Below are 144,179 nucleotides of genomic sequence, written 5' to 3' on the forward strand. Positions count from 1 at the left end.
ACTTCTGAAAAGGACATGAAACAAAATTAACCATTTTATTCCAAAATTTACACTTTAATAAATAGTCCTAAAGATCTGTGATAAGTGTTTCAGAGATTATCAACTGATTTAAATTACTTGATAAATCAAAGGATATTAAGTCAACATAATGTATTTACCAGATTTTCAGTGAATCGATCTGAGTGTTTGGTTATGTTTAGCATTTTCGGTAACTACTACTTACCCTGTAACAAAATGTTTCATATTCTTACAAGCCATTTTGCCTCTGTTCACGGCTTTCTGCACATGGTTCCAGTTAAGTAATCCCGTTCTACTTGGATTATACTTTGGTGTGGGTCAGTTGCTGAAAGCATTCATGGGTCAATGCTTAACGTCAAAGGTACCTGTCTCAGGGCAACTACTTCCTAACTTTACTCAGCAAAGCACACAGAATTTCAAATTACTGGGCAAGTATGCATAGTTGACCCCTAGTCAAGACTTTTTGCAAATTGTGGTAAAAGAGTCTGTGATGGTGAAAAACTTTATGCTTGTAGTTGCATTTTATATATACTTATTTGGCTTTATTAAGATAAGGAAGCTGATAAAGAATGGCATTAGAACTCTAACTTTTGTTTCTGTCTTAGAGAACTAGTGCTCTGTTGCCACAGATCATAAAAATGGGGCGAAGCTTTTGGCACATCTTGTAATTTCTATCCTAAACATCCTAGAAACCTTTTTAATTGAAATTCACAAGCAATTCTACTACTGAAAGATCTTAATGGATAAGTAATTTTTTCAAGTTCCCTCTGTGCAGGCCAAAGAAAATAATCTCCATTGCCATCAGAAGGTAATGTCCTGCCTTTGTTGTGCTGCACAGCAGAGAATATTTTCTGCAGTATCCTTAAAGACAGATATGACGAAGTCTGAAGTTTGCTAGCTTTATTTGTTGTTTTGGCTGAAGCGCAGTAAATACAAGCGAGAAAGATTTCTGTTTTCTGCCCACTGTATTTTGTTCAGGTAAGATCTAGAGACTCTTAAGTGGTTTGCCCAATTGTATGACTACCTGGAAACTATAAAATTGAAAATTGCTTAAGATTTTTTTGAAAAAAAATTCCATTTGCCTAGATATTCCCAGTTTCCATTAAATCTCAAAAAAAAAAAAAAAAAGAAGTAGTCGATGACTGTAAAATTAAAAATGATGACCTGAAATATGGTTGTATACCAGGTGAATGAGTTCTCAGTTCTAAGAAGCAAGTAGAGATGAGCAAATAGTAGAAACATTTCCTGAGCGTTCATTAGAATTTGAACTGATGGGACGCTTTAGCTTTCCTTCCACAGTGGAAAGCTAAGTCTCTATAGATACAGGAAACAATTTGAAATTCAAATCATTAATGGAATTATAAAATGATTGTTATTAAATAAGAAAGGACTTACATAATATAGATATTGATTGAAAAGGAAGTTTTGTTTATATACTGAACACAGCATTTGCATATCAGATTAGCGGAGGAGTTTGATGTTAAGCTAGCTGTAAGGTACATGAGGATTTCCTCCCCCCCGTCAGCCCCAGCAGGCAAAACAGAAACTATTTTGCCACCATCATCATAGCTATTTTTAACTGCAAAGAATGTATATGCTAGGTTCTTGATAATATTCTGTGAATGGTGTGGGATGAGACTATAAAAAAAAAAGGTGATGAAACTGTACTCAATACAGACTGAAATTTGAAGAAAATATGCTTAATATCAAGGAGGAGAAAACAGTGTTTGTTTTCTAGGACAAACTGGAGAGAGTGGAATTGTATTTGGGATTATGATTGTGTGCACACTCTGCACATGGGAACAAGGCAGGACTGGGCATATCCACACACTATACAAAGGCTGGGTTTATTCCAAGATGTGGGCTGAATTGCAGATTGGTTACTCTTTTAAATAAGCGATCTTTTCTTTCCTATTCTATCACTTCAATTTACGAACATGCAGTTTCAGTCTTGGTGGGAGTAGAACAGTTAAAAATGCACATAATAATAGGTATACTTCCTTTATTCTGCAAGGTATAGAGGTCAAAAATGTTGTTTATGCTGGATGGATGCTTACAAAGTTGTGCTTTTCCTAATGGAACAGTTTTTACAGCTGAGATTGGTTCAGCTTCATGACATTCAGAAATGCATCAGTACGTGTCATTCTTCACAGCAGGATATTTTATGATTGTGTACTGTAAGCTACTCTGCAAACACATAGGTATAAAAAATTGTAAAATTTTATGAATGAGGAATCAGAAATTCAATTAAAGAATATTGTGACCGTAAAATACAACAATATTATATCTAGGGAAAAAACTGTAAAAAAAAATTAACTGAGAATTATAGCTTTGTGAATGATTTTCTTTGTTCAAAAGAAAATCATTCTTATAAATAAAAAATAGTATTATTTCATCAGGCAACTCACATATACCATAAATCATGAATAAAATTAACATTTTATTTTCACAAAAGTACATTGGCAGGGGCTTTTGTCTCTCCTGATATAACCAATATGAACCTTAGGGATACTTTACCTTCTTTCAGTCCATAAGGATTGTCTTCAGCCATGTGAGATTATGGCAGCATGTGCTGGAATTATTGTGCAGTGTTTGTCGGTAAGGAATAGTAGTCGCAGGGATGGGTGATTCTGCCAGGTATTCTCTGAAGTGATTAATCGTTACTCCTTATTTCAGTAAGTGACTAATTTATGTTGTCAGAGATTTACTGCCTGCTGTTTGGCATGTGACAAAGTGATTCCAAACTGTACTCTCGGAGTTACTTCAGCTGCAGCAAGGCTGGAGTAATTACAGTGTTGTGTAAGTGGAATTTCAATGGAAGCTGTAAAGATAAACCCAGAGAAGTGCAGAGGGCTCTTTTTTTCATCTGGATATATGATGCTGCTGCCATACCTGAGTGTATCTGCAAAGAAATCCTGATAAATTGAATACAGAGGTTTAACTTCTTTTATTGTTTTTAAATTCAATAATTACTTGGGACGATAGACTCATACATACCTTATCAACTTTTTTAAAGTACAGACTATCAGGAACAATTATTACTGTTAATTCAGACAATTGTGTGGTAAAAATTGGAAGGAAAACCTAGGACCAACAGTTGCTACTCATACCTTTTGAAGTGGAGATTGGAACAGAATGTCCGTGTCAGATACGAAGAGAGATATTTCCTAGTCCTGTCCATATGTTCAGCTTTTCCATTATGCTAATAAACAAATATTGAAAGAGCTTCTACACACTAAATACTAAACATCATCTTCTGTGCTTTAATTACATTAATAAAGTCTTTCAGCCAATGCACAGTAGATCAACTTGATCTTATACCCACTTTTGTGTGTACAACCTTGGCTTGTTCTTTGAATCAGTACTTGAGAAACATAGATAGTGTGACACCATTTTCTGTCTTTCTCAGTTCATTCAAGTCACATTTCCAAGTGTTTTTTTTCTGTAGCCATAAGGGACAGACTTTTTTATTTAGTGGATAGAAGGAGGAAAAAACATGCATGGGAGAATGCACATCATCTAAACATTTTATTCACACTTTCACCTACAGCAGACAGCACTGTGAAGAGAACAAACCAGAAATTCACATCTTGAGCTAAATACTATAAGATTGTGGGACAGAATCACCAGACCCAGAAACACTGTGTTTTTCTATGGAAATTTCTTTATTTTTTTTTTTTTTAAATCTTTTGGAAATGTGGTACTTTCATAAATCTTGTAAGACAAACAGGAATTGGATGCATCCAAAAAGTGACCTTCAACACGTGCCCTTTGACGTTATTGTAATGAACTAATAATAGAGTCCCTCACAGAGAACCCAGTTTTGACCAGTAGAAGCATATACAAGAGATTTTTCCTTGAACATAAATTCTACAATTGAACACCTATGGTTATTGTCCAGAACCATCTGTGAACATATCCAATTTCTCTGTTCCAAAGTGAAATAGATAATCTTCACACAAAGAAGTTTGAAACTAATCCCAGACTATGCTACTGAAGCAATGTCTCTGACAATGAACTTTCACTTATAATGCCTCAAGGGACTTCTTTATTAAACTTTGTAATAAATCAACCAACCTTATATAAGGATCAGGTTAGGGGTTTGCATACTGGTAAAAGGTTAGGCAAATCTGTATGTTGTTAGTATTTTTAATTTACATCTTTAATGAGCTGTAGCATCAGCAGAATTGCTGGTTTGGCTTCCCTCTGTTTGACTACGTAGGACTTGAGTTTACTTTTGATGTACTTGCAGTCATGTCATATGTGAAGAAAATAAATAGTGAAGTGTATGAATTTAGGCGGCAAAAATCATGCAGATTCCCTGCTTACCACAAACAAATTTGCACACAGATTGGCCATTTTCATGGACCAATCTAATGCAAGCAGATTATCACTAATCAGAACATTAGAATTTCTGTTAATTACAATTTTGTACATTTAAAGGACTTCATGTTGACATACTAAAATTCTAGGCTAACAGGATAATGTTTGTCTTTGCAACCAGAAAGTGCTGAAAGCATTATGTATGACTTTTTATAACTCAAACACTGCTTTGTAGCTCACTATTAATAATGATTATGTACAAAAGGGCTATTTTTGTTTACTTTCACTGTATGAATATAAGTAGAATCTTCTTTGAATACAAGATTGGTGTTTTCCAATGAAAATCCTGGTGAAGATCAATGCAAATATTTAATGGGAAAATGCCTTTTAACATGATTCTTCTAAAATCATTATAGATCAGAGAGGATAATGTGTTTATGAAGATGTAACTATTAGCAGATGTAGAGCTTTGATGAAGAGTAGCAAACCAGAATAACAAACTAATACGAAGAACAAATGGTGCTGTCTTAAATTACTGATTCAGCCTTACCAGGACATTTTTGCTTCCTTAATTTGAATTTAGAACTTTTTTCCTGCAAACTAATTTTTTCATGTACTGAATTTGCTTTATGTTTTTTTATGGTCCTTTCAGGAAACTAGCTTCAAAAAAAAAAGCAGAAAAAAAGTAGTAATGATGTTAGCTAGAAATTAGTATCGTGAAAGACTGGAGGAAAGCAGAGAGAAAACTAAAGGAGAATACCAAAACATTTTGTAAAGATGTATGGTAGTGTCCAAGTGTTGATAAATTGGTGTTTACATGATTACCAGCACCCTCACAGTCTTCAGAGTTGTGTAAAGGGAAGAGGATCTGGCTGACATTCTGTCGTTAAAGTGACTGTAAGCCACCAATGCTGTAAAGCCATAACAAGAACAGATCTCCAGTGGAGACAGGAGAATATCAATATGAGTACAGACATTTTAGACCCTAACAAGAAACCACATATTTTCAGAAAGGATTCTGTAATTTATTCATTAATGGGGCTAGGCTTTGATGCCCTGTAAGGTATTTTTCTGGCCTTTTTCCTATGTTTACTATTTCTAGCCTTTTTCCTAGTGCATGATAATGCATTGCAATAGCTGTAGCTGCACTGTATGTCCGAGTCAGGGCCTGAAGGAAGAATTTCAGTTGCTACTATATTCACATGCACCATGTTATCTCACCTAATGCCATTCTTGAAGAACTTACCCCCAACATTAATGCTTCCGTTCCACAAATAAAATATGGGCCACTTGGAGTTAGTGAGGCAGTGACAAACATTGAAATTAAAAACTGCAGCTCTGGCCTTTAGTCTTTTTATTCAAATGTGTCTTCACAATTGATGGAGGTATCACAAAAAAAAAAAAAAAAGAAAATTTTGCATTTAGTGACAGTTTAAATCTTTAATAATAGATTTCATATTGGGCATGTGCCTGGGAGCTTTCATCTAAGAACCTCAAAATATTTTGCAATTTTTAATTTTATTTCCTAGGATCCCCTTGGGAGTGGTCACTGGGTTTCTGAGAAAGTAAATGTTATGAAGATAAAAACTCACATAACATTCACATTTAAGACATATATGGTTGTCTTCGTTCCGAATTATTTAGAGAAATTCTCTAACCAATTGTTGTTACCTTTTAGACTTGTAATATTAATATTCTATATGAATCCCTGGAGGGAAAAATCATATGGAGGAAAACATAAATTAAAGCTTTCACAAATCATTCCACAGAGATTGATTATTCAGATTTTTTTTTTTCTAAAATACTGGACAGCTGTCTGGTTATTTCCATTTTTTAGCCTGATTTAAATAAAATCATAATAAGTAGACTTAGAAATCATATGAATTAAGGTTGTTGATGATTAGTACAGAAAAACATTTAATGGTTCTGATTAAATACAATTTTTCTGACTTTTATAGGAGTCTTGAAATCATTTGGGTTTCCCTACTTTATCTTCAAGCACCCTCTCTGATGCTTGATGAATAAGATTATTTTTTCCTTTGATATAATGAATAATGAAATATTTGCAGTTTTATTTACTTTGGGGGCTGATTATTGTACATTATTTTACATTTCCTGGTATTTTTGTCCTTGTTACTCAAACTGTTAGTATGGAACAGTATAATTTTGTGAGATTTGCTCGCTGTTCACATTTTTACTGAGCTATAGTGGCTTCATTATGCACCTAAGTATGTCAGTGTCTTAATTTTTAAGCAGTTTACCATTACACTACATTCTTTCATGTATCTCTAAACTATCTAGATTCCACAGTAAAGGCTGACCTAACTCCATCCTTAGGGAGAGAGTTGAATCTACAGTTGCTGGAGAAAGTGGTGCAGTCCATGCTCAGATTCACCCTTGTAGGATGTAATGAATTATTCTCTGGAGGGGTCTGGTTTATTATCTACAAGGGGATCTAGACAAACAACATATGCTAGGCCACTACTTTTCTTTTTTGTGGATATATTTCAAGATTATTTTAGATGCCTTCCCTTTAAGTCAGCTTACGCATGAATTTTCTCTATAAGGCACTGGCTGATGATGAGAAAAAAAACACCTAACAAAAGAAATTATGGGACTCTCTTGTTCTGGTTATGTGGTGTCACTCTGCTGCACAGTCAAAGTTAAACAAACACTGAAGTACCATTAAGAGTCTAACAACTGCTTTCACTCTGACTGTGCTGAAACTTCAAAAATGAAAACAAGGAGCCTCAACTGAAGCCCGTACTCCTCATTACCTGTGAGAAATGTGCATATTGCAACATAAAACAGAATAGCATCAACACTGTATCAGCTGTTTTCTGTGTAAGAGGAACATAGCAGGGTTTGATGCATATTGCCTGTTTGTTTAACACATTTCTCTCTCTTGGTACTATTTGTACAATATTAGACCCGGTGGTTATGTTTGCTGCTCTCTTGCCTTCTGGGAGTGGGTAGGTGTTTTGACCTTAGAACATGTTGAAATTACTAAGCTTTACCTTCGACATCCTCTGGGGACTCAAACGTTGCAGCACCATGAAATGGTGCTGCCAGGAATTCAGATTTATGAAACTTGTTGTAATGTATAGAGCAGATAAGCTAATATTTTAGCGTGTTATGTTTATAAAACTGATCTCAGTGTCCTTGTTCTTAAAACAAAGGCAATAAAGAAGAGCAGTATTTGTTTGTTTATTTGTTCGTTTATTCTGATATATCCTCAGTCAGTAAAAAGATCTGGGTATTCAAAATAGGTTAGGTTTGCTAGAACTGAAATTCTTTTTCCCTGGTAATAGCAGCATACAACACTCTGAAAGAGAAAACTAAATAACAAACAATTTACTCTGGCAGCGACCTTTTAGTAGCTCACACTGAGAGAAAGAGAGAAGGGCCTTGTAACATGTGGTGGCAGCTGACAAAGGGGAGGTGGGAACGACCCTTCATGATATCCCTGCTGGCTTCCTCCGTGCTGATCACAGTGTTGCTTCTGCTTGGGAACCCCTGGCTGGCCTGAGGTCTAGTGCAAGCCCTTCAGAAAAGAAGGTCCTTAGCAGATGAAGGCTTAGAGGCAAAGCCATTAGCTCAAATTCTACCGAGTCCTTGGAGAAACCTAGCTTCGTCTCAAAAAACAAGAGTATAGGTGCTCTGAAAAGGTATGCCCTGTAACAAAGATGCCACTAAAATTGGAGTGAGTTTCTTCTGCTGGATGTAAGATGCCCTCCAATATAGGGTGCATAGTAAAAATTCCTGTTAATACAGAAACGATAATGTAGGATGATATAGTATATCCTTAATACTAACTGTAGTTATTAATTGTATTCCTAGCATTTCTTTTTGCCTAGCAATGGCACTTGCACATTATTACAAGTGCATATATGTACACATACATATAGTAATAAAAGTATGGCCACCAGATCATGCTAAACCAGATTTTATTGTCGACAGCAGTACCCATACATAGTGAAATCAGAAATTTCCCACCCCTCCTAAAATAACACACAGACGCACAAGGAAAAGGAGCAGCAGAAGACATTTTCTCCACACGGTACCAAGGTTTGCAAAAGCAATACTGGCAGAAATGGGCTCACTGAAAGAATTTGAAACGAGCTAGCAAGGGACTTTACAGATGAGTTCTCAGAGGCTGATCCATGCTGGGGGGAGTGGGAAACAGGGGAGGGGTGACAATTTGAATAGAAAAAAGGATTTTAGATCCCTGTAGAAAAGAAACGGGGACAAATCAGGTGGATTTTAGTGGGCACGGTCTTCCATACCACATGGTCCAGTGCGGAAGTGTGATTGCCTGCTGACTTTAGGCATGCGACTAGAAACACTAAATAGCAGTGGTATTTGAGAACTGATAGGCATCAGCACAAGTTTCAGTCAGTGAGCCTCAGATCTCGCTAAAGTCAATTCCAGGCCAATCCCAGCAAGGGATTTTAAAACTGCCTGTGTCATTTTCAAATCAATCCATCAGTCTGTAGGTAGCAATGTAAAGAATGCACAGCCAGCACAATACCTGTTCCACCCAGTGACAACTCTGCTAGCGCATTCTGAGCAAGCCACGAGCAATTCTAGAGTCCTGTGAGGAAAGAATCACAATAAATGAGTCTCTGTTCCCAAGAGGTTGAATCATGATTACAAGGATCAGGAAAAAACAGTGTCACTTGAACAAGGAATAATGCATTATAAAATTAGGTGCATGGAAAAAATAGTCTTGCATACAGATCACCCTAGTTTTTTATAGCATTCATGTTTAGAGTAACCTTTCATTTTTTTCATGGAATCTAAAACTAAGAGAAGTGTAATATAACTCTAACAAGCCTATTTTCTTTACTGTTGCTTTTTTGTTGTTGTTAATTATGCAGAGAGAAAACCCAACATTTCAGGGCAAACTTAAATTAATCCTACAAGGTATGACCTGTCATTGAAATCTATCCCTGTGATAATTATCCCTGATAATGTGCTCTGGATGAACACGGTAAGACAGACGTTAGAGACGGATTTAGTAACAGTATTAAAGCCACCAGCTGTCATCTGTCATGGTGCTTTCCCGTTAAGAAATCTGTGCAGGTGAATACTAAAATGGGCTTTCTTTTCTGAAAGATGATATTCGATTGAGAGTGCAAACCTGCAGGTACTGAAAGGACAAGACTTCTTGCACAAAGGATTCTGTGTATGTTAGTGGTTCAAAATAGCTAAACTTCTCTGTATACTTACATTTCCAGGAGTCTTTTGCAGACATCTAGTTTGTTTCTGCTGAGTGGCCGTTTGGTTAAATTTTTCAAGTACATTTGGGATCGTTTTTCTTCTCATCATCAAGTAGCCAAACAGCCAATACAAAAGCAGAAACATTTCAAAGATCTCACTTGTGCTTCAATTTGTTTTTTCCTAGGCAAAATCCAAACAAAATGGAGAATATTTGTCTTGAAAGTCTTTTTTGATGGAGTGATGTTTCACTTAGCATTTTTGTTCTTGATGGCCAGCTCCTACCTGTGTGTACAATGATTAGCGCACTGATAAATAGAACTTTAAACTTAGAAATACCTTTCAATGAAGAAAATACAACAATAAATATAATGCATTTCCTCAGACAAGTTCCATATTAAAACAAATGTTCACAACTAAAACATCATTTTATGAGACCTTCCTAGTCATACTCAGCAGAACTGTGGTTAATGAGATCTTCTAAATCAAGTCTCACTGCCCATTTTTCCACCATTGACTTGTAGTGCTTCTGAAACTGCAGAGCTTAAATTGGCAGAAATCAAGGTACAGAACAATAATATTTTTGCTTTGTGTACTGCATTAGATTATTTGCTGACACTAGTGTTAAGGTCTATGCAAATAATCCAACCAGACTAAAGGTAAGAAGCAGCATTTAGATGTCAGCGGGATAGTGTCAATTAGTGTCTTTGGCCTGACAGTCCCTGAAAATGTCATTTGAAGAAATCAGAAAATAACAGTGAATGGATTATCACTAAAACTGCTGAAGGAAAAGATGTAGCTTTTAGGAAAAATGCTGGCACTAAATTCACCTGTTATCTGGCATAAAACCCACATGGGATTAAGAGAAGAATGGATTAAGACACCAGAAAATAGAAAGGCATGTTTGTTTTTCCTCCTTATGCATATGTATATCACCATTTTAATTTCTTTTACTGATTTTTCAGTTAAGCTTTTGGTTCTGCAGGTGAACAGCCCTAAGGCTGTTTGGATACCTGCATGTGTGCAAGTCTGCTTGCATTTCACTGAAAGCCTCTTTCTTTGCTTAAGACTTCACAGTGTTGTTTAAAATTAGATTCCTTTTCAGGTTATGTATGTCTCACTGTCCCTCACATTCTTGGTAAACTTTTTTATATCATGTTGTTAATTATTACCTGTAAGATAAAACTTTTGGACAATCCCATCATATTCGGATTTTTTTTTAATGTTTCGCTGTGTTTCCTTTTTAGTTCCCCATAGCTTGTTCAACTTCATTTCTGTATTGATTTTGAATCGCCTAGACTTTTTCCAGTCTAGGGTGCTAGGACTTCATACAACTTTATCCTTAAAAGTCATCTTTTGTATGGTCATGTGTTCAGTAAATAGCTTTAGATTAATTCCCATTTGATTACTGAAATAAGAGATCTACCCTAAATCAAAAGTAGTAATGAGCAAGGACTTTCTTAGAAAGTGGACTGTAAGTTTCTCCTATTTTTCACAATTTGCAATATATTGTCACCATGTCCAGTTCCATTATTACCCTTTGTGCCAAAACCAAATTGCATCTTATGCTGTTACAGGAATATAGTTATTATGACAGCTCAACCTGTAGTTTTTATCAGAGCAGAAAACAAAAGGTAAAAATTAGAAGAAAGTTACAGAAGTGGAGAAGTGATACTGAAATTTAAAGCTTTTGTCAAATGTAATTATTTCTGTGTTTTTTTTCCATAAATCATTGTTCTATAAACTGCATATTTTTGAAGAACATAGTATTTAGTTCCATAAAATCGGGGGGGGGGGGGGAGGGGGCGGGGAGGGGAGATTTATTTACTTGGTGCTGCCAATGCCCCCTGTAACAGTTCAATAACAGTGACAGCTGTGCTTTAGTGGTTTACAATGGTTAATTACAATCATATTTTTCTACTAGTACATTTTATTTTTGCTCTTTTATTAGGATGAACTGGTTTTGAATAACAACTATTTGTGTTAAATAAACCAAAAGTTTTTTCATTTCATTTATGTTTACTACAAATTTCTGCTTGTCCAGAAATTTGCATAAAAATAATCTGTACTCAGTTATGTGAAACATCATACATATCTTTAAAAAACCATTAAGTGCAGTCATGGGATACCAGTCCAGGAAAACAAGGAGGAAAAAAGAGTTCAAGAGAATAAAAGTATATTGGGAAAAAGAATAGGTGAGAAAAACTTTTTCTAAGAGAATCTTAGACTCAAAGAAGGATGTAGACTAGGATTATGGCAGGAGGTATAGTCTCTTTCTCCCCCTCTGAGATGGAAAAACTGAACGGAAACTGAAAAACTGGATGATGGTGTCTAAATCTGGCCAAGTAATAAACTGTAAACAGATCAGAGAAATCTACAGTTTACAAGAGAAAAATGAATCTTCTCAGAATGTTATTGTAGGTACATTTTTTTCTGTATGTAGTTCTTTTAAAAAATGAAGAAAAAAACCTTTAAAAAATTTACAAATTTGGAGTATTTAACATGCAGTAGATGATGAAGATTTCATGCCTGTTTTGGCATCATCCACAGCCTACACTAAGCTCTCCTACTAAAATCAGCTGTTCAACACAGAAACATCTCATGCAGTCATTTTCAAGTGGATGTCTGGGCATCACCCACTGTTGCCGACTGTGGTGACCTGGCCCACCTGGCAAAGAACTTGGTTTCCATAAATAAGTCATGGAAAAGCATCACTTCGTGGACAACCAGTTTCTGACTTCTCTGTGAAAAAGCACAGTCTGAGACTTTGATAGTTCCAAGGCCTTGGGCATCGTGGGCCTGGGTACCAAAGTGAGTTATTCTCAAAAGCCACGCCCTCAAATACATCGACATTTCAATGTTTTTAAGGCCATTATTGTTCAAGTGCCATGTGTTTGATGTAAGAATGGAACTATGCACTTCCATGCACGGCCAAGTGCGTGTATGCAAACATGCTCCGTACAGCGGGAACTGTTGCAGGCCTACTCCTGACTCTGACTGTGCTAAATTCAGTGATTTGCAAAACCTGAATGGTGCAGCACTGGAATGAGAAATAACAGTGTTCTCAAACAAGCCCTAGCTACATTGCCTCGGAGATCCGTTTAGGAGCAGCCAGTGCAAAAAATACAGCATAGTAATAGTTAGCACTTACCGATATGTTATCCTTTTCAAAGCACTTTACAAACATTAACTAATTAATTAATATGTATAACTCATCATTAGACGACATTTCAAGAACTCATTAGATAATTCTCTAATGGCTGTTACTAAGAGGCCCTCCAAAAGGTTAATGCTTACTGGTGGGGAGATCATTAGCCCAGCCTTTCTAGACCAGTTGCTCTTGTATATATTTAAGATATCCCACGTACTAATCATTTTATATGGATTTATGTCTTTGAAGCGTGGGGTTTATGTACTTTTTATTTTCTAGAGAAATTTCTAGAGGAAGGTATATTTTTATGTAATGTTTCCTATTATTTTGTAGATATTTATTTGCATTCTACATTGTACAGCCTGTAAGAAGACAAGCTCAGCAAAGAGCAGAAATATAGGGGTGCTGCATAGTCTGCATCATGTGATTCTTTTGAGAATTACCTAGTGTGAATCAGAAAAGAGAAAATATCTGATTGCAATCTTGTTGCTTTCTGACAGCTTTATGAAATGCTTTTTAGAAATATCCTTCTTTCAATTAATCATAAAATCACAAGTTGCTTGGCTATAGTTTCCCAAATCTGGGAGACATTGTGTTTCAGCCCTTTGATGGGTTGCAATAAGAATCTGTATTTGACTGAAGAAGTCTTTAAAATCTCTACTTTTAACATTTTATTAGAAACAAAAATCTCTCTTCTAAGCTTCTATCTAGGAATTAGGTTCATATAGCTCATTTGCCCTTTAGCACACCACACAGCAATAGTGTGCTGAAGCTGACAGCTGGGACATGACAGCATCTTGTTTATCAATCTTTTGCCAGTATTTGATTAGTTTTATGAGAGAGGCTGGCATATTTTGTCAAGAAGGCTTATATTTAAGCTTCTTGTCACATAAATAAAGAGAAAAACGTGTAAAATGTGTAAGTGTAAATGACTGCTATTCCAACTTAAAGAATTTCCTTAAGTTTTCACTGAACAAAACCAAAAACAGACCCCTTGAGTTATGTCTAATTTATTTTTTATTAATCATGCCAAGGGACTTGAAATCAGTGACACATTTAGCTGGAGAGGCTGGATCTGTACCTCCTCTCAGTCTGAGCCAGTCTTTTCCATTTTCTCTTTCCAGTGCCTCAGCTTTCCTGCCTCAGGAATGAGTTGGTTGCTCCAGAACTGAACCAAAGCGAGAACTGCAAGTTAGGCAGTATGACTGACGAGGTGCAGAGGGAGCCAAGCAGAGCTGACTTTGTAATCCCATGTTATCTTCAGCTGTACTAAATCCTCCTGGAGGAGATTTTTTTCTTGTGCACATTAGCCTTTTCTCGGAAAAGGATTGCTTACAATCTGCCATCTCACTCGAAAGTTTTCCTCCAAAAAAAAAAAAATCAGCACACATTAAAAAATCCGAAGTGAGTAAGCTGATAAGCATCTAGAAACACTTTATGTTTTAGGAAAACGTCCATACATTTTGTCCAGGGAATACTAAAGATACAAAATCAAAACCTATACATGAATTTGTGAAGTTAAGCCTCTGAACAAGAATATTATAATCTTCTCAGGGATGCAGATGTCAGCTTCAGATTACTTTCCCGTGGCTCAAGCATAGCCAAAGGCTCCTGTTATACCCTCAGGATCTTTTTCTCTGGCAACAGCTTTGGACTTCTATATGCACCCATACTGTCTAAACATGGTATTTTAACTTAAGAGTTGTGCAAGAAAGTTAAAGAAATAATGTTTGTTTTTCTTCATGACTTTGAGAAAATGTTTCTATATGCTCACATTGCATTTGTAACATTTCTTTTGTTTAATTTAAATTTATATTGCTTAATTTTAATTTGTTTTATTTTTTCATTTCAATTTACACAAACCCTTAATAACAGATGAAAGAAAATATTAAGTTAAAGTATGTTCTGACTGTACTTTGTAATGATAGAGGGGTAACTGTATTTACCTGTAGGTTACATTTGCACCAACTTTTTAAAGACAGACATTTTAGCAATGTGAGATCTGATCTCTGCCAAGCACTTTACTCATTCTTCCCAAGCACATAAATTCCAGAATAGCTTAAGTCAGTTTTGCAGGGGAAAGCAAAAGCCTGGGACTATGTGAAAACACCACTTAGCATGTGGTCTTCAGCTATTACAGAATAAAAATTTAAAAGAACAGTAAATACGTCTACTCTTCTACAATTTCTTCAGTGTTTTCTTAAACCTTTAATCTAGAGTAATTTCAGTGTTTTCATCTATCTTAATTCAGATCAGAAAAAAAGTGACATTTGGTATAAGCTTTTTCTTTTTTGTTTTTCTCGCTAGGAAATAAAATCCACTGAGTTCTTGAATAAAGTTCTTTTGAAGTTGTTATGAAAAAATAAGAAGCAGGGGTCTTCTCCTTTTCCCTTTTTCCCTTTCCTGTTCTCTCTTTCCCTTGCCCTTTCTCTTTTTTTTTTCCTTTTTTCCTTTTTTCCTTTTTCCTTTTCCTTTTCCCTTTCCTTTTTGATTTCTGTAAAGGAAAAAAAGTAGTAGAAAGTCTAAAACTGTCCCATATTTAATTGGCTAAAAACAATTGAATCAGATTAAAATAAAATCAAAACACGCTACTGACTACATTTGTCTCCCTGAAAGGACTCTTGATGCTAACCTTGCCACTCTTTTACCACACTTGATTGTACAGGCGGTACATGTTTGTGCTACGGCGTTATGATCAATATCCCCTTCCCCCAGATTCTTTGGAGAGTCCCCGCTTGGTAGCTAACTCAGTCTCAGTTCTGTCAGTACAAAAGACAAACATTACACTTTGGGAATAGGCATTATTTCAGCATGATAGTCCATGACACTGAAGGATTAACAGATTATTTAATGAATAGAACCCATCATTTGGTCAGAAACTGCAAAAAAAAAAAAAAAAGTGCTATTCATTAATTCATGATATTTATTGTAGTAACATTCATCACAATGTTCCAACTAGCTATTAATGTACATGTCACAAGTATTAATATAAGATTTGCACTGTAACTCATCACTGATTAACTGGACCATCATTTTAAAGTGCTACAGGAATTATACAAAGTAGCTGTCTTTTGCTTTCAACTGTGTTTAATTTATGCTCATTAGAGTTTCCAAAGATACATTTTTTGCTGCATATGCAAATGTTATGATCATCTGTTATTTAATAAATCCAAATAAAGCTTTTGACAGTGAAAGATTCAAATGAAACATATAGGATTAATGCACAAGTAATGTAAAATGTTGTTAAAGAGAGGAAAATGTTCCTACCTTCCTGTTAATTTTTAATGAATAAAAATAAAAACAAGCACCTATTACTGCAGTGCTTGGAGGTAATTAAAACTGCAGTTAAAATGGGAAAAAAACAACCTAACAATAAAGAAAAAAAAAATAAAGGCAGTGAAAATACTCATGTGCAAAGCCAGATAATTATCTTTCCTTTAGAAAAAAATACCCTTATGTCCCAAAAAAGACTTTGGGACACTTATTTTTCAGTAAAAATTTCTAAACCTATACGTCCCTCAGATGCCTACCAGACTGATGGTTATTCTGGTACGCACTACAGAACATCATTTTCTACATTCAAAAGAGTCTAATAATATTTTGTCAAATGATATTCAGACTTTTCCACTCTTGATTAATGTTGCTAGCTGGTCAGCACATGAAGGCATTTTTTTTTTCTTTGAAAGAAAAATTTGAGAATGGTCTAGAAGACTACTCAGTGGGCTAGGAGGGCACGCAAAACAAAAAAAGGTTTTGGTGCTTTTAAACTCCATGGGATTCAATAATTTCCACCTGGAACTGAAAATCCAGTGACCCTACCCACTGAAACCTGGATCAATGAAAGAGGACAGATTACATGTTAGGGAGTACTTAGCTCTATATTTTAGAGGGATAATGAAGAAATTCCCCTGGATATATTACCATAGCAGGTTAAAAAGACTTGTAGTTTTCTTCAGAGAATAAATATTTTCCAAGCTTATCAAAAACAGAGATTAATGAACTGGAGGATTTTAGTGTCTGTGATGCAGATATTAATATTGTCAACATGTCAAAAAATAGTTTTTTGTAGTAAATATTCAGGTGTGCCTGAAATAGTCTTTGATATGTAGAGACATAGAGCTCTGAGAGAAAAGTGAAGGTCTGAAGTTTCACATTGATTTTTCTTTTTTTTCTTTAGAAAAAAAAGAGAAAATCTTTTTCTTTTCTTATAACATGATCTCTAACTGGGACTTTGGTATTCATGGAAATTGTGAGTTTATGACTACAGGTTAATGGCATGAAACCAGTGTCCAGATATTAGGCAGATGTTCTAGGGGACAAGCTGTTATAAATAAATGATGAGTCCTGCCATTTAATTCTATTATTCCTTTGCAGTGAATTAAACCCAGACTACTTAATTTATATTTTCTACATTGTCTTCTTCTTACCTTGATTGGAGAGATGGGAAATGTGAGGTGGTCTGGTCCACCCCTTAAAGATAATGCTTCAACTCATTGTAATGTTTTGTAGTTTGAATTCTACCTACTTTCTCACTGATACAATGGATTTCCATCCACCAAGAACAGCATAGATATTTTTTTTTCTTTGTGATGTGGTGTCTGGGTTGTCCCCAGGGCTTGTTTTAGCTATCAGAAAATGAATATATTACGAGGAAGCTTCTTTAGTTCTTCCTGTAACTGCTCCTTCGGACTGCTACTTGGATTCAGCTGTAGAAACAGGTGTAATGCTACCATCATCAGAAATTATTTTTGATCTTATGGAGACAGAACAAATTATGCTGTGGGTTTTTTTAATGATGCATTCTTTTGACAGATAATACTTCAATTATTAGGTAGCAACAGTAGCGGAAGAGGTAGAGTGAACCTCATAATCTATTAGGAATTGAAACTTGTGGAATTCTCATAAGATAAAAAGTTCTTTTAAATGGTTCATTTCACTGTTTAGACAAGGAGAGACATTGCATTATGCATGACATTTTGTTCATGAAAGAAGAAAAAAATAGGCTCCAAACTTTCTGGGGAAAAGCTTAACCTGTATCAAAGTGATTAAAAGAAATCATAGAAAAAAGTGACTATGCAATGAGCATTTAAACTAATCTTCTAGCAAGAATGTTTTATGATTAGCTAATTCTGCTTGTGGGGGCTGGATGGTGACTTAGCTGCAGTGTTAAGTCTGATAACTTTGGAATGCTCTTTCAGATATTTTAAATGGAATTGAAAGAACACGGATGGCTCTAAAATAGCTTACTGCATTTGGACACAAGCTGGTGTTCAATTATTTAAAAAGGAAATCTATGACAAATATCAAATGGGAAAAAATAATCCAATTTTATGTGTACCAGAAAATGAGAGAGATTTTTTTATGAATTATTTTATGAAGAAAGCTTAAGAATTAGCAATCTCAAAGTACCATATGCAAAGTAAGATTAAACTGAAATAACGCTTCTCTAAGTATGTTAGAATTACACTGATTTAAGATGACACAAACTTAATATAAAACTATTTTTTTTCAATTAATTTATATATTGCAGATACCTAACTGAATTTTGAAAGAAAATCCAAACTGTGGTACAGTTGTGATTAGCAAAACAACAAATCTAGAACACTATGGAAAGTACAGTTACTGAACATCTGCAGTTATAATTACTCTGTGAATGTTGTTATTGCCACAAATTCACTCGAGTATCTGAAAGTATAAAAATAAAGAGATTATATTTTTTTAAATTTTGTATAATTGAGTAGAAAAAGTAAATATTCCTGTAGTAGATTGCCTAGAGGACAACTCACTACGCAATACGTGCACATCTGAGTCTTTGAATACAAAGGTGTCTTTACTTCTGGACCCAGTGAACCATATAATAAAGTATTTACATCGCCAGGAGCCATAAAACCCTAACTTCCATCTTGAGACTATGGACAAAGGATTGAAGCAAGTTCAAAGGCTGGAACAGTGTTGTGGCAAAGGGTTGTGCCGTTTGTGTTTCCCACGGTAACTCCAGGTGGTGTCTCAGCAGCTCTTGGTGGTTTGCTTCCTCCCACACCTGGATACTCACATGTCCAGTATTCTGTCAGCATCGTTCTCATGTCTATTGTGTAAAATGATCATATCATAGGGTTTGCAGGTGAACTGAATCTTATACCTGTTTTCAGGGAATGCGTGTTGGCTGTTCCTTCTAATTTCTTACATTGACGGGGAAATTTGAAGGCCTTCAGTACAAATGTCAGAAAGTATTTGTATCTGTAATGTAATATTTCAATCAGAAATCTGTCCAGAAGTTTCAAAATGGGATGTATGATTTCTTTTACTTCCTGTTAATGTTCAAAATTATCTTACTCTCTTTTAAAGGCTTTAGATTATCCAGCTTTTGATCTCTTTTTCTTCTATTACTTTTTTCTTTTACCTTTTTCTCCTTTGTTCTATCCAAGGCAGGGTCCTAATAAACTCCCCTGTCTTTCCCTTTACTCAGCCAATCTACTGGTGACATGATCTGCAGCAGAGTAAAACTCTCAGAAGTCTTTTACAATGCCACTTCCATAGTCCTCTAACTGTGGAATTAACTTCATACCTTGGAGGTTTTCTTTAATGTGTACAAAATTATTTGCTATATTTCATCTCCCAAAATCCTGAAATATTTTGTTTGAAAGTCCAGTGTTTTACTCAGAGTTTTACAAAATAAAACTTTGGCACCCAAAGGAAAATATTGTGACTTATTAGTTTGTTATAGTGAGCTGCATTGCTTACTTTACTTTATCTGATTGGAGGGGGAAGGACTTAGGGTATACAGTACTTAAGGTAAGAACCTTTTTCATCTGTCTTTTCAATAAAATAGCTGCCACAGGGCTGATACTGCTTTAAAAGCAAAAAAGAGCAAATCTTCCGGTAGTGAAATCATTCCATTGACTCTGAGGAACTGACTCAGTATTCAAAATAAAAAATATGAAAATCAGAGAAATATATTAACTGTGCTTGCATTCTTTACTTACTGCAAACTGGAAGTTACAGTTTTAACTTACATTAACCATGTTTCAAGGCAATTTTAAAAATTGCATATTCATAGCTGTGAATGGTTATCCTCCATTTTCTGTTATTAAATTAGTTTCTAAGATGACATGTAAATATCCTAAAGCTGTGCACTATTAATACAATAGAAAGACTTTTGCGGTTAGACTGATGTGCTGTGCAGATGTAAAATCACAATCTTTTCTTTTTAGAAAAGATAAGTGGTGGTGTTTGTCTCCAGACTGAACACTTAAGAGAGAAAATAAAATCGCCCAGGCTCAAAAAGCATTGTGAACACACTAGATTTTTGCACAAATGTGTTAAATTAATCTTTGGTAATGTCTCATGTGAAATATCCTAACCTTATCTGGCAGTTTTCAACGAATACGGTAATTTACTTTTATGTGTAAAAACCCTCTTGTATTAGTAAGAAGAGGACTGCAAGAGGTGTGTTTATTATAAGATAATAATACTCCTGAGGGAAAAAGAGACACTTAAAGTAGCTGTATCTTGAAATGCTTCAGGAGTCTGATTGATCTGTAATCACAAGGTTTGGATAAAATACATATGAAAGTAAGAGAAGAACTGTCTGGGAACATTACAAATTACATGCTTCTGGAGACATTTGCTGCATATGATATCATCAGCATTTCTCAATTAATTAAAGTTTTTCATATCTGCTGAGAAGTTAGTGTCCAAAACTCTCAGCTCAAACCCACTATCATCAAAAAACCAAAATGAGCGTCTAGGTACAATTGAACTGCATAATCTGCACTGTATTCCCACTGGCTCTGAATGCAAAAAAGAAACCCGAAGTCTTTCCAGAGTTTCAAGAGGACCAAGCAATATATGAATCGGGACTTTTTATGACCGAGGCTAATTTCAAGGATACCAGCAGGCAATATTGATACATTTGTTGAGTTATCAGAGTATAACATATGTGGCTCATAGAGCCCTCATACTTGTTTTTTTATCCTAGATTGAGATGCGAATGAAAAGCAGAATAGTATTTTATGTGATGCCATTATGTAAATGATAGCACTCACATTTTAATTTGAATATAAACACACATACGATTGCCTCAAAGTTCTTATTGGAAAACAGGAGTAAAGGAGGAAGGTCTCTAGTAGGTAATTTAACAGGTCATTTAACTAATTTGTGCAACCGTTTTAACAATATGGAGTTTTTCCTTCAACTCTAATGGGAAGTTGAGTGTTTGAAAATCTCTGTCACGCAGTAAGTAGTGATTTGAAAGAGTTGCTAAAATACAGGTCGTTTACACTTCTGACTTCCTTGGTGCCAAATACTTGCATCCAGCTATCTAAATTTTTTGTCAAACCCCTCCCTCCTCCTCTTCCTCAGTGTAGTAGGAAAGTACTGTACTAGTACTAGCTTTGTGGAATATTTTCAGAGTTGTGACAAAATAAGATTTTTTTTATAGGTAGTGATTGTTGACTTCTTTGTAGAAGAACATAAGAACTACCCCTGAAATATGCTGAAAGATTGTTAATACAAACATGTAGGCAGCTGCGTTGTAAGTAACATGTAGGCAGCTGACTGAAAGTACGATTGTGATATTTTCTAAAGGAAATTCTTGAGATATTGCAGTTTGCATTAAAAAATGCCCTGCAGTGTATAAAATTGAATTCATAAGTATTCAAGAACACACTAGCTAGTGTCATTCTCTTCCAGTCCCATGAGATTCTCTTAGTGGTGCAGATACGACAATTAAATTTTGATAATCGTAGGTCAGTAAAAAGTCTTCTTGCAGGAAACTCACAACGAGAAACTAGAGATTTGCAGAACATTAAATTATAATCCCTCTTTCCATTCAAAATTAGTTTAGCTGGTTTTGATTTTTATTTTTTGCTCCAGTCTCTGTGTAGACTACTTATATCAGCATAAAATATGCCTTGAATGTCATGTATATCCAAACATCTATTCTCCAAAATAATGTAGCTATTTTGAAAAACTCTTGGCATATACAAGACCTATCGTTCAAACAACTGTCAGTGCCTCATGCTTTAGATGAATTTTTCAAGTTACCAGACATTGTAAAGGTGTCTAAGAAAAATGATTGCAGAATATATATATATACCATTTCTACTATACAGAAATATTAGTCACTTCTCAGTGAAGCTGAAGAAAATTTAAATAGCTCAGGTGAGGAATAAACAGATGCACCATTACAGGCTGGGGGATAACTGTGTGGAAAGCAGCTTTGTGAAGAAGCTCCTGGGGACCCTGGTAGACGGCAAGTTAAACGTGAGGCAGCAGTCTGCCCTCGTGGCAAAGGCGGCCAGCGGTGTCCTGGGCTGCGTTAGGCAGAGCGTTGCCAGCAGCACCGGTGAGACGCACCTGGAGTGCTGTGTCCAGGCGTGGGCTGCCCAGTACGAGAGAGACGTGGAGTGAGTTCAGTGAAGAGCCACAAAGCTGGTGAAGAGGTTGGAGCGTTTGTCATACCAAGAGAAGCTGCGAGATCTGGAGCTGTTTACGCTAGAGAAGGTAACGACCATGGAGGAATCTTATCAGTGAATGTAAATGCCTGAAGGGAGGGTGTAGAGAAGACAGAGACGGGCTCTAGGACATTCTAATAATTTTGTATTTGATAGAAATCTGTGAATGCCCTTTCTCTTGGGCAGTATACATGGATCCTTTATCTTTTCAAAGTAGATGTTTTTACTGTAATTGTGATTTTTTTAAACCTCTGTACTACATCTCAAATATCAATTCACATACCTGCACGAAATTCTGAAAATTAAATCAGGACCATTTTGATTGCAGCAGTGCTGCTTTTTCTAACTAGCTTAATACAAACAATTGGCTTGAATGGATATTCTTTAAAGGACAACCAGGGCCCTGAAATGAATGGCAGCAGCAACAAAAACAACAGGTTTCCCGTGTAGATGGCTGCAGGCAGAAGAGACAATCTCTGGCAAGGATCATAGTCAAGTAGTGCTGCTGACAGGGATTGCCCCTGAAAGTATTTTTTTTTTTTTTTTCATTTCCAGTTGTTTTTTTGTCAGTTGCTGGCAAAGATCTGTGCCAGGAGGAGCACTGTGAAAGAAAGTGAAGTACTCTGACAAAATTAGAGATGGATAAGTGCCAACATATGTCTGCTTTTTGAGGACTGAGGGAACTACTGTGCTGGCACATATCAACATAGCTTCGCACCAAAAACATTTACAGAGAGAAAGGAAAAAAGCCAAGATAGCAAAAATATTATAAAGGCAGTTTGCCAGTGATTTTAATATGATTTAATTTGCTAATTGAGAAAAATGCTGGTGCAATTTACCCAGCTTCCACATGCTATTGAGTCTTAACAATCCTGTAGAAAAAGGAATATCTATTTGAACCATGTGAGTACTATTAACTTGAAATCAAGTTCTGATTTCTGATTTTGATATAAACAAAGTGTAGACATGTAGTGATAAACATTGAGGATGTGTTACTTATTTAACTACATTTGATAGCATTTTTGCCCAAGGTTGTTTCTTGTCTTCTTGGCTTCCAAGATACTGGGTGAGATCCAGGCATTTTGAAATCTGTCAGAAACAAATATATGATATGCTTCCAAGTTCAACAAAGAAAACTCCTCCTGTATTCACATATGCTGAGGACAGCTGGCTACAGAGCATATCTGCAGGGTGAAAAAGGGCCTAGGGGTTCTGGTTGACAACAAGTTGAATACGAGTTTACAGTGCACTGTTGTGCTGATGGAGGTTCACGGGTTTTTGGACTGCGTTAGCAAGAATGTAGGTGAGAGGTTAAGGAAAGAGATTTTTCTCCTCTATTCAATATCTGCGAAGCTGCATCTGGAATACCATGCTCTGTTTTGGTCCCTCTATCATGAAAGCTATAGCAACAAACTGGAACAAGTCCAGAGGAGGGTCACTGAGGTGGTTAGGGGGTGGATGATACAATGTATAAGAAGATGCTGGAGGAGCCAAGATTCTTGTTTAGACTACAGAAGGAAGCACTGAAGAGAGAAGAGGTACCTAACTACTGTCTTCCACTACCGAAAGGGACATAAAGAAGGTGCAGCCAGACTGTTCTCAGAGGCACACAGCATAAGGGCAATGGTGACAATTTGCAGCAAAGAAAATTCCAAGTAGATAGGAGGAAAAAAATCTTCACCTTGGAGATTACTAAGCCCTGCAACAGGTATCGTAGAGAGGCTGTGGGATATTCATCCTTGGTGATTTCCAAAACTTGACTGTAAAAAGCTGTGAACAACCTGCTTTAATGTGGAGGTTACGCTTGATCGGAGGAGGAGGTTGCATTAGAAGACTCCTAGCATGAAATGTGTATTTTTCTATGATTGTATATAAAATTCTCTTATATGATGGATAATTTTACTATACTTTTCTAATGTGGACATCTATTGCCATGTTTTTAGTTTTTTCTTTAAAAATTCAGATATTAGTTTTCTCACTGTTTATTTTGATGGTATCAGCCCAATTTCTTTTAAAATAGTGTTCTGACTTAACTATGTTTACTACTTCAAATACTCTTTTTCTTTACTGAACGTGTTCAGAACTTTGAATCACAGAATCAAAGAATAAAGCCTTTTGGAAAAGGCCTTTTCCACTTCCTTTGTCACCAGGTCCCTTGCCCCACTGAGCCCCTAACCTCTCTTCTCCTGACAGTGTACTTAGAGAAGCCTTGCAGGTTGCCCTTCACCTCCTTCGCTAGCGTCAGCTCCAGCTGAGCTTTGGCTTTCCTCACTCCATTTCTACAGGAGTGGGTAATGTCTTTGTATTCCTTCCATGTAGCCTGTCCCTGCTTCCACCATCTGTACATTTCTTTTTCATGTCTGAGCTCAGTCAGGAGCTCCGTGTTCATCCATGCTTGCCTTTTGCCATGCCTGCTTGACATTTTGCCTATTGGAATGGACCATTCTTGTTCTCTAGGAAGCTATCCTTGAAGGGCAATAAATAAACTAGGCCCAGGTTATAAACCACTATTTGCTTTCTTTTCTTACAGAGTGATTATCCACATTTTCTAAAATTTATTAGGGATTTTTAATTAATATTCAACCCATTTAAATGTTTAATTTTATTCTGTTATTTATTAATTGATCTAATTTTTCTTAGAGACTTTGGAATCTTCTGCTAAGTACTCTGAATACATATATATTAATGTATTTATAAGCCTTGTGCATTAAATCTTAGTAAAGCAGAAGGCATGATTGCCTCCAGAATTGTAAACAAATAGAAAATAATTCATGGGGACACTTCACAAGTTTATCTACCCCAGCTTGGTGCTCCTAAACATAGAAACAGAAACTGGTAGATGGCTTGTTTTACTTGTTTTTAACAGAATCCGGTCATTCATATTCCAGTGCTTACCCTGCCTTACAGCTTGTTTAATTTTTCTTAAATTTTAGCTCATTCCTTTTTGTTCTATTCCCCCTAGACATGGAGAGCCTTCCTTTTTGTGACAGCCTTTAGCATATATGAACATTGTTATTTTTGATCTCTTCAAGTTTCCTCCATTCTAAATAAAGGAAACTCAATTAATTCAGTCTTTTCTTCTGGGGATTTTTTTTCTAGATTGCTTATCACTATTACTGCTCTCTTCTGAACTTTCTCTAATTAGTGCCTACCTTTTCTGAAGCACAGTGCTCAAAGTTAAACATGTTATTCCAGTTGAGACCTTTGCATTACAGAGAGGAAATATTTTTTTTTGTGTTTTACATACAGTATTTCTGTATCGTAAAGAGAATGACTTTTTTTTTTAATACTCTGACAGTTTCAACTTTGTTCAAAGGGAGACCCCAAGGAATCTTAAAGGGAAATTTTTGGGTTGGATTAAGTTTACTCATATGTTTCTCAAAATCAGTCTATTATTTCAGCCATTTGGTTTCTGATTATGAAATGTGGATGATACAGAGTTATGTCAATAATGTACCAGCAATCAAGATGTTGCACAGAAAGTATTGGACAATTTTGAGAAAATAAAAAGCTTGATATCTGTGATCACACAGCTGAAAACAAGTTTTTAAAAAATGTGTTTGCTGTGTGACAATACTCATAGGAGAAGTACGCTGCAGTTAACTCTCTCACTCTTTTTGTCGTGGTGAAGTGGTTACGTGTTGTTGTAACTACTGACCTCAGTCAAGAGCCAGTGATGAGCTGCCTGCACTAGATGTTTGAACTAAGTACATTTAGGAAGATACAGAATAATATTAAATTTACTATAACAGTAGGTTCAAGAAAGGAGACATTTTCTCTGGAACAAACAATGAGTCTGCAAAAACAAGTAAGAGAACATTTCCTTTTCAAGGAGGCAAAGCATCAGTCACACACAGATTAATCTGACCTCTGAAAGTTATCTGCATCTCCAGGAAGTGATACCACAGTTGTTAATGTAATGAAAATTGCCTACTGAAATATACTAATTTTGAGGGGAAAAGATTAAATTTGTCTAGAATCAGAGGACTTCAGAGTGCAGACTGACTGTTCCACCAGGCAGATTTATATGTTTAATGGCTGTAGTTTGAGACACACACTGATAATCTGGAAGTGAATTAAAATGGGAATATCTGGGCAAGCTATAGGCAATCCAGGAAACTCCTGGAATAAATTGAGGATAACTTCTTAAGCCAGGTAATAGACAGTCCTACCAGAGGGGACGTGATACTGGACCCGTTGGCCACTAACACACGTGAGCTAATCGGTGGCGTCAAGACTGGAGGCAGCCTGGGCTGCAGTGGACTTCGCAGTCCTGAGGGATATGGGTCAGGGGAAGGGTAAAGTCAGGACCCTGAATTTTAGGAAAGCAAACTTCCAGCTGTTCGAGGAGTTAGTCCATAGGACTCCCTGGGAAACTGCCCTCAGGGACAAGGGAGCAGAACAGAGGCGGCAGATCTGCAAGGATGCTCTCCATAGAGCTCAAGAGCTCTTGATCCCCAGTTGTAAGAAATCAGGCAAGGAAGGCATGGCTGAATCGAGACCTGCTGATAAAACTAAAGGGGAAGAGGGAAATGCACAGGCAGTGGAAGCAGGGACAGGTATCCTCAGAAGAGTATAGAGATGCTGTCCAGGTGTGTAGGGATGGGGTCAGGAAGGCCAAAGCGGCTGGAGCTGAACTTGGCAAGGGATGCAAAGAATAAGAAGGGCTTCTACAGGTATGTCAGCCAGAAAAGGGAGGTCAAAGAAAGGCTACCCAACCTGATGAACAAGACTGGCAAACTGGTAACAACGGATGAGGAGAAGGCTGAGGTACTCAACAACTTCTTTGCCTCAGTCTTCACTGGCAACCTCTCTTCCCACACCTCTTGAGTGGATGGACCGCAAGGCGGGGACTGGGGGAGCAAGGCCCCTCTCACTGTAAGAGAAGATCAGGTTTGTGACCACCTGAGGAACCTGAACATACATAAGTCTATGGGACCTGGCAAGATGCATTCGAGAGTCCCGAGGGAACTGGCTGATGTAATTGCCAAGCCACTCTCCATGATATTCAAAAAGTCATGACAGTCAGGTGAAGTCCCTGGGGACTGGAAAAAGGGAAACATTGCAGCTATTTTTAGAAAGGGTAGAAAGGAGGACCCTGGGAACTACTGACCTGTCAGCCTCACCTCTGTGCCTGGGAAGATCATGGAACAGATCCTCCTAGAAGCTATGCTAAGGCACATGGAGGACAGGGAGGTGATTCGAGACAGCAAGCACAGCTTCACCAAGGGCAAGTCCTGCCTGACCAACCTAGTGGCCTTCTATGATGCAGTGACTACATCAGTGAACAAGGGAGGAGCTACGGATGTCATCTATCTGGACTACTGTAAGACCTTTAACACGGTCCACCACAACGTTCTTCTATCTAAATTGGAGAGGTATGGATTTCATGGGTAGACTGTTTGGTGGATGAAGAATTGGTTGGATGGTCACATCCAGAGGGTAGTAGTCAATGGCTCGATGTCCAGATGGAGATTGGTGACAAGTGGTGTTCGTCAGGGGTCCGTCTTGGGACCAGTACTGTTTAATGTCTTCATCAATGACATAGACAGTGGGATTGAGTGCACCCTCAGCAAGCTTACAGATGACACCACGCTGAGTGGTGCGGTTGACACACTGGAGGGACGGGATGCCATCCAGAGGGACCTGGACAAGCGCGAGGAGTGGGCCCATGTGAACCTCATGCGGTTCAACAAGGCCAAGTGCAAGGTCCTGCACCTGGGTCAGGGCAACCCCCGGTATCAATACAGGCTGGGGGATGAAGGGATTGAGAGAAGCCCTGCCGAGAAGGACTTGGGGGTACTGATAGATGAAAAGCTGGACATGAGCCGGCAATGTGTGCTCGCAGCCCAGAAGGCCAACTGTGTCCTGGGCTGCATCAAAAGAAGCATGACCAGCAGGTCAAGGGAGGTGATTCTGCCCCTCTACACTGCTCTGGTGAGACCCCACCTGGAGTACTGTGTCCAGCTCTGGGGTCCCCAACATAAGAAAGACATGGGACCTGTGGGAGATGGTCCAGAGGAGGGCCACAAAGATGATCAGAGGGATGGAACACCTCTGCGATGAGGAAAGGCTGAGAGAGTTGGGGTTGTTCAGCCTGGAGAAGAGAAGGCTCCAGGGAGACCTCATTGCGGCCTTTCAGTACTTAAAGGGGGCTTATAAGAAAGACGGGAACAGACTTTTTAGTAGTTCCTGTAGCTATAGGACAAGGGGTAATGGTTTTAAAGTAAAAGAGGGTAGATTTAGACTAGTTATAAGGAAGAAATTTATGATGAGGATGGTGAAACACTGGAACAGGTTGCCCAGGGAGGTGGTAGATGCCCCATCCTTGGAAACATTCAAGGTCAGGTTGGATGGGGCTCTGAGCAACCTGATCTAGTTGAAGATGTCTCTGCCAATTGCAGAGGGGGTGGACTAGAGGACTTTTAAAGGTCCCTTCCAACCCAAACCATTCTATGGTTCCATGAAAAAGATAGACCTTTAATCTTAAATGGTGGCTTTTCATTTCTTTACCCATTTATTTTATGAAGATTTTTAACTGCATTTCTTAGCTTGGATGCTGTAAATACATAATTTTATTTGCATTTTACCATAACCAAACTTGAGCTAAGAGTGATTTTAAAGTAAATGTCTAGCCAGCAAGTCTTCATCTATTAGCTAAATAAGGAGTCATTCTCGTGAGTTACTGGGGCTAGCTTAACAGGTGTTCAGTTCCTGGCAATGTCACCGAAGCTGAATGTGCCACCAGAGAGGCTGTGCAGGCCAGGTGGAGAATTGGTATTTCGGTCAAAACAGGAAGAGGTGATTTTTCAGTGAGAGTTAGGAAGTCTACTTGGATAAAGGTGCTAGGGAACATGCTTAAATCCTTACGGTCCTCAGGGAGTTTATCACTGATTATCACAGAGAAAAAAAGTAGTAGGAGTAGCTTGATGTGCTGCCTAGTGGAATATTAATACAAGATGCCATATTATGTAGCCACAAAAAAAGAAAATGGGATCTCATTATTGCATCCAGTGTGGCATTTCTTCCCTGTATGGAGAGAAGTTTTAGAACTGCATACAGCTTCTTGGAAAGGCTTTATTTGAACTCAAACATATAGTTCTGCTGTTCCGGTTAATAAGCTGAGGAAGTGAGTGCAATGACAGGCCACTGAAATAATAAAGGTACCAGACATCTTATATTACAATATTAGAGCGTCTCTGAAAAATAATTCCAGAAATTGTAAACTCTGGGAAAGGAAAAAATAACTCCCTAATTAAAAGATGATGGTGGTACAGTTATAAGTAACAAATGAGGATATGCTCATCATTAATATATTTATATTAAAAGAAAATTCATAGTCATTAGAGCAGGAAGAGTCTGGAACGGAGTCTTATAAAGTGAGAATAATGGAGACTAAAAACCCTTATTATTTCTAATATTGAGATTAATAAATACATGAAAATAGGAGATGATGAGATGTCTCGGTATCAGGGACTATGCTCAGTGATCCACATAGTAACTCTTATTTTCTATAGAGACTGTTCCATGACAGCCTTCCCCACTTTTTCCTCCCAGTACCAGGGAAGAAGTTAACATTGTCAGGTTTATATTCAGGAGACCACGTGCTTCCTTGTGTATGTATGAAGAGCAATCCAAGGGTGTACTTCTGGCCACTTCCCATTTTCTTACACCAACATGGCCACGTTCTACTGGAAGCTAATAGAGTTTAGCAGAGAAGACGAGGGCTTTCCCGTGCCAGAGAATGGTTCTGAGCACATCGTATTTACTAGTATAAGCATAGCCTATATTTCTTAATTTCTCAGATATCATTATTTGATACAATCTACTCTTCTCATGCTACTTATACATAAAACAGCTGTAATATTATATTTTTTATTGTTATTATTTGGGAGGGAAAAGAAGTGTGCTTGAGCATCTAGGGAAGAAGAGGTAACTTAGGACTGCTTAACATGCCGACGTGCAGATAGTCAGGTATCCATTTAATCTATGCCCCAAGTCAAAGTGCCATGAACCAATTCTGCTCAGTCCAATAGAGGACTGCAAGAGAGAGAGAGTTTCACACGCTGAAGGCAATCTTTAAAATGTTATCCTACTGATTTTGATTGAAAGTTTATAAAATCTTGCTGCTTGATACATTTACTGGCATTTAACAGGATTTATTCTATAGGGTTTGTACTTGTAATCATGTCATAACTAGGGAATGGCAGCCCTGACTTTTTCATGCAGTTTCCCTCCCCCTTGTTGCTCTACAACAAAGTAACAAAACTCCAAGAAACCTGCTCTGGTGTAGAATGGATTCTCTTATCTTCATCTGTGTTCGTTGCCAATATTTTTGTGCTATATTAAATTTACTCAGATTTTATCATGTAAGGTTGGCCTGTCTCAGTTGTTAAAAATATCTTTAGGCATTTTAATCTTCAGTGTCATGTTGTGTACATCCCAATTCATATAATTTACACAAACAAATTTATGAATCATATATAATTTGTTATTCATGCTAGATATGAAGGTATATGTATATGCTTATACAGTATTCGCTTATTCATATTGTTATTCATAACAGCATTAAACATTCATATGCTTTTGGGTGTACCAGGAGCTATCTCATCAAGCTAATAATTAGGCATTAGGGATAAACTCCCGTCTCCATGGCCTGAAGCTCCCATTTTTTATTCAAAATTATGCCAGAGATGGTTTACATGCATCTACTCCTTTTGAAAGTGAGAGTAGATTGGCTATAACGTACATATTAGAGAAAAAGCTAGAGTACAAAGTGCTTTTTCTCTCACTCACCACAACTTTTGGCAACTGAAGATACTGTAAGGGGAAGGATATGGAGAAAGGGACTGGGAATATTTATGCAGAAATCAGAGACTGGTATAGGTAGGAAGAACATGTTGGATTGGAATGCTCCAAAGCACTTACAGGACTGAGTACAACACGCTCAGTTCACACTCAATTTATAGAACATGTACTTCTCAGGAAAAATGTGAGTATAGGTTCTTGCTATAATTAGCAGTAATGATATTTTTATTTCTAATAAGGAAATAATATCCATATTATTGTATTTCAAATATAAACCAGTAACTTTAAAAATTTAAAAGCCTACCCTGACATGAAAAAAAAGAGAGATATTAATTTTCTCTTGCAATGATGCCTGGAGCAAGACAAGTAATAAATTAAATATCTACCATAAATACAATGGTATTTCAACATGCAAAACCCAAGATAATGAAAAGCTAGGGTTTCATCAGCTAAATTAAAGGATCTAGAACTTATTCTTTATATTTCTGTTTGGCATTGCCTTAAGTGACAGAACTCAATTATTTCATTATTAGATTATTTGATTATTTAGTTATTTGTTTCTTAATTTAATTGTTTAATTTAGAACACACAGATTGCAGAGAAATATGCTGATAGAGCAGGATCTCAATTTTTGTATGTAATTGCACAAATACATTTAGGTACAAAACCATATATATAGGCTTACATGCACTTTCACATATGCACATGTTGTTAATATATGTGTAGCTGTACATGTGAATACAGGTGTGAACAGTATCTAGTGCATTGGTATGTGTCTTCTGCTATTTATAGTAATGAATAAAAGAATCCAAATCTTTCTATCTGGCTGAGGATGTTTTTGAGCAAAGAGGAAGGAGAGCTGGTATACTGGACTCTGGAAGTTCCCAAGTCTGACATAAAATCAAAATATTCCACATGATCTCTTATGATTCTTGCTGTGGCCCCCTGAAATGTACATCAAGCTACCCCAAATTTGTGCCACATCTCTTACCTCTGGGGATTTGCACTAAGTACATATCAGATTCTGCCCATTAATCATTCCCAATGATTAACACAAATTAAAAACTTAATTATTAGGTGGGGTCATTTACAGTTCTGCATCTAACCTGTTGTAGAAGTAATACTGAGAAACTAACACGAAAGGCATTGACCAACACTGTGAAACAACATCTGTGACAGAGTGGTACCTATATTAAACTCTATAATACTCAGCTTGATTGTCATGATGACAAGCAGACATGTGAGTTCAAACTACTAAAGTTTGAACTTGCAGCTGAAATGTAAGTATTACATGATCTGATGATTTTAGTAATTTTTTTCAAACGAGGAAAACCACTGGGCAAAAATGAATGTTGAGTGTCTTTTTCTCACTATTTGCTCTTTTTATTATGCTTCTGTCTTTCTGTAGAGGGACAGGATTAATCTCAGGTATCTACAATTTGTGGCAGTTGGAACAGTTGGCAAATACACTGTTAATTTTCCATCTATTAGTTAGTGGAATGTACTTACAGAAACAGTCATAAAATAGATGCCTTACTAAACAAACTGTATAAGGATGTTTTGGCCCAGGGCACTGCCTTCTGGTTATCTTTAGAATATAACTTTATCTATGCTAATATACTGTGCTAATATTAGAAGCTCTTACACCCAAGACCCACATTTAGATTTCCCTGGATTTGATCATTTATAAATAATATACTCTGTAAAACTCTTCCCAGTCCGTAGCTCTTTTTCAGTGGAGATGCAGATCTTTGAAAAACAGAAATAAACTTGCTGTCTTCTCTACCTGTCCTGGTTTCAGCTGGGATAGAGTTGATTTTTTCTTCCTACTAGCTGGTATAGTGCTGTGTTTTGGATTTAGGATGAGAATAACGTTGATAACACACTGATGTTTTAGTAGTAGTGCTTACACTGGTCAAGGACTTTTCAGCTTCCCGTGCTCTGCCAGGTGCACAAGAAGCTGGGAGGGGGCACAGCCAGGACAGCTGACCCAGGCTGGCCACGGGGCTATGCCATACCGTATGACGTCATGCTCAGTATATAAGCTGGGGGGAGTTGGCCGGGGGGCAGCGATTGCTGCTCGGGGACGGGCTGGGCATCGGTCAGTGGGTGATGAGCAATTGTATCGTGTATCACTTGCTTTGTATATTATTATTGTAGTATTATATTATTACTATTACTACTATTCTATTTCATTTCACTTCAATTATTAAACTGTTCTTATCTCAACCCACGAGTTTTCTGACTTTCACCCTTCCAATTCTCTCCCCCATCCCACTGGGGTGGGGGGAGTGAGCAAGCGGCTGCGTGGTGCTTAGTTGCTGGCTGGGGTTAAACCACGACACTACCGTACCCCAGGAAATTAATTTTTTGCCACTTGTAGTTAAAGTTCACAAGCATTGGATCGACATGAAATCACAGGATCTCAGCACTTGCCTAAACTCACCTTCAACTGAGCTGAGTTTAGCTTGGTTTTATGACTGGCCAAGTGATCGCTGCCTCACCTGTTTTATTTAACTGAAGCTCTGTGAATGCCATCCATAACAAAAGGCTGACCAAGACAGTCACGGCAAATGAAACAATTGCCCTTTCTGTCAGCTGAAGCTGGGGGAGGATCCTGTGCAACTTTCACATTTCAGCTGGGCATCAAAGAGAATGAAGTAGACCGTGATAAGAAAACTTAAAAATAGGCCCATGGCAATCCCAAGGCTGAGGAGATACTCAACATTGAACTTCCAGCAAAGAGGGACAACTGACAACCTGCTGTGACCCCACCACGTGTCTGCTTGAAGAAGACTGGTGCCACTGACCTTTGGGCCCAGAGAGGTGAGCATAACACCAAATGGAAGAGGCAGCTGTGAGTCCGTTTTCTTGCATAACAATTGTAAAGACATTATTATTGAGGCTATTCTGTATTAGTTTGGACTTTTAAGTGTTATTATCACTGTAACCGGGCTAATAATAACTGTTGGCATGTTCTGGGTTGTTTTTGTTTTATTTTTGTTTTTTCTTTGCTAATATTTGAATTAGCTAGCAACAAAAGGCTTCGCTCCACCTACATACGTGTTCTCCTTTGCCCATAACAAGATTTTGAGTGTAACACTACCTTTGGGAGATCTTCACAAGTGTAACACAGTCTGTTCCCACAGCCTAAAAACACTATGTCCTACTGCATCATAAATACATACTCCTGCACATAAAGTTGAGAATTTTACAGCAGTTGATTTAATATTTTTAAAATATCACAGAATGGTTGAAGTTGGAAGGGACCTCTGAAGTCATCTCGTCCAACCCCCCTGCTGAAGCAGGGCCACCTAGAGCCAGTTGCCCAGGACCACATCCAGACAGCTTTTGAATATCTTCAAGGATGGAGACTCCACAACCTCTATGGGCAAGCCGTACCAGTGCTGGACAGCCTCACAGTAAAAAAGTGTTTCCTGACATTCAGATTGCAGCTTCTCTGTTTCAGTTTGCTCTTTGCCTCTTGTCCTGTCGCTGGGCATGACTGAAATGAGCCTGGCTCCATCTCCTTTGCACCCTCCCTTCAGGTATTCGTACACATTGATAAGATCCCCCTGAGCCTTCTCTTCTCTAGGCTAAGCAGCCCCAGCTCCCTCAGCCTTTCCTTATAGGAGAGATGCTCCAGTCCCTTCACCATCTTATTGGCCCTTTGCTGGACTCTCTCCAACATGCCCCAGTCTCTCTTGTACTTAGGAGCCCAGAACTGGCCCCAGCACTCGAGATGTGGCCTCACCGGTTCTGAGTGGAGGGGCAGGATCACCTCCCTCGACCTGCTGGCAACACTCCTCATAGTGCAGCCCAGGATACCATTAGCTTTCCTTGTCACAAGGGCACATTGCTGGCTCATGTTCAACTTAGCGTCCACTAGGATCCCCGGGTCTTTTTCTGCTAAGCTGCTTTCCACCTGCCTGGGGTTATTCCTCCCCAGGTGCAGGACTTAGCATTTCTCCTTGTTGAACTTCATGATGCTCCTGTTACCCCATTTCTCGAGCCTGTAATACGTTTTTAACATAGAAAAATTTATAGTGTTCTGTGTTATGAGGGTGGTAAATACCTTTCCTTCTCTTTACCAAAAGAGCTAGCAAACCTCCGTCTCACCTCTATCAGCTATACCCTTTCCAAACCCTTCATTGTTTCCTTGCTGCAGATACTTCCTCACCCAGTATGCTACCCATTGGACTACCCAATCACTCAAATCCAGCATGTTAATTTTACATTGGTCTATTACATCTAATGAACTCTAATGGATACGCTTACAAAATGCGTTAAAGAGACCTTACAGTTTATTTGGTTATTCAGTAACCAACTGACATCTTAATTTTTTGCTTTTAAACATGCATCCTCAGTACAAGAAAGACAATTCTGTCAGAAATGGCAAGACTCCCTATAGTCCAATAATTCTTTTTTCTAAACAGGAAGCACACCCTGCACTTCAGAAGAGTACTCCTGGCAGCCCTTTCACAGACAGCCAACTTTTTAAAACTAATTTTTCTCTGGTTTCCACACTTGCTTTCAGTGCCCTGTGAACTATATTTTTGTACTGGGACTGAACCTCTTTTATGGAGAAAAGAACCTCTGTATCATTCTTTCTCCACAAGGATAGCTAGAGACTTGCCAAAACATACACAGCTGTTAAAGCTATGGCAAGGTTAGCACTTGAGACCAAGCATCTTACAGCTGTTCAGCATGGAATGCACAATGTAAACACAAAACATACTCTCCTGCAACTTCTGGAGTTCCAAGTTCAAAAACCTTTGAATCCTCATATTCATAACTTCCTCTAAACTGATGTTGCAATGCACACTTTTGTGTATCCCAAGGTCCCAGTCCTGGTCAAAGTGCAATGTGGCTCTCACCTAACCTGAAGTCCTTTGTTTCTTGTGAGTGGAAACTGTGTTCTTGGAGGAAAGCAAGACATACAGAGCATGTGGGGTGAGGAAGGGCCAAAGAATGCATCTGGACCCGGTGGTCTGCAAGCACTGCTGCATCCCCTGGTTTTGACAAAGCCACAGATAAGCATTCTTTTATTAGACCTACTATTGTGAAGATGGCAAAGGATTTCTAATGCGCAGAGCTATCATTATTTTCTTCCATGCGATTGTTTCTTTTATGAGCAATCTCTACGGATGACTGTATATTGTATGTATGAGATATTCAAATTTTAGTTCCTTTAAGACCCACGCTGAACTGGAAAAAAAAAAAGTTAAACTATGCTTACACTTGATACTTTTTCTTGAGAAGTTGCTAAAATAACTTTGATTTCTAGGAGAAGCAGTTTGAGCTCAGATGTCTAATATAATTCTGAGGAAAGCAAATTCAAGACTATATTTCTTTTCTCAATGTTTCCCCCATATTAATGCACATGATGACTGTTTATAAAATATTTTGAGTGCAAAACATTCATAATATTTACAGTAAGATATGTATACTTTTACAGGAAAATCAATACAGTCCTCCAAGAAAAATTTTTTTCTTCCAATGTGAAAATCACCATTAAGATAATACCACTTTATTTTGAAATTCACCATATTCAAAACAACCACATAATGCTTTTAAACATAATAACTTGGCCTTCAATTTATCATAAAATAATAGTGCATTTCATTTTATTAAGGTTAAGAATAGAAAATTTTTTAAACACTCATTGGTCATGTGGTTCTGACTCCTATTTTGATTCTGGCAAGACTCTACCGGAGAGAAATCAAATATATGGGTGTGCTTTCTTCTTACACTTACATTATAATTACACTAATTTAGTCCATACTGCCTTTCTGTTCCTATTTTTGAGCAGCTGAATCTTAAAATGCAGATTTCTTGAAAGAAAAGCACCAATAAACTGTGAAAGAAAGACTTAAAACCTGTTGGATTTTGGTAAACCTTGTCATTCTCTGTGTGATATACAACGAAATTTTGAAGCACATTTTTAAATCAGTATTTTACACTCACATTAAGGCACTTATATCTGGAAAAGACTGATGTGATTATGGGCCAAGTGCAGATTATTTATGTCATTTGAGGTCTAGTGACAAAATGTCATGGTTCTATTCATGGTCTTACTCCTGACTCCGTAATAACTACAGAGGAAGCTAAATCTTTTGGTTTTATTTCTTCTAACAGGCAGGGAAAAAAGAAATTCACCAAATTAGTTTTAAGTTTTATTTAGTGATGGAAAGTACAAACAAACAAACAAAGAAGTCTAAGTATTTACTGACCTCTAAATGTGTCAGATCTTTTGTGCACAGGCTGGTGTGGAAGAGAGTCAAAGGCAAAGGAAAAGAGGACAGAAAACAAAACCCGTTAGCAAGAGAACTAAGTTATGGGCAAAGTTAATATCAGAGATTGTCAGTTCTTTCCTTAAAGGCATATGTGTCTCTTTGTCTTCTCTGTCTAGGAGGGTTGACTGAGGAGGTATGAGTTCTCAGATAGCACATGTGGAATAAAAGACAAAATGCACAAAAGATTATTATTAATGTTACTGTAATTGGATTGTAATGGTAAAAATTAGGGAGCTGTACTATACTGTTCTAACTGTCATAATTCTATGCATAACTTAAAATAGGCTTTTTTTTCTGTGCAGGCTATATAGCACTGCAACAATTTTCCAGGTCAAGAAACTTTTCATCACTCTACCAACATCCTCTCATGGATCTGCTCAGCTTAATATCCTTGCAGTTATTCAACTTCAAGTAGAATTTTCTTTCCTTCACTAAGTGATGTGGAGTAGCTCAGTCATTATTCCCCAAGGTCAGTTTGTGGTTTACACTGATTTCACACGCTTTGCCTTGTGCTTTGAATTATTCCTTCTTTGCATTGTCTTATGTGACATGTACACCTTCCCTCAGCCGTTCAGTCTACTGTTAATTCTGTGCAATACATAGAAACGTCTTGCTTTCACTTCAGTGATCTATTCACTATGACAGTTGTGTAGAACAGTTTATATGGACATAGAGATTTTGTTCTTTTTAAAAAATATTTTTCTGTAAGTTGGGATGTTTTTATTACCTTTTTAATAATGATACAACTGCTTATTTAATTTTCCAATTATAAGAAATGAAATTCCATTACTTAAATACCTGTACATGCATAAATATGTGTATGAAATCTTAGAATATTGATATAAAAAATGTAATAATGCTAAGAATAAGCAAAGGTTTTATAACAGAAGCATTTTTTGTTAAAATTATGTGTTATAGAATCTTACTTTATATGGGAATTGTTGAACTGTCATACTTATTAAAAAATATAAAAACTTTAAGATTAATTCTGGAATCTTAAAATATATTCTGAGTATCACTTATGCAGGGCCTTCAAACTGATCTGACAAGTAGAACAATGGAAGAATCTGCCTTTTCAGGAGAACTTCAAAAGTACAGACTTTTAAAATTAGTCTATTTTATGACTTCCAAGAAGTGAAATTTTGTTACTTAATGTTTACGTTTTATTGCTTTCTTTTTTTTTTTTTTTAATAGACCACATTTTGATTTTAGGCTAGATTACGTTTCATATGTCATTTTCTCCTCTCACAAAATACGTAGACAGCTAGGTCAGGCATTCAAATTCAGGTGTTCAGATGCAATACCTAAACCAGGCAATACCCTGGACTCCCCCTGTTGTCGGTGGAAAGAGATGCGCTCTTCCAGATCGTCATTCAGATCTTGCAAGAATTTAATCACCCTTGAATCTGTGGACCTTTGACATGCTGTCCAAAGTTAGTGCATCCATGCATTTTTGTGACAAAGGCATTTTATCCACAGAAGACAAACATTTTGGAAGTTAAGTTTCATGTAGTAAAATTATATTTGGACAATGTTGAACCATACTTTGTGAAAAAAGGCACTCCAGGGTTTTTTTGGGTCATCTTTCTCAGTTTCTACTGGGATGCAGAGAATTTCCCAAATGTACCTTTGAGATACAGTGAATTTGAGAGGTTAATAGCAGTAAATGGGTGTGTGGCTGAAGGGAAGAGAAGGGCAACTGTACAGTAAAAGAAGTGATTCTGGTTGTCTCTGAAATTTTTCAAAATTAAAAAAAACAATTAGTAATGAAACTTATTCTTACAAAATCCCTAAGGCCATGTTAGCTCATTTGGAGCTCTGAGTTTTGTGACAGAGTGCTATATTTTTAGCTTCTTCTAGGGAAGTTCCAGTGAAGATTCTTGTCCTTTTTTTTTTTGTTAATAAATTATTTTAAACTTGCGAATATCAGATTTGGGGGTCCTCAAAAGTCAGTGTAACTTATTTTCTTAATTTGATTTGTTTAATCCTTCATCCATGAAAATGGTGAAACTTAATTTGCTTGGTTAGCCCAAGAATTCTTTCCTGTTGCCTTTCTGGTCCTTCCCATTTAACAGAAAGGCTTTTCTGAAAGTGAAATATTTGGGCTATTATTTTCTTCCAGAAAGGACTATTTGGTTGAAGTTCATCTCTTCATTGACACTTCTCATGTATATTTATCTAGCGTTCATTCACATCAGAAATAATTTTAAATACCCACACATAAAACCCCTTCTCTTCCAAAAAAAAAAAAAAATCACTCTCACCTGCCTACACCTTTAGCATGTTGAGTTTTAGCACAGACTCTATGGACTGGTAAATACCTTGCCAATCCTTTATGTTCTGAAGCAGAAGCAGCTTTGGTAGTCTTAGTCTTTTGTGAGTTAGCTGGCAGTTCTGTGTGTGGAGGATCATTTCTTTGCCATTGCCAACACATGAACTGGAATAGCTCAAACAGTGTTGTTAAAAACCCAAACAAACAAAAATACACTCCATATTCATTCTTTAGCAAAAAAGGAAACACAGAATCAGAAAATGCTCAGAGGGTAAAGTCTGATTCTTCTTCTGCTGTGGGCATTGTATGGCTATACTCTCCACTCCATAATAGTTTGCAAAGTTTTGGTCTTTCCCAGGCACCACGACATTTTAAGTTAGAATTTCTGTAACTGTGGTCTTAATCTGTAGACCCTTTGCTGAAGGTTCACTGAAACTTATCTGATCTAGAAGGACAGTTTACTTCCTATAGAGTCATAGGATTTTGGTTCACCTGTGAAACATATGATGGCTCTCCCCCAACTCCTGTGCTTGTATTTCCCCTCTGCAGCAGTAAAGTGGACTTCTGCATGCAGGCTTTGGTCCAGCAGTGGTGTAAGGCCATGGAGGAGGATCTGTACCAGAGCCCCAAAACTTGGAAATGCTCCAGGTTTCACCAGCTGAGATACAGCCTATGCGGTGTATGATTGCATGCAGCTGTCTATCTTTTCTTTCTAGCTGCATGAGGAATGAAGAAATAAAAAACCAAAGCAGTAGGAATTATGATAAATATATTGTGTAAAAGTCAAAAGTATATATCTCAGTAGAAAAACAAAAGCAGGGAAATACTTTCCCACAATAATTTCTATTTTATTTTGACTGATGATGCACTCTTTGCACCTGTCATGAGGTGTCAATTGCAAAACAAAAGGGAAATGGAATCTGTGCAATAGCCAATTGAAAAGGATAAATATACAGCACAAAATGGGACCGTTAAGGAGAAATTCAAAACTCTTACTCTGCTCTGTTACTGATGAAACCGTGTGGTTCCAGAGAACTTTGTCATATATATTATTTTGTGTTGTTTATAAACCAACAATCCTTATGGTTTCAGTGTAACTGCATTAGTTTAGGTTCAACCATCCTATTTTATTCTTGATGCTTTGTCACTGTGAAACCCCAAAGTTTTAATGAAACTCCTGTGCCATTGTTTAAGACCCAAGAAGGGAAGCCAGACTTTGTTTATTAGGGATGTGGATGAAGTATTTCATATTTCAGTTGGTCACATACAATGCCAATAAACCTGTGGTTTCACATATCTGTTCCTAGTCAATTGGGCAGTGGTTTCCAGGGAGTTTAGCTGTCCTATACACTGAAATAATAAACTCAATGAGAAAAAGAATATAAAATTCATAAACAATATTAGACACAGAGTAGTCTAGGAAATGGAGTTTCAGCTATAAATTTCTTGACTGTAAGTGGTGAAACAGTAGAAATCATAAATAATACAGGATTTTATGTTTTGCATTGTGTCAGTTTTATAGAACTCAAAGGGAACATAATAAGGAAACAGCAAAGCTCTCCCTGGGTACTTGATAAGTTGTGGGATGAATTTTCCTCACTGATGCCAAGTGAGCTTTTTTCCCCCCACTACAATATTCATATAAACAGCAGGGAAGCATTTAATTTCATAAAAGCTATATATAACTTCTAATTATAAATGACAAGAATTGATTGATATATACCTGGCCTAACATAAATTCTGTTTAAAAGGATAACCCTCTGTGGTCCAAATTCTAGGTTTTGAGAAGTCCTTTAATACCTTGCAATTACATGTGTGTTTTGCTGGAACATTTTCTAAAATTTAAATGAAAGGTGTTCAAAAACACATAGGATAGAGAGTGAGATTATGCAGAGAGACCATTAAGAAAGTATTTAGTAAGAAGACAGGACGGACTGTGGGGATCAGGTGCAGGGCTCAGTCAGACAAGTGTACTGACCAGCTCCATTTGACAAGTGACCGACCCCTTTTATATCAGTTTCTGTCTATTCTTCCTTTGTTCCTCCCTGATCCCCTTCCCCTGCACATTCCCCATCAATTTACATAGCTCCAACGACCCTCTGCAACACCCTGGACCCTCAGGTTTGCATCTTTGTCATCTGCAAGCTCCTGGTTTGCCTGCAGTTTCTTGATAGCCCATCAATTAGTGTGACTGACCAGGTTTGTCTCCAGTTATTGTCTCCCTTATGTTTGTCTGTTAGCTCTGTGCCTCTGCATGTTTTGTTTATTATTTTTCCCTTCTTGCCATACCATTTTGACAAGGTCCTTGATCACGTAGTCTTACAGAAATAAATGTTCCCACAATCTACATACCCTTATCAGTTAGTGACTGACCAGCTTTGGTTCTCATTATTGTCTCCCTTATCATTTGTTCATCACATTTGTGTCTCAGTATGTTTGTTTATGACTTCCCTCTTCTCTTATTATCCCCTTTTGCATTAAAAAGGTCCTTGACCAGATACAGGAGGGAAGGAAGGAGCAGACACTCTCCTTCCACATACCCTTACACTTAGAGTGTCAAAAATTTCTCTTCAATTAGCATGATGGCTTCCCCTTAGCAGAGCAGTGGTCACCTGTACAAGCAAGTGGAATCACAGAATGGCTGAGGTTGGAAAGCACCTCTGGAAATCATCTAGTCCAACTCCCTGCCCAAAGAGGTTCATCTAGGGCAGGCTCCTCAGGGCCACGACTTCACAGCCTCCCTACACAGCCCATTACAGTGCTCAACCATCCTCACAGTGTGTTTTTTTCCCCCCACAGTAATATTTAAATAGAACTTCTTGCATTTCTATTTTTGAGGTAAAAACCTCAAAAAAGGAAAAGTTTGGGAAATTTTCATTTTAATCCACAAGTGATTAAACATATGGAACCAAGCGCTGGTGCTGAAATGCCACAGTTGAATCTTACCCTGCTTGAAAAAAGTATATCAGCATATTCCAGAGATCAGTCTGAAAACTGTAATTCTAAGTCTGGACCAGTTAGTTGCTTTTCATGGTGATCTCTGAAGGCAGAAACAAATAAATTTTTGTCCTTGTTTGTTTGGCTTCCCACATCCCTCCCACATACCTGTATATATATTTATATACCTTTTTTAAATATTACTGAAAGCTAGGTTTAGGTTGCCAGATATTCTATGCTGAAATCCAAGGGAAACCAGGAATGATAAGCAGCATTCTTCGTCAGCCTGTGAAGCAAGTGTCAGGGCCCTGAGGGCACCCACAGGCCTCACTGGCCTTGCCCAGCCCACGCTGGAGCTTCCCCCACCGCTGCCCATAGCCTAGGACCGCCCTTCAGCTCAGTCCCTGCCCCAGCAACACCCGCCATAGCAATGTTGGCCTGCAGCCCTGCTTCTGAGCTGTCCTGTCTTAACTGGGGCCCCTGGGCACAGGGATGCAGGTGGTGGCACCAGGTGAGACTGGTTAGGGGCCACAAAGGCCATGGCTGCACTCAGGACCATGACAGCAAGTGCAGCTAATTGGACTCACGACACGTGCAAAGCATGTATGAACAATATCTGGCGTTTTTTAAGATGTCTAAGAAATTGGGATGCGATGCTCAGGAAAGTGGCCATTTTCATAGGCTTTTTAGATATCCTGTGGGATTATGCAGTCTAATGTGGGGCCTTCTGAATGTTATGCAGTGTATTGCCCATATGGCCAAGCATATAGACCAAGAATGCATCAGCAGAACATCTAGGACTTCCAGCTAGGTCTACAGATACCTCAGATATATCAGGGCCGAAAGTTGCAGCTGATAAATTCCAGGAAGCTTGCTATATTCCTTGTATTCATAGCCTTTTCCTTGGGGTGTCAGTATAATAAGAGGGAAAGTAGTCTCCCTACAATTGTATCTACTAAGACTAGGACTGAAAAGCAACTTCAAGATTGTGGTAGAAAAAAAAGTAAGCGTTAATATACACTCTTCATATAGGATTAAATTCTTAACACCAGAGCACAAAGGACTGAGCAGGAATGAATGTACCCTTTTCCGAAAGCAGTCAAACTTAAAGTTTTTGTTGGAGTTTATACCAAGTGAGAGAGAGAGAGGCTAGAGAAGGAGATGCTGGCTTGTTACTACAGTAACAGGATAAAAGGAAAGCCATGGTGGTAACTAATGACATAGCAAATGTCTAAGAACAGGTTCTGTAACTTTATCTGCAGGACAACTGGGAATTCAGCATAGAATAGTCATCCTGATATGGCCAATGTCTCTATAATTTAGCTCTAAAAAGAAAGTTTTGTAGCAAACGCTTTCTGTTTTCGTCACATAATAGTAATCTACCGCTTTTTCAAAAACAAGCAGAGAGTTGAACACTGATGCAAGTGAAAAACAGCAGAACACTTGAAATGATTTTATCCACAGTGTTCAATTTATCCAGCTCAAAATTTTTCTTCCAGTAGGGCTAAGAAAGTCAATACGCTTTATTATCATACTCTGATTCCAACATTTAAAGCATGCTGAAAATACTCGGTGCCCATGCTTCCTTGTAGAACTGATGGTGCTAGCATTTTAAGCATCCACCATTCTCTAAAGACTTTAGTTTGCAGATGTAAATACATTGTTAATAATTAAATTGCTTGGATAACTGAAAAAATAAAATAATACTGAATATAAGCACAGTCATCATATATGAACATTAGGTTTATTTATGAAGTCATGCAGAAATGTGCTTTTCATTTTCCCCTGGTTAGACTGAGAAATTGCTTTCCACCATCCTCAACAAAACAGGACACAATTACCTCTGAAAAGCATGCAGACATAAATTGAGTAAACAATTACCTGCCATTTGAGGAATGTAACCAATTTGTAAAATTAATTATATGTGATATTCAAGAAGCCAGAGATAACTGATCACAAAATCAATAAAAAATAGGTACACCCCTGCCATTTTTTCACATTTTAAACTATTCTAGATGAGAAAGTAGACTTCAAAATGAGAATATTTCTAAGGAAATTAAATATAATTTAAAATGTCAAAATTAAGCTCTTAATTTTTTTAACTATTTTCAATTCTTTCCATAATACCAATGTATTTTTTCACAATTAGTATGATTCTGCTTAATATTCTACTTTTGATAATCTGTTATTTTTTGTATGGAAAACAGTCCTTTGGACAAATTTCTTCCTTTTATTTTCCTGTGGTTTGGGGTATTAAGTATAGGATATGTTTAAGTACACTGTAATTATCAATCTACTTCTGATCTATTCACTCATTCCCTCTTCTGTAATGTGTGTTCTTTAGCAATACCACTCTTAAAAGCTGCTTTGGCTAGCTGTTAATGTTATTTTTCTTTATCAGGAACTGAACAAATTTCTTCCTTCTCTCCAGATGGGGATTATGTAAAATATAAACTCTACACTTGTGCTCTTTTGTGTACATACTTTACATACATACTTACTTTACTAAGTCTAATGAGAAGATCTAGGTAGGATTCAAGGTAGATATGTTTATTTTTTAATAAAGGATTGAAAATTGTAAATTTTGAAACAGACCAGGGAAAGTTTTGTAAATCAAATTTGGAGGTACTGTCAGCTGTAAAGTGTTATCTTATGAACTATCAGAATACCTTCAATTGAAATACACATTTGTAGTAGAAGAAAGGTTCCTTGTATGTTTTCTCCCTGAAGCATACTATTTAATTCATATTATTTAAGCAATCTGGATTTAAAACTGAGGAAATTAAATGGCATGTTTTAAAATCCGGAGGATTTGATATAACATCTCTTCTCATATGCAGGTGATCCTCAGAGAAGTTGGCTGTGTTATAAATTAGGGATTTGCCTTTGACAGAGTTCTAAATGAATAAGGAAAAGCTACCAGAGCAATCGCACAATAAGGGCATGTATTCACAAGCAGGAACAGATGCATGCTAGCTCTGCCTACAGTTAAAGCTTGTGGCAAATCAGCCAGTCTGAACACACCTAAAACTGCACTGAACTGCACCTCTTACTAAAAAATCATATCCCTAAGGTTTATTTTTCCTATGCCATGAAGTTGTTTAAACTCACGATTCAATACCAGAAAATCTCTACTTTCAGTACCATTAACAAATGCAATAATGATAATGTGCGAATTATTGATAAATTCGTAGTCTTATGTTATGGAAAGATGATATTCCTGTTTTATGACCAGTTTCTCAAATTCCTTAGAACTGTTTTGTGTCATTACTTTTTCAACTGGCCTTCCTCATTTTCGTTTGAGAATTTGCCTTATTTTCCCCAGAACATAATTCTTTTATCATAAGATTCAATGGTAAATTCCCAATGAAGATCAATGAGAAGAAGGATAAGGGTATTTGGTACCAAATGTATTCTCAGAAGAGTTAAGAAATCTTTGTCTCTTTATGGTTTTAAAGGGTAATTGAAACTGGAAAATTCTCTCATTAGTCAAACCAAAATTAGATCAGGTTTAAGGCTTCCAGTCATGAGCAGAAAACAGATGGAACTACCCTGAAATCAAATAAAGTAGCCTCTAATAATGAAATGCTTTTGTTGCTATTATCAGGTGTTGCTTGATTGTGAAGTTAGCTGCTTTCTGCTTCATTGGATGGACATTTAATTACTTGCCTTATGTGGCCAACAAGAGTTCTGCGAATGTGGTAGGAAAGGAGACAACTCATTCTGAAGCAAATGGCTGTCAGTAGAAGAGAATTAGTGTCTAAGTTATGTTTTGTCTCAAGTGTTCTTGTTAGCTGGTAGGAGCATTCTAAACTGACATGAAATATCTTATTTGTGTAAAGGCAGGATTGCTACATTACTTGAAAAAAAAAAAAAAGGAGCTCTGTCATTTGAAGGGAAGACATTTAATCCGCGAACAGATCAAAGATGCAAAATTTGAATTCTACAAAAACTAGGAGTGTCACAAACATTAGGCTTCCTGAAGCCCAGATTTTATTCCCTCTTTTAGTTGATCAGACCTTGTGAATAAATACAACACTGATGTTTCTAAAACTTTTGTTTACAGAGGAAAGAACTACTTTTTTCCACAAATAAGGTCTTAGAACAATAATAAATGTGGAGAGAAACTGAAAAATATTTTTTTGTGTTTCGTAAGTCATCAGATGAGAACAGTTTGTGAAACGGCAGGGTAGTGGTCTTTACTGCTACTCAGAAGAGATTCTCCTCTTTCAGGTTAAGTGTTTGGTCCTTGAGAAAAATTATCTCGACACCTGGTAAGACCATCTGTGCTAGTAGTTCTGTTTCCTCTTTGCTCTTAAAATGTCTTTGCTTATCAGCTTGTTGAATGTGGAAATATTACTTTAAAAACACTAGAAATATAATAGCTCACATGTCCATAGTCATATGTAGCCTAGCAACCCAGTAAATGTAGTACTGCATTAAGCTAACAACAGAGGCCACAAGGCTTGTCGGACTTTTTTAGAACTTGCCTTGGCCTGTCTGGAGCTGTGTTTTATCTTATTTAGCTGTAACAAAAATTATCTAAGGACCAGATGACTGTTATTTACTTTGTTTTAGCTGTTGTACAATTGTTGCATAATGCTTATTACTGTAAATATTTCTTTAACCAACAGATAGCAGCAACAAGTGTTTCTTCTGTAGGGAATGAACTATCTATGAGCCTTGAATAATATGCAGCGTAGTGGAGTATTCTTCATGGTGTGACAGGAGAAGCCTTGAAAGTACAGGCACAAGATAACACTGGAGTTCCTGGGGTTGTAAACAAGTAACCAATGGTCACTTACTGGTCATTAGAGGGATGCAACCTTGGGAACTAGTGGTAATAAAAAAAACCCAAAGAACAAGTATCCAACATGCGTAAAAACACATGATATATGGTAAATTTGAATGGACCTGTGAACCAGTGAAGAAAGTACAAGGTGTAGAGTCATTTCTGTATGTTTGATAACATGCTGCAAGTGGACCTAAGAGTGAGGAAAAAGAAACCATCTGTAGTCCTCCTGGAAAAGGATTTGGGGTATTGATGATCTTACCTACACTCCCCCCAGCTGAACCTTAGGACCCAGAATGACAGTGTAAAGCTAAGCATAATACAAGAGAAAGGGGTATCATTTGTACCTGATGTGGAGGTTCACCTGTATTATCTAGAAATATTCTGCTCAGTCATTGAAAATTACTTTTACTTGTTGTCAGGTTTGAGACCTGTGACCTCATGGCTAAATCCTTTAGTGACAAATTGTTCATTCATATCTTGACTTTAAATTCCACAGTTTTATGACTAGAAGTCAAGTTCCCAGGTGCAGTCTGAAAGAGTCTCCTAATTATGAACTACTTTAGAAAATTAATAGAATGTTCATTATCTACTGCATTATGGGAGGGTCAGGGGACACCAAACAATTCTCTGTACAACGGTGTGTGTCATCTTCTTATGCTAAATTCAGATCTTGGCTATACCTTTGAAACTCAGGTAGGGATAACTACACAGCTGCAGATCCAATTTTTATGCTTCACTAAGTATTAAACAAATTAGGAGGTTTCGAGTAGGGAGAAAATACTCCATTCTGCTTCCTCAGTGGCTTCCACCTAATCATTTAAAGATTTATTCCAAAATAAAATCCAGAAGAGAAACCTATTTTTCATGCTACACGAAGCTAGCTTGAATATTTTGTTTTACTTATTGTAACATGGAGTCTTTTATGTCTTAGGAGTGACATCTCCAGTAGAAATGTGCTAAAAAAAAACCAAACAACTTTGCTCAAAGAAGTCGTGTTGCATATAGGGGAAAGAAAACCAAACACAGCACCTCCCAAATACAAATAAATGTAAAACAATATAGAATATATTTCTTGAGTCCACAGACCAACAATGGTAACCATCCTGCCTCCAGACAATAAACATGTCTTTCTTTAGGAAATAGCTTTTTTAAAGCTAAATTATCTCATTGAAGATAACTAAGTGTTGACATTTCCCACCATTTAAAGCTAGGCCTGCACATCTTATACTAAGCTCTTAGAAATCAGAGGGTGCAGCAGCCTCTAGGTGACTACAAGTGGGAAAGGTGCTTATACTTTTCTGCTGCCCTGTGAGACTGAAGATTACCGACTCTTTGCCTCTCCTGTTTTTTAAAGCCTGTTTTGAATATGTGGAAAGGAATTTGGATAGAGTATGTGAAATGGCCAATTTGGAGTACTCTAGCAGCATATAGAAAACTGAAAAGCATGTTTTTAATGTATTTAGGCACTCCTTCCAAGGAGAGGGGCACATCATAGTTTGAGAAAGTATATCTTAGCCAAGATTGTAAACACGTCAGGAAAGTTTTTCAATGTAACATTTTTTAGCATGTTTATTGGATGCATGTCCCCCCCAAAACATAAAATCATTTCATGGTATCTGTTCAGTAGCTATAGTTTTTCTGTGATATTTATAAATTGGGTATATAGGTGTGCCTGCTGTACTCTGACAGTAATTTCTATGAAGATCAGAAAGACTGTAGCCTTGTCACTGCAGACATTCCTTTGGAAAAAAAATCATACTCTCGCTTGATAGTTAATCATGAAATGATATTTAACTCACTTTCTACTAAAGGCTTATCCATCCACTCCAGCACAACACAGACTTCAAAACAGCAGGTAATTTGTTGAATTACAGTACATGCTGTCTCTCTGTTCTGTGAGAATCCATTAAGATCAATTAGTACTTCTATTTCCATAGAGCCTTTCATAACCATTCTCTCAAAGTACTTGGCAAAGATTAATACTGCACATTTTCATGTCACTTATAAATCATTATTTTGTTATTATTGCTTACTAAATAATCAGTAACAGTCTAAAAAGTTAGGTTCTGAATTATTCTGGAGCAAATAACGTAGCACATTCATTGAAGATACTTAATAAGACAACTTCACAATGCCTTGCTGAAATGACTTCCTCCTCCTACCAAGATCGAAGGTGCTGGCAGAAGCATCTGGTTAAAATTCAATCAACTGTCTCAGCGGAGGGTGAGAATGAGTAACTATTGCAATTAATGAGTTCAATGAATTTTACTTTTCATACTGCATAGCTGAGTACATGGGGTTTTTTTGATTTTTTGGGGGTGGGTTATTTTGGTTGGGTTTTTTTTGTTTTGTTTTGTTTTGTTTTTTAAGGCCAGGCATGTTTAGGGACTGTAATGCTTTAATATTTTGTGAGAGCTTCACTCAATTGCCACATCTGACAAATGCGATGAAAAGCCAAGACTTTCTTCACTTCCAGTAACTGTAAAAATTTGAATTCTTGCACTACTCTTGGTAAATATTCTCTTCTTTCCAAAAATAGTGTAGATCAGAATCAAAAGACTACTGAAAGGACTTCTTTGTGTATACAGAATCTCTACATTGCTTTCACAATTGATTCTATTATAGCTTTCTGATACTGCCACTGAATTTGTTTGTTATACGAAAGGCAAATATTTTTATTACAAAACTCAAATACAGAGACAATGAAATCACACTAGATGTATTAGAAAAGTGAGAGTATATACAAATAAATACATTTTAAAAAGTCTTTTTAGCCAATAATCTCATAGAATGCTGTGATTTGTCACATATTTTGTCTGAGTTTCTAACTCATTCTGATGAATTCACAAAACTAAAATGCACTAACTAATACGTGTATATTTTCCATTTGATCCTTGGCAGGTATGTGCTCATAATTTATATTTAGAAAGTTCTGTGAAAGATTTCTTTATATATATACATGAAAGAATATTCATGTATCTTCACCCTTAATTTAAGATCAGTGATTAAGCTACACAGCTGCAGCATATGTATGAAGTTTGAATATTCTTTCTTAAAATGGTGAATGCTGACACTCCACTCACATATATGATGTGCAGAAGTACTTTTGTTGATCTGAAAAGGGCAAATATTAAGACAACTTGTATATTCCATGCAAATTCATAAGCTTTCCTTCTGTAAAAAAAACTCTATGTATAGACCTGTAATCACATGAAATTCATTAACTTTACTAAAATTCTGTTGTATTGGCTGTCTCAATTTATGTAGATTTTGGCTTAAAATTAGTGAAGAGATAGATAACTAAATTTATAACTTGGTTTTGCTGGTCTTGTCTCTACTCTGAGAATTTAGAGCTACTATATTCACATAGGCATATTAGGCTAATTTATTTACTTTCTGCAATCTGTATAACTTTGGAAAATAAAACACACAGAAATTTTGAAAGCAGTCAGCATTGCACATAATCTTCATTGGTTTAACAGTAAAATAATTATTGACTTCAATAGCAAAACAGTTTGGTAATATGCATCTTTCAGCCCTCCTCTCCCAGCTAAACTCTGTATCTTTTTAGGTAGCTGTTTCTGTAAACAGTATGACTGTAAGATCTGTACCTCAAATTTAAATATATCTGCTATCTGACCTACTCATCTAAAAACCTACTGCAAGTAAAAGAGCCTTCTGATTCATAATTTAATGGAATCTTCAGAGGAAACTATTCCGTTTGTCTCTAAATGATCAGTGATAAGAAAGGACAGGCATTTTAGATTGCCGCTGGCAATGAAAAATGCAATATAAAGCAGTACAATCTTAAAGAATTACATGTAAAAAGCTTAAATATCATAACCATTTTACTATTTAAATCTTCATGCAACTTCTGCAGGTACTGTAAAAAAATGAAGTCTTTCTTTTCAGGCAAGTCAGTCAAAATGTAAATGATGAAAAAAAACGGCACAAAACCTATGAAAAAAAAATGAAACACACGACTTCATTGAACAACTGTGGCTAATGAAAATAGTGTTCAAAAACATGCTAGTGCCTCCACAAAGTTTTCTTCCACTGCCTTGCAATTTGTGTAATGAATCTCTTCTAGTAATGTAAGACACTAAAATTTGTATTTTCTGTGTATTTACATTGACATTACTGAAGTAAAATTGACAAAAGCAATGGAATATGTGGTTTATACCTTGCTTCAAAGACCACTCAAACTTCAGTTTCAGTAAGTAGGAACTTATCTTGAAAGATGCCTTAAAACATAGTTCTGGTTTTAATCTAGACAGAATCATTGCTGCAAATTTTGAAATGAAATTTTGGTATTTATAACTGAAATTTCTAGAGGAAGAGAAAGGCAAAGGAAGTACACTGTCTAAATATTTTGTCATATATCTTTGTGGAATTAGCTGGTACTGAAATAGTTAATGACAATTTAAAAGCTATCTAAAAGCCACTTTTAAACTATTTATTAGTGTTTTGACCTATAGCTGGTCAGGGCACCGCACCGTCTCTAGTCTCCAGCTAAATAGGTATCTCTGAGGCAGGGAATTGCAAGGAGAGATAAAAAGAAAAGCATGTGTTAGTTCAAAAGGAACTTGAAGAATTCAATAAGTCTTGCAGTTTTAGATCAGCAGAGGCCATTCTGGTTCTCTTGGGTCTAAAACAACAGAAGCAAGATACAGCTAGCTACTTTGAAAAACAAACATAACCCTTTTATTTTTTCTTCTTATTTGAATCTCTGTCTTTCTCAATTAATTGTCATTGGCTATATTTTCATCAGTGATTTGTTAAGCCTCTCAACTCCATATGGAATCTAATATTTTAATTTACTTTAAGTAAGTTTAATGAACTAACAAATCGTGGGTAAATGCATGATAATGTGAGTGGTTTGGAGTCCTGTTTTATTGCTTTTCTTCATTTGCTTAAAGCAAATGTTTGGTGTTTGCTGATAACAGGCATTCTCCTCACTCTCAAAATATGGATGAATTAAGAGCATTATTTCCATCAACTGTATTCACCTCAGTTTGAAAAATATTTGTGCCGTTTTAAGCAACGTATAAATGCCTGTTGCCTTAAAGAGTGAAGAATCTTAGCATCTGTCTTAGCATTGGTCCTAGCATCTGTCTAAACATTTGAAAGTCAAAACTGTCATTTTAAGCTGCTTCTCAGGTTATCACTTTCATTTCTGCTTTTCTGAAGGGTTGCTTATCAGGGTTAACTTTGTATGATACATGTGATGAAGAGAAAACCTTTTTCAACAATTTTTATTTTAAGTCCAAGTCATTTCAAAAGACTGTGAAGGACTAAAATATAGTCATGCTATAGAGACAAATTATAACCTATTATTCACTGGCCCTTGCAATTGATTGGCGTCCACTGACCTTTGTTCACTTGCTTTAGGTTGCAAGCATTCACTTTTCCTGCTCCAATTCCACCCAAAGAAAACTGAAATAAGATAAAAATGCTGCCACTGAAACATGTAGCAGATCTTGTATCACAGAGGAAGAAGGACCACAGCCAATGTTAAGGGTAGATGGCTTCAAGATTGTAGAGTATATAGGGCAGTCTCTTACAGCTAAAGCAGCCAGAGAGATTATGAATCCGGTCTTCTACAGGGAATTTCTACATAACTGTAGATTGCATCCCTGTTCTTCTGTTCCTTCACTTTTATTTCTCTAAAATACCTCTGTGTTTTTCAGAAAGAACAGTGTCTGCAGGTAGGCAACCCCCATCAAAATGAAGCAAGCCTTCTATGGGCTGTTTTCATATGAAAGGGGAAAAAAAAAAGTGATATATGTTTATTCATAATATGAATGGTTTCCATATAAGTGCTTTATTCAGGGTGTTTCTGTGTCTTTGTACATTTGTGGACCTAATATTTTATAAATTAATACATTTTTAACAGCTACAAAAGTACTGGTTTGGATTACTCAACTTCTGTTTCAGCACAACATTTGTTTCTATGGCTGTATCATGAAATGCTTTGAGTGTGCAAGTTTGTGTAATCTAGAAATTAAAATGTCAAAAATCAGTGTGAAGAGATAACAATTTAAATAAATGAGCTAATTTTTGTTTCAGCTACTTTTCTATCTGCTTCCTGTTTGTACCACTTCAGCTACTATCTAAAGACTTAACAGAACTTTAGTTTTATATAATAATTTTCAGTATCCATCTGTAATTATTTCCACTCAGAAGATTAAATAGCTCCACAAATTCGTGCTATTTTTCTACACGTACACAGACACATGCACATACACAGCTGCCATAGCTAGCAATCCCTTAAAAAAACAGTCTTTAAAATTGGAAAAAGAACTCATAGACTTAAAAGTAAAGGTTTTATATTAGAGAAAGTCTTTTTATGTCAACATTATGTCATTTCTAAATAGTTTTAAAAACACGGTGTTGTAGTGTCACCTACTAATCTTAATTAGCAAGGTAAATTATTTAAATCAGAATACCGTATCTTTATTATAGAAGTTGATTACCTGTTTATGATCTACCAGACAATGAAATTTGGGGTTCACAGGCCACAATGTTAAATGCACAGGCAGAACTGTATACTTCAGAACACATTGCCAACACGCTTATGTTTCTGTTGATAAAACTAGAATGTTGTGCACAGCATAAAGACAAGTCTAAGAGATATGACTAGAAGTATTGAATTTAGCTGATTGCTACATTCTCATTTTATAACCAGCAGGAAATCTTTAATTTCCAGAAAGTATAAGAATTGTACTTAGACTTAAGGAGAAATATTCTGTCATGTTTTACATAAAATAAGTGGTGGCTGCTTTTTTTTTCCCTGCTAAAGGAAAAGAATTAAAACATTAAGAGATTTACACATTTCACTAGGAGACAAATCTTCTTTTGAAAACTGTTTGGAATAACTAAATCTTATAATTTCACAAATACTAAAACACAGTCTTAAAACATTTTTGGAAGGACAGGTCCACGCTAGATTCATATCCAAAACCTCTCTTTTTTTTATATCTGCTTCAGCTTGAATTCTTCATACTTACCATAACCACAGAGCAGACTCTATATAGGGTCCCAGTCCTACCAGAGCTACTAAACCAGCCTTTGCCACTATTTGCACAGGCTTTCGCTGTTGCTAGTGACTCTGACATAGATCAGACCCTGGAGGTTTGCCTTAAGGCACTTCACATGGCATGAAGGAGGTGGTTGGACACAGGCAGGAAAGGATCTGATGTTTATGAAAAACGATGTTTTCTCCATGTGGCTTGTTAAGTGGGATGACACCATTTTGTTGAATGTTGAACATAATTCCTCCTTCATCATGCACCTTCAATTACTGGCCACAGCAGCACGTGCAGCGCAGTCTGTTTTTCTCCCCATTTAATATGAAGGGAGATAAACAAACAGTACTATATCTAACTCATCATTCTCATTTGGGATGGCTGGCAACAGATCCAGAAGTTCCCCATAATGCAAGACTTACCAGATGTTCAAGTAGTGCTTTCTTTCTGGGTCCTTTCAAAATTTTCCTGAGCAGTGGGTATTTTGAGAACCTCATCTAGCTTCATGTTTCTGTTGTAAAGTTTATTGGCCACTTGGTTGTCAGACTTGTTGCTGTTAATTTACTTGCAGATGTCATTGCAACCAGCCTTTGTGCCTTCTTTTCAGCTCCTCTCATCGTAAACATCAACATCAAGACTATCAAAAAAGGGGAAAAAAAAAAAAAAAAAAAAGGAAATTGAACCAGTGTCTGTATGCAGAAAAGATGCTTCTAATTCCAAAGCCTACTCTGAAGATCTGAAAGTAAATCCTATGCTAATAGTGTCAACCTGAGCAGTAGATATTTTATTTCTCCAGGTAAAATTAGCATTCATAAGAGGCCAAAATAGCAAATGAGGCAGCCACAGTAGCAAGGATCAACTCTTGTTTAGACTGTTCAGAATATGAAAAAAGAGACCAAGTTGAACCAGTGCTGAAAGTGGGTTTGTATTCACAAAAAATAGGGTCTCAGTAGAATTAATAATTCATTTTTTTCCAAATGGAGAAGTTCGGAGTCCAACATTTCTGTTACAAAGACTCACAATAACTACAAGGGTATGTGCCATTATAGTCTAATATGAATAGTCCCAAGTCTTAAGTTCTGGTCACTTAATAATAAAAGATTTTCTTTTATGGCCATTTCTGTTAGTCCATCTGACAACAGGTCCTGAAGGGAAGCCAAAGGTTGCAGTCCAGCTGAACAGAATTCATGGATGCCTGAGTATGTGAGGCTCCACTTCCACACTGGAGGACTCCAGGAGAAAAATGATCCTAGATTTTGGTATTTTTTTTCTTTTTAATGACATTTTTGCATGGATTAAGAAAATAACACTTGAAATTGCTAAATTGGACATCACTGATGTTTTTTGCCTAATATGACTTAAGTATTAGAAATCCACAGCTTTCTGTGAAACGAACTGACAGCTTAAGCAGTTGTTTTGGTGAATTTGCTCTAGAAAAAAACAAATAAAAAAAATAAATCCCAACAGCAATCAACAACCCAAAATAATTAAGCACACAGAGGAACAGACAGCAGGGTCTTGGCAACCTTATTCTCCTGTTGTTTGTCCTGCCAAATAAATTCAGGCTTGAGGGGGTTTGGATTTGTATCAAATATTTGGAAACAATCCTGTCCATTTCCTCACTGCATCTGATTTTCCACATGTTACCAAATAGGGCATAAAATCTGAGAATTCCTCTCTCACAGTGAGATTTGTTAGGGCTTGCAAATTAGAAATGGTGAGAACATGAATGATTTAGTTGCTTCTGAAAGCAATATTGCCTGAATCAAAAAGAATATTTAAATATACCTAGCAAAATGAGTTTCATTTAAAAAGGTTTAATACATGTAATCCGTTTTTGGAAAAAATCTGGAGATCTTGCTACTAAAATGCAGAGCTGATAATATGCATTTCTGTATAGAAACTCATATAAAGGTCATACCCACAAAAGCAAGGTTACCAAATAGACCTTTTGAACTGTCTCCCACAAGTGGTGTAGTCCTGAAATATTAGAATTCCACTTTTATCTGCTACTCCCTTAATATTAAAATGTTGTACTACAAACAAATAAATGGGCAAATGGAGGCTAGTACAGAATTTGGCAGTCATCTGGCTAAACAAGACTTGTCTAGGAGTTATTATCTATTTTCATCTACATTTTGTTTTTTAAGTAATGTCAAAGGCACTAAACACATGGGGAAGGCACTCATTTTAATTGCTTTTATAAAACTAAATAAAATATTATTTCAGGTGAGAATAAAATTAAAATGCTGGAGATTAAATTAATCTCTTACTTCTGTTCTTCCCTCGATGAAAGGGATAGAATGTCATTCAAATACATGCTTCCATACTTCAATATATGAAGTTTTGTATTAACACAACTGCAAACATGGCCATCCAGCTAAGATTCTGGAAGCTTGTCCAAATGTAATATTTGCTGCTAACTTTAGACAATTATATTCAGCATTTAATGGCAAGTCAAAGCTATGTAATTGCTGGGTCATTAAATTATTTTTAAAGTGTTATGGTGCAAGATAATCAGTATCATGGAGCATGAGAACAAAAGACGAACAGAAGTTTTAGTTGCCAAAAGCAAATATAGAAAATGAAATCTTCTCTGATGTGAATAGCAGTATTGTTTGGTAACCTGGCAAAGAAGTAAATAGCTCTCCATTTCTGTGAAGATGGAAAGATGAAGAATAGCTGTTGAGTCAAATAAAGATTTTCAATTAAAGGAAGGGCTTCACACATTAAATGTATTCCTGTAGAGCAGGATATGAAATATCAGACAATTATAGAAGAGATCAGGGTTTTCTACATGCTATGTGACTCAGCCATTAGTGCCAGAGGTGATTATAAATTCCTTGTTAGACAGTAGGATATAAGACTTGTAAAAGGTTTTTGTTGCTGACAGGCAGATTTTTTTTTTTTTTAAATAATTAAAACATGTTTTTAAAACCTTTTTTTAATATTTAAGTTCAACTATTTACTTGTCATATTAACTTGCACTCCCAAAGAGTGGCTTTGAGGGCAATGGAATTTGTAGAAGGTTGGAGAAGAATAAGGTTTAACCACTCCCACAGTTCCATGGCAGAGCTAAAATCCAGCTGTCCCTTTTAAAATTATTACTGTTCTATACTTTCCACCAGTGCTGAGGAGTTTTAGGGAATCATCACTAGAGCATCCAGTTTGAGGGGTACCTAAATGTTTGTATCTCTGCTGAAGTAAGGCCTTGGAGATCTGTATAAAATAAGTAAAATGAAGTAAATGAAGTAAAAACAAATGAAGAACCATGTTTTTTATGGAATAGTTCTCTGGTCAGGACATTCAGAATTCAGTTCCAATAGCTTCTTCATAGCCAATTATAAATTTGTAATGTCTGGCATATATATCATGAGACTCAAGACTATCATAATACGGCTAATTTAGAAACTGTGTGAATGGATCCCTTAAACTTAGTTATTTCTGCCCATTTGCTTTCAAGATCTTTGCTTTCTTTCTTGAAAGGAAGAGAAACAAAATCTTGTAACAGTGTTGTCTCCTATAAAGCTTGGGCGGAGTCAGAAAACACCACATGATTTTAAGTGATCTAAGAAACTGTAGCATAGATTCACTTCCATCTCATTGCTGCTAGCTTTTGATTTAAGATTCTTTATCTTGCCAGAAGTGTAAAAGGCAAATGAATAATGATGAATGGGCTATGATGTCATACAGAACTAATGGCAATTCTGCTGAAAAGTTTAATTAATATGGCATGTAAACAGTTTTACCTGTTAATGCAGTTCTGACCTTGCGGTTTCAGGTATAGGCAGATAAGAAATAGCAACACACAATCCAGAAGTAAGGATATTTGTATCCTTGACATATGACAGAACAGCTATAAGTGTAATTGAAATATATGATGCATTTGGCATTGATGCAGATACCTAATTTTGATGGTGTAGGAGAATGACCGATGTGACATTTCGTTCATTTTCCTCAGCTGGAGCTTGTACAATTTCTCAAGAGTAAATGACCTTACAGTATTATATAATATAGTCTTGACCCTGACTGTTACGGCAGCTCAGAGTGTGAACATGCAGTCAGCAAAACAGACCTACTAAAAGTTAGCTATAATTTACAGCGGGACAAAATCAACTGAAAGTTTCAATGGTAACGTCTGATGGCCTTGACATCCTACCTCGGTGTTTCCTCTGCTCTTTCTCACTTTTTTTGTTCCTTCCTTCTCTCTCTGTCCAGTGTTTTTTGCCCTTTCTTAAATATGTTACCACAGAGGTGCCACCATCTTGGGTGGCGGGCTCAGCAGTGCCCTGCGGTGGGTCCATTGGAGCCGGCTGGAACCGGCTGGAACCGGCTGGAACCGGCTGTGTCTGACACGGGGCAGCCCCGGCCTCTCCTCACAGAGGCCGCCCCCTCAGCCCCTGCTGCCAGCGCCTCGCCACACATTCTCAGTGCACTATTTGGGATAACTAAGCATACCATTAAATGCACAAGAGATCTACGCTTATTTCTACCCAATGTGGGATCCAATAAGCATTCTCAGAGGACACCTACCTTATTAAGCCTTAAAGAAAGTATTGGGAAAAGCTGGTGAAAATTCCTTTTACATATATAAAGTATTCACTCTTGAGAAACAGTAATGCAGGACAGAAAAGTCATGAAATTAATTTATTCCTTTTAATTAAATCTACAGAAATTCTTACTTTCTGTAATGCAGAATAGTGCCTTAACTGAAAGCCTATACAATATTACAGGTCAGTTGATTTCAGTCTGACTGTTGAAGGTGAAATTTTAAAATAACCCTCTCCTCCAATATTCCTTTTTACTAGATCTGTTTTAGCTCCACAAGGTAGACTTGCTGTTTAATTTTTCTGTTCAGTATGCTTTAGTAAGTCTAGAATTAGGACTTTGGCTTCTTTGGATAACTTAAAAATCTCATGTAAAAATAAATGGGCATCTTAAAAATAGGCTTCATGAAGGTAGAATAGAAAGCCCCTTTGTACCGCCAGTACATTACCTTTTTGCTTAGCAACAACCTAAATGACTATTGCTTCTTTAAGAAGGATTTTTATTGTAAAACAAGAGTTCCATAGGCTCCTTTTAAATTCTGTTCTGAAAAAAAACATCATTCAAATCATTAATTTAATTGGTTATCTAATTTAATATAAAAAAGTAGTCAACTTACTCCTAAAAATCATATTTTCCAGGTATTGCAGTCAAATATATATTTTTGCATGACTTTTTACTGTTTATCAGAATAACTACCAACATAAGGTGAGAACCCTAGCAAAGACCATCAGTCACTGTTACCCCCCTGTCAAAGTATGTGCTCTAGAACGACAGAGTACACAATGCAGAACTACCTTTTTTTTTTTCTCTTTCTCCCTCCTGATCTTTAGTATCCCTAACAAACTTCTACCAGGGCATATTTTTTCAGTCTTTCTGGAGGCTGTGTTTTAGTAGAGAGGCTTAATTTTGCACAGCTGTAGCCCTTAATTGACCACTTGACAACAGTTGCTTATGAAAACACATTTTCCTTTAGCTAGCAAGTATTTTTACCTACTGCCATGTTTTTCCTTAACATATTCCTAATATTTAGGCAAGGATTCTTGTTTTTCCCACTATATTTAGAATATAAAACAAATGTAGGATCACTTGAAACATTGACAGGAAAGTACTGATTCTTACCAATGGCAAGGTGGCTTTCAGGAAAATTTTTTATTTTTGCAATTAATTTTCTCTGTTAAGTATCGTCTCTGTAGAATCCTATCTATCTGTCTATTAGTATATTTGAATATGTTACAAATAAAAGAAACTAATAATATTTTGATTACTCAAATCTGTTAGCCTTCTACAGCCTGTATATGATTTACCTTTCCTATTTCCATTAATTTCAAATGTAAGTTGACATAATATGGTTTTGTTTGTTTTGTTTTTTTTTTTTTATTTTGACCTTGATGACCTTTTTTGGCAATCATGAAATCACTTTACAGGAAGCTAGATGAGTTTTCAAGTGCTGTGTCTTTCCCTTAATCTGTAACATAGATGTTACTTAAATTAAGATAACTTTTACAGCAAAAAATAATAGTCCACAGTAATTAATTTTTGTAACAAAAGCAATCTTATAAGTGGGAAGAACATTAGATGGAAAATTGTTTTTTCATTTGGTAAATATGGGAATATATGGATCTTTATTGTGAAAAAATAAAGAATAAACTCAATGTTATTAATAATATCTACAGAAGTTATTACCACTTTGTAGTGTATTTCTTTTTGGAATTATGCTTTCTGATCCAAATTTTCATTCCTTAATAAGTAGCTTTTTAATGATATTGAAAACAATTTAAGCCATTTTAAAAACTCAGAAAAGTTCCTGAAACCTAGTGGTGGATTTTGTGTACCTGTTTGTACATAAAAATTGCTTAGTAATGAAATAAAATAATAAATGAAGTGAAGTAAAATATAAAACAAATGTTTTTGGCCATTCAAGTGCAAATCTTTGTCAAGTTAAACTGATTAAAGATGAGTCAAATCCTGGGCTTATCCACTGGCTTATCCTTCTATTGTGTTATTGGCAAGAAACAGCTGATTAAGCCATAATATATCATTACAGAATCACAGAATCATAGAATCATTTAGGCTAGATAAGACCCTTAAGATCATCAAGTCTAACCGCTAACCTAGCACTGCCAAGTCCACCACTAAACCATGTCCCTAAGCACCACATCTACCCGTCTTTTAAATACCTCCAGGGATGGAGACTCAACCACTTCCCTGGGCAGCCTGTTCCAATGCTTGATAACCCTTTCGGTGAAGCAATTTTTCCTCGTATCCATAAACCTTCCCTGGTGCAACTTGAGGCCATTTCCTCTTGTCCTATCGCTTGTTGCTTGGGAGAAGAGACTGACACCCACCTCCCTACAGCCTCCTTTCAGGTAGCTGATAGCATCTCCCCTCAGCCTCCTCTTCTCCAGACTAAACAACCCCAGTTCCCTCAGCTGCTCCTCATAAGACCTGCGCTCTAGACCCTTCACCAGCTTTGCTGCCCTTCTTTGGACACGCTCCAGCACCTTGATGTCCTCCTTGTAGTGAGGGGCCCAAAACTGAACACAGTATTCGAGGTGCGGCTTCACCAGTGCTGAGTACAGGGGCACTATCACTTCCCTGGTCCTGCTGGCCATGCTATTTCTGATACAAGTGAGGATGCTCTTGGCCTTCTTGGCCACCTGGACACACTGGCAGCTCATATTCAGCCCGCTGTCGACCAACGCCCCCAGGTCCTTTTCCTTTTTTGTGTGCTGTCTTTTTCCAGGTCATTTTCCTTTTTAATGTGCTGGGTTGGATCAAGACTACTCCAGGTCCACTATATTTGCTGGAAAGTTGTTATCTCAGAAGAGGTTTCTCAGTCTTACTGCCTTGTGTAATCACTTATTTCCTTTTTCTTTTGATTTCTTAATGCAAAACACCAAGATTATGTCTAGTAATACTGTACCTAAAGCATATGCATTCTAATGTGTTTTAATGTGCCTACAGAATTAGCTTATGAACCACTAGAAACAACGTATTTCAGGATGTGTTTTGCTGTAGAAATAGTGACTGCCTGAGAATAAGCCACTTCTTGCTTTTGCTATGTTATCCATTTCATAATCTTCTCTTTCTCATCAATAAACTGTCCAGCTGCCTAAATACATCTACCTAATATTATTTGATGTATCCAAGGGTGGTGCAGACATCCTCTTAAAGTTGACAGATATGACACAGGCTACAGATTTTTTTTGGACCAGCAAATTGTGCCAGGTAAAATAAGCTAGTAGCAATTACTGGCAAATAGAAACTAGGAACACAAACACTAGACTTCTAAACCTTTTCTCTCCATGTTTAGAGCACTTATTTATTTACCTTTTCCACTGTGATACACCTGATCTTGCTTCAGTGATGAAGTGCTTCACAGTGAACATTAGTTAGAATGATAACTGAAACACAAAGGTCTCTACTCCCACAACACTACTCTAACCATTAGGGTACACAGAAGCTTGCTGATGTTCTAACTTTTTCATATATTTGTAAGAAATATATATTTATTCCATTGAAAGGGGAATGTCTTTCAACAAGAGAGTGTGAAGACATAGGCGATGGAAGTAGAAGGCAGAAGCTCAGAACGTCACATCACTGAAATGCTCTAGATGTACTGAAGCTGCTCAAGCTAGTTGCCTAGACAGCCTTAATGTCAAACATTAGCAGCAAAAAAAATCAGGCACCTCATGGATTTTTAGAATTTTTTGTATTAATGGATTTAGTATTCAGTTTTTTTTAAATGTAGGCATGCAAAAGAAAAAATTTATTAACTCACCAAGCTTTTTTCAACATGAAAGAAATTTCTGGTGTCATACTAAAAATTAAAAATATAAACCTTCAAATGAGACAGTAAAATCAGCATAGAATTTCAGACACATTTAGGCTTTTTCCTTATTACAAAACAGTTATCAACTGACTTGTTAAATGTCTTGAGCCATTTGAAATATGTGACCCGCTCTTCTTAGTGTGCTACCTCTGACATAATTATAAGTATCATTCCCATTACATTTTACCTACAATAATATATTTTCTCAGTCCTGTTTTGTGAAGTTATTTTATATTAATAGTTCTGTTGTATTTTCCTCTCAGTCTTCCTGTTTCCTACTGCATTGCATACTTACACATTCCCTTTTTTCTCTGACTCCCTCAATAAATACCTCGGGTTTCTTTTTGTTATGTTTTTCTTGGAACAGCAAGCCTGCTAGGCAAATGGAAGAAAACTTCAGAGCTGTAATTTTTGTAATGGCTGTTTGCTTGAGCTTGCCATAGCACAAACAGCTTACTCTAATTGTACTAGATAAAGCACTGGGAAAAGGCTACTCTGGTTCTTAGATTTTATATCAGCTAAGTTGTCCCCTTTGGTGTTTTAATTTAATGAAAGAAGTTAATTGATGCAGAAATAGCTTGACAAGGTACAGGCAGCACTATTATTTGGAGAGTCTGAGAGAGACCTGAAGTATGATTTCTTTAACTTCGGAGTCTGACATGAACTTGATTATAAACCTGGATCTGCTGAGACAGAGTACACTCATCATTTTCTTCTAGTGTTCATTATTTTCGTTTGCGTCTTCATTACTTTGGTTTGTGTCTTCTTGAGGCCTTCCCAGAAGTGCAAGTCTCTAAATTACTGTCCCAGTCTTGACATTGTGATGCATGTTAGCAGAAACTTCTGCCTGCACGGTGGCGGACTTAAGTCAACAGAGGTCTAGTTTGGAGGTATTCCTATGTTAACCGCTTTATGGTATTAGCAGCCAAAGTCTAAGCAAATGCTTAAATTTATTTGAAAAAAAATGCTTTTACATCATGCCATGCATTTCTATCCCAGTTCCTCTGCTGGTCTTTGCCTTACCTTTGCTCTTTTTCTTTGAATGACGTGGTTACTAACTCAGTTATCTTTTTCATCTGCTTTTTTTTTAGGACACCTGTAGTTCTCACCCTAGCTGTCTGCATATGTCTATAATTATCATGCAATTGAATCCGCTCTTCAATGCAGTTTATCTGACACTTTTTAAATTAAATTACGGACTAGCAGCTGGAGAACTGAACAAATACTAGTACAGTAAGAATTCTTCCACTGTTCTGCCAGAACTGAAAAACATCATTATTGTGCTCTAGTAGGAAAACTACTTGCTCAAACATTACCTGAATCAGGATGTTCCAGCTCATTGAATCTAAACTTATTCTCTGCTCGAGTGAACTAAGTCTAGTGCATAATTATGCAGCCATGTATAAGACAGCCGAAGTGAGGCCTGTTCTGCCTTCCACACATTACAATTTTATATTCATTCCTTTTTCATGCCTGTTTAAAATAATCGTTTAAAAATAATAGCTTTGATAATGATAAGTTGGTTGTTTCCCCATAATACCAGTTTTTTTTTTTTTTTAGCAGAAAAATGACTTAGAATCTCTTGTATAATGTTTAGCACTGAATCCAAGCACTGAGCACTCTGTTTCAAGATCTCTCTCTTTGCTTTATTTGTTATTAAGAAGTGGTAGCATTCAAGATTTTGCTTTTTTATTTGGGAACCAAGAATCCAGGTTATTTCTTTATGGACTTCAGCAGAATTCAAAGGCTTCCCTTAGCCATTACTGAACAAACTTCAGTAATGTTTGCCTGCTGTGACAGGTACCGCCCCCCCACCCCCCGCCCCGAAGATCGGGGCTTTTAACACGGCGATCTCCGGCTTTTCCCGCCTCATTTTCGCGCCTTTTGCGCTCTGCCGTGCCCCAGGCACGTGCACCCTTCGGCAGGGGGAGCAGGAGGGGCGGGGCCTCTCGGTCGCCAGGCGGGGTCCGCAGCCAATGCTGCGCCTGGGCTCGGAGAAGCTTCCGGATCGTGACCAATGACGCCCACAGCTCAGACCCGCCCAGGGTATAAATGGGGCGCTGCCGCAGGGCCCCTTGGAGCGGTGTTGTCAGTGCAGCGGGCTGGTGCGTGTGAAGGCTCTCCCCTCGGGTTGGGGCGCCGCCTGAGGAAACCTCCCGGGATCCAGTGCCCGCACCTCCTTGGGGTGAGTGATTTTCTTCTGCATATCCTTGAGTGAGCCCTTACACGCACACCTCCCCCCCCCCCCCCCCCCTCCCCCATACCCCCCCGGGGGTGAGCGGTTACCCGCGGGAGGGAGAGGGTTTCCTCCCCTTTGGTGAGTGTGTGTGTGTACATACTTTAGATCATGATTGTCGTGCGTATTGCCGTGTAGTAACAATAGCCTCCCCGACTGACACCTTGAACTGGTTATGTGTTCAATGTTATCAGAGTGTGGATTAATTTCAGTTTACCCCTGTTTTTCATTGGTTTCTGTTGTGTGGTTTTGGTTGTTTTGTGCAACAAAGTTGTTTGAGTTTGTCCTTCCTTTAGGGTAGTGTACCTCTGTGACACCTGGGAGGGGAGATCATAACTAAACAAAAATAAAAATCTCTAAGAATCTCACATGTGAAAGTAATGTTTTCCTATTAATTAGAATCACTTGTATGATGAAGCTATTTGTATTAACCTTAGAATTACAACATTTCACATTTGTGTATCAACAGTGGAAGGTTTTCATCCTTTCTTAATTTAAAAATAAATGCATGAGGGTTCTTTTTGTTTGGTTTTGCATTGCAGTTGGGATTTTAAGCTGCAGTTTGTTGCGGTTTGTGACTGTGTGTACATGTGAGTTCATCAGTCCATGAAAAGATCTACACAGAGGGGACTGCTGTCTCAAAATAAATTTCCTTATTAGTCACATGCTGTGCAAGCTAGTTTAGTGATAACACCAGTGTTAAGAACACTGCTGCTGTAGTATAAATGCTACGAACTGGAGCGTATTTATCCTTCAAATACAAACACAGCTATCCTATCTCATTGTGAATTTAGAAGTTTAACATCGTAATTCGTCTGTAAGGAAATAAAAATTTACATGTAAAGATACAAAAATATTTTAATTTAAAAGAAGCAGCCACATGGTAGGACAGTTGGAGACTTGACTTGTAAATTTACAAGTGCTTTGTAAATTATTCTTGCTGTTTTCTTGAGTAAAAAGATGGAAAAAGTGAATACATACACTTACTGAATATTTTGTATCTGTAGCACCAAATGAAATAAGGATGTTTTCTCCATCTCTGGGCCATCGTAGAAATAGTGATGCTATGACCTTCCTTCAGATGCTGATAGTAATGTTTCTCTAAAGTACAAGTAGATTAATGCCTTTTAAATGAAAAAGGTCTATATAATTTGAAGAAAGAGACTTTTATTGTAATTCTTTACAACTCATTCTAGCAAATGAGCATGTGGATGACTTGGACAAGCAATATGTTCTGAATTCACAGCTCAAAAAATAGTGAAGTTTCAGTAGCTTGAAAATATTATAATGAAAGTAAATGCATATTGCTTACTGTTGGTAATGGTTGTCGAAAGTAGTTTATAAGGAATTTAAAGCAATTTGTTTCATAAGACTTGCGTCTTAAACACTGATAAGTACTTCCAAATTATCTGCTAATTAATGACCCATATTGCAATATGACAAAGTAAGTAATACTTAAAGATATAATTGCAAATTATAAGGAAGAAAATATTCCCTTAAGCAGGTACATTCTTAAGGCAATTTACAACCTTTCACTACATAAGATTACTGGAGAATCAGTGCAGTAATCAAATTGAGGTCAAAGATAAATCAATAAATTTGAGGTTCAAGTAAATATAATAGACAATTAGACCTACTTAGGAAGTTTTGTCATTAGAGGGCAGCATCATTAAAGTAGGTATCTACAAGATCAAAAAAGCAAAGCAAAATTACTCAAGCTGGAAACAGTTATAACTTTGATTTAGGAAACTTTTCGCTCTAAGTGTTATGTCAAAAATTTACTCTGAAATTTCATTACTGTGTTCTTCAGTAATTTTTCATCCCTCCTCCACAAAAAACACAGATCCTTTCTGTGGGCTTTATCAAAACAGAGTTCAGTTAGGCAGGTGGGACACTTTGGTAAGAATTTAGGCTTCGCTTTTGAGAAGATAGATTACAATCACTGTCTATTAAATACATCACTGAAGCAGTGAAAAAAGAAAAAAAACTTCCCTTCCATAAATAGAATTAGAATCGTAGGATATCCTGAGTTGGAAGGGACCCACAAAGATCCAGTCTAACTCCTGACTCCACACAGGGCAACCTAAAAGTTAAACCATATATCTAAGAGCGTTGTCCAAATGCTTCTTCAGCACTGACAGCCTTGGGGCCTTGACCATTTCCTTGGGGAGCTTTCCAGTGCTTGACCACCCTCTCAGTGAAGAGTTTTTTTCCGAAATTCCAATCTGAATTTCCCTGATCCAGCTTTAAGCCATTCCCTTGCATCCTGTCACTGGACAGCAGAGAGATCAGCACGTCCCTCGCTGCTCACCCTCATGAGGAAACTGTAGACAGCAATGAGTTCACTCCTCAGTCTCCTCGAAGCTGAACGAACCTAATATCCTCAGCTGTTCCTAAAAAGTTGTGGCCCCTAGTCCTTTCACCATCTTTGTTACCCTTCTTTGGACACACTTTTAGGAGTGACAGGTAAAAGGATCTTTGTCAGAAACTTTCACTCACAATTTTTTCAAAGGGAAGGAAGAGAATTTTCTGAAGATAATCAGTGGTGTTAATGTATCTTTTTAATATTTTCAGGTAGAAATGGTATACAGGGATAGCATAGACTTCTTAGACCCAATAGTTGCTATAGGCATTGCCAATTTCTTATTGAAAATGAAGAGAAATTGAGTCTTTCGATGCTGCTGTTTAATGCCACCGGTGCACACTGGGGGCCAACCAACTGGAAAATATAAGGACCTTTGGGTCCTGATGGACAACAAGCTGACCATAAGCTAGCAAAGCACCCTTGTGGAAAGGAAAGCAACAGCATGGTGAGCTGCGTTAGGCAGTGTTGCCAGCAGGTTGAGGATGTGATCCTTCCTGTCTGCTCAGCATGGATGAGACCAGATCTGGAGTGCTGTGTTCACTTTAGTTTGAAGACTATCAGGACTGTCCTAGATAAATTAAAGGTGAATAAACCTTTTTTTGGGAGGGAGGATGAGGAGGCTTGGATTAGAAAAGAATATCTGGATCATCCCTGAAAGAAACTGATTATAAGATTGTGTGTTGAACCAGGAAGTCATCTTTCAATAGTGCAATCTAAAACAGGATCTGCACAAAGACAGAATGTCTGATAAAGTGAGTAAGAAAAGCATCTAAGGCAAGTCATCAGATTATTGGGAAGGAGGTTTGGCTTGGTATAAGATTTGGCAAAAAAAGACATGATTTCTTTTCACTCTACATATTTCTTGAGAAACACTTCTGACAATACTATTTGTTTCACCAGTAGTAAGTTAACATTTTAACATGCATTTTACCTTATCTTGGTTCAAGCAAAGGGTAATTTCTAGTAATTTGTAAGTAGGAAGGCATTTGTCATGTAACAGTTGGATAGATGTAAAGTGCCAGTACTGCAACCCTGATTTCTCAGCACATTCTCCACAGGGTATGTTTCAACAGGATTGCATGGCCCACTTGAAAGCAGCAGAAGTGCTTTACAGTAAACAGTGAGTATTAGAAAGTAGTCACTACATGTGTGAACCTAAGGCAGAGAAATTTGTAAAGGCTTTTGGGCAATCTGTGAGCTATCAGCATTACCCTCCTTGCGTTATACGGTGTCTTAATAATCTTAATGAAATTAAAGTTGCGTAAGCAGTGGGAACACCCTCTTCAGGCAATATATAAGATGATCTAAGGAAAAATTACTACAGGATGCAAGTTCATGACTGTTACCTAGCACATATTTTTCACCATATTTAGGGGAAAAAAAAAAACCCAAACTGTTTCTTATGAGACTCAGACTAGGTTCTGATAGGAATAAGCAGTAATGTATGTTTAAAGGGCCTTCAATATTAGTAAATTCTCATGGAATGGAAACTCTAAAACAAGCATTTGTTTTTATGCATCTGATGCTGGTTTTGTTTTCTGTTGTTCTGCTATAGTACTTCCTATAGCTAAAAAGGATTGAATATCCCTCCTAATACTTCATTCTTAGGAATTCTTTATTAAGCCCATTTCTTTTCTTTTGAGCTGCTTGTTATTCTTTGAAGTTATGTCTCCTCAGGCTCTTCAATATTTTCTATTGACTCCTCTCACTTAATTTAATTACTTTCTCTTTTTCTGAGACTTCGCAGAAATGGAAAGTATTCTCTCTATATACAGGCTGTACTGAATTATATTTCTTGCTTGACCTTTAAATATTAAAAGATGAGCAAAAATATCTTGAAATAGATTTAAACATTGGATCCATGAGTTTTTTTTTAATCCCATTAAAAATGTATATTCTTTTTGAAGTAGGGTTGCTGTTGCATGCAGGAGCTATGAATAAAATCAATACCAAACAGCAGATTTAGTCATAATATAATATAACAAATGGGAATACTTGTAGTGGTATATGATCCCTGAAAGTGAAACAAAATGAGGTGAGGGGCTTAAAAAAATCATTTAGAGAGAACACAGGAATTTTGTAATGGGTTCTTCACAAAAGAAACTACACATCAGCCAAAATTTTGATTGTCATAGGGTATTCATTTTGGTATCTTTTGCAATGGGGCATGTTGTTAGGATTCATAGAGATAAAAATTCTAACAGTTCTAAAATTTTGGCATGATAGAATAAAAACAGAGAAATACTCATTTAGAAGGCAGACTTTCTGTTCTTCATGATCATTCAGTAAACAGCAGTCTAATTGTACTCTCACACAAAATAATTTACTTAAGTCTCTACTATTAACTTCATTTGGTAATTTTAGGTGTCATTATTCATACAAGACGACACTTTAAATATGAAAAAAAATGTGTGATTTTTAGTAAAAGCTAAAGTTTTGGCAAGTTTAGGGACTAAAAAGAAGTAATAAAGCATTAATTCATGGTCAAAGTTGCCCAATGTTTCAAATAAAACAAGAATAAGAGTAATTTAGGTTTGCCTACCTAATCAGGAAATGATTTATCTCCCTTGAAAATATTCCCAAAGGAACAAAGGTGTGCATGTACATGGTCGACTCCTATGAGAACATTGTCCAAGAGTTCGCAGTGAGAATACAAACCCCTACTTCCTGAATACTGATTTCTATAGAAGTGTGGATTTCTGGCCCTAGTCAAAGTAATTTAATGTCATTTGGTTATTTAATTAGGCAACATGGACTTAAAAAAAGAATGGATGTAATGTGGCTATAGTAAGATAAGTGTACAGTACCATTTTAGGTGTCTCCTCACCTCCAGCTGCCGATGAAGAAGGGTTAGTATCTCTAATAAACAGGTCATACCTGCCAGCCCCATGCAGATATTTCAGATACAATAAGACATCTAAAATGTTTCCTCATGCTCGGGTTGAATCACTCCCCAAATTATTCCAGTGCTGACATTTTGTGGCTGAATCTGAACTCCAAACAGGAGATTATTCTCATGGAAAGAAGAAAGCATACTAACAATTGACATTCACATTACAGTTGCTCACCCACATTCACAGTTGAAGGATACTGACATATCCCTTATGCAGAGGAAGGTCTCTGTCATAATTAAGGGCTTAAGAACCTTATGAACTCGATCTTTTATATTCTTGAAAAATCTTCTTCAGCTGACACCTAGCTCTTAAATTGTAAAACATCTTTGTAAGATATTCCATGAATCAAATGTTCTACTTGGCTAATATTTGCTTCTGGAAACTGAACTTCTTTCTTCTTAAAGTCATGGAGTCCTTTCTTTTGAAAGGCACAAACATCCTGTGAGGGCATGTCTGTGCTCATGTAACTGTGTCTGATCAGAACTTCTAGGCAATTAGTTATACAAGGCTGTTTAGAAGATTGTAGGTATTTATTAACAATTCATAAGCACCTATTATTGTGGTTTACCTCCTGTATTGCAGATATTGATCCCAAATATATAGTTTATAGACTGCCAGTTAATTGGGTCATTAAAAAGTCAACTACTTGAATCCTGATTTGGTTTAAACTACATGAACTAAGCATTTTTTCCCTGCAACAGTATCTAACTCATACAATAGGTAGATACATCTACTCAAAATGTAACTGAAATGGGAGTCACAAGTTGCTTAGGTCATTTTTTAATTTCGTTGTTAAGATCTATGTGCTTCAGTCTGCAAAATCCACTATTCAGGAAGGTACATGAGTGCTAAGTGCATCAATATTAAAAACTGTAGCATGTACATACTTTTAAACTTTGAACCTGTACTGATTGGAAACTAGAGTAAATGCTCTTTACAGAGTCTGTTGCCGTGTAAGATCTTGTCTAATTAAAGTTGATACGCAATACCTCTGCTACCTATTTGGACTACAGTGGTATGCAACTGATGTGCAGCTATCAAGAGTACCTTTAATTTTTTTCTTATTCATCAAAACAGAAGAAAACAAAAAAAACCCACCCCAAATCTATTACAGTTAACATTTATGTTCTACTTGGGATGCTTCAATTTACTGAACAATAATGAGCCAAATTAATTCAATCATTAGTTTTATTTCAGACAAACGCTATCCTGAAGTTGTACTATTTTCAGAAACCTGCAATCACTGTAGAGCTAAATAAAATCTTTATGATTTTATCCATGTTCTTCATAAGTCCTGTAATTATATAATTGTAGTACAGCAACCAATGATGTTGAAAAAAACCATGTAGAAATATATATGATAATTCACCTCAGGAAGTCTCTAGTGCAGCAGGGCCAGCTTTGAGGTCAAACTAGGATGCTCAGGGCTTCATTCAGTAGGGTTTTGGAAACCTCCAAGGAGGAGACTGAACAAACTCTTCCAATGCTTGACAGCCCTAGTGATGAAAAAATAAAAATAAATCCAATTTAAAATGCTGTTTCTGAGACTGCCTGTGTCACTTTCATGTTGAAATAATGATATAATTTGTCTGAATACAGTAAGGGAATCATTAAAAGAATGGTTTAATTTAACTGGCATTGTATCCAACCAGTCCATCTTGCTTTGTTTTGTTTAAGAGGCTGTTTTGCTAGAGTAAGGAATCTTTGTAAATTTGAAACATTAATTTCTTCTGTAATTTTTTTATAGTAAGTATAATATAAAGTGTTGAAGAGCTCATTACTTATTGATTTAGATTAGATGAACAGGCAAATCCAAGTCTTTACAATTTCGTAACCTACACTTTGACTCAGTTTTGTATGAGAAAAGCTTAGCTTATCACTTGATAGGAGAAGAACATATATATGCAAATAGTTTGTTATTTAGAAATAGTCCAAAGAATTTTTCACTTTTGTGGTTTTATTTTTTTCTTCATTAGCTAACTAATGGAGATGTTAAAGCATTCTGTGGTTTTTTAATTAAATATCTGTCACTCAAAACAGTACTTTATAGTGGATATTTATAAGCATTTAATTCAGAAGTTTGTGATCATTACTTGGTGCTGGATTTTTCAGACCATCCATTAATGTAAAGACTTTGTAAACCAAAAAAATGTCAGTTCACCCCAGAACAGCCATTTACATTTCAAAAGATGAAGGTAGAAGTGCTGTATGAAACTTCAGTCGTCTTTTGCATTGTGGCATTATTAATAAGAGACTTCCTTTGGAGACAGTTTCTTTAAGTGTAAATTCAAAGTGTGGAATTCCAATAAGGAATGTAATGTTACCAGCTAATGGTGAGGAGGCAGTTCCAAAATACAAGAAGCCTGAGTTCAATTCTTGCTTTATTTGGGTGAAGCCTAGTTGATCACATTCTTTGATGAAAAGCTATTGACTGTTTTCTTCCCCTCTGCTTGTATAAAGAATGCAAAGAACACTGTAGATATCCCTGTGGGTGCTATTCATTTATATCAAAACATAAACAATACATAGAAGTTACAAGATGATATAGAGGTATTAGAAATATTTATTCTACTGATAAAAACTAAAGAACGGATTTCTTTCCTGTTTTAATGGGAAGAATATCCATTCAGAACAAATCTTTTGCATGTTCCAGTTTTCCCCTAAACTTTAATGTCTTTGTACAGGAATATTTATATAGGTTTGTGAGATACTAATGGCCGCCTTTTTGGTACCAAGCTTGTCAGAGCTTCAGACATGTTTTGGTGCACAGAATTGCATCAATAGCTGTTTCTGGACTCTGGTTTTACGGGCAATAGACTTTTCACGGCTCCCTTTTTTCTGTGTTCTTTTGATTGTCTACAAAAAAGCCCTTTTGAAATTAAGACATTCTTTCATTTTAAAATATTAAATCTGTTGACATTCCTTGGGTGATTTTTTTCTTCTGTCCATCCTTTCTTTTTCTTTTTTCTTTTTCCTTGAGTGTCCTATGCAGCAGTGCAATTCATTTAACTATCTATCAGTTCATCACTCAAGATAGTTTGTGCTTTGTCACTCAGAAATACGGGATAAAAACAAGACTGAAAATTTAAGGCATTTATCACAGGACATTTATTTAGATTACAATTTTTCATAGTTACTTAAATTCAACTGACATTTTGTTACATTTGTCTTTATGAACTATGTGACCATGTTACTGTAAGATGTCAGCCAACATTTGAAAAAATGTACTGTATAAGGAGGCAAATTTTGAATCCAAACAGGTTACTAAATTTTCTGAGTGTCTCAGTTGTTTATTCTAACTTGCCTCTTAATTTTCCTCTTTGAAGAAAGGAAATGTTTTTGACACACTTTAAAAATGTTCTCTTACTTTTTTACAGTTATTTGGCCTATAAAACAATGTAATAAATTACAAAAAATTGGTGTCAGTACTAAACTCTCTATATATCATATTACACTAGAAAACACTAAAATTGCACTAATAAAATTACTAAATCCAGCATTATGCCAAGGTTAAGGTTCTTTGTGTAATCTTAACATACAGAACTTCAAAACTTTTGTGGATTCTAATATGATCACTTCATGGAATATCATGTATCATCATGCTTTCTTAAAAATTAGATTTGTCATTAGCACAATTTTTGATGAATTTAAAGTCTTAATTTTATGTTCATATAGTTCTACTTACAGCTTATTATATTTTTAAAACAAGCTTGAATCCAGTGCTCCTCTCCCCCCAACACTGCAGCTACCAAAGAATAAAAAAGCAACATTAAACAAACACACACTGTCAGGCCATATCAAAAGCCAAATCAGCCAAGGATCCTAAGTGAAGGTGGAAATGTTTAAATCTCTTTTTGAAGAGAGACAGACTTCGCATCCTTGAGCTATTTTGAACTTAGTACAAGTTTTGCATATACATCTCCTGTTTTAAACAAGATTTTATCCCTTCTGGTCCCCTCCATTGTTCCTGTCTTCTCTCTCTCAGCTTTTCCTGCTATTTGTAATACACTTTTCCTGCAAGAACACAATCAGTATATGAAAATCAGTTTTCAAACTTTTTTCTGTTTGTGTTACTTAGCACACTGTGCCACTAAGCAGACTTCTGTCTCAGAAGTTATCCTGTTAGAATGAGATCTTTTGCTGTTCCAGTTTGATAACTTTCAGAAGAAACTGAAAAAAACTCTTATGCAATAGCCTGCTTCACTTGGAGTTCCTGTCAGGTCTTCTGTTCAATTAGAGGAGTGCAGGGGAGTCGAGGCTAAAGTAGGATAAAGAGGTCTGACTGAGGTAAGCTACATCCAACCAGTAGAGAGAGAGACTATTTACAGCTAGGTAACGATATCAGCAATACCATATAGGGCTGAGATTGCCTACATATTGATATCAGAAACACCAAATTTAGGTGTGCAGATTTTTATGATTTGATACTAATGACAATTTTAACAGTGATTTTTGTCTTTTGTCCTAAGGTTGCATATGTGTCTAAAGAATGTATACACATGCATGTTGGTGTGAATATGTAGATAACTATTATGTCAAAGAGCTGATGTTATAGTTCAGGTGCTCAACGAACTTCTGTGAGAGATTATCTTTTCCTGTAGAAGTCCTTTCATCCATTCCATTTCCTTAAGCGTGAGCAAATGCCTGTCATGACACTGTTCTGTTAGTCCACATCCTGATAGTTTTATCTATTCTTGTAGACTAAACTTCAGATATATGATGAATCGCAATACAGTTCATAACACTAGTGGCTGAACATTGTCTTCTTTCTCCCCTTTAGGAACATTTCGACAATTTCTAGCTAACAGTTTATCCTCATTACCATAGCTGGTATAATATGCAAGGAAGACTGCTACTCAGAATGGTCACAGCTTGAAACAAGCACAGAAAAGCTTTAACAGAATACTTAGAACGGAGACTTGAATCAGGCATTATATATACCTTTTAGACTATGCTCTGCCATTTGAGACCTTAAGATGAGTCTCCAAGTTACACACTATCGTATGAAGCTCTCTATAATCCTAAGAATCAATTATTTTGCAGTTTAGATTATTATCTATGATCCTATCTGATCATTGCATTACAGATCAATTTTGTGACTCAGACTTAACAGTGTGATTAAAATTTATCTCTGAGAATAAAGATCATTCCTCAGTTTAAATTATGCCTATACCTTTGTTCACTCTAATTCACTCTAATTTCCTTTGGTATATGGTATTTTCTTCTGAGAATGGGCAGTTCATTTTCAATTTGTATTGTTGCCTTTGATTTCACACATTAAAATACTACGTGTTTCACTTGTCTCTGTCATAGCTTTACAGTACTGAAAATCATCTCCCAGTGTAAACTAAATACACCCTTTCAGCATACACACACACATCTTCACCATGGCGTTAATGTATTTAAAGCAGTCAGGGTGTTTGCACTCTCCAAACATATATTTAAATAAGATGGACTAATTCTTCAGGTATTTTCAAAGCACTGTTTTGTGTTCTTAAGGAAAGTCTTAAAGGTTGTATAATTTGTTATAAAGAGATTCTTTTTCATAGTAGTTTATACTGAAGTTCCGTGTTCTCTGTAGAAATTTTTCCACAAACTTTTCCCTGGCATTTGTGATATTAATTTAATTAGTACTGAAGCTTTCTTTTCAGTAAAAAGCTTACTAACATTTATTTTATTTGTAGGTTTATATTTTCTTCAGAGTATAACAAATGTTCACTTTTCTCCTTGATTCTACGTTTTTAGAATATGTATTATCAAAGCATGCTAAAATGCCAAGTATGAGGCAGAGGTGAAACCAATCTGTTCGCTAGGATTAGTATTTTAAAATATTTTATCATGTCCTCTTGTTTATTTCCTGTGGAGGATTTTAATATCAGATGACTGCATATTTCTCGGATCAGTTTACTTCATCTCAAAAGGAGACAATTGTACTAGATAAAGCACAGATATATAGTTTCTTAGGCCTGAACTGTGTCTTTGACCATCAACAGAGATTTCAATTTATACTTCTCTCTATGAACTTGGACAACTTTCTAGTTGCCAGCTTGATCCATTATGGCAAGGAGTTTTAAAGGATTTTAAAAAATAAATCTCTTAAATGGAGTGGTGAAAGTTGCAAGTTTAATGTTTTTATTTTTCCTGTTTGTGTTGCACTTGGCAAATCAGTAGCCTCCTCAATGGTTGTTTTATTTCCCTGTGTTGTACTTTTCCATTTTCCTAGGCACTATCTTTTTTTTAGCTTGTCTCCTAAGAAAGTAAGTTTTATAAGCCATATTGCCAGTGGTTTCTGACCCTAATATATTTTTGACAAAATTTGATTTGACATCCATATGTCTTAGCCTAAAAAAAAGACATAGCAACAAGTGTAATCAAAATAAATATTCAAGTGAAGGAAAAGTAAGTTCATGATGCCTTTAGAAAAACATAGCTTAGAAGGAACTCAGCCTTTACAAGACACTGGAAAAAAACTGGGGAGATGCTCTAAGTCTTCCAAACACAAGGAAAAGCTTCAATCAGAATTAAAACTGTAAGAAATGTAATCACAAGATACAAAACTACATGAAAAACAGCTTAATGATCCCAAGTTTTTTTGTTTGCTTGGGGTTTTTCCCCTATAAAGCTCCTATGTTTAACCTGTTTTTTTATGATCAGTTGATTTTTGTTAAGATTTTCTCTCTGCCCTAAGTTTCTTTTGCCTTATGTTGATCACTGAGAGGGGATGAATTAAACAGTTTGAATAACATTTATTCTTTCCCCTTTATTCTTTCATAATGCTCTAGACAAGAGAGCAGGAAATTCAAACAAATCCTGAATTTTGTGAAAATTCTTGCCTTAGCTGTCTCTGGATGTTCAAGACACGCTATAGAAGGATTTGAAGTTTAGGATTTGACCTGAAACAGCTTCCTGATTCCACCTCCCAAAGATCACTTTTAAATTTATTAGTGTTGAGTATAACTAGTTGAGAGGGAGTGGATATATGTGTATTGCCTTTGAGCTCTCTTCTTTCAGTCAACTTTCTCAAGTGAAATTGTGAAGAAAATAGTTGTCTGAATGTCTACAAATATCCTCATCTTTTAGATCCAATACTTTTAGTCCATATTTGAAAAAATTGTCTAAGAACACTGGTATACCATGAAAAGCACCTTGAAGTACATACATTAAAAGAAGGATCACCTTCTCATGTTTAGGAGGTAGTTGTCATTTTGTTTTGGACTTAATTTGTATGATTCTATTCAAACATAATCCAAAGATAAAATTTAAACTGGCAGTCAGTAGTGTGGTTATAAAATAAAACTCTTAACTTTGAGCAATACTGTGGCCAAATTGAAGAATTCAAATTTACTATCACACTTGCTTTCAGGCAAAAATTGTAGAAATGCTCATTATTTGCAAGAAAAACTATTCATGTGTAACTGATGATGAAAGCAAATAAAAGGTCTTCAAATGAGAAATCAGTGCTGTGCATTTTTTACAAGCGAAATCAACTGCTGATTTAACAATTATCATGCAGTTTTACAAATTTAAAATATAGCCAAAGACCTAAAAATCTATACTGAAGGGTAGCGGTTTTGCTCATAGCTTGATGGTTGCTCATATAAGCTCAGTGGATTCTGCTAGCTTTGGATCTGAAAAATTCATGTTGATGTATTCATGTTAGCATTTAAAGAGTGCATTTTATTGTACCCAGTTCCCAAAGGAATAATTAATATCTCAACTTAGATCATCTTTGGCAGATGAAATCCTGTTTTTCACATGGCATCTTAAGCTATTACTTTGCACAGGTGTTAGAGGAGCAAAAGGTTCATCAGTTTCAATGTCTTGCACATGTGACTGATGCCCAGGGGACTTGAAAGACAATGTTGGAGAAACCTGCTCACTCACTGGTTACACACTTCCAAACTGTTAATGGTCTCATTAGGCATGCTACACAGTATGTGTGACTTACTAATTGTGGCCTCTCCTATGTGAAATTGCCTGCATAGATTTGTTACTCTTTGAAGGAATTTCTTAGACACCAAATAATTTTAAAGCCACGGAGTCATTAGTGTAGTATCACTGTGTTGTCACTAGAGACACTGCTGTAATGTAAGATCTACCTTGGTATTTTTAATGATGCATTCTAAATAATATCACAAATGCACTGTCTAGCTTCTATTTTAAATATCCTTATTCAAAAGAATGGAACAATTTACTCATTTTCTATAAAATTTGATGATTAATCAGTTCTAAAAAGTTAACAGTGAATTTAAAAAAATTCTTTGTAGTAATTTTTTTCGTGTTGGTCACAGAATTTTTGGCTGACAACAGGCTAAATTTTCCCTAAAGTCTCCATATTCCTCAGTTACATGAAAGAAGTTACATTCAAGATTAGTGAATAACATCCTGGGTAAAATTCAAAGGTAATAGGTACCTCTCCTGACATTTGTTTATCTATTCAACATATCCATCTATTCACGTAAATGCATTTTTATTATTTTTGTATTGTAAACTAGTGCAGTTACCATTTTTAGCATTTAAAAATATCTTCTTTAACCAAAGGGTAAATGTGAGAATTTTCTGCCTCAAGCAAAGTTTGAGAAAGATCATAAGAAACTTAAAACTGAAATTATAAGGGGTTTATATTTGAAATTTTTAAGTAGCTTTACCTGCAGCTGGCGCCATATACTCTAGATAAATAAGCATTTATATAAAAAAGTATATAGATAAAACCAAAAAAGTCCGTTTGCCAAAAGAAAGAAAACTAGTTAAATTTCAGGAGTATTTCAGGTGCATGTGGAACAGCACCATTTTTTTGTTTTTTCATGTCATTTAAATACTTGGTACAAATGTGTCAACCACTTTTATAGAGTGGGAAGATCATAATTTAAGCTGTCAAAGGGTGAAATTATTTTGAGAGGTTTCATCAGCAGGGGGTTGGAAACAGTTTAATGTAAGAGTGTCTGCAATTAATAGAGTTGTATCTAGCTGGAGGGTTAATTTATTGTGCTACTGTTGTCTGTCTTTCTCTTTAACAGCCCCCTGCATTTTGGAAAATTCCTTTCATGAATCCCATGTGTCCCCAGTAGCATAACATAAATTGCTATGAAGAGTTTACAGAACAAAAAGGCATTCCTTTCTATTTTTCTTTTCCAGTTATTAATGAATTAAGGCTTACAGGTCAAAGAGGTTTAATTTAGTCTCAAGACTGTGCATTTGACAATAAATGAAAACTATTTACACTGTATTTCTTATATAAATTATTTTTAGGTTTTTTTCATATGAACATTGAGAGTTAGTCTCTCAAACAAAGCCATTTTTTCCTATAAGGGGTGGTGTTCAATTTTGTATAGGCAACAATATTGTTTTGGACTACAACAGATAAATGTTTTTTTATCAAATTAATCAAAGTTGTAGAGAGGCAAAGAAAGAGTCTCAATAGAGTTCTCAATTAAGAGGTTGTGCCAGTTAAGATTCTTATATGAAGGGATTTCTTGTATTATAAATGAGGTTCCCCAAATCTCTGAAGCATATTAATATCCTTCCTATTCCTTATGAAGTACAGGTTCATTAGGATAATGAAGTCAGGTGAGTAGCTCTGGAAGAGTTTGTATCTGAGAATTTGTATTTCTGAAAGCCCTGGTTTAAGTTACTGCTCATTCTACACTATATTTGCATCAAGAGAGTGGCTACTAAAAAAAGTTCCTTTAACATAGTACCATTGATGTAGTTACTCTGTTAAAACAGGGAATACTAAGAGCAGATGTGTGGGTGCTGCTGTATTTCCTGTTCACTTCACCACTCTCATCTCATTTCTAAAGCCCACACCAGAACTTTCCTCCTGACAAGATTCTTTGTATTTTCAATCAGCAAGTGCAGAGTGATGGAGAATTCTGACAGGGTTCAGCCACAACACAAGGAATGGATCTATCTTACACACTATCTACAAAATTTAGTTTAGGCCAGTGAGAAGAAGTAATTGAACAAATAAAATTAGATACAGAAAGTAATGTGGTTCCAGCAGGTAAAAGAATTAGTCAAGTAGCAATGTTAAAAATAATATTTCTTCATAAGACTACATAAACTAAATCTTCTTAGCTATGGACATTGATGGGTATTTGTAAGTTTTGAGAGGATTTCTAGAATAAGTAGAGAGTGTATGTTGCAATAGTTAATAGGAGACAAAGTAGGTGAAAAAGAGGAACTTGGTTTCAAGACATCTTGAATTGTTAATTTACTGTAGATAAAATAATCTTCAACTGGAAATAGTGGAGCTTTATTTGTTTGATTTTTAAATTGTGCAGAGCAATATAACAAAGTGGTGTTGAGGAGGTCCTGTATTGGTCTTGATAATCTTCTGAAAACATGAATAGGAAAGGTCATATGGTCATACTGTTGGTTAGTGCTTCCTCATCTGTCTTTTCAGACAGCAAGAATAATACATTAGCCATTAATTAAATTGATTCTTCTCCCCCCCGCCTTGTTCGTAAGGGTAGAAAATTACTCTGTGCCTATTGGGCCTATTGTTTATCCCTTTTTGTCCTTGTTTGTTTCAGTAGAGCAAGGAATCCTGAGCGTAGAAGGCAATCCTGAAGTAGGAACTAGGCATTCAACTCAGTATTTCAGCACTTTCTAGTTTTTCTGCCAAGGACTTACTGAAGGAACTCATCCTGTCTTCCTGCTGTTAGAATGGCCCTTGGCATACTTAAATGGCTTCTTGTCTTTTGCCTTTTATAATTCATAATAAGTAACAGTATAAAAAATACTGCCAATGTTTTTATTTCGCCCTTGATTATATTAATCACGGTTATTATCTAGATCTGTGAGGGATCTTGAAAAGAAAGGACTGTGGAACCAGGGCAAATAGATAAAGTAAGCTCAGAGACATAAATAATGATTTGAATAATACGGCCTAAATTTTTTTCCATGGCTTTACTCAGCAGTAAGACTACTTAGTATTTTGCTGTGATGCATTTAAACAGGTTCTTTTTTTGAGTGATAATTTAGCTGATCCCTTTGTTCACTCGCATGAATAAAACCAGAATTTCCAAAACCATCTGATAATCTTGAGCTCATTGTTACATAGACCTCAAACACTGAAAATCAGGTTGAACAAACAATTAAAAATGAAAGATGACCAGTGAGATAATGCAACGAATTTAACAACAAGTATAATAACAACTAATAATACCCCAGGAAACTATGAAATTCATATTTCCTAAGAAGATCTACCAAACTTACGTATTTCAAAATGTTTATCTTTGGACAAAGACAATTCAGACCCAAATGAGAAGGAAGGAATAAAGGAAAGAAGGAAAAGACAAAAGTCAGTGGAATGAAATGCAGAAAAAGCCATTACAATGGAAGACAGAGTTTGATATTGAAACAAATACCATAATACATCGTACGATTTTAAGAATATATAGATTTACTCAGGCAGAGGCTCTTAGTCTGTTATTGCAGTCATAAGACTTTTTGTTTTCCAAATACAATAGCATTTGGGGCTTGTCTGAGTAATATGGAACAATTAATTTTAAATATCTTGGTGATCCTAGTGTTTCTCAGCCTTTAATGAAGACTTTTTTTATCACCTTACTAGAAAAGTCAGGTCATTTCATACCACAGGGCCTTTCTACTTATGCTGCTTTACTGTTCTGCCAGACAGCAACCAGGAACAAACTAACTTTTCAATGCAAGTGCAGATCAGACAAGTGAAAATACTTTTATATCCATAACATCTGAACGAAATATGACAAGTGCATCATCCTGTATTGTACTTGGTTTGTTCTTTTTGGGTTTGGATAGCATTTTGTAGGGATAGAAAGAGGAGGTCTTTTTTTGTGTTTCTTTTTATTCAGTGCCAGTTAGTAGTGCAGAAGGAGAAAAATCTCAAGCAGATTGAAAGCACTGCTTAAAATATCCTATAAGGTCAATCCCTTAAATATCACCACAAACCAATTTACTGCTATATACTACGTTCTGTGTACTATGTTCTGTGTTGTGGTGGGTTGACCCTGGCTGGATGCCAGGTGCCCACCAAAGCTGCTCTATCACTCCCCCTCCTCAGCTGGACAAGGGAGAGAAAATACAATGAAAAGCTCCTGGGTCAAGATGAGGATGGGGAGAGACCATTCACCAATCACAGTCATGGGCAAAACAGACTTGATTTGGGGAAAATTGGCTTAATCTATTACCAATGCAATCAGAGTAAGGTAATGAGAAAGATAAGAACGGAATCTTAAAACGCTTACCTCCCCCCCCCCCCCCCCCCTTCCCTTCTTTACTCCCAATTTCTCTGCCTCCTCCCCCTGAGTGGCGCAGGTTGCGGTCAGTTCATCACACGTTGTCTCTGCTGCTCCTTCCTCCTCAAGGGGAGGACTCCTCACACTCTTCTCCTGCTCCTGTGTGGGCCCTTCCATGGGGTGCAGTCCTTCAGGAACAGACTGCTCCAGTGTGGGTCCCCCGCAGGGTCACAAGTCCTGCCAGCAAACCTGCTCCAGTGTGGGCTCCTCTCCATGGGTTCACAGGTCCTGCCAGGAGCCTGCTCCAGCCTGGGCTTCCCATGGGGTCACAGCCTCCTTTGGGCATCCACCTGCTCTGGCGTGGGGTCTTTCACAGGCTACAGGTGGGTAACTGCTTCACCATGGACCTCCATGGGCCGCAGGGGGACAGCCTGCCTCACCATGGTCTTCACCACGGGCTGCAGGGGAATCTCTGCTCTGGTGCCTGGAGCACCTCCTCCCCCTCCTTCTTCAGTGACCTTGGTGTCTGCAGAGTTGTTCCTCTCATGTATTCTCCTCTTTCCAACTGCAGTTGCTGTTGCGCAGAACTTTTTTTCCCCTTGTTCTTGTTATCCCAGAGGCACTACCACCATTGCTGATTGGCTCGGCCTTGGCCAGCAGCAGGTCTGTCTTGGAGCTGGCTGGCACTGGCTCTATCGGACATAGGGGAGCCTCTAACAGCTCCGCACAGAAGCCACCCCTGTAGCCCCCCTACCAAAACCTTGCCACGCAAACCCAGTACACGTGTACTCTGAAATCTCTATGTACTGCAGATAAGGATGATTTTCATGTGCTTTGTGGTCAGTGTTACCGGTGTTTTGGGGATGGTGTTTCTTTCCCCCCCCCATCTCAGAGAGAAGGTTTAGTTTTGTTCTGTGTGAAAGGCCATAGTTCTGAAAGGTTCAGCATTCAAAGATAGATACTAAAATTTAAAGCTTTTTTTACTGCAATACTCTCCACCAAATCACAATGACCTCCTTGCAGTTTCCATTAAAAAATTCAATCTCACTATCTCATAACTCTGAGTGTAAACTCTTGTTTATAAGGAAGCAGAAATTTAAAATTCCTCCCTTATCTACTGTAGCCATTAGTACTGTAGCAGTGATTAGTAAAATGAAAACCTCCTTTGATAGTTTAAGAAACAGCATATGATAATAGTTACATAAACAATCCATAAATTATGATTTTTAATGATTTCAGGTATGACTAATTCTTAATGTATTTGAAATCCTATGTCTTTTAATGGGAAAAGTTCTTGACAGTATTTACAATATACCACCAACAGCAATAATTTCTATCCAGTCACGCAGTTGCTAATTATATTTTTAGGCACTTATTGTTTAAATAAAAGAAGATTTAAGAATAACCTTTTAAAATACCTTTATAAAGCTAAAGAATAGGCTTTGTGTAATAAAATTGTTTTTCAGTTTTTAAAAACTGTACAAGCTTAAAATCTTACATTTTTAGTAACCTTTTGAATAAGAATGATACCTGAATGATTGAGAAATTGCAGTTCATTGTATGAGAAATGGCATTTCAGTCTTTAAGAGCTGAATAGAACTTATTATATTTTAGACTTCTAATTCCTGATTTTTTTATATATGCAAATATATTTCTAATGATAATTTTTACAATTTGTCAATTAAAGTACTTTTTTATTCCAGTAGCTTTATTCCATATTGGTAATATTAATATTTTTAAATAGTAGGAAGAATAATTATTTCAAAAGCAAAAATAATATTTTTCATAAGCATGATCTTTTTCTAGAAATACCTGTATTTCTGTCTATTTCTGAAGAAAACCTGTATTGTAAACCATTGTTTTCTTCAAGGATTTGCAGATTGCATAAAAAAAACCCTTGCATTATTTAGTAGTTACTGAATGTTAAAAACTTTGCCTAATTGGCTATATCATTCTGGCTTATATAACACCATAACATCAAAACAGTGTAAACAGTTATTTGAATGCTGCCTGTATCATACACTAATTTTTGTTTAAGCTTCACTGCCTCATAACAGCATCCAACAGCAAGGGGAGCTCTAAGACAAGTTGGAGTAAACGGAGAAACTTGTGAGAGAAGATTAGAAATACTCTCAGGAAAAGCCAGAGTTTGGAGGCAAGATTTGCAATGGGGGAGGGACATAGCTGTTATTCGCCATAAGTGAAGCAGCCAGAGGTGTTTACAGAGTACATGAAAAAGAAGAAAGTGTAGGAGACTAAAAGAAGCAGCCAAGTGACTAAATAGAAATGATTCAAGCACTTCAAAAAAAATGAAGCTCTCAATGCAAGATGTGCCAAATAGCTAGGAAAAACCTCCTAGATATGATACAGTGTGTAGAGAGTGGTTGAAGTAGTAAATTAGATGTAGACTGATCTATCCAGGATATACTAGCACCTATGAATTACAAATATAACTTACTTTCAAGTAAGTCTGAGGAAAAGGCTATATGAAGGGATGTTATACTGTTTTTTCACTCAGTGGCATGAAAATCATATTAGATCATTTTGTCTCCATAGAAGTAGTCTTCCATAAACATGATGAACTGGTTCATTTTCAGTGTTTTTTGTATTAAGTTCAAGATAGTAACTTTTGACCCAAATCAGAAAAACTCTGTAATGTAGCAAGCACTAGATTTGTAATAACCTATTAATTATCGTTGACATCAAGGTTGTAATTGAAACATTTTAAGAACACTTTCTGTTATTTAGATCCATATCTAGCATATAGGTAATTGAATAGTAGAGCACTGTGAGATATTAATTATACAAAATTATTTGGTACGTACTGATTTTGAACTTACTTCACTCAACCAGCAAAAGAAGCTTTATTCCAGCCACTGTAACCTATATTGTAGGATTCAGCAAAGCACATGCTTTCTCATCAAAGGCTGCTGAGTTCCCAAAGACCACATACTTGTGCATATGAGAATACATAAGTAGATATATTTGCTATATGACTGTAATGATAGACAAGGTTTGTTATTTCAACATATTGTTTTATATATACTCTGGAAGCAAGAGGCAAGTTTTTTTCAAGGCAAGCAAGATAGTGGATAGCTACACCAGGAGCAGAAAGGAATAAATAGCTCTATCCTGTCTCAGTACTTGGACCATCAATTAATGCTGATGTACATTTACACTATAGACTGTTTTGTTCCTGGCTTGTAACAGATGAAACTTCTGAGTTTGATGCAGGCTAAATGTACTGAGTTGAAAATCTTAAAAGTCTTTTTCATAAAGATTGGCAAAATTAATCAAAGATTGAGAAACCAATTAACATCCAAACAGAACACAAGTTGTTAGACTGTGGTTTGTATGAAGTCTTCTGAAAAAGTTTGGTACACCTTGTCCCAGACCTTTCCTATAACCCCTGCACTCAATGCAGGGTAAATGGATGTCTTTGTTCTCACTCAGACTTCATAGCCCAAGCTGAACAGGTCAAGAACTTTGCATTTTCTTTGTTCTTGAAACATTAGATTAATTCAATATAAACTTTTTTCTTCTTCAAACACAATATGTTGGTAGTATGATCAAATTTATTGGAAATCATGTAGAATGGACCATATGATGCCACTGAGCTTAAATAGAACCGTCCATTGAATAGAGAGGTGTACTGATAGAAATCAGACTAATGTGAGTTATTAAATGTTTTTCCAATGTATTTGATAGTCCTTTCTACAGAGGACTATCAGATCACTATTTCACTGACCTTCTCTTAGCCAAAATGCTTATGATTAGAATACATACTAGCCTTGCCCCTGCAGCTAAAAACATAATGATAAATGTACTAAAATTAGTTGAGCATGCTACTATGTTAATGACCAAACTTGCCCTTCTTATACTGTCTTCTATTTCTTATACTCTTATTCTTATACTGGCTTCTATTTATATTAAAGGAAATTTTTGCCCAAGAAAGGAATTCTTTTGGTTTGATGTCCAAAAGTTATGTAACTTGATTTTTTTTTTCTTGGCTATGAATACTCAATTTTGGCAGAGTGAGAAAGCAAATTTGGTTAGAAAATAAAGTTACAAGTAATGAACAACAAAAACAACAAATCCCAATCAAAATTAAGTGACTTGTCTCACATTCAAGTTAAACATTTATTTAAAGAAACCAAACATCCTCTGCAAAATATTGTGTACAGTGCTATTTAAAGAAAAAAGGAATGTCCTGCCACAAGGCACAAATGACTTTAAAGCGAAGATGAGAGTTTGTTTTCATCCTGTGGGAATTATTAAATAGAAATTACTAGCACTAATGTTACAGTACAGAAGTATAAGTAGTAAGCAGGATCAAAAGGTTCAATGAGGTGAATTTTTCTTTTCTAAGGAAATGTGTTAGAGAAGTGTATGTGTATACATTTATATAGGAAAGTATACCACTTTCTTACAGCTAAACAGGAATAGAAATAGCTACTAGAAGTTTCTTAACTACTAGTAGTCTCTGACAGATACTGTGGATTGTGACATAAAATGCTTAGGGTGAGTTTATCTGAAATTTTGTTGTATACTTAGAATTTGTGTCCTACAAAAAGTAATTAGACCCATGCTGATTTGTACCAGATGAGAGTGTTTCTGTGAGTCCCAGTTCAAAATGATCAAAAATATATATATGTGTGATATAGCTATCAGTTCAGTGGTAGTGGCCCTAGGTAGGGGATGTTGCCCTAGTTACAATATATTGGCTTGATACAATAAAATAATCTGGGATTCATTCATATGAAAATGCACTATATCATAAGTGATCTGAGGTGTCAATTGATAAAGATCTTAGCATCTACTCTGCAGGTCTTACTTATGACAGTGTTAAATTTGGCCTCCATGAAGCTGCGATGAATATACCAGAAAACATGCTCTTAGACCAAGGTTGTTTTGTGTTCTTTACTTAGTTTTTGTTATCCTGATCAGAATACAGAAAAGATGAAAATTCGTGAAAATTTCCAGCTGATACTTTGATTCAAATAGATTTCAGAAAAGATGAGGATATCCTTTACCTTCTTTGTCTCCTGATCACAGGAAATATGCTTCTAAATAGGAGTGGTAGCATGTGTAGTTCATCAACCTAAGAAACTCTCATCACTCTGGTGTGTTGATTTAAACACATTTCCAAAAATCAAAAGACTAACCATTCTTGTTACTAAATGCCAGCAGCTGATAACTTCATAAATCTTGCATTAATTTATTTTAAATTTCTATTGACTTCATTCAGCATTAACCTTGTATTTGTACGTGATTCTATCTCAGAAGGAATGCATGGAAAATGTTATTTTGACAGTATTTTTCTATATAACAAACTGAAAAAATCTTTCAGTCATGGTTAGATTCCCAACCTGACACATCTAAACTTAAACATAGATACATTGAGCCACAGTAACACTGTGACCCATCTTTCATGGAGGCAGCTAAGGGCTATCAAAATGTTGACAAATATTTTAGTTATGAAAAAGAAACTGAATGTGACAATGTGTGAATTCAATCAAAAGCAAGGAAGTTAAAGAGGAATATAGCTGCCCATGAGCTGTGTTACTAGGCTGAACCATGTCTATTTCTGAAATTCACTGTAAAGGTGAGGGGAAAAATTTGAAAGGCTACTTCCAATTTTAATTTGAGCCTTTTAAGCTTTATTTAAGCTTAATTATGCGTTTTAATTTACACAATGTATTAATGTGAGAATTTTACTGGCATATTAAAAGGTCCAGATTTTTTTATCAGGGCCTGGTGGTATCATACACCACTGAGACAGAATGATTATATAAATTTCTATATCATAAACTATTTGGAAAATGAAAATACTAAAAAATGTAAACCAGAAAAAACTAAGTTTGACAGATCTCCTTTTAACATTCTGTCATTCCTGCTCTCTATTTCTACAGTGAAGAATTTGTTACTTGCCTTGGAGTCTTTAACATAAAATCCCATTATATGTGAAAGATCTACATTAAAAAGGTATCTATCTTGAAGTTATTTCTCTTGTTTATGTGAGAGGGGGTTGGGTTTTTTATTTGTTTATTTACAGCCTGATCCCATCTCTTTTCGAAACAGGATTCATTCAAGAGCTGATAAAAATGTATTTTTTTACTTTTGTATTTTCTTCCCCACATAAGCAAGTAAGCAGTCTTCTGCTTCAGTAACTGTTAAGCAAGAGACACTACTGCAATCTAGATAGAGATAACTGAATCCTGCCTTTGCTTCACTGGTCTTGGAAAACACTAGCTTGGGCCTCTCTGCTGTCCACTGAGGCATTTCTACAGGAACCCAGTTCCTCCTGAACCATTTCAGGATTCTTACACCCTCTGCTACAGTATACCTTTCCAGTTAGCTCAGGTGGTGAGTTTAGGATGCCTCTTGCCCTCTCACAAACTCCTTGCTTGCTAGCATCTGTCAAAGGGGGACTTCTCTGGCCAAACCAGTTCATATGGCTGCCAGCTTAGTGGCAGAGTGCCTCACTGGCATTTGAGTCTCCTGAATTTGAGTAATCCTTGGAGCCAGTAGGCCTGTTTAACATTCCTGATAAATACATATGAGCTCCTCTCAAAAGGTCCTTACTACCAGTCATAATACCACGGAAAAGTGGAGACCAATTTTTACTTAGTCATAGGCACTGTTAGAGAAATAGTTAGTAGATTTGAAAATAGAAAAATAGACAAGTAGGATAGTATGGCCTGTGTAGGCAGGCAACTGAAAGAAAATATTATTCGTAATGTTGTTAGAGCTGGGGCATGCATAGATAAGTCATGTCTCTAGGCAGAGTCTTGCTGCGTAAGAATAATTTCTTAAAGCATTGTTCCAGGGCACAATTTGCTTCAATGATGAAGCTGTTGTCAACCTCTGAAAACATATTCCTAACCTGGCATTTGCCTTCCTCTTTGCACTGTCTGCACAGCTACTTGCAAAGCCACACTGTAATATTCCATAATATGTAAATACTACCTCTTCCTACTCTTAATGGAGAGTTATTTTTAAGCTGAATTGGTGCAGTAATCTTACTAATAGAGCAGACTTCCAAAAAGATGTTATGTATGGAGGGCAGTGGTGTGAGATGTGTAAGTAGAAATCACTGGGAGTGAAAGGGCTGAGAACTTTTGAAGAGGACAGTTCACTAAAGACAATATATTGATTAATAAACTCTCAGAAATTTCTCATCTGTGGTTTTTTACTCACTGGACAGCCCATGGAATGCAGGTGTATTTCTGTGCATTTCCTTCTGCTTTCCTCGGCACAGTTGGAGTGCTGTGTCTAGTTCTGGGCTCCCCAGTACAAGATAGATATGTATGTACTGGATTGAGTTCAGTGCAGGATGACAAATATGATTAAGGCACTGGAGCATCTTTCATAAGAGGAAAGACAGAGCTGGAACTGTTCAGCCTGGAGAAGAGCGGTCTCAGGAAGGATCCTGTGGATGCCTTTAAATACCTGATGCAAGGGAAAGAAGGAGAGGGAGCCAGACTCTTCTCAGTAGTGCACACTGATAGGACATGAGGCAATGGGCACAAATTAAAAACCAGTAAATTCCATCTGAGCAGAAGAAAACACTTTTTACTGTGAGTGTGGTCAAACACTGGAATAAGTTACATAGAGGGGTTGTGGAGATATTAAAAACCCAGCTGGTCCTGAGCAACCTGTTCTAGGTTACCCTCTTCAGACAGGGGTGTTGGGACTAGATGATCTCAGGTGTTCCCTCTGTGTCAATTATTCTGCAAATCTTAATCTTGATTTTTTTCTTTTAAATACCAGATCATGATTATCTTGTTAATTAAATGTTACTTGTCTTTGATATGCAAAGCTGATTTTGAAATGTAAAATACTTTCTGGGCAGGTGCAGAAGAAGTTATCATCTAGTTTGCTAATAAACAAACTTTATTTAACCTATATAATACAAACTTATTTTTCTACTAAATGGGCATAAACATTTCAGAATTATTACTAAAATTTTTGGCCTATGACTTTTCATTATATATTGTAGCATTTTGCATTTTACAGACTTATGAGTACCAAGGAATACAGTTTATGAAAAGCTTTTAACTAGAGTAAGACTTTCAAGTAACAAAACAAACTTGGCAAAAACTGGCTTGAGAAATGCCTCTTATCACTCAGCAAATTTTGAAGACTACAAATGTAAGTTAAACAAGCAAGAGAGAAGGACAGATTTAAAAGAAAAAAGCCAAAATTTATGTTATTGGAAGGAGTTAGTATTAGCTGTTGTAGTAGGGAAAATGTTTATCTTTGTATACAAAATTAGAATATTAAACAGGCTGTGATAAAAAGGAAATAAATGTCTGAGATGTGAAAAATATTACATTTTGGATTCTCTCTGTTGGAAGTTTCAAAATTCAAAATGTAACTTCATTTTTTTTCTAATTCATCTTTCAGCATATGGAACATCAATTTCCCCTTGGTCTCCACAGGTGACTTTCGTAAATAGGAAAGCTAATCACTTGTTCTTATGCTAAATTATTCAGTAATCTACAAAATGGCCTTTCTTCTTATCCCGTAGTACCTAAGAGACTTTGAAGAGCCTTCTTGATAGCCTTTTGGCAATTCATTGTGCTATAGCGCACATCATTCCTGTCTATGTCTGTAGCAATATGGCCACAGAGACGCTGTAAAATGTCTTAAATACTCGCTTTGCTTGAGCAGGACAAGGAGGGGGGAGAACGAAGGACCACATCCTGCAAAGGTGGGGTAGTGTTTCTCCAAACCTATCTCCCCTTTTGTATTGTGCTTTGTTTCTGCGCTTGTGTGCCAGACAGGGTTAATGATCAGTCATTGGAGTGGGCAGAGTGTGCATGTTCTGGTGCCACTACTCCCCTGACCCATTTCTAGAGAATTCTTACCACAAAATGCACATGCTCTGGTGGTACCCCTAACTCATTTCCAGAAGATTCCTGTCATAGAGCGTGCATGCTCGTGGTGGCCACTAAACCCACCTCCTGGGGCGGGGAAAGAGACTTTAAAAGAGCCGCAAAGAGGCAGCATGCACCTGCCACCTCGAGGACCTACCTGCACACCACATCTTACCGATGGGGGATCCTAGGGTGGTGATACTTTACTCTTTATCTCATACTTTTTTATCTCTTTCCTTCCTGTTCTTTCCTCTCCTTCTTCCCTTGTTCTACCTCATTACAAGGGCCAGATGTTGTATTTGTATGTGCCTCTAACAGGTGTTACAATCATATATATCCTTGCTAAATCTCAGTTCAATTATAACATCCTTGTCCCAGTTGCCAGTTGTTGTGAAGAAAAAGTAGATCAGATTTTTTCAAACCTTTGGGTAATTGTTGTTACTCCTCGTTGCTGCACAGAGATTTCAGAACAACCTCCCCTTGTCCCACCGAGTGGGATGAGACAATGTCCATTCGTGTTTCCTTTAGTGAGAACCAATACACGTATGAGACACAACTTCCTCTTACAAAAAAACCACTGTCTGCTCTTCCCCATTCAATACTAAATCTACCTGTTCTTTATTGTATTCTGTAGCAGTTTAACTAGGCTCTGTGGGACACAGTTTCCTGACCAGTATCTTGGAACTGTTATTTAAAAAAAAAGGCATTATATTTACCACCTTCCATGTCTCTGGCATTTTTAGTAGTGAGGCATTTTTCTGAAAAGTAGTGACAAAGAAATATCTACCCTATTAGAAATTCTGTATATTCTCTCATCTTAATATTTTTTGCCTCTGTAACTGTCTTGTGTTCATAGAAAAGGGTCTTGAAACTCATAATCGGGAATTACTTTATTCAGAAAATATTTCTATTATCTTGAACATATTGTCAGTTTCTAAAGAGTTGTGTGTTTATAGTTTACAAAGAAGCATTAGAACAATATTGGGAGCTGACTTTTCCAAGTCTGAATGACTCACAAGTCTGACTCACAAGTTCAGAATGTGAGAAACAGATTCTGAAGGATCTAATTCCTCTAGGTAGTTGGTTTTATTGTGTTTTTTTTTTCCCCTGGATTTCTGATTCCTTCCCAATGCGTTTTACGTTCAGGTTATTTACAGACAGCTTTTTAGTGTGCCACTTCCAGCTTGTGTTGACTTCGTTAATACTAATGTATTCCTCTGACAGTGTACTAATATGGCAATGACAGGCCATGAGTGTAAAACTCTTTAAGAAATGACATAAATTTAAAATAGTTTCTTCAAAGTAAAAATTTGTTCATGTACCTAGCTTTCCACTAGTCAGTGAGACCACTTATTCTAGGAAAAAAAAATGGATTTAGATATCATAAAGGTTTTTATAGTACTAGATTGAGTGGAATGTTTCTCTACATGTAAAGTCTTACATTAAAGTGGGAATTATTAACAATGTTCACCAGCTGTGCATCAGTTAAGAACTGCTAAAGAAAGACTGCAGTGAAAAAATGCAACAAATCACTTCATCATCTGCAAGCGTAAGCCTGAATTATTACACAGTGATGTATTAGTTCTTACCTACTATAAAAAGACATATTTTCTGCAGCTTACATTTTGAATTGGTTACATATAGCCATCTTTATTACAAGCCTACTCCCTCCAAATACATATGGTCTGGTTTTCTTTTTCCTAAAAATTTATAAGTAGGCAAAGGGAAAGGTGAAAGTTTGAAGACAATTTGTGAAATGGGTTTTGAATTACAGGCCTAAAAATGTAGCCTTTTGTGAAATGATGACCTTTGTGCAATGTTCTTTGTCTTCCCAGTGCTTGAAAACTGCTTATTATTAGTCCTTTAGATTTCTTCTGTACTTAAATCTCTGAAGTCATTCAGAGGCTACTCTTGAGTAAAAATATTTGAAATTAATCAAAGTAAGGTTTATGTTTTACACCATTCTTGTTGCCATTTCTTGGGTAGTTGCATGCTTGTAAGTGCTAATATGAGAAACTTCTCTTGGAAAACAGAAAGGAAATTATTCGGGGGGAGAGTATTTTTATTGTTATTGGCTTTAGTAGAAAGAAAATCTGGAAAATTTCCATTATTTCTATTCCTAAAAGAGAATGAAAACATGACTCCAGCTGAAGTTAACGTGTTTTCTTAAAACTCATGAAACAGAGGCCTGTGTTTCTGAAAAATGCAGGTGAAAATTTAATTCCACCTTTGCAGGTCTATGTTATAATTTAAATGTTGTATTATAGTTCAATGTTATAGTATAAATATCTTATTTACCAATCAATCCCACTGTCAGTGTGACTCCTATTTTTTCTATAATTCCGAAAAGATACTTTCAAATTATAAACCAAGGTAAGTAGCGTTTGTTCTGGAAAAGGTGAATAAATCTTATTAGAAAACTTCATCTTTTGAAGCTCTTTGCTTTAGAACAATGACAACTAGCCAACATTTTTGAAAGAAATTGTTAGAAAATTTTATTAGAAAAGTATACACTGAGACAATTTCATTCTCCAAGTCTTTATTCTACAAATTAAATAACTGAAATATAATGTGCTTGTATCATATCAGTTTATATCATAGTGTCATAGTATCATCATGACACCTGAAAACTGTGCATGAAAGGGAAATCGGTTATTGAATGCTATTTATTTGTTCTTTTGACTTACCTTAAAATATAATTTGTAGGTTTGCAGAAGTCAGTCTTATTAATTCAGGTAAATATAAACACGAATTCCCTGTTCTCCTCAGTTTCTTCCTTCTACCTGATGCTTGCCCTGTTTCTCCATTTGTCTCTACAATATACAGCAGTGAAAGGACTGCCAGCTGAATGTCTAGACTAACAGAAAAATTACTGGCTGTTTGTGCCTAAATCTGAAATCAGTCCTCACTCCTGTTACCTGCTTGGCTGCACCGTATGTACAAAGCATGTCTGTTACTGTAGTGGGAGGGCTGTGAGGGTGTATATGAGAGACTACAGACAGAGCAAAATGCAGAAAAGGCTCTCAGTGGAAAAAAAGTGAAGAGTCTTCCCTCTCTGTATGAGGATTTCTCCACTAGTAAAGGAGAAGGTTATATAAAATAATTAATCACATAACATTTTATGAGATGTTTTGAAATACATAAAAGCTATTTAAATCCTAAAGAACCATTTCATTACCAGTAGATAGAAAAATTTAACCTTTTTCAATCTTGATCTTCATTTGATGGCTGGAAAACTGGCCTCTCTAAAAACAGCAGATAAGAGAGTAGTGTGAGTGTAGCCACTTTGTGGGAAAAGAAACTGTCTGAGAGGGCATTTGACTAACACTCATATGATTGAGAACTGAAGATGACCATCCAATGTTCTGGAAGAAGGTGTGCGTATGCATGGGCATGTGTTTGTGTGTGTGGTTAAAACTTTTGTGGGTAAGTTATAGCAGGCTGTTTAGAAGGCTGTAGGCATTATCAATTCGTAAGACTTGAAGTGAGAGATTTTTCCTTGCAACAATAGGCAAATTTCACCATTGGCTTATGCAAGAAGAGAGAAAAACGCAAGCACTGAAAAATCTAATTCATTATGTGTTTCCTACCTGCAATAATAAATGAAGTATGGTAAAGCTGGCTTCAGTTTCCAGTCATTTATGGTTTGTATTTTTGTGTATGTTACATATTTATGAAAGTTGCATACTTTTGTCTGCCCCATATTTCAATTGTTTAGTATGTAGCAATGCTAGCTTTTTCAGTGTTATGACTGGGAATTGAAAATAATTTCACATATTCTCTACCTGTGTCCCTAATTCAAGTGTCTCATGAGAGAATAATAAATCAATGTGTTTTATCTAGTGGGATGTGTAACCAAATAAGAACAAGCAGTTCTATTATAGTTAAGTGGCTAATAGTCTAAATTACTACTGTCTGTTTACTACAATAATATTGACCTTATACAATCTGGCTGTGTCCCTAACTCTTAGATTGTAAAAAAAAGAATAATTAGAGTGAAGGAACATGTTTACTTCAATAATGGAATCCACCTCAGATACATGTGTTAAGCATTTTGCACCTGAATCTAAGCCTTGTTAGCATAAATTTCATTAAGTGCTCTTCTGCTTTTGTGCCAAAGAAAGGCAGAACATATTTTAGATTAAGCAGTAAGTTTGTACTGCCAACTCATAGTAGATAATAAAAATGCTGAAAATAAGCAAGTCTGGAATCAACAACTGGGAAAAGAATATAGCGGTGATGGAACAATGGAGAACAATAATGACAAGCTTTTTATATACAAGTCCATACTTCCACATCACAAAAGATCAAGAAATATTAAAGAAACAGGTCTTAACATCAGTGGAACAAAAGCAATCAAAAGAATTACTTAGTAAGCTTATACTAGTGGGGTTTTGTTTGTTTGTTTTATAATAGCTGTATTTTTTCTGCAGTCTCCTGAAAATTAATGACAAGTTGTTTCTAAGATACAATTACTGACTGTGCTACTTTTTCCATGGACAGCTAACTGAATTTGACAGTGTTTTGTTTGTAGCATTTTCCAGTGACTTGTCACAGTGTTGGGGTTTTTGTTTGTTTTATCTTTTTCTGTGAGTGTACACTTCAGTTTTCCTAAAGTTTGTGTTGTGGATGGAATTTGGCAGGCATTTGAAGACAATTACTTGAATTCAATCAAAGGCAGCAGGAGACCGGCGTGCATGAGCAAGGAGCTCCTGGCTGAACTCAGATGTACAAAGGATGCATACAAGAGGTGGAAGCAGGGGCAGGTGATGCAGGGGAAGCATAGGCATGCTGTCTAGTCCTGTGGGGATGGGTTAGAAAAGCCAAGGCCAACCTGGAGTTAAATCTGGTGAGGAATGAAAAAGGCAATAAACAGGATTCTACAAGTATGTAACATTCAAATATACAATTTTATTAAAACAATGGAAAAGATGGGGAAAAAAAACCCCTGACAACAATATTACTCTGTTTGAGAGGGCCTAATCATATCCTTTCTTCTTTCCTTCTCTTTTTCTAATTGCCCTAAACAAATTGCTTTTACTTTGTTCCTGAATTATTCCTCATGCTTGCCAATCCTGCTAAGAGTCTCATAAGAACTGAGGTTTTCAAGAGACTTTTGAAAGTGAAGAAGGAATGTTGTCCCACAAGATAACCTCAAGAGGATAGTCTTTGTTTGAAAGATACAATTTAGAGATGTATCAGAGTGAGAAGTTATCGTGTATACGACAGTGTCCTATATACGTTGCAAAAACCAGCAGTCACTTCAAATTAGGAAAGCCTGATAATTTGAAAAGCACAAAATAATGTTCTTTTGCAGTTGTGACAAACTCCCTGATTTTACTGAATGCAGAGAGGATCTAGACAAAAGCTTGAAACAAGGCAAACAGGTGGCCAAAAATAGAGGAGGGATATTATTTCTTTAAATTATAGAATCATAGACTAATTTGTGTTTTAAGGGAGCTGTGGAGGTCATCTAATCTAACCTCCTCCTCAGATTGGGTCCAGCTGAAGCAGGTTGCTCAGGGTCTTGTCTAGGTGAGCTCTGAGCTCCTCCAGAAATGGAGATCCCAAAACCTCCCACAGTGTGGTTTTTTTTTTTTTTGAGCAGCCTGTTCCAGTGTTTGATCACCATCAGGGAGAAAAAGTTTCACTGCAGAATTTCTTCGGGTACCTGTTGACCTTTTGTAATATGTTCATGTCCTTAAGTACAAGAGTGCCAGGAAATCCAAACAGCCTAGTAACAGAAGAGGCAGCTGGGTCTGATCAGGAGCATTTCCCATATGTGTGCACTAGTGTAAGTGAGGGAGGAAAGCAGGAAGAAAGAGGCAGAAGAGTGATACCAGTGAAGAAGAAATGGTAGAATTTAGCAGGATTCAAATACATTTAAAAGCATATTATGGTTTATTCTTCTGGTAACCTGACAAAAATCTAATTATACTTTTGAATAATCGCTTTATTCTTTCAAGAAACAAGGCTGTTATTTTTTGGAAGACTTTAAGTCAGAACTCACCATACTTTTTTTTTTTTGGTCCTTTCACTATTAATAACATTGTAAGAACCAACCTGATTGCAGTCAATACACCAAAAATGTTGCTTTGTAACTTTTGCTCAGTCACATGTGCTTCTTGCTATAAGTCAGTATATTAAAATGGAGAATAAGATGTAGAACTGTGCATTTTTCTAGAGATTCCACTTCAGGAGCAAGCAGCAAAACATATTTTGTAGCATTCCTAAACAGCAATTTGTTTTATGAGAAAACAGGCATTGATTTTTTTTTTCTGACAAATATGCCTCTCTTTTTCCAGTCTTCCATAAAAATCAGTACCACTAGCAAAGGAACTGAATATGTAAAGCAGAGCATACACAAGTGTAAAATCAGGTTAGCCCTTCAATATTTATTTCAATTTGATTAAACTATGGAAACATTTACTTTCTGTGCCAGGTAATAGAATCTGGTTTTTAAGTGTGAAGTGTATTATTTTGGAATCTCCATTGCTAAAATAAATTGTTGCCAGTCTTATTCATTTAACATTTTCTGCATGGCAAAATGAAAATTATTCTGTTGACATGTAAACTTTTGATACCCAGAATACAAAGCTTACAATAGAACACTATAATTCTTTAGCAATTTCTGCAAAACTTACAAAACTTCAAGACTCAAATTTTAAACACTTAGAAAAGAAAAATGTTTTGTGAAGAAACTAAAATGACAAATACATTTTCTTTGCTCAAAAATTAAAAATGTTGGTTTTCTATCCATAAAGTATTTTGAATCTGTTCAGTAAGGTATTAGACCGCATTTACCTTTTAGCATATACTTTCAGATACCTCAAGTCTGGTTTTCCATTCTTTACCATCTATGGTTTTCTAGTGAAAGACTCATAATGAAATGTGTTTTCCTGTTGATAAATATGATTTATGCATCTAGTCATAGGTGTGTGTGTATATTTTAGCCAGGAATGGGGAAATAAAAATGGATGTAGGCTTTAAACTGCAACCAACAACATTTTGTTTATATTCTTTCAAGGGAAAATGAGGCTAATATTGAAAATAATTTAATGTTTGAGCACTTCAACAAAGTGAAATTTATTATTTTCTTTTGGGGAACACTGAAATATTTTATAATGAAAGAAGTTTTCACAATAAAATGTTCGGAGATTTTTCATGTTACTTCCAAATTGGCAAACTTTTTTTTTCTTGATTTTTAATGGATCTTCAATTTATATAAACACAGAGTAAAATGCTTTCTAAGGGATAGAAACTATACTTTTTTATTCAATTCTCTGTTAAATATTTTGTGGATTGGTTTGGAATGATTTTGATACATGTATAGCTTTTTGTGTTTTAGTTTTCATCATTGCATAAAGAAAGGTTTTATGTCGCAAAAGTGTGGAGGCTAATTCTGACACAGCCTCCAGTAATCTTTTGCAAGATTTGCAGAAGGATCAACATTCAGATTAACATGTTTGAGTCAGGGAACTAAAAAAAAATCTTGAGAAATTCAGTGTGCATAGGGTTCTGTAGGGCAACCTTGTGGAAGTTTTTGTTATAGTTACATACTTGAGTATGTTGAAACAGCAAGGCACAAAGATGATTTTTCTTTAGCTTCCTATCCATGTGGACACTGAACTTGAGAGCACCTGAATTTCACTGCACTACTTGGAGAACGCCTGTGTTTTCCTGTTGTTACTCATAGACCATAATTTTGAACACAATACATTCCTGCCTGTAGACCTAAAGCTATTCCCAATTAAATTAAGTTGAAGAATCTGTAACCAATGGAATGTGGAATTTAAAATTTTTATTTCTCTTGAACAAACATTAATTACATTTTTTAGCTTATGGCAGTTTTACACCTGCTTTTGATTAAATGATAATAAAGTCTGCATATTTGGTTGTATCTTGGGATGAGAGGAGTACATTTTTTCATCTACGTGAAAGAGCATCTGTTTGAAATTCTGCCAAATTTAAGACAATTTTATTGTATTTATTAATTGTCAGATACACTTATTTAAATATAATGATCCTTATCTGATTGTAACCTGCACTTTAATATTATTTCATCAATAATAATTACTGCAAATATAATTAACAGCTCAATTATATAGTATTTACTCAATGTATCTAGCTGGATAAAAATATTACATTCAGTACAGTGTGTTGAAGGCTAATTTTAAAAGAATGGGCAGTCATTGAGAGTAATTATGTCTGAGGAGGAGAATTGAAAACTTCATAGGAAAGCTTTTGTGTCATATATCTGATAGTACTAAGATCATGAACATAAACTCTTTCAGAGTATAATGCTTTTCAGCATTAGGTGGTTTTTTTACAAAGTTAGGCTGAGCAGATATTGAAACACTTTCAAGACTGCAAGTTGCAAGGTAGAAGTATTGTGGCAGAAAAGTTGTTTATGGAGCTGAAAAACACCTAAATATGTTATAAAATGATGTCCCTTCAATAAAAAATGAAGCTTCATAACTTGCAGAACACAAAACAATTTTATTATGCAAGCTCTTTTTACCTTCTGGTCTCCTTTTTTTCAGCTAGGCAAGGTTTAAGAAAGACGAAATCTGTTCTGTCTCAAATTTTCAGTTAACGGCCTGAAGAGAACCATAGCTTATCTAATTTTGCTTGAAAACAAATGCATTTCCAGCTCACCTGATAACATGCAAACCATTTTTTCAGGAGAACATGCATATATAAGATTTGAAGATGATTTCTGGTAATTCTTCAGTGTTCAATAACAGAAACTGTTGCAATAGATCATTAACTGTATTTATTTACTATATTAACACAATAGTAATAATCTCTTAAACATTGGATCTTCATAGAGCATGAATTATTTTATTGCCAATTGCTTTCGGTTGAGCTGAATTAATTTATACCAAGAAGGTGGCTCAGTCAGTTTTTTTTTTTTCTTTTAATGATTTTTCTTTGCTTATTCTAAGAACCAGACAGGCAGTACTGTAGAAAATTGAAGGACCAGTAAAATGTAACTATTATTCATGACAAATCAGTGTCCATAAAGAGGTGTGATTCAACTGATTAAATACTAAATATATATATATATATCTTTAGGAAGAAAGAATGCAGGAAGATTGTGATTATTTCCATTAGGAAAAAAAAACCAAAAAGACATGACTTGATAAAATTTGATCAATCAGTGTTGTACTAGAAGTATATCAGAGGATTCTGTTCTGCCTGCATGACAATGTAGTGAAAAGACTGTATTAAAAACCATTAAATTATACTTCACACAGCTTATAGACTATGAAACTTGCTAAAAAGGTAATTTTTTGACAACAGTAATTTAGTAATGCTCAAAAAGGGTAAGATGTGTTTATATCTAGTATAGAATGGATATATGTGTGTGTATGTGTGTGTCTGTAAAATTCATACACACTGTAACATTATTCAGGTTGACTTTCACTTTTCAGAAGAATAAGGTCTTCCTATTATTGAAGCTCCAATACATAGCAGAACCATTAATATGTTTGGCTACTTATAAAATGTCACAGGGAGATACATTGTGGAAGCCGTTTTAAATCTGTTTCTTTAGGCTTTAAGCCATTCTCTTGCTTTCAGGTAGGTTCCATAGCTGCTTACAGAGAAGTGCTCTACCATTCTCTGAAGTGGCTGATTTTAGTCATTCTTAGAGAGAGGATACTAAGTACAGACAGAAACACTTGGTCTGATCCAGTATGAGAATACAGTCAGTTTTGTCAGATTGCTATAAAACCCAGGTCTTACAGTGAAATCTTTATTGCCTGTCTCTTTATTAGCATAAAGATTAAGTTTTAGCATGTTAGTAGCTTCACTGATTTCAACAGTTTTACTTGCTTAAAGTTGTCCTTGCTACTAATAATTTTTTTCTTATTTTATGTTCAGAAAGACTGAGCTTAAAGGCTAGTGTCTTCCATTACTATAGAGATTAAACCAACATACCACCAATATATAAATAGCTAACTAAGTTTGTTTAGATGTTTAATGATTTAGTAAAGGGGCGCTTATATCTTTTTTTAGTAGAGACATTTTGTATTTTGTATTACCAGAGAGAATGACTATCATGATTAAAGGAACTGAAGACTTTTCCAGCAGATGCAAAAATCAAAGTAATTACACAGGCAAAGAAATGTGTGAAATAAATTGGCAGGAAACAAACGCCTTAGAACATACTTTGTCCTTCCATAGTAAAGGCCTGTAGGCAGAAATCCTGCTCCTGTTGGAGTAAGTGACATAGTATAAGCTGGATTTAACTTTTTTGTGTTTCAAAATTAAGATCTCCTTATTACTGAAGCTCAAAACCAGCGAAAACTGTTTTTGTAGGAGTGTTTAGCAAAATTAAATACTAAGTCAGTTAAGTCCTGCAGTTTCCATTTCTTTCTTTGCCTTAAGCCCTTCACTCAGTAGTTATTCTAGGAAGTTGTCTATTACATCAGCATACATGGCTGAAGCAGAAGGCCACACGTGCTGCGTGTTAGACATTCGTAAGTCTAGGAACACTGGATGACATCAGCAGTCCTATCTCACCTACCTTGAAGGATGACTTAATGAGAGCCTTTTGATATTCTAGTCATATAATTTTTTTAACTTCTTCAGTTATTTTTAACTTCCCCTGAAGCTTAATGGGTGAATTGGAGAGAAATGGATTTGATGGATAAGGCATTGGCTGAATGGTCTCATACAAAGAGTTGTAGTCGATGGCTCAATGTCCAAATGGAAACCAGTAATGAGTGGTGTCCCTCAAGGGTCAGTACCAGGATCCAGTACTGTTTATATCTTCATTAATGACATAGTGGGATTGAGTGCATAGGCTGCAGGGGGACACCCTGCCTTACCATGGTCTTCTCCACAGGCTGCAGAGGAATCTCTGCTCTGGCATCTCCTCCCCTTCCTTCTTTACTGACCTAGGTGTCTGCAGGGCTGTTTCTCTCACATTTTCTGACTCCTCTCACAGCTGCTGCACAGCATTGTTTACTCTTTCTTAAATATGTCATCACAGAGGTGCCACCAGCATTGCTGATGGCTCAGCTTTGGCCAGTGGTGGGGCCTCTCGAAGATGGCTGGAACTGGCTGTGCCTGACATGGGGGCAGCTCCTAGTACGTTCTCACAGAAGCCACCCCTGCAGCCCGCTGCTGCCAAAACGTTGCCACATAAACCCGGTACGCACACACATGCACAGAGGACTCAGTTCACTGGAGAAAATGTAAACATGTCCAAGTCTTTCAAGTTCCTGTCATTCAGACCTCTCAGACATACACATATGCCGCAGACCCCCTGGCCTCACCAGTTTTTGGCACCCATACTTAGAGACCATGTGATCCATGAACTCATCTCTGGTTGCTTGCATTTAGATCTTGCAGCACTCATACATAGCACAGAGATTACAATGGAAAAATAGTTCAAGAAGAGGATTTGATAATAAGATAGGATAGACTGACGATATCAAACATAAGACTCACTACTGACTAAATCTGCTTACATGCAGAGGGCTGCTTTATGTCTTCTCCTCTCTATTTTCCCATCTTTTTCCCTGCCCAGTCCACCCTGATTGAACCCCTCCCCTGCCTTTGGTCATTTCCCTGAGCATCCCATAATGAGTTTTACAAAATCCTACATATCCTTCTGATATCCCATAAGAAGTTTGTCACAGTCCGTCAAGACTACTCAACTATACCATAATATAATGATAATCATGTTTCCACTTCTTAACAGATACCAAGGCAGGTTGACCTTTTTCAAGGCTGTGTCAGGGTAGTAATTTGTTTAATGGCCCGTCAGTCAGTGGCTGAAGCATTCTGGTTTTTGTTATTGTCTTCATTATCACCTGCTCATTAATTTCTGTGTGTCTATGTGTTTAATTTCTCTGTTTCCTTGCTTTTTGTTATTTCTTTTATACAAAACAGTCCTTTACCAGGAAACTTAATGAGCTAGATGGCCTCACATTCCACATACCCTTACGAAATGTTCAAAGATAAAGGAACAATAAAACATAAAAATGGCAAAACTAACTTTAAAAATTAAAATTAAAACAATAGGAAAAGTAGCATAGCACCAGCTAAATTTTATGAATGAAAACTACTTACTTCATTATGAACTATCAAATTTAGTATTACTTACAATTATTCACCACATAGTTCACCTGAATAGTTTGTGACATTTTTGTATTAGGAGTCAGATATGTTGATAGATAATAGGGAAGAGGAATACAAGAACAGAGAACAGTTAAACCCATAATACAACTAAATAATATAAGTACAGCAAGTACATAAAAAGTAAGGTGTTGAAGACAAATTCTGCCCTGCAGTCATCATTGCAAAAAATAATAATAAATATATCTTTTTGAGGGTCTATCTCAATTTACAACCTTCAAACTTGTGACAGTAAAGATTAGCATACATGTAACGCTGAACATCATTAAAAATTCATAGGTGCTTCAAACTTAAGAAATTCTTTGTGAAAGTCCTTGGATATCAGGTAGGAAGACAAAGAAAGAACATGGAAGTTAAATAACTTAATGAATGTCTGAAACAAATTTGTGGCTGTACAAACTATTGGCAGCCCATCCCTGACTGGGTGTGACAGACAATACAGGATTTCATTGCAGGTCATTAAAAGATAACCAGAATAAATATTTTGAAGCTTGAGAGCCATAAACCAACATCCTTTAAATGGTGGTTTTACTGCCAACTCTTGCTTTGGTCACTATAAGACTGTTATTTTAGTTACGTCTGTATGGTGTTTCTTTAATATTAATTCGCAAACCAAGAACTGGTCTATGTCACATACCAAAACCTCTGCACATATGTGCAGAAACCTCTTAATGTCAGCCTTAGTGTCATATGCATATAAAGTAATATGATCTTATTTTAGTAAACTTCCAGAATGGGAAGTGTCCTTATAGCTCATTTGAAAGGGAAGAGGAGCTAACTCAGCTTCCATAACTGGGCGACAAGTCTTACTCTCTTAACAATATTGTCACTCAAGGAAAAGGGTAGAGGAACAAGGCAAATATATTCCCCATACTGTACCTTTCTATGTTCTTAAAATCTTCATCTTAATAACTCCACAACAGAGATTGTAGCTGTCTGTTTGAATAGCTCTTGATGGACTTTGTTAATAAATGTCTAATTCCTGTGAAGCATACTGATACTTTAGGCCTGTGAGATCCACAGGCAATTGATTAATTCCACAGTTTACTATGAAAAAAATACATTTTGTTTCTTTAAGCCTGCTGATTGAAAATTTTGTTGAAGGACTGTTCTGGTTTAACCCCAGTTGGCAACTAAACACCACACAGCTGCTTGCTCACCCTCCTCCCCCCTGCACCCCATGGGATGGGGGAGAGAATCAGAAAGAATAAAGTAAAACTTGTAGGTTGAGATAAAGACAGTTTAATAGGACATTGGAGGAAGAGAAAATAATAATAATGATGATAAAAGAATATACAAAACAAGTGATGCACAGTGCAATTGCTCACCACTGACTGACTAATGCCCAGCCCGTCCCCAAGCAGCAATCACTGCCCCCAGCCAACTGCCCCCAGCCAACTCCCCCCAGTTTCTACACCAAGCATGACGCCATACGGTGTGGCATAGCCCTTTGGCCAGTCTGGGTCAGCTGTCCTGGCTGTGCCCCCTCCCAGCTTCTTGTGCACCCGGCAGAGCATGGGAAGCTGAAAAGTCCTTGACTAGTGTAGGCATTGCTTAGCCACAACCAAAACATCAGTGTGTTATCAACATTATTCTCATCCTAAATCCAAAACACAGCACTATACCAGCTACTAGGAAGAAGTCTAACCTAGCCAAAAACAGGACAAGGACCAATCTTCTCATTTTCTAAGAAATAAAATCATGTCAGATTCCATAATTCTATATATGTCGTCATTCAAATCTTTCCTTTTTTATTCAGGTGAAAGCTTCTAGATTTTTATCAACATGCTCTTCCAGAATCCATTTTTTATATTTTCTACCTTTTGCTATACCGTGACCTTCTTGTGGTGACGAGAATTGCATATAATAAGATTACGAATTTGCACATTTTGTTTATGTTTCTTATTCTGCATTCTATTCCATTCCTGAGGCTTCCTGACATTCCGTTTGCCCTAGAGGCTCCTCGCGCAGAGAGAAAAGTGCTTGACATGACTTATAGACAATGGTGGGTTTGTGTTTTGAATGTTTCTCTCTGTAACAAAATACCTTCTTTTTATGTATATGAAATGAATGGAAACATGTCTTTCAATGGTTTTGGTGTGAGATAGAGAGATATATATGTGTGTATATATATATATATATAAAAGATATATAGCATAAAAGACGCTAGATTTCTGTTTGGTCCAGTACAAAAATCTTGAAAGAAAGAATTTATGCTCCTGAACCTTTGACAGTATAATGAAAAGGAAGCAGTTTGACTACACCATGCTTCCCAAAACTTGCAATGCATTCATATCCCAAAATATGAAATATTAGCAATGGATAATACATTTGAAGCAGTATATAGAGATTACATTTCTATTTTGTGAGTAAAACAATGCATAATTTAAAAAAGAAACTTTCACCTATGTGATAAAGATTGCTGTCAGTGTTTCCAGTTCAAGTTACATGTTATAGAATACCACATGCTAAAACACAGTTGTAGCTTGGTGATTTTATGTTGAAATGCTTTAAAGTTAATCTTTTGTCACAGGACAAAAAATGATCAGTATCTAGATCATCTCTAGAATCTTTTACTATTAGTATAATTATTTTCATTCTTATACAATACATGTTAAGGGAACCAAGCTTAAATAGAAATTTCTGAGATCTATATCACAACGTAAAATGGATTTTATCACTGCACACTGGATTAAGAATTGCAGTGTTAGACTTTTTACCATTATGAGCCTTTTCCTGTTGATAGATAATGTTATTCAATGTATTAACATTTTACATATATTTGAGGAATATTTCTACCCAAGGATATAAACTTCACACATTAAATTTCATATATACCATCTGAAAATATTCCTCTGTGATGTGTTAAGATTACAGTTCCAGTCTCCTAAATCATAATCATGTAACTTATGTAACATAATTATGTAACTTTGCATGCCCTGCAGAGTTCACGATCCACCACATCATAGCTTTGTCTAAAAGTCATTCATTAAAACGTTAGAAATAATCACTAGTTTTTGATCTTTCTAACACACATAAAATGCATGTCTTTAATGCCAGAGATGCCATCTTTCATTTTTTCCTGAAATTCGTAGCTTAGCCAAAAAAACTAAACTGCCTCTACAATCATTCTTATGAATTTTTTTCAGAAGACTTTGGAAAACCTAACCAGAGAGCCAGAATTCTGAAATGTGAATATCCGTGTTTGATTCAAAATGTTAGCTATTGCACATCAATGACATATTACCAGAAGTTAGTTCTGAGTTTTATTTTTATTCTTTGTGCTCCATTCTCTCTTCCCATACACCTATGTAAAGAGATGGTATTATGAAAGAGGCAAAGCTACCCTGGTTCGTTGCATGAGTTAATATGGAGATGTTCGAGGTGTCAAAGCCTTTTGGAGTGGATCGGTGGACAGAACTGGGGTAAAGAGAATATAATGCGCTGACATCTCATCCATAGTTCTTTTCAAGCTTAATTCTTTTCTCAATGCCCTGCCTCAACTATTCTTCCAACAACACCAAGCTTTATCTTGGGAAAATTAGTTGATTCCCTCTGAAAAACAGCCCAAGGATGAACAAAAATATACATAGTGTGCTTGATCAGAGACCCAGGACCATGGAATGTATTAAGATCCTAAGTTATTGGACATTATACATGAATTTCAGGAACAAAGATCTTATAAATAAAATACAGTTTAATTCATTTCAGTTTCAGTTTTACCTCCATGTTGATCCTCCAGTGATAAATTTATCATTTTATATACCAAGAAACAGAAATTAAAGAAGCAAGAAAAACAACAAAAACATGACATAGTTAGCTGTGACTATTTAGTAATTTTATTTTTCACAAAATATGTGTCATGTCGTCTTCTCCTACATTTCTTACATATCGGTATATCTATTACACTAGTAAAGTAATATAGTACAATATAACTAACGATTTTTCATAGACCTCTGAAATTTATTATTAAAATGGTATATTTTAAATACATGAATAGAAGTAAGTTTATATACATTGTATGTATTTACATACATATACTCATATCAACATGCATGTGTGCATTAGTATGTAATATGAATTTAAACATAACAATGAAAGCTAAATTTAGTTTTTTGAAACTCTTCTCTTTTGTATTCCAGGACTTAATTTCAAGGCATGTAATTCCCATGGGTGTAGGTTATATTAAGATCTATGTCAGTGGAAAGGATGCTTTCATCAGATGGCCTTAGGTGTCAGTGACTTTAGAAACACTTCAAAGTGAAACAGAAATCTCCGAGTTCTAGTTTTAGCAATGCACATAAAAGCATGGAGGTGACAAATAGCAACTAGAGATTTAATCTTATGTGAGTCCAGTTTCACTACAGGTATTTTAGGTGTGTTACAGAGCACATAAAGGAGTATGTAAGGTGGTGATTGATACATCTACTACTACAGCTTTTGAAATCCCTGTAACGTTAAATAGCCAATTCCATACAGTGAACTATGAAGCCATCTCACTCATAATAACAATAAATTTTTGTTAAAATGTGTTAAGACAAAAATCTGCTGTGAGAACAAGAGGTAGACTGCACCAGTATGGCACCGTAATCTAACTTGGACTGATAAAACCATGAGTCACTATGGTTTGGGTTTTGACATATTAGCAGAATATATGCTCTCCATGAACATGGCCATCAGTTGGTGTATCATATTGAAGTCTAAGCTGGTGTCCTTACAGATTCTAATTCCTAAAGTAACTCTTTGTTACAGTACGCAATATTGCCATTTTGACTTATACAGTGATCTGCTAGTGGGAAAGATAACCAACGTCATCATAAGTAGTGACATTTGTATGTTGTTCTGCAGTAATGTTAAATTGTTTGGAGAGCTCTGAGCTTGATGCAGGTAGTTCCTTTAGTATCAGTCAGTGACAGAGTTCTAAGTCCTTTGTCCTCCTTATTCCTAGATTGTTTTCTGTTCATTAGACTAACCTATAGAACGCTGCTAATTTAATAACCTAAACCTCTAGTTTACACAAAAAACAGGTTTCCTAATAACTGGTTATGAAAAGGGGTTATCAGTACCTCTGTCATTTAGGTTATAACTGTGGCCTGTATATCATTTAGAGAATTTGAGATCTTGATGACAGGAGTGTTTAAAATTGGGCTAGTTTCAAACTTTGAAACAACAGTTCACTGTATTCGTATTTTTTTAATAATACACATAGCCAATGGTTAGTTTTAATTCTCTAGTAATCATTATAACTACAAACTGTAAGTCCCTAACAAGCTTATTCTAAATTAGCTGAGAGTGTACAGTACCATGGAGCGGATGCTGCTTGCTTAGTATCGATGGCTGCTGTCCCTGACACTCTGAGTTACTGAGGATGAGGTTGCCAGTCCTGAGAGGTGTGTGGTGAAGGTACATGGGTTTGAATCAGACAGCCTTTTTCTTCTCCATTTCTTCTAGCTGATATTTTATGCTTCTCGGCACCTCCTCCAAACAAAAAGGTAGTGATCTCATTTGTTCTTGGCATGGCCATTTTATTTTTGGAATCAGGACTTGTTTTGGTTTCTCCAGTAATCTCTCTTGCTTATTCTTCAGGATTATTCTGGTTCCATCAGCCACCTTTCCCACCTGCTCAGTCTTACAGATATTACTGCTTTTTCCTGTACTCTGTTTATACACAGGTTTCCCTTTGCTCTTTTGGGATTATGGCTATTTTTTATATACTTGCACTTAGCTGATACAGAATGTTATTAGTGTTATGCAATATTTAGTGGTTACAATGTTACAGAGTGCTTACATTGCAATTATGTTATCTGAGTGCTTATCCTTAAGCAAAACACTTGCTAATATTTTGTTTAGTGTGCTTCTGTTTTGTCAGCGCAATAGACCTTTGCTTTGGCTACAGTCACCTGCTGCATGATCTTGGACAAGACACTTTGTATTTGTGTCTCTGCCATATCTTTTTATATGTCTAACTTATATGCACATTACAATTTACATTACATTACATTTTAGGAGTTGCTACTCAGCAGTTGCGTGTATAGTGTCTGTTAAAGTAATGCAATCCAAGCATACCTTATACTTCCGATATTGTTATTTATATAGTAAATACATCCTTTAACATCATAAAAATCTATTGATTCTGCTTCATGTACTTCATTAACTTATTTGTTTTTAATACTTTCAAAAAATGTCAACTCCTCTTGTATTTTCTTTCCTCCAGTGACTGAGAGTCCCTTCCTACTACCAAAAGAGAGGCTCAATTTTATTTCAGTCAAGACTGAAGGATAGAACATAGAAACTCCAAGCTTTGCTCATTATTTGGGTTATTTCATACCTAACTTCCTAACAGTCTTTGATCTTGCTAGTGTAATATTCTTGCAGTATATTAGGGATGTGATGAAACAGAATCTCCTAATTTAAAATAAGTGGCTCCCAATGCACAGGTAATTGGGTCTAAATAATTTTAGACCCACTTACACCTTGCAGCTACATCTATCAAAAAGACTCAGGAGACTTGCATAAAGTACTGAATAAAACTAAACTCCTCTAGTGCACTAGTTAACAGTACTATCAGAAAAAGAAGATCGCTAGAACGTGTCAGTTCATGTCTCATCATTGATCAAGAATGTGCAGGTTTATTAATAAAATAGCACATCTGTCATGGTTTAACCCCAGCCAGCATGTAAGCACCACACAGCTGCTCGCTCACTCCCCCCACAATGGGATGGGGGAGAGAATCGGAAGAGTAAAAGTGAGAAAACCTGTAGGTTGGGATAAAGACAGTTTAATAGGTAAAGCAAAAGCTGCACATGCGAGCAAAGCAAAGCAAGGAATTCATTCACTACTTCCCATGGGCAGGCAGGTGTTCAGCCATCTCCAGGAAAGCAGGGCTCCATCACACGTAACGGTTACCTGGGAAGACAAACACCATCCCTCCAAATGTCCCCCCTTCCTTCTTCTTCCCCCAGCTTTATATGCTGAGCATGATGCCATATGGTGTGGGATATCCCTTTGGTCAGCTGGGGTCAGCTGTCCTGGCTGTGCCCCCTCCCAGCTTCTTGTGCACCCCCAGCCTCCTCGCTGGTGGGGTGGGGTGAGAATCAGAAAAGGCCTTGACTCTGTGTAAGCACTGCTCTGCAATAATGAAAGCATCCCTGTATTATCAACACTGTTTCCAGCACAAATCCAAAACATAGCCCCATACTAGCTATGATGAAGAAAATTAACTCTATCCCAGCCAAAACCTGCACAACATAAAACATAATCGACTTAAGAAGAAAAGTCTGAGCATCATTAAGTAAAAAGTATCCATCACAGAATAAAAGAAAATTATACTTTTCTTCTTTTTCACCTTTCTCACCCCATTAAAATAAATAAAATAAAATAAACCAACAAAACTTCTTACATACGTATTTTACTTCCCATCTAGTTCAAGTCTGTCTTTTGCCTTTAGAGTGTTGACACATTCATTTGAGTCAGCAGATGTTTGTGTGATTTCATCCTTTTTTATCCTTTTGCTCCGTCTTTCTCCTGTATGTAATAACACCCTGCTCATTCCTCACCTGTCATATTATTTTATCTTTTGCCCTTTATATCATCTTCTGCATATCTCTGAATTGCAGACTCCTAATTGCCTTCTTGCCTATCATGCTGTCCTAATTTCTTACACCTTACTTCTCCATCCTGTTTCTTAAATGCACTCTTCTGTCCTTCAGTTGTGCCTTCATTTGAGTATTTGTGTGACTGTGTTTGGTTGGTTGCTTTTTTTTCCCCTTAGCTTAGGATTGAAAATAGGCTGAAAAATTTACAAGGACATAGCCAGTGGAAGTTCTTGCTAAAATTAAACATGTTATGAAATGACAGAGTTTCTGAAGTTTTTCTACTGTATTTAAAATATTAGGAGTTTTGAAGGCATAAAGGAAAGAAAACTGTATAGCAAATCCTAACAAGATACAGACTGCCTTGTGTTGTTCAGTTCCCCAGAGGGCTGTGCTATCAATGGAATACAATCAGCTTTGAAAACAGGTTATACAGAACCAGCGGCACTTGTTTTTTCAGTTGGGCATGATTTATGTAGTGCGTGACACACTAGGTAGCCTACACTAAAATAAAAACATTAAAACATAATAGGATTCTAGAGTTAAAATCCTGAAAACCACTTCAGATGCACAGAGCTCATATCTTTCTTAGATTTGAAGGGAATCTATGGCTCTGCAGTTCATGGCACTAAGCTTTTGCTAGTAGCTTTAAGACAGTAAAGTGAAAAAATTAAAACTGTAATAAAATATGTTCTTTTAGGCTCTGACTCAACAAAACTTTTATACATGTACCTAGCTCTAGTCATTTGAATAGTCTCATTGATTTCAGAGTAATCAGGTCTATATTTGAAGAAAGAAGTTCATGAAAATTCCAGGTGGAAACATGAAGCTTAGTCTTCTGACCAGCATCTTAACAAACTGTGTATTTAAAGAGGAAAAAGAAAATCACATCAACTCTTATCCAATAAAGTTTTAACAAATTTCTTCACTGAAATAGAGGTCACAAGCTGTCCATCTTTAATTAAGTGTGGTATTTAGACAAAGGCAATTTACTTAGATGGAGACCAAGGGCAATAGCGAATATTAAGCTTATTTGCTTTTGGGGTGGAAGTATGGAAGGGGAATACCATCAGCTATAACACCAAATTTTCCTTAAAAGCCAACTGACTATTTTTTATTGTGTTCCAATGCTCTAGCCAATACTGGTAGTTTCTAGCAAATGAACATCAAAGCTAATGGTTTTGCAAACTGAACAGCAATTTTTACCAGAAAGAAAAAGCAACTTTTCACTTGGTGAAAGTGGCATGAATTCATGTGCAGGATAAAGGATTGTCCTGGAGTAAATGTAGTAAATTAATATTTTAATGATTTTGTTTGCTCTGCAAAATTTATCATGACTGTATTCAAGCTCAGTAGCTAAACCTTTTGGAAAATAGCCATAAAAAAACTGTTCAGGAATACTCTGACTGACAGGAATGCCCTGTTTTGAAAAAAATTACCTCTGTGAAAGAGGCTCAGCACTTTTTACTTTGTATTTGATTTTTGTTCATTTGCTTTAAGTGATATTTAGAGACAAATAGTAGAGAGATGTGTAATAAGAAGTATATACACTCCAAAATAATTTCATCTTTTGCTGTTGGATGAGGCTATATCATAGTGATATGGCTGGTTAAATGCAGGGAGTTAGGACAAAACAGAAAAATAGCACATGGAATAAAATTTGTTTAACCTTATAGGTTTACAAGGTAAAAAATTAAATATATCAGTATAAGATAGGTCTTGAATATTTCAGACTTATATTTGATAAATGATTAAGATTTATTAGTGGTTTATAGGGTTAATATCCCTGTCTTACTCTACAAGCCTTAAGAAACAAATAGACAATGAAGTTTATAATCATTAACATTTTCCTGTAACAGACAATAGCATAAGGTATTTTTACATTTTATATAACTACACACACACATATGTATATATATCTCTAATAACAGCCATCAACAGAACTTACACATCAGAAGAATAGCTGTCTATAGCTGCTATAGATTTCTCCAGAGTAAGTTCATCTTAAATATTTTTTTTCTCAAGTTTTTCACGTTTCCAGAGTTTTGAGATTTATTTTCTTCCAAAGGAATACAGCTGTTTTGTAGATTCAGAGATTAAAACCTGGCCCTAGATATTGGGCCAAAAGCTTAAAAATTAGGATCATGTGCTTAAACCAAGATAAGCAATTGAATCAAGTGAATCTCTGGCCTGTGATGCTATGTCCCATTGCTAAGCTGATCATGCTACTAAACAAGAAGTTTGTTCGTTCTTTCTCCCAAGCTACTTCTTATTCTAGGAATAATCAAAAAGAACTTGCACTCTGTTTCTTACAAATTGCTTCTCAAAATTTTTCTTTAACATGCTGTCTTCAGAAGCTTTAAAGCTGTTCAGATTGATGTGCTGTGACTTCTATCACAAGTAAGGAATGTTTTCATCTTTTTTCCTAGGCATACAGTAAAACATACTATTTTATGATTAGACTTTATGCTCTTTATGGCAGAAATTGGTTTTCTATTGTGCTTGTATAGTATCCATACAGCGAAACTCCTAATAATCATAGAATCATAGAATCATTAAGGTTGGAAAAGACCTTTAAGATCATCAAGTCCAACTGTTAACCTAGCACTGCCAAGTCCACCACTAAACCATGTCCTCAAGCACCACGTCTACCTGTCTTTTAAATATCTCCAGGCATGGAGAATCAACCACTTCCCTGGGCAGCCTGTGCCAGTGCTTGACAACCTTTCGGTGAAGAAGTTTTTCCTAATATCCAACCTAAACTTCCCCTGGTGCAGCTTGAGGCAGTTTCCTCTCATCCTATCGCTTGTTACTACGGAAAAGAGACTGACCCTCACCTCACTACAACCTCCTTTCAGGTAGTTGTAGAGACCAATAACGTCTCCCCTCAGCCTCCTCTTCTCCAGACTAAACAACCCCAGCTCCCTCAGCTGCTCCTCATAAGACTTGTGCTCCAGACCCTTCACCAACTTTGTTGCCCTTCTCTGGACACGCTCCAGCACCTCAATGTCCTTCTTGTAGTGAGGGGCCCAAAACTGAACACAGTACTCAAGGTGTGGCATCACCAGTGCCGAGTACAGGGGCACTATCACCTCCCTGGTCCTGCTGGCCACACTATTCCTGATACAAGCCAGGATGCCATTGGCCCTCTTGGCCACCTGAGCACACTGCTGGCTCATGTTCAGGCGGCTGTCAACCAACACCCCCAGGTCCTTTTCCGCCAGGCAGCTCTCCAGCCACTCCTCCCCCAGCCTGTAGCGTTGCATGAGGTTGTTGTGACCCAAGTGCAGGACCCGGCACTTGGCCTTGTTGAACCTCATACAGTTGGCCCCGGCCCAACGATCCAGCCTGTCCAGGTCCCTCTGTAGAACCTTCCTATCCTCCAGCAGATCAACACTTCCGCCCAACTTGGTGTCATCTGCAAACTTACTGAGGGTGCACTCAATCCCCTCATCCAGATCATCAATGAAGATATTGAACAGGACCGGGCCCAATCCTTAGCCCTGGGGAACACCACTTGTTACTGTCCGCCAACTGGATTTGATTCCATTTACCGCCACGCTCTGGGCTCGGCCGTCCAGCCAGTTTTTAACCCAGCACAGAGTGCATCCATCCAAGCCGTGAGCAGCCAGCTTCTCCAGGAGAATGCTGTGGGAGACAGTGTCAAAGGCCTTACTAGAGTCCAAGTAGACAACATCCATAGCCTTCCTGTCATCCACTAAGCGGGTCACCTTGCCATAGAAGGAGATCAGGTTAGTCAAGCAGGACCTCCCTTTCATAAACCCATGCTGCCTGAGCCTGATCCCCTGGTTGTCCCGCACGTGCTGTGTAATGGCACTCAAGACGATCTGCTCCATGACCTTCCCCAGCACTGAGGTCAGGCTGACAGGCCTGTAGTTTCCCGGATTCTCCTTCCAACCCTTCTTGTAGATGGGTGTCACATTTGCTAACTTCCAGTTATCTGGGACCTCCACGGATGACCAGGACTGCTGATCTGCTGATAAATGATGGAGAGTGGCTTGGCAAGCTCCTCTGCCAGCTCCCTCAGTATCCTTGTGTGGATCCCTTCTGGTCCCATAGACTTGTGAACATCCAGGTGGAGGAGCAGGTCGGTGACTGCCACCTCATCGACAACTGGGGCTTCATTCTGCTTCCTGTCTCCATCTCCCAGCTCAGGGGCCTGAAAACCCCGAGGATGACCCGTCTGACTATTAAAGATTGAGGCAAAGAAGGCATTAAGTACTTCAGCCTTCTCCTCATCTTTTGTGGCAAAGTTTCCCTCCGCATCCAACAAATGGAGCGAGATTCTCCCTGGCCCTCCTTTTGTTGCCTATATATTTGTAAAAACATTTTTTGTTATCTTTAACGGAGGTGGCCAGCTTAAGTTCTAGCTGGGCCTTCGCCTGTCTAATCTTCTCCCTGCATAACCTCACGGCATCCTTGTAGTCCTCCTGAGTTGCCTGCCCCTTCTTTCAAAGGTGGTAGGCTCTCCTTTTTTTGCCTGAGTTCCAGCCCAAGCTCTCTCTTCAGCCACTCTGGTCTTCTCCCCCACCTGCTCGACTTCCGGCACATGGGCATGGGCTGCTCCTGCGCCTTTAAGACTTCCTTCTTGAATAACATCCAGCCTTCCTGGACTCCTTTGCCCTTCAGGACTGCCTCCCAAGGGACCCTGTTAACCAGACTCCTAAACAATCCAAAGTCTGCCCTTCTAAAGTTCAGGGTAGTGGTTTTGCTGACCCCCTTCCTTACTTCTCCAAGAACTGAAAACTATATCATTTCATGGTCGCTGAGCCCAAGACAGCCTCTGACCACCACATCACCCACCAGGCCTTCTCTGTTCGTAAACAGCAGGTCCAGCGGGGCACCTCCCCTGGTTGGCTCGCTTACCAGCTGCGTCAGGCAGTTACCTCCCACACACTCCAGGAACCTCCGAGACTGTTTCCTCTCTGCTGTGTTGTATTTCCAGCAGATATCTGGTTAAGTTGAAGTCTCCCACGAGAACAAGGGCTAGAGATCGTGAGAATTCAGCCAGCTGCTTGTAGAATACTTCATCTGTTTCTTCATCTTGGTTGGGTGATCTATAACAAGACTCCCACCAGGATATCTGCCTTGTTGGCCTTCCCTCTGATCTTTACCCATAAGCACTCAACCTTACCATTACCTTCGTTGAGCTCTAGACAATCAAAACACTCTCTAACGCACAAGGCTACCCCACCACCTCTCCTTCCTTGCCTATCCCTTCTGAAGAGCTTGTAGCCATCCATTGCAGCACTCCAGTTGTGTGAGTCATCCCACCATGTTTCCGTGATGGTGATCACATCACAGTTTTCCTGCCACGCAATGGCTTCCAGCTCCTCCTGTTTATTGCCCACGCTGTGTGCATTGGTGTAAATGCACTTCAGTTGGGCTATTGATCTCTTCTCCAACACAGGCATGTCACCCCTAGGCTCATCCCTAGCAAGCCTGGTTTTATCCCCTTCCCCCTTCAAGTCTAGTTTAAAGCTCTCTCAATGAGGCCTGCTAACTCCTGAGCCAGAATCCTTTTCCCCCTTTGCGACAGGTGAACCCCATCTGTCTTCAGCAGTCCTGGTGCCATGTAAACTGCCCCATGACTGAAAAACTCCAAATTCCACCTCTGGCACCAGCCTCTGAGACGCAGGTTAATGAGATGGGTCTTCCTGTTCCTTTCCATATGCCTCCCGCCTACTGATGGGATGGAGGAAAAGACTACCTGCGCTCTTGATCCTTCAAGCAATCGCCCCAATTCTCTGAAATCCCTTTTGATCGTCTTCGTGCCTCTATCAGCTACCTCATGACTGCCAACCTGAACAACCAATAGTGGATAATAATCGGACAATTGTACCAGCCTAGGGAGCTTCCTGGTAATGTCTCTTACCCTTGCCTCAGGGAGGCAGCAGACTTCCCTATGGGATGGGTCCGGTCGGCATATTGGGCCCTCTGTTCCCCTGAGAGGGGAGTTGCCTATGACAATTACCCTTCTTTTTTTCTTAGCAGTGGCCATTGTAATGCGTGGGGCTGACTGGTTCCCCCCAGTCAACCCCTTGGATGGATCACTGTCCATATCTTCATCCTCCTGGCCCTGAAGTTCCAGAGCCTCGTACCTATTGTGTAAGGGCACCTGGGAGGGCGAGGTAGGCTGGGAGAGGATTCACCTGCTGCACTGAGCAGGGATCTGTTTCCATCCTCCTCCGTCTCTTAGGTCCCCTCGTCTGCCTGGTGGCAAGAGGGTAAGGGAGCCTCTTGATGCTTGTATCTGGTGTGCTTGTCTCAGGGATGGTAGGGAGTGGCTCCACCAGTCTATCTCCCTCTTGCACTCCCTGATACTCCTTAATCTTGCTACTTCTTTCGGCTCTGCCACCATGCTGAGCAGATCCTCCACCTGCTCACACCTCACACAGGTGTTGTCTCAGCAGCCCTCCATTGCCAGAGCAAGGCTCTGGCACTTCCTGCAGCCAGAGACCTGCGTGGCTGCATGTTTTTGTGGGAGCTCCGTCTGCGTCGCCACATCCCTTCTGGCGATGGCTCTTGTCTGAGTGGAAACCGTGGCTAGGTCTCTTCTGGGAGGATGTAGACCACAAGGAGAGCTTGCTAGCTGCCTGCTCGTTCTGCCTGCGCAAACTGCTGCGCCACGCCCTTTCTGACGCGCCACGCCCTGTTTTCCCGTCCTGGTTGCCGCGCTCCTGGTCCCTCGTGCTGCCTGGGGGCCTGTTCAAATCTCCTACGGTTGCCCCAGCAACGCCCAAGCCCCATCTGCCTCGCTTGCAAGAGCAGCCGGTTTTCTTTGGCGCGAGGGCCCCACCAGGCTCTTCATTGGGTTTCCCAGCACAGGAAACCCCCTTTTCCACCCCGGTCTAGCGCCCAGTCGCAGGACTTACCGTAATAACCTATAGCTCAAGAGAAATACAAAGAGGGAGCACTAATATTGTGTGATGGATTTATTTTCTTATTCTCATATTTCTTAGAGAATTTTATATACCTGTAGCTGACATGAATTTTTTCTACAGCAGAGATAGCCCATTGTATTAAGTCCCCATAGTCTATTGCTAGTTTTTGCTGCTTTAATTAATTATTCTATTAAACTCTTCTTATATATATTATGTATTGACATTCAGAATCTCAGGAGGATGAATTATTCAAATATATGCTTTTTTTTGCTGCTATATGTATAAAGCTGTTGTACTATTTTCCACATATACATTACATATACATTTCCATGTGTATACATTATTTCAAGATTATAATTGAAGATTATAGATCAGTTATTACAAAATAACTCTCTTGAACAAGAAGGGAAGAAAGGATATTTCATCATGGTTCATTTTTCATGCTTTAGTAGTAACAAGTAACATATTTACCTGTTGCGTGCTCGACATTTGTTAATAAACAACACAGGGTATGATCTTATATATGCTTCTAATGATCAAATGTTTGTTACTGAATATGAAAATTTTCTTCAAATTTCTCATTTTATCTTTTTAAGGATTTCTACAAAATTATTCAGTCATCACTACTGATACTGTCCTGGTTTTTGTATGTTATTTGACATGATATTGAGAGTATTTAAGTCTCTAATTAGTTGCCTTATATTTAGCGAGAGCAGTTTGCTAGTTATTACAATGCTTTTGTTAAACCTCTTCATATGCTATTGTACCTACATAGTTGTTCATCTTTTCCTAGTTTTTGTATCCTCACAGAAATTGCTGTTATGCTTCTCAGTGCTTTAGGCTATAATTACGGGGGTTTTGCATGCATTACAAGGCTCTAAATGTGCAGTTGCTGAAGAGGGATATGGGAAATGCAGCTACTGAACTCTGTAAAAATTACTAAAACACCATACACAGTGTGTTATAAGCATTACAAGACATAGTCACGGCTGTATAGTTTCCCTGTCTTCTCCCTTGCCCTGATCAGTTCAGGAGAGCATCAGCCTATGCAAGGTAAGTATTCGGTTATGCCTCCACTAGCAGAATGATCAGAAGTGTGCTTCTGAAGCAAATCTGCGGATTATCCTCATTGCCTGTGCTTTAGTTAGCCCGGCAAAGTGATCACAGAGCCCAGGAACAGGGTTCTTTCTACATTAAACTGAACTCGAAGGTGTGTTCCTCTTCAAGGAATTCGTAGTAATTGAGAGGTGCAAATGTTCGTTGACTGATGCGCCTTTCAAACAATAGGACTAGATTTGCACATAATTGTAGTTTAATAAAAAGTCCTTTGTTCTTCCTATGGAATAAGAAAGCAAGCATATGCAATTTTATCTGAGGAAATGGGAGCAGTATCATGACTGTGTTATATGACAAAGTTATTGATAAAATCTATTAGAAGTGTTCATAAAAGCAACAAGATACACCCTTTCTAGAGTTGTTTCCTTGGCTGGGAAGTGCTTCTCTGTGGCAATTACTGCCTCAGGGAATGTATATAGAAGTTGCATTCATTGATTAAAAGGATATAAAAGACAAATCTTACTGATCAAAATACAAATCAGGTCTTTCAAATCTATCAGAGACACATAATATGATAAAGTTTCTTCAGGGCATATATTATTTCATGTATTTCCAAACTGTTCACAAATCTAATAAACTGATCCTCCTCAATTTTTTTAAGGACTACAATAATTCTTTTTGGACTGTGTTCAAAACTGTAGAAAGATGTTCACATCTATATTTAATAAAGAAATAAGACCGTCTTTAGAACAAAGCAGATATTTAATTCCTTTTTATGAATAAGGGCAATTACAGTTAATTCCACTTCCTCTTTCTGTTCTCTGTATCCCTCTCACAGCATATGAAACTGGAAGGCCTCATTATAAACGGCTATTGGATGAAAGCTTATGTGTTTGAAAAGTCTTAAAAAAATGAGCAAGGCTATATCCATCTAAACTTAGTGTTGTTTCTAAGTCAGATGCTGAAATTGCAGCTTAATTGCACATATTTTTCCTGTTAGTTGTGAACACATGCAATTTTGGAGTTTGTTTGTTTAAAATCTTGCACCAAAGACTTTTCTTACAGGTAGCATTTTCTGCAATTACAGCAAAATCTTGTATTTCTCAAGACAGTTTTAAAATTAAGGACAAATATATGCAAATGTTGACTTTAAATTTGGGGGATTCCTTTGTAGATTTCAAAACTCCTCATCACCAATTTGAAAGGACAGTAAAATTACAGTCTGAGATTTATTTCTGTGTTACTGGCATCATACATGTTATTACTCTTATGAATTGAATTTTCATACAATTATTGATTCTTTTTGTAATGTAACACTTCTGCATATTTGTGCAATAGTTGCAACACTATTGAAGTATCTGATGTTATTATAGCATAGTCTCTGTCTTGAAGAGTTTGAGATATGGTTGCTTCTGAATAGGCTAATCTTTTACAACAATTATATTAAAGTTCCTGAACTATGGGTTCATGAAAGCCACAACTTTTCACATTCTAAAAATATTTGTTTCTTGGTTTTGTAGTACTAAATTAATGTAAACTTTTTTACTAATTTTATCCTTTATTTACCATCATGCTCCTGTTCTGATATACTGTTCAGAATATAGAGGTATGTAACATAACTCAATAATAAAACTCTATTGATAGGCTATAGGCTGCTGAAAGGGTCTTACAAGCCTGTGGTGTAACTTCATGGAGCAGTGGTTTGTGGAGATCAAGTTATAAGGTAGGATAGAGAGTGTTATGTCTCAACATAGATTCTTATATTATGATGTCTCTTTTATGTAGAATACCACAAATACTCTTCTATAAAATTGGAGCATAGTGCATTAGTTAAATCTGAGGTGTGACTTAACACTACAATGTCAGCGTTGACTTAGAAAAAATTATTTGTTACAAAAGTGCAAACTTTATAAATGATGGTTGGTATACTGCAAACCCATTCAAGGAAGCCTCCAAAAACAAGCAAACAAAATTATTAGAAAAAGCAACTATTTAAAAAGGCTAAAGTATATTAAGTTTGAAGAATACACTAAGGATTTAGTGCTTTTGGTCAATGAATATCATATTCTTCATTATTGAAATATTGATTCTGATAACAAGAGTATCTTCAGTGTATTATGTATAATTTTAATATTTTTGTAAACCAAAAGACTAAAAACCCAGTGTAGGTTACATTTAGATGACTCGTTTAACTTTCTGTCACTATACGACAGAATAATAAGTTATGGAGATCTACCTGCTATTTATGATCCTTTTGGTATGCATGTAGTAATACTACATTTACTTTCTGTTGCTGGGCATTTAAATAGATAAAGATAATTTTTGTCAATTTATAGCATGTAGGTTCAAGTCCAGAACTTTACTCAAAAAGCAATCCTTTGAGAAGCACCCCTGCTTTATTCAGCTTCATAGAAATTTTGCTGTTTGCTATTCTTCAGATAGTTCCCTTCCTTGTGCCATAGTACAAGTTTTATTAAAAGTTAAATGCTTCTGGAGTCAGTAATAAGCTGAAGATTAATTGCCAAGTCCTATTTAGGAAATGGATACTAGAAGCAGTTATAAATTAAGCCTTAATGATAGAAGAGGAAAGTGATTATCCAGAAAAACAGGGAAACCAAGCAGAAGGGAATAATTGCATGAAAAGAGAAATGCTAGTTAGGAAATATTTCGTTGATATAGTGAACAAAATGCAGGAAACAGAGGAACTTCTGATTAACTGAAGAAAGAAAAGATGGTAAGGAATTAAGAACTTTCTAATAATTAAGCACCCAAGGATGCTTAATGATGTTCAGCAGCTGTTCACATACACTGTGCACTTTACTGTATTGTTATCTGTTCCTGCAAGAGATGGACACATACGTGCTGTTGCATTTGGTGCCCTAGGGGAGAGCGAAATTGAACCCAGCAGAAAAATCCATCTGTTAATGCATATTCTAGTGATCCATTAGTAATAAACCTGTTCCACTCAATAATTTTAACCAAAGCAATCAATGTCTGAACTATTTTTTCTTTAATCATGACATACCTCATGGAGACACCACAGGGTATTCTGTTGTCTGAATATAGGCCAAGGTTCAAAGCTAGTTTTTGTTTTGCCACTGTCCATTAAGGATTCACTTCGTTAATGAACTAAAGACATTTCAATATAATTATTAACAAGGGTTTCAAAGATAGGAAATATATTTTCTGATTTTGTAACAGTCTACAAAAACACAATCTAAACATCATATAATTTTTACATGTATACAATTAACACTGACATTTTTCATCAGACTTCCTAGTCCACTGAGTTTTATTATATTTCTGTTCAGACCTAAATGTTATATTTTATAAAGAATTGTCTTAGCTTTCCAGATAGTGTGCCAGTTTCTTCAAGTGTCTTTGTAACTCTGACTATGTTGTTTACTATTCCAGAGCTTTGATTGAGTTAAAAAGTAAATACAAGATGCCCCCACCCTTTTAAGAGATGAGGAACAAAGACATTTTGTTTCATTGTACATCTTTAATTTCTAAACAATATTAATAATAATAATAATAATAATAATTCATATTGCAGGAAAACACTTGCTGAGTTACTAAGTTATGTCTTTCCTCTTTCTACTTCTCTTTCATGACCACCATCAAATTCATCCTACTGTTTGGTCCCAGGTGTTGCATCATTTGTAACAGTAGGTTGTAAACCCTTCAGGCCGGTTCCCTGTGCAACTTCTCATGCAGGAATTTCTAAAGTGCTCAGCATTGCCCTAGATCTGTTTCTGTTAATGTTAATAGTGAAAGCTTCATTGACTTTAGAGGAGCAGTGTTAGGTCAAAAACGTCTTAAATATCCCAGTGAACATGAACTTAGCATTGACCTGGCACAATTTTTGGTGCAGGTAAATCATGAATAATGATGAAAAATATAGTGACATTCAATTCACAGTTCATTCTTCTGCATATATAAAAGGGTAAGACTTTCTCATATGCCTTGCCCTTACTTCTAAAAAAAGTGGGCCATAATTTTGTTGATTTGTACCACCTGAAGCTGTGTTTATTACATCTTCTAAATAAAAGACCCTAGTATACATGAAATGTGCCATACTGCCACACACAATAAAAAAAAGATGGACAATTACTCTTACTACAGTGGTGCTGCAATTTTAAATATATGTGATACCAAAACTATTTTGCAGCAGTATTATAAGAAGAGCACTGTAGTTCCTGTGGTTTTGGGAGCAGTACCTGCCACTCAGTGCTGCTGTGTCTGCTATGTCTTTTCTTTCCATCCAGCCCTTCCCCTGCCTCTCCTATTTCATGGCTTCAAAACACATCTTTGGGGAGCAGAGATTACTTTTTTTCACTTTGAATAATAATCATAAATAAGTACAAACTGAGGGGTGGTGTAACTAGATTAAGTAGTTAATGCCGGCCTAGATAGATGAGACTCATATCAACAATGATGAGTCTTGCAAAACGTGATGCTTTTTAATCAGCTAAGGGAATTGATCAAAAATACTTACAATACTAATGACTACTTACAATGATAATACTTCCATTATCACTGACTGCATCTTTTTGATGCATTCTAATAAAACTTATTTCTTGTGTTTTGACGAAGTTCTTTAATATCTATAAAATGTCTTTTAATCTGTGTTCTGTATTGGTTATTTCTGTCATGAGAGAAATCTTGGTTTTTATTTTGCAATATTATTTTATAGTTAATTAAGCAGTATTTGGACATGACCAGAAATGGTTATAAAATTGAAGATTGTAGGGACATGTAATCAAAGGCTTGGAAATACCAGAATTTATGTTGCTTGGCCAGTTTTAATTATGTTCTCTTTAAACACTATGGTGCAGTTATGTGAGCAAAAGGAGTTCTTTCTACATGGACAAAGCCAAATTTGTAGCAGAATTTCAAGAGAAGACGTTAATATATGATGAATAAGGCTGTGGATTGATCTCATGAATGTAAAATGATACCCTGAGAACCGGATGCTGCAGTAGCGCTTATGACAAAGTTCTTGTACAACGCTTAGCAAATCACATATGACAATAATTCCACAGGTTGCCACTAAATGTGGATCCTCCTTTTTCTAAACACCGAACTTGAAAACCCGTGTGACTTGATTTGTAGAATTGTTGAGTACTTACAATTTCCTCTGCTGGTAGATAAGAGCTTACTTCACAGTAGTCTCATAAAAAGAAATCAAGTGATGTTTGCAAAACACTAAGGTATTGGAAGAATACCATAGGAAAGCCAAAATGAAATGAATAGTTCTCCAAACAGCTCAGGATTTCAATGGCATGCAATCAGTAAAGCTCAAGATCACACAGTGAGAGACAAGAATAATAATAGAAACGCCCAGAGCATATTCAGAGCACTAAGGCAGATGTCCTAAAGAGATATAATCGAGGAAACAAAAATTCAATCAGAACATGTATATTGAGGGACATTGCAGAAGAGTTGAATGAGATGAAAATACATAGAGATAATTGTGATCAGAGATATTCTTTGTTATTCCTTACCATTAGTAAAATCCTTTTCTTTTTTTTTTGTGGCTGCGAGTACCTCAGTTGATTTACAGAATGACTTGCATGAAAATGAGCTCAACTTTACCCTTAGATTAAAAGTAGTGCTCAGCAGCAACTTGACATCTTATATTCTGGTTAAGAATGTCATATTTTAAATGTAGCCATTGCAGATGGTATTACAGAAATGATAAGAAATGGCCTGGCATTGCTGTGTTGAAACTAGTTCCTTTTTGAAATAAACATGATTTTTAAAATAATGTGAGTAAGATCAGTCCTGAAAAATTACATATTCAAGGTAAAATAACTAATAAAAAAAAAAAACAGTTCATAATACTTTTGCCATCCTCATTCTCTTCATAGATTATATTTGTTCTAAATGTAGTCCTGTTGCGATACTTGTTCTTGAACTTTTCTCAGTAATTTAGTGGTATCTTACTCTCTCACTGGCCCCATTGCCATCCACTGCAATATTTTCAGAATATTGGATGTATTGAAAAAGAAAGTGAATTGCTATAAAACAAGACAGTGGAATTCATAATTTTTAGAAGCCTGAAGAAAAATTTGGAAGTCTGGTTTCAATATTGTCTGGAGTCCCTTAAAATGTGTATGAAGTGTCTGAATATCAATTTAATTGCTACACTAGGAATTATTTAATGTTGTGACACCTGGGAAAAAAGAAACAATCAAAAAACCCAAATGGATTACTTTAACTTGGCTTTAAACCTCAGTAATTTAGATATGCACAGAGGTGTCCAGAACATGTAGGAAATATTTTGGGATATATATGCATGTATCTTCAAGCAGGGTATTTTAGATACACTTTCTTATAGCAGCATTTGAGCTGTCTTTCGAACAGCATGGGTCACTCTGAAAACAGCCAGAACCAGGGCTTCCCCTGTTTCTTAACAACAGCCCAGTAGTTGAAATATTTTCTAGGTTGAGTGATACCAAGATTGAAATCTGCCTTCTGCTAAAGGCAAATTAAATGGCATCTTTTGCCTTCCTTTAGAGTTTTACAGCTGCTGGACTATAGCTTGTTTTAAGGTGTGGAAATTTTGCTTTTCTGAAATTATGCAGGAAAAAGTCAAGGTTGTCAGAAAAGTCTGACTCCACTGACTAATGATTAGGTCACTCATTAGCAAGTGATAAAAACTTTATCTTTGTTTTTCAAGGGTTCTTTATATAATGTCTGTTTAACATAAAAGAAAAGTCACAAGGTTGTATAATGTCCTATGCCCTTGGGCTAAAGAACAAAGCTGAATTTGTATGTACCTCATCCTGGAAGAGTTAAAGCACTTAGACACATGAATAAATTAATATTTTTGGGAAAAATTTAGGGCAGAGCTGTGGCACCAGTATCATCATTATCCATAGTTTGAAAGAAGCAATAGGTGCTGCTTTGTTTTGCACAGAGGTCAGTTCAGGCTCCCAGGAGCATCAGATGTGCACGTAGTTACTGGTACCCATCAGTACATAGGAGTAAAAATAGCTAGTCAGCGTGAGATACCCTTTTAACCTTGTTAAGACTGAAGCCTGCAACACATGCAGCAGAATTTTAGTTACCTAGAATACTTTAAGATTAAAACATGAGGAACTTGCAACATTTGGACATTTCCAGGTTTAAACATCAGCTGAAAAGGCACTTTCAAGGTCTCAGTCTTGCATTTGTGTGGTTGTCATATCTAACTTTATTCTTTTTACATGTATCCTTCTCAAACTACATCCTACTATTCTTTAACGTGCAAATACTATCTAGTTGAATTATACATAGTGGTTTTCACAGTGAAGTAATAGGTGGTCTCAATCCAAAGAGGAACATTAATTTAATGGCTGTTGAAATAATAGAAATATTAATGATCCTGCAGTCTGCTGCCAGAGGCAGTTATCTCTCAATATGCAGAGGATCAAACCCAATTATGTTAAATAGTGGTTGTGTAGTAGTCTGTTGTAAATCAGTTTTCAAGTTTCAACACTCAAGATGTAACAGAAAATTAATATATTTACAATATAACAACTGAAATCTGGTTCTCATTAATGCAAACCAGGTCAAACCAATCTAGTTTTAGGTTTTCCTGTATGTTTTTGAACTTCTATGTTAAGTTTAGAAGTGGCCTTAAACAGATTTATCTTTGCTTTTGTTTTTCTCTGCCAATATTATCTATTGATATCTATTATCTATGAGAAAAACTATGAAACTAATAAAAAAAATTACTCTGACTTTTAAGAGATAAAATTAAAACAGCAAATATCAGGTTGAAAATGACTGATAGTTGTTGATCAATCTGCCTTACCTCCCACATTGGAATAGAAAATTAGTGTAAAGATTATCCATGTAACAAAGTTTAAAGTCTTCAATTCTGTTTCCTCATACTACTGCAATTTATAAAATGAGCTTGTATTACATTTGATATTCGTACTGTAGTCACAGACCTAGTAGAGCTACTGGGCGTTTTTAATGTACTACTACATAGAAACAATGCTGTCAGTAGAGTAGCGTATCCTGATATATTTTAAACCAATCTACTATTGGTATCTGTATGTAACATTAAAATAGGGTATAACATGCCATAGCATGTTTTAGCATTCTCTGAATATTAAGCAATTATTATCACCACCCTTAGGCTTTTCAAAGATTACTTTGATTGGTAAGCCATTTTATTCCGAACTTGGATGCATACATCAAAACAGACACAAGTAGGAACCAGGGTGTATATATATATTTTTCTTGGGGGGCGACAGACCACTGTGAGTTCTGCAGCTTATCAGTATAAACACAAAAAGTATTAAGGTGAGTGGAGATAAATGGTGGCTGTCTTCTGAGTTCACAGTAGGTCTTGTTTTCTAGATGTGTGCTGTCATAGTATGATTGGGAAAAATAGTCTTACTTTTAAGAGAATAAACACTTTGCATAGTTATTTCACACATGGAACTTAAAGAAAAAAGCCCACACTACAACAAAGGCCGTGTTGTGAAGAGCCTGAAAACTGATGGTGAGCTGTTGTACATGTATCCATGAGTTATATGTGACCCTGTCAACGAGATCAACTAAAAGTGGTGACAGCTCCCTCATGTTATGAGCGTGTCTTGAAGTGTCAGGGCTGCCTGGGCCCAGGATGCTGGGAGCTTCAGGGACACCCCAGCGGGGCAGCAGGGCAGGGGCCAGGGCCTCTCCCACCGTCCCAGCCAGGAGCAGGGCAGGCTGGAAGGCAGCTGGGACAGCCCCAGCCCCTGGCATTGGGCACCTCCCTGGGGATGGGGATGGGCTGAGGCCAGGCCGCCATGTGGGCTCATGCAGGCTCGTGGCCAGGCAGGGCAGGGCTGTGGGGAGCTGGAGACCGGCCCTGCTGTGGCGTCGCTGGGGTAGGGGCTGATGAACCCAATGGACTGAAATGGCATCCTGGGCAGGGCAGCAGAGCCGTTGTGGGGGGGCTGGGCAAGGCACATGGGTGTCCTCAAAGCCTTGATGGAAAAGAACCTTGAAGAAGGTGGATAAACATAATGAAACATGGTAATTCCTCACTAGCAAAGGACCATGGCACAATAAAAAAGCATCTGTAGAGAAACTATGTTCCCCTCTACACATAGTTCGTTGCAATGATTACACTGTAGGTTTTTATTTTTCATTCTTAACATCTTTTTCCAATCTGATGACATGATGCTTTTTCCACATCTTTATAGCCATAAAATTTATTTAATTCATTCAAGATTTCTCAGGCTTTGCATTTATTTTGGTTTATTTATAACAAGGTTAGGTCCTCATGGAGTAGAGCTGAACCTCTAAAACAAAGATCAAGAAGGGGTTAGATTAAAGACAGATCACATTTGTTCTGGGTTTGTTTCATTTTCCAGTCATTGTATTTATTTTCCTAAGTGTCTTTTGGTTTTCCTATTATTATAGGATCATAATCTGTTACATGATCAAATATCTTAGGTCTCACAGGTAGAAAAGGGTCTGATTAGATGATTCTATCTCATGACAAATGCATTTTGCCACATGACCACATTAAAGCAATTATCATTGTTTAACAAGATGTAAAAGCTTTGGCAGATATACTTCCCACCCACATGCTGAGACATGAATTTGAGGCTGAGGGTACAAACACTCAGGTCTAACATATTTTCACAAGCGTTTATGTACCCCAAACTGCCATGTTAAAGAGTAATCACCCTGTAGTTCAGAGGTGGATTTTTTTGTTGTTGTGGCAAAAATGGTGTTCAAGATGTCACAACATTTAGTGATTTCAACAGAATAATTATAGCAATAAAATATATTAAAATAAATTTAGAGAATCACAAGAATAAAATAATAAATAGCCCTCTAATAGGAAATTCTTTTTTTAGAAGAGGTATAAGTACTTCAGGAACTATAAAATATTTTGTCACAATTAATGGTATTTTGGAAATGAGATACTTCAGATGAGCGCTTTTATGTTGTGTATTGCAATTGACTCTAACGTCAGATCAAAAATTTTTTCAGTATTACATAGACACTAAAAAAGAATGAATTTTGTTATTAGAAATATTGTTCATAATACCAGGAAACCTATTAGAATCTGAGTATCCATCAAACCTGCCCTATACTGAGTTCTAGTATACATAGAGATGAGCTGCATGGTAAATTAACTTCTAGTTGTGGATATTCCAACTTTAAATGAAATTGTTTGGATTACTTATGTTGTGTTCTGCCTTTAATTTTATTTGGGCATAGATTTCTACATTCAGCTATTGAAAGGAACATATTGTTCATCTCTATATGATTAAGATTTCCCCAGAATATTATATTTCTACAGTTCCAGCAAAAAGTGAGAAACTGAAAGTATATTGAGTTATTTTTTATTTAATAAACAGTAAATACATAGTATTTTGTATTATTTTCATAGTAATTCAGCTCTGTAGTTTAGAATTTTTCGTCACTGAAAGACAACGGAAAAAAGTAATGGGTAATAAATGGAATTTCTGACTATCAATAGAAAGCCTTTCATTTTAAAAGAATACGTAAATAAAACCTAATACCTGACTTACCTCAGACACCCATAGTATAGCGAAGGTATTCCATATTTTTCTTCCTTAATTAACAGGCAATAGTGTGTCACTCAGTACACAGGCCCAGTGAAGAAATTGAGAAGAAACCCTCCTTCACCCTTGGGCTTTGAATCAAACCTTATATTCATATCTTGTCATGTTTTTTATCCTTTTCCATTTTCTTATTCACTGGGTGATTGATTGAGAGTACCTCATACATTTCCAGATATTCTGTGGAATAGAACAACTTATTTTTATAAACCAACATTTATTGTTATAAAAACCACTTATCATACATGTTTATGATCCAGTCTGCAAGGTTCATTTGTCGTGTATTTTAGAATCTATTTTCAGAAAGATTCATTAGTTTCATGAATTTTTCTCCATTTCTGAGATTCAAATGGTAAGACTGTGCTTTATTTCTGACATAACCTGTAGAGTCAAATCACATAAGGATGGCAATAATTGGATGGCTAGGAAAGAAGCCCTTTTTACATATATTTATACACACACACACACACACACACACGTATCCCTATATATATATGTATAGGGATGGAAATGTATTACGAGGTAAGCCTTTGTAATGCTTCAGTTATTTCTTGAGCGTCAGCAGTTGGATATATTTCATCTGACAGTGTAAACATGAAACCTGAGACTTAAAACTGATTTATACATGCCTTTACTCTACAGTTTCTATTTGTTTGTTTCTTTTCTGGGTTTATATACAGTAATTGAAGAGAAAACTGAGCTGAGATAATACAATTTCTAATTCCTCCTACGTTTATCAATATAACAGTGAAAGGACCTACAGGTTAGGTTTTATTGACTTTACTTGGTTTTAAAAGAATTGAATTTTTTTAGTCTGAGAACAACATGTATCTCTTATTTCAATTTATCTCAAAGCACTCATTTCTAGCATTGCTATGTTCATTACAATGTTTTATCTTGATTCTGAATTTGTTCCTTATCTGTCAGCCTTCTTTTTCCCATTAGCTGATGAAAGCTGAAGGATGTAGTATATCCTGGCATCACTGCTATACTCTTCTGAATGCAGCTGTACAGAATGGAAACAGGAATGCTGATCTTGCAAGAAAATGCCCCTTTAAAATGTTTTCGCAGCTTATACCCAAATCTAATGTGAGTACTCTAGCATCCTTAACTGTGTAGTAGAAAGTTGGGGTGAATGAGAATGGGAGGTCAAACTTAAAGCACTAACCTATGATAATGAGAAGAATAACCTAGAAAATAGCAAGACAGAAATCTCTTTGGGCAGTGAACATGAGGAAGTTTGCAAGCACATGATGCTTCAATCATTTATTTATTCATATATATGAGTTTGAATTATTTTTGAAATTATTTTTTTATATTATTTTACTTAATGTTACTGCTGATACTTTTGAGTAATAAGGTTGTTCTCATCCCATCTCCAGACTCGTAACAAACGTCTTAACAAAGAAGTTCATGTTATGGAGACCAGAAGCCATATATATGTTCAGTAGATTAAGTACTTTACTATCAAACTTCCATTTAAGCATTAGAAAACAGTTCCTTCTGAAATAAAATTTTTTGATTTAGGAATACTTATTAATATGTGTACCTTGCCATTCTTTTAAAACGTATTAAGTGGACCACTTCTGTAATTCATATACTCAGCAGTTTGGAGAGTTACATATTAGATTACAGACCAAATATGTAATTTGATAAATTCTAAATTAAAAACCAACATGGAGAAGAAAAGGCACAAAAACCACAGAAGGCCCAGTCCTGCAAGGTGAGTGTTAAAAATGTTGGAGTTTTTTCCCTGTTTTTTCATTCTGTGACTCCAAATCAAAATGCTCAGCCAGTTGCCAAGTGGGATTTCCATCTGTGTGGGTAGTGTAGAAAAATATTTGTTTAATGCTATCTAAGCAGGAAAGTGCAGGCAGAGCAAGCTGTACCATGTGTTTGAACATCTCCTGGTAAGCTAAAGGCCTGAAAGAAATTTAGCTTTCTAAATGACAATTTGTTCTTTGCTCAGCTGTTAAGGAAGTACCACATATACCATTCATTACACAAGGAAGTTTTTATTGCTGTAATGGGGCACATTAAATTTAATGTTCACTGAGGACATCATGCAGTTCACAGGACTGAGTCACACAAACTGTAGTCAACCTAACCTTTTTTGAGCAAACTAGATAAAAGGAACTAAAAATCTTTCTTCAGATACATGCTGAATCCTAGACTTACCTAAAGGGGAACTCAGGGGGAAAAAAAAAAAAATCCCTCTCGGAAAGGAACTTGGAATTGAAAGAACTACAGTCGTACTCATGTATTAATGAGAAGATAAGAACATTCAGTTTCTTATCACTCGAGTTTTCTAGTTGAGTATCATTCCTTATGGTATCAACTGCCATGAATTGAAAAATGTGCTGAGAAAGTACTGAACTCACCGAAATCCTTCCTTTTGAGCTGCACTTACAACAGTGACTGGTGACAGACACTGATACAGCACCATTAAAAATTTTCATTTTGAAGAACTAGCAAGCTTCAAGGAAATTAAATTTGTATGGAATCTTCTGGTCAGGTTTAGTTCACGTGTGTCTGACAAGCTGTGTCTGCACATTATTGTGGTACCTCAGCAGTTTTTCTAAACACTTGAGGGACTTTTAGAAGGGGAAGGTAGGTAATCATGCAGTAAGGAATTAATCTTAAGCAATTGTTCATCAGGCAGTACAACCTTCAGAACATGATCAAAACCGTTATTTCTGGTATGCTTTTGCATGTTCGCTTTTTATTTTTACATGTGATAAAGGCACAAAATGCAATCCAATCAATGCTCTATAATTAAGTACAAATACTTTTTCCCAGGAAGAGTCAGACATCACTGAACTATTTAATATTAAATAATACTTTTAATTAAATATTATGCTCTCAAATGTAAAAGCATAAATCATGGAAAAATTTTTAAGTCTTCTGACACTTTGAGGTGAAAAAAACAGGACCTCAGGATACTGTTGCTTTGATAACAGCAACTCTTCATCAGTGTAAAAAGCACAGAGTATTACTCAATATTAAGCTGTGGCTGCAGTAACAGAGCTAGTGCAAAAATGCAGTGATGATGTTTGAGTTTCCTTTATCTTATTTTTTCAGTTGTTAAATGGATTCCGTGGAAAAGTCAAAGTCTTTCTCTCGGGTCCTACTCATATGTTGAGAAAGTGAAGTGTTAGTTCCCTGCTATGTCATTTTCTTAGTTCCACTGTATCCAGATACAAACACAAGATTGAGTTATACTTTATTTATTAATTTGTTTACATTAAAGTAGTCAATCAACCAAATACCCAAGTCAAGAAACAGAAAAGAACTCTGAATATTAATAATAATAATACTAATACTGTCTCCTAATTTTCTCTTTCCTTTGTCTGACCCTATGTTCTCTAATCTTTCTGCTAACTCCGTACCTCCTTAAGCAGTAAATTCTATCAATCATAGCATGTTTTATCTCAGTCCTATTGCAAATCTGTGGTTGCTACTTAGGCACCTGTTTAGGAATCACACACTGGTCAGGAAACATACATTCCACCAGTATAATGGTTTCAAGTATATAACACACAGTTTTTTAAAAGTATTAGTATGTGAAAACAAGTCCTCAGATAACCTGCACCCTTCATAAATCATTTGTTTTTTATTATAAATAGATTACTGGAGGGAGTGCAGATGTCATTCTTATCTTCTCCAGCAACAAGTCTGATTTGATTCTCCAGGGTTCTTTCCTTGCTTCTCCAGTGTTTTCTTACTGAAAACCAGAAATTTGAAGGCTGCAGAGTTTCTTCTGTCTTGGGTGTGACGTACTCTTGATGAAATCATAATTAGATAGGCATTCCAAAATCACAGCTAAATCTGGATTCCACCCCTATAGAAAGATTAGACATATAAAGAAAATCTCCTGTAAGTATTGGGACTGTCAACCTTTCCACTAATCAGAGGGTGTAGGGTTGCGTCTTTTCAGGGTCAAAGGTCAATTATGAGCTGACATCTAGAGCTGACCAGAAAAGAACATGTTTCAAAATAAAGATATTTCCAAAAAGAATGGAAATAACAAGCTTGTGAGATTTTTAGCAAAAGTAGTAAGTGGTGAAATAATCAAAGAAGTGTTTAGTTCAAGATATAAGCCAGTTTTATTGCAGGAGCTAGGTGATAAATATTTAGGAAAGTAGCCTAAACCAAAAAAAAAACCTGTCTTGTTTAAAATACTATGGAAACAAAAAAAAGTTTCCATGACAAAGTTTAGCTTTAACTACCTTCATAGAGAATGAACACATCTTTAAAAGCACACTAGCTGTGCTTCTGCAGAAATCCTCAGGAATAAAGAATGTTTGCTCTGTCCCCCACTTCTTTCCTCCAGGAAGATGTCCTAAGAACAGATTTCTTCACTGAAGGAGACTGAAGCAGAAAGAACCGGAAAGGTGTAAAACATGCTCATTACTCTTAACAATAATCATAAAATCATGCAGAAAAATAGGGGGCACACTCCTGGCACTGCAAATAAATGTAAAAAGAGAAAAAGCTGTGATTGGTTTTAAAATACTGCACTGCACGTGTTCTGTATAGTCAATGTGGTTTCTTAGATGAAAGCTGCATCACTATCATACTGCAATATTAGTACCCAGTGTAGGATGCTTCATCAATTCTGTATTGTAAAAAGGGTAATATTATGGATGATAATTCTTTGATTCCTCTATTAAGCCTGAGCAATGGCACGATTTCATTTGATTTTTCTGCTCTAAATCTGTATCTAGGGTGACTGCACTGGAAGTAATGAAACCCTTTTTTTAGCTTTATGTAAAATAGCACCATTTTTCTAATTTTATGTAGTTTCCTTTCTGCAGACTTCATATGGGCAAAATCCTTGCCAATATCGAAGGTGAATAAGGACACCAGGACTTAACCTGTGATAAACAACTTCTAGATGCTATTTCTTAATCTCATGTGTATGTGTGCGTGTGTGTGTGTGTGTGTATGTCTGTGTGTCTGTGAATATATCCAGCAGGTAAGGTGAGGTTATGTTTTATTATCAGCAATAAAATTAAACATTTAATTGTAATCTTCAAAAAGCCCTACAACTAAAAGGAAAGATACTGCAGGTATCAGGGCCTCTTATGGAAGAACACCATACTTATTACTGGGGACTCCGGGAAGGCTGAATACCAAAATAATTGAGTAAACTGAACAGCATCATGCTGTAGCTAAACAAATATGGTAAGAAAAGCCAGGTAAGGCTTCCTGGCTTGAGATACTGCTCATTTGAAAAAGATACATATTAGATGACTTCCAGCTTATTTTAGATTAGATTTCCATCTTATTTTAGCTGAAATACTGTGAATGGTAATTTATCATCCATATCAATGAATTACTGACAGTGAGTCACAAATGAACCTGACATTAGTGTTTTGTACTCATTCATTTCAGACACAGGTTATTAAGATGCTCAAGATCAGAAAAAGGAATTAGGTAAAGCATTTGACTATAATATTGGATATTCTAGACTTGTAGTCTGCGATCCAGGTGCTGATTTTTTTCACTCATGTTAAGTAACAAAAAAAACTTTATTGAACATTGTTGGTCTCAAGACATAGAGAATATAAGAAATTTAAAACAATACTTTTTCAGAGCAATGCTTAAACTTCTAATGTTTTCCCTCCAAGTAAGCATCCCAAAGGATATCACTCTGAGTGGCACATCTAATTTTCAGTGGAGGTTCTATTAATTTAGGGAACTACACCCTGATTCACTGAGTGGAATTGTGGCGGCTTTTCCCAAATATTTATAATTGCAGAGATCCATTATGCCTCCACTGTGGCTTAACATTTCAGAAAGACAATATTATCCAATACTTTCTCCTGAAAATTTAGTAAGGAACGTGCCTAAAGACTATGTATAATTTTAACAATGAATTGTACATGCCTATTTTAACCCCACAATATAATTTCAAGCACATTTTGGTGCAAGGTTACTTAAATGAACTGATTGCTGTGTTTTCCCTGGAGGAAGGCTACAGTGATGCAGCATATGGCTGAGACATTTAGTGACATGCTCACATACAAAGGAGCTTATTTCATTAATCTGTCCTGAATGACCATCGCAACAGACATAGCCTAAGTCATGAACTAGATGAACTGAAATGGACATTTGAATGGGGATGGCTCATAGACTATGGGAATGCTGTCTGTGTGTGTGTCAAAGGACAAGAAAGGGGGTGGGAGTGGCTGATGAAAATGTATTGAATAATGTAGGACCCGAGCGTGATGCAAGTGGTATGGAATAAGGGGTGGAGGTTGTACTGGGTTTGGCTGGGAGGAAGTTAATTTCCTTCATAGCAGTCCGTATGGTGCTGTATTTTAGATTGGTGACCAAAACAGTGTTGATACCACACCAGTGTTTTAGCTATTCCTTAACGTGCTTACAGTGTCACAACCTTCTCTGTTTCTCACTCTGCCCCTGCCCCCGCCAGCAAGTAGGCTAGGGGTGGGCAACAGATTGGGAAGGGGTACAGCCAGGACACCTGAACACAAGTGACCAAAAGGATATTTCATACCATATGATGTCATGCTCAGCAATAAAACTGGGGAGGAGTTTATCCAAAGTAGTCGCTGCTCAAAGACTGGCTGGGCATTGGTCTGCTCGTGGTGAAGGATTGCTTTTTGCACCACTTGGGTTTCCGCCCCCCCCCATCACTTGTTAGATTGCCTTTATCTCAACCCATGACTTTTTTTCCCCTCACTTTTGCCCTTCCAAATCTCTTCTCCATCCCACCGGGGAGGGTCTTACCTGCTACACGGGGCCAGTCCACCATATATAGGAAAGGGAAGTATAATAATGCAATTAAAATTGTTATAGCCCTTTTGTTTCTACCCCTTTTTCTGGTGTTGTACTTGCACTTACTGTACTCTTCTGTATGCTAAGGTTGTTGGCTGGTGGAAGGTTATGGGGAGGGGGGGCATGTTATAGTGAGTTGTCAGCATCTGCAGTCATCTTCTGGGAGGAATACTGTGCTCATGTTGATGATTTCTTCTTTCTTGTTCTAGGATCCACTTGGAACAACGTTTACATGTTTACTAAAATGCTTTTACACTTTTGGTCTTTCTTCTTTGGTCTGCAGGTCCACATTACTCCAAAGTTATGATATATGATGCCTTTTATGTCTTTTACTCAGTTTTGTCCAGATCTGCATTTCTTTGACTATGAGTGAGCTGTTTATAGCCCTGGGGTCTTTTGTGCCAAACCTACATCCCATCCCTTACCCCATGCCTGCAGTCTTCTACACCACCGCCTTTGTCTCCACTTCTGAAGGCACCTGCTATTGTATCATCAGACCTGTATTGGTCTACACTATGTTGTCATGTTAGCATTGTAAATATCTCATTCTGCATAGAATAACTACTTGTCACTGCTATCTATATAAAACTTGTGTTGTATTATGCACAGGTAAACAAAAGTAAAATAAATTAGCCAGACACCTGGACTATTAGAGAAAATGCTATTAGAGCTAAACCAGGTGAAAACAAAGTTACAGGAGGGTTGAGAAAAGGTCAGACAGAGCAAGTCTGACAAGCATCAGTTGTGACACCTCCAACTTCAGTACAAAGCTCATGACCCAACACTAGTCAGTACTGTACTATAGGGCTACATGTTTACAATAGGACAAAGAGAAAGAAGAAAAGAATTCTGTTTTGGGGGTTTGGCTAAGCAGCAGATAATAGAGACTTTGGAAAGAGCAGTTTCACTGGAATGTGTGGAGTAAAAAGCCACTTGAGTCTGGATCTAACTCTGCATAAGGGTTCATATGCAAGCCATTTAATAAGCTTACAAAAGTGTTGGAAAGTGGGTTTCAGGGTTTTTGTTGTTGTTTAAGATGGGCTTGGTTAAAGTAATACTTTTAATTCAATAGAATAAAATTTAGAAAAGTCAGAAGATAAGAGAGGACTAGAGTTCCTGAGGGTATTGTATTTCCAAGCAATACGCAAAGGAAATGAATAGCATCCCTGGAGCAAATGCGGTAACTACGGAAAAAAAAAAGGCAGATGAGTAACTGCTGCTTCTGTGGCAGAAAATTAAGAGCAAAGAGCACCTCATCTAAAAGAGCATCTTCCCCCTTCAGACAAAAGTAATTCTCACCAAGTAGGAGTACAATCTGCATTTAATTGGTATAGCATGTAAATAATGTTTGTAACCATATGGATGAAAGACTGCATAATCTGTAATCACTATTATTGTTTGGTTTACAAGTTAATATTTCTGAAAATAAAATTATACAGTTAGGGTGAGAAGGAAAGCAACAATATTGGTAAACTTTGTTTTTCACTAGAACTAAGCAATATGAAGTGACAAACTCCAAGGGTTGTGTTAAGTCCCTGAATGCAGAGTGGCAAGTGTCTGCTTCCGTTTCTTACAGCAGGCTAGATTCAAGAATTCATGGGCTATTTCTATATATAGGACTGCATTCATAGCAAGTATTCACAAATATTAAAGGAAAATTTTCTATTAATTTCATCTGAATATATAGTAAATTTTACAGCTTATAACTGCAGCTTATTCAGGTAGTGATGAAAATAAGTCTTTTGCATTTGCATGCAGATACATACATGCCTACCTAACAAAACCTTCAGCAAGTTATGGTCAGACTTTTACTGCATATAATTAAGATAGTATTGCTATTACTATAACCAAATACTTTGGGAAAGTTAGCTAAATTTGACAAGAATGGGAAAAACAGTAAGTCTCATGAAAAAGCAGAAATGACTGTGGATGGATTTTTGAGAAATGATGATATTATTTTGTGACCCAAAGTTAGGGGGGTTGTATCTGAGGACATCAGTATAGAGTAAGCTACTCCAGAGACCAGTAATAGAATTTTATAAAGCTTTATTTGTTGCTTTAACTGTTGCTATTGAAATCAGTGAGACTGAACTGGGCTAAAACCCAAAACTAAATTCATCTCATTAGAAATTGCTGGGTATTTTAAAAATTAAAGTACATTATATAACCAACTATTTAGGATCCTAATTTAGGCACACAGATTTCAAAATCTTGGCTTATTTGACTAGGAATAAGAATCTTATTGTAAAGGATTTTTATGAGATGCAATCTGCCAGTTCAGTTTTAATATTTTTTTTTCCCTTTTTTTTTCTTTTTTACTTCAAAAGAGAATAGAATGTATCATAACTTCAAATGAAAAGAACTGGGAATAACAGGTTAAAAATAATGCACGGGTTCTTCTGAAAGCAATTTAACATTTTGCTTGATACTTCAAACTCAGTGAATGTGTTTGGTAGGTGAAGTGAAAGAAGTGAAGGGTAAAGAGAAAAGATTTGAAAAGATAAACCAAGATAAAAGATAAACCAAGAAGTGAACAGAAGAGTGAGAGGAAAAAAAAAACAGTTTGAGGAGCAGTGGCAATACAAAGATCAAGAAGCTAATTAACCAAGGAAGGGTTAAGAAAAAAAAAGTTGCCCTCATTTATTCCTTTGGGTGACAAAGGAGTTCTTCATTCGTATCTATGTTAGACAATTGGCAGTTGATTAACAGCTTGAAAGGAAGTAAAATGCCCAACAATCACAGAGTTCTCTCCAGGGTCCTTCTTCCACCACAGAAGGATTCCCCTGATTGAGTAAACCCCTGTTGCTGGCAGATGACCACTACTACTCATATGCCACTGATCTATGAACTTCGTTCTGTATGTTTGCATTCTCTTGTCTTGTTGGCATAGTATGACGCAGGAGTTAGTGGGATTGATATAGATTTACAGGAGGAAAAGACTGGATCATAACAGCATTAAAAGCTCCTAGGAAACAAGGGACATGGAAAACTCTCAAGTGATTCAACATGTCATACTCTGTTAACAGGCCAAAGTAAGTCTAGTAAAGGCCAAACAGACAACCTAGATTTATAGTTCAGAATTTAATTTGATATGAATATGAATAATGTTATTCAGCACCATGCTTGCAATTTTGTTACGCTAGTGTGATGTGGCATATTCTCTACAGTACAATACTAGAACATCAGCAAGTTTAAATTGTGTAAAAGCATCACTTAAAATCAAAGATATTTCACAAAAATAAGAAACTAGAATATAGATGAAAATAATTGAAATAGCAGTGTTTATTTTTATAGCTTTACAGGTAAAAGAAAGTGGGAGAAAATAGTAAATGCTGTATGTGTTGGTAGTAAACATCAGTAACATTAATCTGGATTGATCTGCTCTTTGTAGTTTCATGTAAATCTTTCTATTCATGGTTAATTTTTAGAAAACACAGATAAAATAGAAGTACTTAGTTGCTTCCAAACAGGAGATTGACAATATTATTGTATTCCCAAATAGTTCTTAAAAAAACTTTGAAAACTTAGAAGAAAATGCAATTAATAGGGATATTATATGCTGTATTAAAAAAAAAGGGGGGTGAGTGTCCTGTCTCCTACACGTCTCATAACTAATTTCATAGTTTCAAACACACAGTCTACACACGACAGTATCACTTTACTATGGTAATCTGGAAATACAGATGTAACCGTATTCTCTAGATAAGAGCTGAAGATTTTATAAGCCATCACTATGCTTTTGTAAGCACCACTAGAAAAATTCCATCTGTTTTTAACAGCTGAGAATTTGACTGTGTATATTAGTATCTGTATATTCAGCTTTAACCAAAATATTTTGGTTATTTCAATTATTAGTTATTTTAACAATAAACAGATATAGTCATATATGCAATTTTTAATTTTATTATTTACGTGTATTAAATGCCTTTTTCATTTACAGGGTTTTGAAAATACTTTTAATCATCATGCGTAAAAGACAACATAATTCAATACAAAGATGTATGAAAGGTAGATATTGCACAACATTTATTTTCATTTATGATTGCTTTGTTCCCTTTTTTTGTTGTTGTTAAGACTGACAAGAAAAGACTTAAGTCTAGCTGAGGTTCTTAGACTATGATGTTGATGCTATTAAGACATTTCCAGCAAGACTTTAAATTCCATGTTTTTCATTATGTTCATATGAACACATTACGTTACTCTTCTGTCAGAGTCCAATACTCTCTGACCAGGTTCTTTTAGATATTCCACACATAGAGGGTGTAATGTTTAATAAGTAAATTTGATATTAAAGATAGCTGATGTTACACAGGATTTATGACTTAGCAGAGTGATACAAAATATATTGCATAACATAAAACAAATGTAAATTACACTTAGCAAACTACATAGCAATTGCAATACACACTTCAGTCACAATACCAATGTGATACCCATTACCAGTCTCTATCATATGCTCACCATCACGATTCTGGGCATCCCCAGTCACTGGGAAGGAATACGTAGATTGAAGCCAGCTGAAGCCTGTTACTAATTTCAAAATACTTTTGCTAGTTGTCTAGTTTTTATACTAGTTGTCTAGTTTTTATACTCTGTGTTGGGCAGAGCCACATATACACTCCTCCTTCTCCTTGCCCCCCAAGACAGTCTGGCTAACTCAGGGACACACTCACACTCTTTTAATGAACTCGGGGAGAAACATTTACACCACCTGTTGATCCACTGCAATCCCCTTTGCACTGAGATACAGTCAGCCTCTTTGCAACAGCTATGGTCAGTCACAGCCTGCATCATTCCTTGAGCTTCATGGGCTCGTCCCCCTGGCCCATCTCCTCTGAGCATTCTTCCATTGTAGGGGTTTATTGGTCAGTCACATCTGAGTTCTCTCAGTGCCAGGAGGCACACAAGGTGCGAACATCGTTCTTCCACTTCGATCGGTCCACGGCTGCGTGCTCTGGAGTCAAGGGCCACAGCGCCGTCTTCCGTCAGTTTCCCCCTCAGGACACGACCGATCCAGCTCCATCTCCTCCTCCTCACTTCGTTACCGATTTTCTCCATCCCTGCCATTTCTGATGCTCGTCGTTTCTGCAACTTTTTTTTTTCTTTTTTTTTTTTCCGGGAGGAGGTAGTTGGCCTCCTGCCCAACCCCCATGACTTGGAGGGCCAGTGGTTTTTCTGTCAGGGTGGCCTTCCCTTAGGCTGCGTTGGTTCGCGGCACCTTCTTCCATTTTATCCGGTGCACCCTCCAGAGAGGGATCCCCTATCCACCACCCAGGGGACGCGCCTTCTAGCCGTGCAGCCCCAGCCAAAGGTCAGTCACATCTTCCTTCTGAAAATACTTTGAAGTCAGGAACCAATATTTTTATTAAGAGGGCAAGGTTAAAGAAATTCTCTTTGTACTTGAAGTAAAAAGTGATGAGATTTGAAGTAGCTGTTAATTCATGTTAATTGACAATGACAGATGAGAAGAAACTGTGAAACAGCTTAGTACAGCTATTATTGCCAACTTATTTTTATTAGTATTTATGTTTTAAGAATGAACAGTATAGGACTATCAAATGCGCCTTGAACTTAGATCTCTTAAACTGTCATGATATCTGTCTGCATAGGCTTTAACTGAAGACTGCCTCTTGCGTAGCTAGCATTATTAGTGTCAGCATTTCTGGCAGGATGTGATGTTGTGTTGCTTGCCCACCCAAAACAATTGAAGCTGTTATGGCTAAAGAGAACTTTTAGACATTAAAATCTATTCCTTCTGAAGAGCTGACATATGCAGCATTAGTGGACTATGTTTTTCATGAGACTATACTCCCCACAAGTAAATTTCTGAGATGTGAAATAATAAATGCTTCCAGCAAACTGACTATAAATATGTATATTCCACTTTTTTCCCCTAACTTGGAATATTATGAACATTTCCAGTTGGAAAATATTTAGAAGACATTCAGATGCTTGGGACTGACAGAATTGATTGCATGTTTCTCTGTTTCACTGGTAAGTTGTCTTTGAAAAGTTACACTCTGCTTTTCTTCTCTTAACTATCCAACTAACATCTACTGTGTGCTGTTATTAGTGTATTATTTACATTTGCAGTAGTTTGAATGTCTATTGAAATGCCTGTAACATACATAGAGTGTGTGCATGCATACTTTCCTCTGTTTCATTTATGTACTTGGCACTATAGAGATTACATAAACAAACAAACAGAAAACCCCTGACTATTTTGTCATCATATTTTGTGGATACTTTATCTTGTGGGCTATTAAGAGTATTCCTTACGTTCAGTTATTCACAGTAAACTAAAAGCTATATTATTCCTACATTCTGTTCTTTTTCTAAATAATGACCAAAACATTCCAACTGAAAAAGGGTAAATAATAATTGCATATAGAAAAAGATACGGATATGGACACACAGGAGGTTCCATCTGAACATCAGGAAACACTTTTTTACTCTGAGGATGACTAAGCACTGGCACAGGTTCACCATAGAGGTTGCAGAGTAGTAGATGGTAGAGTAGTAGAGGTTGTAGAGTATGAAGATCCTTGGGAGATGCTCAAAAGCCGTTTTGACATGGTCCTGGGCAAATCATTGTAACTGACCCTGCCTGAGCAGTGGGACTGTACCAGACGACCTCCAGATGTCCCTTCCAACATCAATCATTCTGTGATTCCGTAAGTTTCCTTTCAGCTATAATTTCAAACAGGAGAGGGAAGGCAATGAATTTGCCATTGTTAGCAAAGCTCTAATGAATCTGATCGGAAAGATTACAACAATCTGTTAAATCTGTGTAGGAGTATTTTACTGATAAACAGTGAGCTAACTTCTTGGATTTTTTTTCCTCTGTCTTACACCTTTATGCTCCAGAGTTTTTAAATATATGATTCAGCCTTGTCATTTTGCCTGTGATATTCCACTGTGACAGATATTGAGGTATTTCAGATCACAGGTATCACTCTATAGAAGACATTCAATTCTATTTCTTCATCTCTGTACTGTGGTGTGTAGTCCCTTTTTAAGTGCCTAGCTGAGGCCCTTATTTATAGAGAGGAATGAATAGATAAAGACTGAAATAATGCAAGAAAGAATTTCACTGTCAGGATTTGTATATACAAAACTGTAGGTAGGTCATTCAGTGGATGCTGTGACCCTCTGTGTTGGGTCTCTCCGACATCACAAATAACCATAGCTTGTGGTACATTTTTGTCTAGACAACTAGTTAGTTTGTTGTTGAATCAAGAATCTATTATGCCCTCAATTTTATCTACGTCTCAATTAACTAAGTTATGTCTACAGTTGCTCTAGAGTACTTCTCTGAGAGTTTTACACTGCAAGCAGATACAAGCATGTAACCCAATAGCAAAATGCTGCTGTTGGCAAGAATAGCTGGAGTTATGGTAGTAGATATTTGTTTGTGGTAGGAAGAGCTAGATTTACATATAAAGAAACACCTGTGATACCTATTTGTATATGACATGTCAAGTCAGCTTTTTCTTGAAGTAATTGAAATGGTACCTTTTTTCTTCTTCATGTTATTCAGAATCATGTCATTAAGACAAGGAATCTATAACATCCAAGCTTCTAACAGAACTTATAGCAAAGTATCTTTTCAGAAGATCTTAAAATATTTTGTAATGAGAGTGAAATGATATAGAAGCTGCAAGCCAAATTTATATATAATTTTTTGTTAGCATTAAACTGAAGGTAAACTCTACTACATTTGGTCTTGAATATGGAAATCATCTCTAGAATCCAACAAACCTTTTGCAGTGACCATAAAAACAATTCAGAGTAGTTATGGC

The sequence above is a fragment of the Platalea leucorodia genome (assembly GCF_965183815.1).
Source record: "Platalea leucorodia genome assembly, chromosome: 6".
In the NCBI taxonomy this organism is placed as follows: domain Eukaryota; kingdom Metazoa; phylum Chordata; class Aves; order Pelecaniformes; family Threskiornithidae; genus Platalea; species Platalea leucorodia.